Raw genomic sequence first — 144,179 nt, forward strand, 5'->3', positions numbered from 1 at the left:
CAAGAAATAGAATTTGAATGCCTGTTATGCACACTCTCCAAGCTACAGGGATTACAGAACTAAACTGGGCATCATACTTGTCCCCAAGCTCATTTTTTAGTGTGAGATTCATGAAAATAGAACCAAAAAGTAATGAGATGAGATCTACAATCATGCAATATTGCCAGGACTGGGTAATTTAGAGCTGAAGGTAACTGGCTGCCTAGACAACGTGATTCATAGATGCAAACACAATGCTGGGTACACAGCAGACACTCAAGTGTTGAATAAAACAGAGGAAACAAGGTATATGGGTGTTGAAGAACACATTTGAGTTTGCCTGTTGGAGAGAATAAAAGAACCAAGGGGCACAGAGCTGCAAAATTATGAAATATAAAATCTATATGCTCTTAAGCTGCAAAGAATGCTAATACCCAATACTCTTACAGTATAGCTTCAAACTATTGCATCCTTCTTAGCCCATGAATAAGACTATTCAATAAAAGTACTCAACACTATGATAGGTAGAAATATAGACTATTTGAAAGCCAGAATTTATCATGTGGTTCTTACCACATCATTTTCAGGTACTCTTCAAGTTGGATTTGGTTTTCTAATTTGGTCATAAATCCCCAGAGTTCACCTCCAGGCCTTCTTGGCTAGGTACTGCCTTCTGATATTGTGAATGCTTTACCTTCTTCTGTACTCAGTGTCCCTGGGACAACAATAATATCAGGAACAATTTTCAACTTTATCATTCTTACTTTTATTATTTTCATTTATTTACATTTTTTAGAGTGGGGTGGAGAGAGAGAGAATCTTAAGCAGGCTCCATGCCCAGCATGGAGCCCCACACAGGGCTTAATCTCACAATCCTGAGATTATGACCAAGCTGAAATCAAGAGTCCAACACTCAACCAACCAAGCCAATCAGGCACCCCTATTATTTTTATTTTTATGTCTTCCTTACTATTATTTTTGGATCAAGGCCTCCAATATCCCATACTTAGAATGAATGAAAATGGTTTTCAGAGACAGGTACTTTTGCCTGTTGTCATAGAGTGAAGATTACAGCAGCCTGGTAGCATTGCTGCCTAGGAGAGTGGCCAGGACATACTGCTTTGCCAGTTCAGAGAAACATGATGGCTTGTCAGACTTTAATAGCCTCCACCTCTCTGCTGGAAGTGACAGGCAGGGATAGTGATCTTGGGTCCAGCTAGGGCTTCAGTCTTTTTTTTTTTTTTCTTCTTTTGATCATTCTGACTTCTTTTTTTAAAGTGGCACTCCTTGTTTTATTTTGTGGTAAAGAGTTGTTTTCTGCCCAAGCAGACATTATCCAAATAGTTGCACAGTAAGAGAGTAATTAGTGTCCCTTAGACACCTATGGAGAATCTGAGAATGTCAGGCCAAGAAAGGACTTTAGAAATCCCATGGGAATTAACAAACACTTTCTTGTACTTCTGAGGCTTTAAGGTCATGTAGCAATTTGCAGGTTAATAAAGTAGAACTTTAAAAATGTATTTAAGTCACATATACATATACTATTTTTTTATACTTAGGATGTGGACACAGTGCTCATGTGAATAGTGTAACAGAGAGAATGAGTGGAAAACAGGGCTTCAGGAATGACTTGATCCATCCATCACAGGCCCTAAAGCAAAGATGGTGTACATACTGCAGAAGGATATTCACAGATGGGATCACTGATGTTTTCCCAAAGTAACAAACCAGTGACTTCTCCATCCTCTTTCCTGGAGCTCTACTGGATTTACCAACTGGACACATATCTTGTAACTAATAATGAGTGCAGACCACTGAGTTGAAACCCTAAAAGGACGTTGGAATTTTCTGAAAGTCTGAATTAAAATAGGCAAAATGTGATTTTTCCCTGGAGTTCATCCAGAATGCCAAAGTTACTGCACCTTCTTTTTATTTTTTGCCTAGGGATTTTTTTTTTTTTCCTGGAAAGGGTGGAGAGAATTTACATAAGAAAGAAAGCTGAGTTGCCTCAAGTACGGCCTCCCAGGAGCCTGAGACAGCCCCACCCCCTACCTCTGCCACCCAACCTAATATTCTTGCTGAGGAGCAAAAAATAGAGGAACTAAAAAAGCATAAAATCTCTAGGGCTGAAAACCTCATAGAAATCAACTGGTCTATAAAATCAACTGCCTCACAAGCTTTTTAGGAAGGAAATACCACAAGGAAATGATGTGAGATATAAAGTTGATAGGGAAGGTGTCTGTCTTCAGCAGTAGTAAAATTCTGATTATGGTTAAATAGGCAAACACAAACTTCAAGGAGACTAGAGTAGTAATAATATAGGCTGCCAAATATATAGGAAAACTAAATCCAATGAACAGATTGGAAAACTGCAAAATGGACAGGGAAAAGTCTTGTTTTATATAATATATAAATTTACTCTCAGAGCCAGAGCTTAAGCCAAAATCCGTGACTCTTGGGAGAATACCCTTCATGCATGATTCTTAAAGACAAGATGGATTGCCTTTCTGTGGTTTTAGGTAGGGAAAATTATTTAAAAGCTAGTATTGTATTGAAATATATCTCAGCATGGAACCAGAATGAAAGGGGATGTGTTGTGCAATTAGCTTGAATTAATATTTGTTCATGATTTATCCATTCAAAAAAAAAAAAAAGGAGACTCAGAGGTGAGACCTAAATCACAGGTTTCTGCTGGTGATACCAGAACTCTTTCCACTATTCCAAACTGACAGTTGGTGCAGACCACTTCCTCCAGCAGCAGCCATTTGGAGGCTATGGCAGGAGAAGGATGAAAGTTAGTGAAACACTAAAAAATCCAGTATTTATGGAAATAAGAATTTATAAAAGGTATCTAGTAGCCATGTCCAGAACTACAGATATGAATAAGTAAGAGGATGAAAAGGTAGTAAAATCTATTCAGAACTTACTATAAGCTAATTACTGCCATGGGATTGGTTAGGAAGTTAAATGTTATAATTTGGCATGGTATTTTGATTTTATCGATGAAGGTTCAAAAAATCTAAGTAAACACATCAGTATTCAAATACAACTTAGTTTGATTTGAAGACTTGCATTTCCCAAAGCAGAGCGATCAATGGGGATGGAAATGAATATGTTCATTTTAATGAATAATGTATAATAGCAATGGAAGGACGTTAATTTTGTTTGTGCATTTTTACTCTAAACTATGAAAAATATTTTCAGTAATAGTAACTGCTAATGATATCGTGGTAAGGTAAGCTCTGTTTTACATTGTTAGTCTAATGATAAACAGGTATAATATCCAGAAATCAATAGTATATCTTTTGGCCCTTAAAACATTGAATGTCTTTTAATTGAATAATTCAACTCCTAATAATGTGCTGTTTGCTTTAAATTTATAGTGTTAAAGAGAAATAGAAGCAAATGAATGCCTAATTAGTATGAAGTGGCTAAATTAATTCAATAACAATATGTAGCAATTTAAAAACAGTGTGTAAAAAAATACATGTAAAGAGTTGAGTATACAGTCATATTAAAAGGTTAATTTTTGAAAAGAGGCATATGCAGATATTTACACAGACCCATATACATACATAACAAATATATCTTTAATGTATACTATCACAGTATAGGGTAGTATATATCTCTGGAATAGAATCTACCAAAATTTTAAGTGTTTACCTCTAGATCCTGGGATAAATTACACAGAAGTAATTTTTATGTAATAAAGTAATAAGAATTCTTATTTCAATATATATAATACTAAAAAAGCAAAGAAACTTGGAAAAAGTGACAAAAATGGGTGATATCTTATTAATATGGAAAACACTACTCCAGTGGGGTAGTGATTAGAAGGGAAAACAAAGGACATTAACACATCATTTAAAGAAGAAATGCAAAGAGCTAATTAAACATATTAAAATATATTTAATCTTGTTCATAATCTGGGGGATTCATGTTAAAATAAGGAAATAGTTCTTTTTATTTGTAAAATTGGGAAAGATAATCCTCAATATTGTGGTTCTTATCCTCCTACAAATGCAACCCTTTTGGAAAACAACTTGATTCTATGCCTGTCCAGAGACTTAAGTTCATAACCTCTGACCCAGTACTTTTAGTGGTAGAAATACTTAACATGGGAAAACGCTCATAATAGTATGAAAACTAAACATATCTATATATATATCTATATATATATAGTAATTTTAAAACTATATCTATATCTATATCTATATATTTGATCCTACCTTTGGTTACAGAATACATACATAAACAGAGGAGGAAGATCATGGAAACTTAACAGTAATTCTCTTTGAGAAGTTTGCTTATAGATGGCATGCAATTTTTTTTTATTTTTCACCTTTTGCCTCTAAGTATCATAATTTTTGTAAGCTAAAAATGTAAATGCGGTTTAAAATTTAAAATTTTTTAAAAATTTAATTTAAAAAATTTTTTTTAATTTTTTAAAAAAATTTAAAATTAAAGGCAGTGCTAGGAGAGGATCTTATCTGCATGCATTTGTGTAACTCTTTACCTGGACTGCTTTGGAGTCCTTCCAAAGGAAGGCACTATCTAAATTTGGAGAAGTGGTTAACAATACCATTATTATTATAATCATGGAGTGAGGTGTCTGGTGAAGGAGCTATGAACGTGGCATTGAAGGAGGGATAGATATTGGGGTGGGAGGAGGTATGAAGACATAATCTTCTTGAACAGACACAATCTTCTTGTGTGGATTAGAGGGCCAAAATACAGAGGTTCTACTCTTGATTTCATCATTTAGTATTTGTCTGCATTTAGGTGTCTTCATCTTCATCTGCAAGATAGGAAAAGTAATAGTACCTAAATGATAATTTTGTATGAGAATTAAACAAGTTTGATACATATATATAATACTTTGAAACATATATATAATACTTTGAAGAGTGCCTGCTCCATTAAAAGTACAAAGAGAGAGAATCTAAATCCTGTCCCCATTTTACCTTCTAATTGACAGTTTACAAAGATAAAAAATGATAGCCTGAGTACATCTGTAAGATTTAGGATGGAACTCGGCTCCCTTTGTATGCCTTATAAGACTCATTTTTCAGTCTAGCTAGTGACCCTAAGATGGATATCATCTTGTATCTTGCTTTGGAACTTAGCCTTAGAATAAAGAGAACGTTGCTTTGGTGAATTAATTAAGTGGTTTTCAATAGCTTCTATGAATGCTAATTCTCACCTATCCAGAGCAGGAGGGGAGAGAAATCACTTGGGAAGGATTCGACCTCTGAAAGTTAACTACTGAGCGTGTTCTGTGTTGGCCATCTTTTATGGTAGCTGGCATTGAAATGATATAATTGATTTTGTTCTGCAGCAGCTTGGAAAGTCCCCTCATTTGTCAGCTTTTACACATGCTCTATAAAACCCCAATCCCTTTTAACTATCACAGTTTTGTTATTCTGACAATTTTCCTTTTGATGGATAATTATTAAGAACTTGAGGTAACTGTACTGAGATTGAAATCATCATTTTTTCCTCTTTTCTATTTTCATTACATACTGTGCATTGATGCCCAAGAAAAGTCATCTGTGTCATGATAAATTCCTAAGGGAAAAAAAATCTTCTAATTCTTTCTTACAGAATGAACTGTTCAATAGAACTTATATTCATCACGTTTTTAGACATTTACTGTGATATGACGATCAAAAAATGTACTCCAACCTCAAAGTGCATAGCCCACTGGGGAGACAGACAAGTATACAAAATTTGGCATTGTAAGGTAACATTTTATTACTGTTTTTTATATACATTCATATAAAATAAAAGAAGATTTAACTTCAACTAGGGATTTGGAGAATTCCTCATGAAGATCCATGTAAGGAACATGAAAATGTTTTGATTGATCAGGTAAAGAGAAAGAACTGAGGAACTAGACTGAGCAGAAGGGCAGAAATGGTCAGCTGGGGCCAGCATGTGGCAAGCAGAGTGGAATATGGAAAGTGTAGTTGAGAGCATAGCATGAGGCCAGACTGCTTGTTTACTTTAATAAATGTCTACCTAATCCTGGCCAAATTTACCCAAGGCCTCTTTAACTTCTCTTTTCTCTCATTCAGTAGAACTGAGGTCTTCATGAGGGAACCCACTAAAACACAGATCTCCAATCTATGGCTTCATGAAATCCAAGCATTTCCCTACCCTCTACACCTACCTCCAACCATTGGAGGCAGACATAGATCTAGGAACACAAAATTGCTTCCATTTTTTGGTTTTTTGTTTTTTACTTTTTAAAATGCTGTAGGTACAATGGTGTTTCCTACCCACTTCACACAGCATGGATTAAGAAGTTCAAGCAAATGTTTTATGTGTACCAAGGACTTATACACTTGCTTAGCTTTCTTACATAGAGATATAAAATGGAACTATTGATGTTTGGCATATTAAAGATAACATGGCAAGTCAGAGAGAAAAAAAATGATAAAATGATAAAGGTAAATTATCTGTCTTGGGTGGAAGTGGATCTTCATTTGTTTCTCATACCAATATAAGTTCCAAAGAGTTAAAAGATTCAGATGTAAAAAAAATGTTAAAAACCATAATAATACAAGGTGATATTATGGTTAAAGAATTTTATAATGGTGGGCTGGGAGAAGCCTTTCAAACTATGTTTGAAAAATAATACATCATAAGGGGAAAAAATGATAAATTTGACTATAGAAAAATTAGGATTCTTCTACACCAGAAAAGCAACCCGTAAAACCATATATAAGTTTGAAGGACCAGACACACACATGCACTCATCAGAAAAATATTTCCAGTGATTATAATAAAGGGTTACTATCTGCAAAACATAAAGAGCTCCTGCAGGATTAACTGTTAAAGGGAAAAGGCAACAAAATGTTAATAGTATTATTTCTGGAAGTCACAGATGTTGATCCCACATTTTAGATGACTACTCTTCCCTGTGCACTAGATTTACAACAGTGGCATTTTCACCCCTGCTTCTGAGGCCATGAAGCTTTGAGGAATCTAGAAGAAAGGGCTGAGAACAGAAAGTTGTGAGCTCTTGATAGAGTTGTTCTGACTCCTATTTGGGAAACTCACTTAAAATTTTTGAGTTTATTTATTTGCAAAATGGGGATAATAATACTGACATAGATCACTAAGTGATTAGGGAAATTAATGCACATTGCTAAACCTTTCATATCCCAGGATAGGCATTATTAGTATAGAGTGTGTGTGGGAAGTGGCTTCTCTATAACTTCCTGCTTAAGTAAATGTCTGTTATTTATATAGTATTTGTGCTAAATTCAAATTTAAATGAATTGGTAACTAGTAGCTTATTTTTTTTATCATGAGAATACTAAAAGCATAAAACACAGTTTTCCCCCACAATACTGTACCTTCTTCTTTAAGTCATTTAAGCATCTTGATATCTGTACAACTCAATGGCTTAAATTGCACAGTTTGGAGATGAGCAGATTGTTATATAAATATCCAAGTAAAATAGGAAGGATCCTCTAAATTGCTTCCATGGATTCTAGACAGAGAGTCTTACCTCTGTAATGGTCTTTAGAATCATTTAGCTCTGCCCCTCATTTCACAAAGAAAGAATTTTTTTTTATTTTTATTTTTTTTTACAAAGAAGGAACTTGAATCCAGAGTGATTCAGTGACCTGCCCCAGAGGGGCAGAGCTAAATAAAGGCAGAGCTGGGATTAGAGCCTGCATTTCCTAGTTACTGCTGTAACCCCCCAGTCCTGTGCTGTATCCCCTCAGCTATCCAAAGTACCCAAATAGCAGTGGCAGGCAGGCAGGCAGGCAGGCAGCCAGGCAGATAGATAGATAGATAGATGATAGATAGATAGATAGATAGATAGATAGATAGATAGATAGATAGAGATTCACATGTCTTAGATTTTGTTCAGCATCTTAGTAGCTATGTTAGACACAGACCATCATCCTCAGACCTGACTGTGCTGAAGGCTGAGTTGCTCAATAGAATTTGGCATTTTAGTCTATTGAATCCTGCTGGGAATCTTTGACTTTGTAAAAGATGAAATTTGTTTACATTTGGATAGAACATCAACAACATTTGAGTCTGTGAACCCTAGATTTAGGATTCAAAAAGTTATGCTACCCCACTATTGTACAAAATCATCCAATATTGGCTTTCTGGGCAGTTGTCCTAATGGCATTTACTTTGCAGCATTGATTCCCATGCATTCAGATTCTGATACATTCAGAACTGCCTCATGGGCTGCATAAAATACAACTGGGACCAGGTCCACACATCTGTTTTTTAAAAGCACCTTGGCTGATTCTCAGGGTCATACAAGTTTTTGAACCACTGGAATAGAACACAGATTAAGGAAGCAATAATCTTCACTGTTGACCTGAAAGTTGTCAGTGGGTATAGAATTTAAATACATGATACAAATAATTATACTGCATTTTGTAAGTAATTTCTTTTCCTTTTTTATTTTTTTGCCTTGTACCCAGAGCTCATTTGGTTAATTACGTGTAGTAAGAAGTCATCCTCCTAATATTTCAGGGAAAAAAATGCACATTACGTCTGATATAAAGTTGTAATGTTACAAGATATTGTCATAATCTTGGACACTTGATCAAATGATGTTATTGAAATTTTTTCAAAAAAAAAAAGCATTCCTACCAGTGACTCAGGCTTTAAAATATATATGCCAATAATCACATCGTCCTTTATGTACATGCCTTTAATGGATGCAAAAATAGAAGTAAAAAGGAGGCAAATCTAAGGTCATGAATACATTTATAAACTCTGTTTCTAAAGTTCATATACTAACCTAGCCTGGCTTCTGATTTTCTTATCTTCTTATCTTTTAAATTTTAGAAAAAAAATATCTAAGGATTTATTTCTAGCTGTCTTGGCTAGTGGTACCTTGAGGCAGGACAGAGGGACTTAGCTTTCTAAGCGGGGGTGGAGGTGAGGAGTCATGTTTTGACATAGTTCTGACCAAATTACATGGAATACTCAGCAGTAACAAAAATATTTTAGTGAATCTAACAATAACCATCAGGGTGCCTCTCATCTTCACTAAATTATGGTAACCAGGGCCAGGTTCTATAATAATGTTCTTCTGTATCTATGTATATATATATTTTAAGGCAAAGGCTAACTGATTTCTCATACTTTAAGATTTATTCTATTTATACTTTATTAACTGTTTATAGTAAAAGATATTACCTTTGAGCATTAATTAAGAAACAATAAGTAAAGAAAATATTTAAATAGATAAACTTGTATCGATTCCTAGTCCTAAGAACTAATGATAGAAAGAAGTGGTGCTTTTTTTTTTTTTAAATGGACTTAAAAAAATGGGCACTTTTCCCAGGATTTCTATTTCCTGTACATAATGTGGATGTTTGTTTGTTTTTACAAGTTAACGGGACCAATGGTTTAAATTGTACTTTGATTATGTTCTGAAAAAAAACTAAATGGCTTGTGTTGGCATAACTTTGTGTTAAACCACTGGCATTCCTCTGTGGAGAATAAATTGAAAACTTTTTAGCTATCATGCAGTGGATTTTAATTTTTATACTGAGAAAATATAACCATGGATTTGAGTATTTAGTAATGGATTTGAGTTTTTAGGAATTAGTTAGAAATTACTAACTTTAGGTAGTCATTCTTAAAACTTGACATCTAGTTTAAAAAAAAATAAAATAAAAGCCTTCCAAAAGCTTTCCCTGAAGTTTTACTTTTCAACTGCAAAGGGTAAAATAACCTTCTGAAATGCCTTCTCTAAGTCCTGGTGGTGGTACGGTCTGTGGTTTGTTTGGGGAGATTTTGTTTTGTTTTTAAGAGAGAGCACTTTCTTATGAAAGACAAGGGAAAGTTTTACCTGTCTCTCTCCTGCTTTTTTTTTTTCTTTCTTTCTTTTTCTTTTAAAGATTGGTGATAAGGAATTCTAACTACTTAATGAGATGGGAGAGGCCTCACTCCATTGGAGTGGAGGACTCCAGGTGGAAGTTGATGGATTGGACAGGTAAAGAGAAGAGTCCCGCCCCCTCATGCCTATAGTTGGGTATATATTAGGGAACCTAAAATTATGTACAGAGAGAGAAAGAGAGAGAGGGACTTGAGTTCTGTTATCTTCTTAGTAGATTCCTATTGTCAGGGTCTCAGAGGGGGTGGGGGGGTTGGAAAATCCTGGAGCCAGAAGAGAGGACAGCGGCATTGATCAATCTTACTGCTAACATGTTGTACCTGGAAAACAATGCCCAGACTCAATTTAGTGAGGTAAGGATTTTAGATTTTAGCCCTCCATTTAGAGATGCTTATTCAGTTTTATTTTTTAAATAAAAGCTTACATATTTGTGGTTCTTGGTCACCCAATGTAATGTTTTTGCAAATTGTGTATAGGAATCTCCTTTTCTTGGTTAATGTTTTCTGTGGTGACTGTAAGATTTTTTTTCCTTTAAGTAGGAGATGAAATTAATAGGAGAAGAGGGAGAAGAAAAATTTCTGGGTGACATTATGTATTTGAAGAAACCCAATATTCAGGAGTTTGTAAAATCACTTTTTGTAAGAACAGACTGGGAGATCAGCTCACATTCTGCTAGATACATGGAAATAACTTCTCTGTTGGGTATTCATGTACCAGTAAGACAAATTAGTTGACTGTCTTAACTCAGTTAAGTTCTCAGTTCTATCTCCAGACTTCATCCTAAAAGCAAATGAAGCTTTTTCAAAATAATCCAGGTGAGATTTTTTTTTTTAAAGCCATCTTCATTTTGAATTCTATCAATCCAGAGACCCACCTAAATCCTCAGGGGACTTCATTCATGTCCCTGTTGTCTGGTGATTGACTTAAGACTTTCACTGTGTAATGACAAAATTATTTGGGGGTGATGGATTATTAAATATTTATACATGTGTGCATTGCAATGTGTATCATAGCGTATAAGATTTTATGTAAGGAACTGATGGTTTGCCTCTCAGATCGCTCCTCAAATTTGTCTCAGGGATTTAAATCACTGGGCAGAGGGATACGGAAACAAAACTCCTGAAGAGACTGCAAGGCTTTGAGGAAGTTTCCTAAGGTTGAGGGAGGTCTAACAACAATATTAGTTTACATTCCTCAGAATAGGGCAGCTGTGTTGACACTAATCAGATTGGGGGGGGGGGTGCGCGCGGGTGGTGAACGTGAGTTCAGTGTTTCGGATGAAAATGCTTGCAGGCGAATGCTTGGAAAAGTAGACTGGAGTGCTCAACCTGAGCTCCTTAAAAATCAAAAACAAAGTGCATAGGACTTGGGTGCACACGGCAAAAGGAAGAGTCGCGCAAAGGGCACCAGAGTGGGGCCTGCCCTGTCATATTGACCATGCTATTGTCTAGACACCTGAACTGTGTAAATATAGCAGGGGAAATATCGAGTTATCTGCAGAAGGAAAAGGAAGTGCCTATTTTCCTTTAAAACGTTCAAGCAGGCTTGCTTGTCCTCAGTGGAGAAACTTGAGTTTCTTGTTTTGCTTTACCATGGAAAGGTAGCTTAAAATGTTACCAAACGGTTAAAAAAAAAAAAAATGGAGGTGACTTTAAAGATGATCTTGTGTCTATGTGATCCCGTGTTGGCCAGTCTGAATCACTAGAGACGTGGTCTGGCAGTCATATCATATCTGACTTTGTGTTTGTTCACGAGCTTTTTCACACCTATATTTATAAGCAGGCTGGGATCTGCTTTTGTGTCTAAGTTGGAGGGGGTGCATAGGGAAGGTGGTCTAGAGGTGTCTGTAAGAAAAGTATGAAGTTGCTGCAACGTGGAGAGTAATGACTATTTCTCAGGAAGGGAAAAACTATGTAAATGGTTTGCTTTAGGAGATACCAGTATGAAAAAAATTAAAAAAAAAAAAGGAGATACCAGTATGAATTCTTCCTTTTATGGGGGCAAAAGAATCATGTCGTATGTAAGCGTATAGCAGCCTTATGGTGAGAGAAAACACCTTTCCGTGGGTTTGCAGTTTCAAAACTTTGGGTAAATGTGTATAGTTGGGTGTCCAAGTTGTCTCTTTTCTCTTGGAATGCTGCTAACATGTATAAGAGCGTATCTCTAAAAAATATGGCTGAATTTCTCCAACTTCCTGCATCTTTTCGTATATTGCTGTGGTGAATTCTATATCTTTCTACTAATGTGTATATTATGAGTAATTTTATAGCTTGATTTTCATCCTGTTGCTTAAAAATGGCTTTCTTTGCTATGTAGGGTTACATTTTACTATCTTGTCCTCCGTAAAAACGCAGCTCTCTATCTGACTAGACAAAATGTCTGGGACCGCATGGCCCTGAGAATCCGGAAATTTAATACAAAAGTTGCAGCGTTTTAGGATTCATCTTAAGATAATGTTCGTTATAAACCATTAATACAGAAACAGTGATCTATTATCGCACAAAAAATATTTAAAAATTGGACAGATGAAGAATAAGGAAGCATGTAACTCCCATGAGAGTGAAAATCACTTTGAAACTAGAACCCAATTCTCTAACTTCAAGTAATTTTTAAGTTTAATTTGTTAGTAACTTCTGTGGGCCGATAACTCCAAAACAATCTAAGAAGACCGTTCTTTCTCTACTCCCTGTTCCACAAATTTCCAATTCTTTCCCTCTGAGCAGAGGTAGATTTTGGGAAGCTGTTAGTGAACAGGCAGGGGCCCGGAAGGGAGGAGAACATGGGCAGGATGTAACAGGCTCGGCTGAAGGAGCCACCCTTGGGTTACAATGGAGAGAGTCTTCCAGTAAGCACCTCTCCACTGTGCCATGCTTGAAATAGTGCAGCCTCTGGGACTGTCTTAGCCTGAGAGGGAGACTCAAAAGAAGGGAAATTCTTCATAGATTAAGTTTTAGTTCAATTTTCTTGCTAAACAACAACAACAACCACAACCCTGGTCTCTGTGTGCGTCTGTATGTGTGCATGTGCACGTGTGTGTGTGTGTGTGAGAGAGAGAGACGAGACAGAGAGACAGAGAAACAGAGATTCTCATATCTTTCTTAGAAGGACATTTGGGACATTTCTTATTAAAAGTCCATCTGGGTTTCTGTGTGAAGATGGAAAGGTACTCAGGTTAATGGGCTCCTGCATTCTAAAACTAAACAGGACATCAAGGCTCATATACTGAGACACCTCATTTTACAAATCAAGGTCAAGAATCCCTCTTTCTGTAGTTCAGAGAGCTATAGGTGTCTAAATCAGCCCCATTTACTTAATTTAACCCTTTTCATGTCAAGAGAGAGAGAATGCATTCTGAAAAGGGCTATTATAATTCCTAGTAAATGCTCCAAAAATAAAAAAAAATTATGTAAAGAACTGATGTGCAAATCTACTTGAGAGTGAGAAGAGTAATTGGAAGGCAGCAGTATGAGATCTCAGAGTTCAGGACCTTGCCATTTCACTGACCTCTGGGCCTGCGTGGTCAAGGGAAACAGTCTTTTCTATCCTAATGCTGTCTCCAAGAGACATTTTTCCCATGGGAGTGATTTTTCTCTTAATAGTTAGTAAATGTATTATCTCAAGCTTTCCCATCTCATCCGTGTTTGAGATGTTTAGCGCCATAGGTAAAAGCATAGTAGGGAAGAAGCAGAAGCTGCAGATTTAATTTAGCTGTCAGCCAGCCTGTGTTCCTCCCTCCATGCCATGGTCTTAGATTGCATTGCTTGTTTTACAATTGGTTGCTCTCAAGCCCAGAGGGGACTGGGAGAAAGAGATCTTAGATCACAGATCATAGATCATACTTTCTTTTGCTACTATTGGAAAAATGAGTGGTGATAATAAATCACTTATCCTTTACCTAGATAAGGAAAAAGCATGTTTGGTTTGTTTTGTTTTTTAGAAGAGCAGTGATCCTCGACTGGTATGGAGAGTACACTAAGAAACATGAATGAATGTCTGGTTAGCTATGGCAACTAAAAAAAAATTGGTTGGGTTTTCATCATACCACATGCATCTCCTGAGTGCAAAGTCACTAAAAATTTTTTAGGCAATGAGTATGTATGGAATTTGGATTCTATATTCTTCTTATTAAGGGAGTTAATTAAGTCTGAGGTTAAGAGATTTTATATTTATCAAGGAAAGAAATGGGTCAAATGGATGAGAAGTATGTTGTCACAGATGTTCCTGAGCTTTCTTTGAGGTGCATAGGATTGCTTTGGGTGAGGCCTGAGCTTGTAAGATAGAGGTATATAAGTAAAAGTCCTCCCTTCATAATAATATTTTGAAAGTAAACCCCCCCTCCGTTGAATACCCTAATTTATTCTTTTAAGTGGTTTATGTCAATAAACAAGGAAGAGTAAAGACAGATACCAAAAGATACCTTTGTGAAAAATAACTTGTTTATTCCATAAAAGCCTTACTATTCTGAAGATGAAGAGTTTTCCAAGTCCAGTGGACTCAGAATTTTCTTTTGAATGTATGATGAAAAAAAAAGGTGAGATGACTGACAGACCATTATTGTTCAGTGCCAATTTAGTGGACGGAGTCACCTATGCAGGATAGGTGATAGATTTGGGTTCTGGAAGAAAATGGATTGAAGTGTGAAGGTCAAACAGTGAATCCAAGAGTGAAGCTATGGACGTAATTCCTAATCTCGTAAGAACACAATTTGGAAGCATAAGAAAATAGTAAAATGCAGGTTATTGATGTGCTACCTCTCTATACATTTTTTAATTTTCACTGGTGCCTTTTCATTAAGTTGAATTTTGTCAATAGTCACGAATACCAAGTATTGAATGAGGAGATACTTAGAAGTCCAGAGGACCGACTTACTCTTTTTAAATAAGTGTGTACTGAGCATCCGTTATGTATAAGATGGTGTGTAAGATATGAAAATACACCAAGAAGATTAAAGTTCATAGAGGAAATGACCATATACAGTTATAATACAGGGCAGATCTTCATTGTCATATGAGGAGTGTGAGCTAGATAATATAAAGAATCAAAGAGAAAGAGAGTACCTCGAAACAGGAGGATCAAGAAAGTCTATGTCCTTGAAATACGAGAGGGAAGGAGGATTTTTGGTGAAGAAACAAGCATCAGCAGAGGCATGGAGTTGGGGTGAATGCTGGTGTACTCAGCAATGTCAAAGAGTTCAGATGGAATCGAAAGCATGAAAAAATTAGGAAATCAAGTTAGAAATGTCAGATAGAGTGACTCATGGAGGGCCATGTCACATGTAATAATGTGGCAGTGATAAATCATGGAAGGGTTTTGAACAGAGGCTTGGTATAATTGGAGCTGTGGCAGGGCACACTTGGGGAGATACATGGCTCTGCTCAAGACCACCTAGGGGTATAAAAATGGGTTTCTCCACATTGCACATTGGCTATCTGTCTTTTCAAGAATATTCACTGCTTCTCTGGAACCTTTGGAAGGGTAGAAATGGATTGCGTCTGAATTCTTATACAAATTAGGTATTCTCCGTGTATTGCTCTCTTTAATAGCTATGGTCTCTGCCATGGATAAGTTGGTTTTGGTTTGTCCTAATTTATGCTTGCTATTCAAATGTAATCACAAATAGAGCCACTTTCGCTTTTGAAAAGTGTTCCATTTAGAAGACAAAGCATATGGTCACCCTACAAATAAAGACCTGCTCTTTCATTTCATATTTTCCCCAACCCCCACCCCAAAATGGAAAAGTTAAATAAATTTGTTTGTAAACAAACACAGTAGTGATCCACAAACTTAGATTTATTTCACTCACTTAGATTATTTCCCCCACAAAAGAAGCATTTCCCTACAACCCAATATTTACTGAGAGTTAATTAAGGATGGTCACAGTGCTAGGCACTGTAGGGAAAGCAGAAGTGAATAGGTTGCAGCCACTGGTATCTGAGAACTCACAATTCTCTAGTGCACATAAGGTATTAAAAATGACTTCAGTATGAAATAGAATGTGGTAGGAGACACTAAAGGCTCTCAAAGATAGTGAAATAGGTTCAAACTATTCATGATGAGGGTAACATTTCACTTCATTTAGGGACCAGATTTTTGTCAGGGTGGGGAAGGCAGGTCATTCTGGGTAGAGTAGAAAATTATTACAAATACAAGGAATAACTTCACAGGACCAGATGAAAGAGCATGATATATTGACTGGGAAAGAGAATGTTGATTTAAATACAGATCTGTATTTAGTATGAATGTCAAAATGAAAAGCTGTTGTAGAAACAGCAACAAAATATGGTAGGGACTTCTATCTTACTAAGAACTAGAACCTATGAATATTTTGAGAGCATGGACAATGTTCAGATTTAGAGATTCAAAACACTGTCTACATGCTGCAGGCATGACAAGTATCATTCTGCAGGGAAGGAGAAAAATTTAGCCCAAATGTTGGGGCTGGGTGAAGTTGAGGGTTTCCTGATCTCCCTCCTTAGACCTATGTAGGGATAGATATGATATCTTATCCCTAAAAGGACCCAGTAATTACATTCTTAAATTATCAACACCAAGAACAAAATCCAGACTGCTTCTTTATGTTAATTAGAATTAACTTTATTAAATAGTCATCTTAGAATCAGGATGAGAAGACCATTTCTCTGGTCACTGCTCTAAATGCAAATAGTAATGCTGCAGCTAAATGTGAGAGAATACACCAAGTATGATATTTGTTGAAGATGAGAATCCCAATTGGGAAATAATAGAACAGAAGCAAATATGAATGTCCCATTTAAGAAACAAATACCCTTCCCCCCAAATTAAACAAAAAACAATTAAAAAATCAAGATTTTGGTATCTCAAGTGAAAAAATCTTTACCATATTTTTTTCAAATTTCATTTTCGATGAGGATACACATTTGCGTTTAAGATTTGAACAGAAATATGAAGGGAGGACATGTCGTCACCCATATTAATATCCTTTCCTTCCCCACTCTCCTTCATCACTTCCATCTCACCCAGGAAGAAAATGTAGACAATTAAGGAGATAATAGAGGGGTAGGTTGTTGGGGGAGGTAACTTAGTGACTTGATTTAAATGCAAAGAGGCGGGCAGGAGGGAGAATTGGCCTTTCAGATAAGTGGGGGGAAGTCCAAGCTTGTATCTCATTCCTGTGTCTCCTTACACACCTAATCCTCCCCTAACATAAAGTGGATTTTGAAAATATCCAATATTGAAAAATGATTGTCCTGCTTTCAACTTTGTACCAACATTCAGGGAAACAGTGCAGTTCTAGAAATTACCAAATTGCTTATAACCTCCTTTGCAGAACTAAATAGTTAAATAAAGTGCCTGTAAAGTCTTTTCAGAAACAGTATTTTATAGTTCCCCATACTGGGTTTTCTTACTTGGTCTGATAATCTAGTACACCTATCCTATTCAAAAGGTATTCCTTTTCATATTCTGGAAAAAAAAATTCTTGGGAAGTTCTCATTGCTAAATTTATTTCTTATTTGATAATGACTAAGTTTCTACACCCTGCTTAAGTTTATTTTTCAAAGACAAAGTAAAATCAGGCTGTTGTGTAGATGGCAAGATGGCTTTACCAGGTGATATTTACCTGTCAATTTGAAATTCAGTAACTGGTGTTAAGGGAAAGCACATATTGGTTCTAGGTAAGGGAATAACTGGCAACAATAAAACATTTTTGGAATGTTAGTGGATGAGGGTAGAGTGTAAATTGATATCTCATGCTAAACCTGTGATCTGAATTGCATCTTGTCTGTGTTTCTTCAATGTTAAAAAAAAAAAAAAAAAAAGATTTCCTTATAAAAGCCGAAAGAGGGAATTTTGAGTCAAGCGGTGGTGTGTTGCCAGAGGCGGAAATTTATGAAACACTCTCGTCAGCTCTTCTGGAAACACTACAAAAGAAATAGTTCTACTTTCTTATTGGTGCTAAAGCCACTAATAGGTGCAGTTTAGTATAATACCCCGATGAGAATTACCACCCCCAAAGTCAGCTTGCCTTGGAAAGAACTCCATACAGGCATTTTCTTTTTCCTTTCAAGCTTGCGCAAAAACACCCAAAGGGGCCATTTCCAATCCAGGCAGTGAGCTTTCTCAAGTTTATTCTTTCTCAGATCACAGAGACAATGGAGAATATGCCCTGTTTACTCAAATCAGTCTGGATTAGTGTCACTCTATTGATGGAATCAGAATTAAAAGGAAAACCATTACCCTCTCAACGGGCAACATCTGATGTTTTGGGAATGGCTTGATTACTTTTAAATAGACCATGGGAGACTGTCACCAGACTAAGGCTGAGGACTCCACAGTTAGACACAGTGAGAAAGAGAGACCCTGGGTGAAGTCCAAAGCCCTTAATAAGCCTGAGGCTGGGAAATGATTTCCATAGCCAGTCCCAAAGTGCTTGAAAGGCTGAAAATCAGAATAGTAAATTTCCAGAGAAGGTACTTTTCCTGGCTTCTTTCTATAACTCCAACACCACCCCACAGATATATTTCTTAAGGTCAAATGGTTTCCACTTTTTAAGTCCCTCCTGGGAGGCTATTTCACCTTTAAACATTTCTCACCCTCCCTGACCACACACACACACACACACACACACACACACACACACACACTTCAGAATAACCGCCCCCCCCTTCCCCTTGAACTCTCCTGCACATCTCTGTTCATCCCTCATTGGTCTCCCTATGGACCAGGGGCCTTCTCCCCAATTCTAGACTGAAGACTCTTGGTGCGTAGGGATGCATGCTATGTATCTCCGTATCCTCTCCAGGACCACCAAAGGAGGTCCCTGAATGTGACGGAGGCATGCATCTGCTGCTGTTGCATGAAGGTGTATCTTCAGATAAAAATATGGCATGTTGTATGTACTTTTACAGAAATGGCTCTTTGTAACTGACCTGTGCAAAAAGCAAACTGATTGCATACATTGTACAAAGCCCTGTCTCCACCTGTATGTTCTGAATGGTGTGGTTTTCTTTGACATCTTACAAGTCTCTCTCAAGGGCGCTCTCTCTCTCTCTCTCTCTCTCTCTCTCTCTCCCCCCTCTGTCTTTTTAAATGAGCCCTGGTATTTATTTCCATTATACTTCAGTAGCAAGAAAGTTTTTAAAAGACAGGGAAGTTTCCTGAGTAAGAAATAGCTTGTATTCTAACAGAGGTAAACAGTGTAAAGTGTGTGCTGTTTTCATTTAATCGATTACCCATGAGAAAAGAGAATGTGTTTGATTTAAAAAAAAAAAGAAATAGATTTAGATTGTTATCTTGCTTTGCAGTCACTTTTTAAAAGTGTTTACTTGCTTCCACACTGATTCATTTTGTCCCCTGATTCATTTTGTCCCCTGTTTGTCTCTTGATCATCACCAGAGATCTGGGGTGGTTTGCTCTGGGTGAATAAGCTTGATGATTTGCAAATACTTTCCCGTTTCATTTTCCATGGTGTTATTATTACTAGAGGATGTCTGAGAAATCTTTAAGTCATTTTGTTCTTAAACATGGTGTCCTAGTTTTTTGTTTGTTTGTTTTCTCGTGTTCAAATAAGACACCAAGGAGCTGTTGTAATTATTAAACTGATTGATTGTTACTTTCAAAATGGAATAAAGAGGATGAAATGAATAGATGGCTGTCTTTTCAAAGTAAGGCATGTCTTCTGCATAGCTGGAAACTTTGGTTTTATTTTGCAGTTAAAAGTGACAGCTTAAAGGAATACTGCAATGTTACATAAGTCACCATGTCTAATTATAAAGCGTAGTAAATCACTGAAAATTTTAATCTCAAATACAATGGAAAATGGAGCAATCAGCAAAGAACCTGACAAGCAAAGCAAATTAGAATGCATGAAAGTGTCTCTCATTTGAATATGTATAGAATAGTAAAACTGAGTAGTATACTCCTTGTTTCATGTTTTACTTTTCTATCTGCAAATCAAGGCTAGTGTTTTAACCTCTGTGTGTGTATTATAAAGTCTGGGAAATGAAGTCATGAATTTAGACCATTTGCAGGAAAGGTTTGTAAGTCTGATAAAGTACAGTCTCAGATCCACAAAACATACATTGTAAATCCTTAATTAGGGCATTATTCTAAACTGAATTCTAGCTAACTGGGCAGAAAATCATGGAAATTAGGGAGGGAGGGACAAATTTTGTGGCCTATCCACCAGAAACTAATGTCTTACTCCAAGCTTGTTTCTGGGTGGTTTCTTTCCCAAGAAATCTGCATTTGGCCACAAACACCATCCCTAGGAAGTGAATAATTATATGACCACAAAAATTTGGATTCTTACTGCTGACCTAGATGCATTAGAAACAAACTCTAGGCCATTAGGTAAAAAAATATTGCCTTGGCACAAAAATGTGTATGTGTTTGTTTTAAGGAAGTAGAAGCTCATTAGTAAACTTCCCAGCTAGGCGTGAGCTACCAAGTATTACTCATTGCCGTGTGAGTGACAGGACTGGCTATTCTGCTACTAGTTCCCATAAAAGCTGAAGCTAAAAGCCCAATTCTCACCTACCAAAACAAAGCAAAACACAGAGTAAAGGTCATAGAGATTATTTGGAGATGCACCATAACATTCATTTGGCAGTAGTATGTGCAGACATGAATCGGATTTGAAGGCAGACTTCTCTCAGCATAAAAATCAACACTTAGTTGTTTTAGAATAAAAAAAGGCATCTTCTGGAAGTGATTTTTATTTTGAAATGATATGCACTTATTCCTTCAATAAATATTTCTGGAACAGCTACCGTGCCTCAGACCCTGTTCCAGGTATGAGACTCCATTATAACAAGAAACAATCTCTCAGAGGGCTGTGGTCTAGCAGAAAAGACAAATATTAAAAATATATATATTTGTACGGGTAATCCACATCAATTACGTGATGCCAGGGGAAATTTCAAGCAGGATCCCCATCATGGGGGAAGACATGGAACTAAAACGTACAAGATGAGCTAGGATGCATGTTGCCAGCATGAAGGCTGACAACTGAAAGAGTTTGCCTTTGAAAACCTGGAGGAGTGCCTATTTGCTGGTTCTTTGGTCAGCAAAGGAAAGAGTTTCAAATAGCGTGGCATAGACCACTTTAAAGATCTGGGGCCTTTATTCTATGACAGTTGGGACCTACTCAAAATCTTCAAGCTCAAGAGGGACGATGTGATGTCACCCGCACTGAGTTTCTGGTGGCCAAGCTCTAACGGTCTCTCACGCTTTGCAATTACACGTATTCTAAGAATGGTTAGTTTTATCTCCTGTCTTTAATATGAAAAACTTTTTTTTAAAGAAATATGTCATTTGTAGCGAAAGATTCCAGGCAGTTATTGAGCGACTCAGATTTACATGCAATCAGAATGAGAGATCCGTAACAATACGGGTTCTCAAGCCAGATTTACTGGTTTCTCACTTGGACTCTGTCACTTGCTACCTTAAGGGAGTTACTTAATCTTGTGGAGCTTCAGTTTCCTCATCTATAAAATATGCATAAAACATAGGACAATAATGCCATTTAGCTCATGAGGATTAAATGAATAAATAGAACTTAGAGACTATAAACATAAAACACATAGTTATGGACTCAGAAAGATGATCCGTAGTATTAGTGGTAGTAGTAGTAGTAATAGCTAATACTCTTTTTTTTTTTCGTAGAGAGGATTGGATATTGATGCTACTTGTGTTTCTGATTTTTTTTTTAAATCCTGATGGTCACTATTTATTGAAATTGTTATCTTTCAATTTCGCAACGTGGTAAACAAAACTATCTTCTGTGATTCAGTGTTAATCACATTCAATCACCCCATTGATTTAGGTCATAATTTCTGATACGGCCTAGACAGATATATCCTATATATAATATAAGACAGATATATACATTATGTGGTCTGACAGATATATCTTTAAGTATTTTAAATTCACTTTGAAAACCAGTGAGACATTATTGATGGGCCTCTAAAGTCACCATGGTATGCTTTCCATACAGGTGGCCTCATCGTCACTGAAAACTTTCATTGCTATGTACTCTCTTCTTTTCACATTACCAGTTCTGCTCAAGAAAGCTATAGAAATAGTGGTTGTTACAGATTGAAAATGTCCTCCCATATATTTTTGTTCCAACTTTGAAGAAATTGAAACTGTTTATTTTTCCTTCATATCTGCATCTAGAGTTACTGAATATTAGAATTATACCTTCCTGCTTTCTGCTCAGCCCCATGTTTCCTTGGTATATGATGGTGACAAAAATTTCTTGCAGACTTCAGACGCTCGTGATTCTAATTTTGTTCATTTGGTCATTACTTCATGGGAATACTGGCTTAAAGCAGAATGTGAAGTTTATTTTTTCTTAATTGAGCTCTCCACAGTGTAAAGTGGGAATATTTGGGTTGAGTTTCAACTTCAACACAATTCATTTCCTGGATTTGCAAATGCTATTGTCTAGTATTTGCCAACATTGCTGACCACCTGATCGCCCAACTTGTATTTTATTTGTCTCACCTGCGGTTGTCTGGCATTGGTTGGGGCTTTTCGGGAGCTCTTTCCTGAGTTATGGAATCTCAGACCTCAAAGGAATCTCAGCACTTTGCGTCAGAACATAAAACCGTCTAGTAAACCCTCAGCCTGCTGTCAGAAGTCCCTGTGTGCTTAGGTGCTTTATTCTCACATGTTTATTGGAAGGGATGAGTGTATTTTACCTCCAAATGTTCACTTTGGGGGATCATTTGGAAGATAAAAGAAGGGAAATATTTTACAACGAAAAAAATCTGGTCTTGAGAATAACGTGATGCTAAATAAATTCTTAAGGTTGAAGGATTGTACTTAAACTTGACATTATAACACAAATATCTTCTTGGCTGCGGATGGAGCACTTTAAATTCTAGCATAAAAGAAGCCATCATTCCTTTAGGTGAGGCAGGTGATAGAAAACTAAAACACGACAAGTATTTCTCCCTAAGGCAGTGCTTGTTGAAAAGTCACTATCCTGCTGATATTTGGGGATGAAAATGTTGTACCGCCTGCTAGCACATATTTGAAATGGATGTTTTGTCAAGCCAGGGTCAGGAGGAAAACCGTTTTCTTTTCCCAAGAGGTAGCTTTAGAATGTTCACGAAAGTCCTGAGGTGAAAGGTTCCCTCAGCTGAGGAAAGCATGTGCATGCTGCCTGGAACATTGTTGATTTTTAAGCTTGGCCTGACCAATCTGTCTTAAAAAGTAATAATAATAATAATAATAAAACAGGTTATCTCATTTTTTGAAAGTAGCCTCATGGCACCCTAAAATAGCTTTGTGGATGAGTGTGGTCATTCACCGGAATGTTAGAATTGATGTGCCTTTTATGTTTGATCCTCAGAATCAATCTCCTTATAGGAAGCTAAGGACCAGGTGGTGCATGTGCCTTACACGGAGATTTTTCAGCACGTTAGTGGCACGGGGCTGGGGGTTAGACCCCACATCACCCAGTCTAAGTTTGGAGTTCTTTTGTGTTACTCGGATCTGTTCAGGAATGTAAGTGCAGAAGAACATTTAATTCCTTAGCTTGGTCTTATAGTAAATCAAAGATTATAGATATAATTTCTTGAAATAAAATTTGGGCAAGTGATTGTTTCCTGTGACAAGGGGACATTTAAATGGAAGTAAACAAGTTGTGATTTTACCTCCCAGCAGTAACCCGTCCTATTCCTGATTTGGCTCTCATTTTTTTTTATTAACTTCTTGCTATAGACTGTGGCTCTTATTGCCATGTGGTCATAAACTAGCTATTACAGATAGTAGTATCTGATGAATAGAACTTACACAATTTCTCTTATACAAATAAATTGGAGGAGAAAGAGTTGCAGGAGCACAAATTACATCTAAGTCTCTCTTTGCATTTCACTGGTCAAAGGACTTAATGGGGACCCTTTTTTGATGTTAAATTCTTTTATAGGAAAGTGATGACAATGCCAACTTTAAGCATAAACCCAGGTATTCAATATTGAGTTTTGTTTACAGTGCTACACACTGGTACATTATTTCTGAGCAGATGAGAAGAAAATTTAGGCTCACATTATTTTCAGATTTTAAGATAACTTATTAGTGTAATCCAGGAAAGAAAAAGAGATGAAACTACAGGGATTGCATTTATAGGATACTCCTAAAGCAGTGCCCACTCAGGAAAAATCCAGTCTTCTATATTTTAATTCTAATCATCCAAATTGAAGTTCAGTGAAGAAATAAATCAGACCCTACAGATGGCTATGAGAATGAAAAAGGTGGAAAAGAGGAGAAAAACAGGAAAATACTCTTTTCTGTATTTGGAATAGTTCTTACCTATACTTACTCTTTCCTGATGGTAAAAGCAAACAGTTTGAGATTCAGCCCCTGAGTATCTCTTCACTTCATGACAGTTCTGTGTTTCAGAACACCCCCAAGGTATCCTGGGATTACCTGAAATATAAGTCTCAGGGAACAAGGTGCGTTTCATCCTTTCTGTGGTCAGATTGGCTAGTCTGTGATGAACCTGAATATATTCCAGTTATAGATGTTGCTAAAAAAAAAAAAAAGAACAAAAAAAAAAAAAGCAAAAAAATAAAACAACAAACTAGGATCCAGGGGGTGAGTCTTCTACTTCAAAGTTATTTTATAGGAAATGAGGCATCTGTTTGAAGCCAGAGGAAATCAATTGTCATACTTTATCAGGCATATTGTGTTCATTTTGCCTTTCAGGATTTGTGGAAAGATGGCTGCCTCCTCTTCCAGATGTGTTAGGGTAGATAGATAACATTTCCATTCATTCATTCATTCATTCATTCATTCACTCATTGCGTATCTACAGAGTATGTGAAGTTTATTTCAAGATCAAGATACCTTGTGGCTAGAAAGGAACAATTCTTATTTCATTTCAAATATTCCAATATTTTTTGTTGAATAAGAAATACATGGGACATAGGAGACCCCATAGAGTTCTACTGAGGGCAGTTTTTTGTTTTGTTTTTTTTGTTTGTTTGTTTGTTTGTTTGTTTTGACTAGCATGAAAATGTCCAGTTCTAACTTCTGAAGCTCTTCTCCTGGTCATCATAAATAGGCATTACATTAGCATCCTAGCATAACACCCCTCCATGTTCATGGAATTATAGTAAAGAAGGGGCACAGGCATTACTTCCTTTACCCCACTAGCTTCACTTCGGTGGAAAATGAATTTTATCCTCATTAACCTGGTACAGAGCTAACTCCATACATACATACAAAAGTGTGTAGTTGCAATGGGTTCTGGTTCTTTTTTTTTTTTATGTTTTGCTATCACCATTTTGAAACAATAGTCTATGACCCAGAGGCCCTGCATTTTCATTTTGTAATGGGTCACACAAATTATTTTGCTGGTCCTGCCTACATAGCGCTTATCTTCTTGGCTACGTTAATCTGCCCTCAGCCTCCAATCCCACTTTGTGGACATGTCCACTCTCTTGTCAAATCAAAGAGGCAAATAAGAAACTGTTGCTGTTGTTAACTGAATGCTCCTTAAATTAACCTCAAAAGTACTCTTTCTTATGGCAAATTTATGACACTGATTTTTAATAAAGCTCTGCAAAGTATCCAAGTAGATTCCCAATCATGCAATTCCTACTTTGTGTTCTAGGCAAATTAAAAGCAAGTAGTGTTGGTTTTATGCTTTTAAATGGTTTTGAAAGACAATTGAGCACACTACCTGACATATGTTTCCTTAAAGTAAAATTCGGGAAAAGTTTGAATTGAAATGCGTTTTCCCACTTTTGTCTTGGATAGTAAGCAGCCCTGTGTCTAAAGCTGAGAATTCCGATGCGTAAGTGGAGGCATTAGCATTGGAAGCACACTCTGTTGTTATTAAGTAAACTATTTCCCCTGAACTGTATAGAATTAAAAATGCTGGCATTTAAAAGCTTTGCCATCAGCACCTACAGCGCTATGAAATGACTGGGAATATGGTTTCTGCTTTTTTAGTACCACCTGATATGTTCAGTTCTCCAGCTACACCAGGGGTCTCCTTTGTGCTTCCCAAGTAAATGCATTCTCTATTTCTCTTAAGTCCTTCGAGAAGCACTGAGTGTTTGCTCACTGGCTTTTAAAGCTGGACCCCAAACTTTTCTCTTTACATATATTGAAAAAGAAAATTCAAAGGGCTATGTTTCTTTGTTCTCATCCAAGCCCACAATTAGCCAAAGTTCCATTCTGTGTAGCTGGAAGGAGGAGGAAAGGGGTGGCTCAACAGGCATTTTACTGCCTGTGAGAAAGTGCTCGGCGGGTTTCTTTGTCCTTTCTGTCAGGGCCGACTGCCTCCCTAATTGTAGTGCTGTAGGGAAGCACGTGCCTGTATGAGCATTATCTGATTCCTACAGGACATACAGGAGTGCTTTGCATGCTGACCCTTAACTTGAACACAAATAATATCTTTGCAATCCCATTCCATTGCCCCTGCTGCTGGCCTGCATGCCTCCAGACTTGAGTTCAGCTTGGGTTGGGAGTGTGGACACTGGGGCAAGGGGTGGGGGCTCCTATGTTGTTCGCTTCTCCCCTAGTTGTGTCACCTGCAGTTTTGGCCTCACCTGTTAGAAGAGTACAAATTGAAGCTGGACCAGAGGACAGGAGTAGGAGCTGCAGAAGTCAGAGGAGAGAGAAGGCAAGACAAACAGCTGCTCTTGTCAGCAGGGGGAGAAGTGTAAAGAGATTAATAGTTATTTGAAGAGCAAATGGGGACGTGGCATTCGGGCAGTGGAATGCGAATGTATAAATGTCCTGGGATGGGCGTGCGGCCTGTAACATTTAGCCAGATGCTCTCTGGACTGAATGGAATGGCCGAGTTCGTCCTTTCGCCTCCCTGTGGGAAATACCTAAAGTTTAGTCGAATAATTCAATGCCGTTAAGATTTTCGTCCACCTTCTATTTCTTTGTGAGCTTGCTTGTTCTTCTCCATCACTTGACTTGGTCGGGACTCTGCAAGTGCTACCTCAACCGAAGCACCTGACTCCTCATTTCCTTTATAAAATCAACAAGACTGCTTTTTCTCTTCTTGCTTTTACTTTGTTCCCCCTTCCTGGGCTTGAAGAGACAATGAGATTAACGTGGGTCAGAAGTGTTTACACGGGGAAAACTGGACCATACAGTGGGTGCCACTTCTGGAAACTATCCCATTTGCGTCCACTTTAGGAATGCTTCGAATTATCTCATCGGGCTGACAGGTGTGCTGGTGTTGGGCAGGGCCCTGGACTCCATCAGAGTCAGAAGATTTGGTTTCAGAATTCCCACTCTTTGCTTATTAGCTGGTACTTGAGTAAATCACTCCTGCTCTCTGATAGTAATACATTTGTGTGTGTGTGTGTGTGTGTGTGTGTGTGTATTAAATGACAAGTTAACTCATTCTTTCCATACACATCGTATCTAGTGCCTACTCTGTGCTTGTTGGCACAAAAGACATAAGAGCATCTGGCAGAGGAGCTACATGAGCTAATATACTTCTGAATTGTATCAAATATAGAATGTTAATCATAACGAGATGGGATTCCTCTTCCACATGTTCTATGCTGGCAAAGAATAAACTGCTACAAAGAAAATGAAAGAATGGATAAAAAATTAGGCTGTGTTTGGGTGACATACTAGCATGCTACATTTAAAGATATCTAGATGGCTTTCCCTAACCTTGCTACCTGTGTGCTTCTCCAGTCTCGAAGAAGTGGGTCCTTGTGGGGTGGGGGTGGAAGCATTCTTGTTACCCTGGGGCAGAATTTAGAGTGTAAGACTATAAGGACATTTGGAGGACATCTGATTTTGCTCCATATACAACTATTTGATGCTTCAAATCCCCTTTAGAACATACCATCCAGTGGTCTTTCTCATTCTGAATACTATGGCAGGAGGGGGAAAATACAAAGAAATAGGAGGTGGTATTTATTTATTTTAAATACCTTTTTTTTTAAGATTTTATTTATTCATGAGAGACACACAGAGAGAGGCAGAGACACAGGCAGAGAGAGAAGCAGACTCCCTGCGGGGAGCCCGGTGTGGGACTCCATCCCAAGGACCCTGGGATCACGATTTGAACCAAAGGCAGATGCCCCACCGCTCAGCCACCCAGGTGCCCCTTAAAGACCTATAGAGCTACTGAGCCCTGAACATTGTTGCCCAGTTCACTAATAAGTGCATATTTTACTTTATTTTTAAATTTAAATATAGTGGACATTCAATGCTACATCAGTTTCATGAGTAGTGATCCCAAGGCTCTGCCCTATGCTTTGCTCCCCGTGCATGTGGCCACTGTCTGATACCATGCAAGGCTTCCACAGCATCACTGTGTGCGTGCTCCTCTCGGTCTCTCCTCGGGGGACCACAGTCTCCAAAGGCTGCACAAAAACCCGTGTGACCTGTGCCAGGTCCTGACGAAGCACACACAGGCCTCAGACGTCCCTTGGTCCTCCCTATGACGAAGCGGTCGTTTGGCTTGGGCTGTGAGGTCTCAGAGGCCCAGGGTGCATTTCTGTAGAATGCACGCACGAAGCGGTGCCTTTTTGGGAGCAATGGCCTGCCGCTTCAAAGAGCTAACACTGGGGTTTCTGGGCGTCCCGCAGCCACAGTACACGAACCTGGGGCTCCTGAACAGCATGGACCAGCAGATTCAGAACGGCTCCTCGTCCACCAGCCCCTACAACACAGACCACGCGCAGAACAGCGTCACGGCACCGTCGCCCTACGCGCAGCCCAGCTCCACCTTCGACGCGCTGTCCCCGTCCCCCGCCATCCCCTCCAACACCGACTACCCGGGCCCGCACAGCTTCGACGTGTCCTTCCAGCAGTCCAGCACCGCCAAGTCGGCCACCTGGACGGTAAGCGCCCCCGCCCCCGAGGCCTAGGGCCGGCTTGGCCGCCCTGCGCAGGGACCACCTGCCACAGCTTAGAGACCCGCGCCAAGGCCGCCAGCGGCCTTCGTGGCTGGGTCTTTAACACCGAAGCAGAGCGAGGAGAAGTGCCCCTGGGTGGTTAGAGCCCCGATCTGGGAGCCTAAGCCCAGGTTCTGGCTGGTTCCTAACAATGTCAGCAGATCTGTGCCTGCCTGCTTCACCCCGGGGGGTGGGGGTGGGGGGTGGGAGGGGGTCCGTCCTGCAAAAGTTTTTGGGAGACTCTAAAGCATTGTGCCAACAAAAAGTATCATGAGCATGGGATACGTAATTGCATGTCCAAGAATGCAGGATAGTGATCAGTCTCATTACGCTGAAGAAGTAAAAGTCCTTTTTTTTTTAAGATTTTATTTATTTATTCATGAAGATTTTATTTATTTATTCATGAGAGACACACACACACACACAGAGAGAGAGAGAGAGAGAGAGAGAGAGAGAGAGAAGGGTAGAGACACAGGCAGAGGAAGAAGCAGCCTCCATGCAGGGAGCTCGACGTTGGACTCAATCCGGCCTCCAGGATCACGCCCTGGGCCTAAGGCAGGTGCTAAACCACTGAGCCACCCAGGCTGCCCATAAACGTCCTGTTAATATGCGATTAAAAAAATAAAATCGCCAAAATAGAATAATAAGAAATTAAAATCTCACTTATTACCGAAGGGCTAAGTTTGCTTATACATGTAGACTCTGTAGCACGAGTCATGACTTAACTGATACTTAGGAATTTAATACATTCAGAATTTTTTTTTCCTCAAAGAAGCCTCCAAAACTGTACATCAGAGTCATCAATTAGTCCAAAGAGACCTCGATTAAATAGTTGGAAAAAAAAGGACTTTACATATATAATGTTTCCAAGAAAACATAGAGATATTTTCAAAAATTAGAAAGGTGTAAGAATGTTTATTCTCTTTCAGAGTTTGTTTTGTAATGTATTATAAATAAAATTCATATGTATGGGAGGAGACTTACAAGACCGGTTTTAATTACTTGATCAAAGAATGCCCAACACCAAAGTGGCATGCATGTTTTTCAAGCAACTTAAAATTTGCATGGATTATAGAAGTGCTTCCCAGTATTATCACCTTATTGAGAAGTAGCTTTACAGTTGTTTTAACAGTTTTTTTTTCCCCATCTTTGGCAAATAGGTTTCTTTGGAAAGTATTTTACTTTGTATGTTACAGCATCTAGCTCGCTATAGCATTAATCCAACTGTATATCCTTTATAAAACAATCTACATTTGTGACACTATGTCCCATGTAGTTTCACATGTGTTCCCTCATTTTGTCTTCACTTCTTAGTGAGCTAGGTAGGACACAATTTATGATTCCCATTTTCCTAGCAAGAGAAGCTTAAGAATGTGGAGGTTAAGTGACACCCCTCAAGGGACAGAGACTTTTGCGTAGCTGGACCTATTTCTGATTGGCCCCTCCCCCACTAGATTGTGTTCTTTTTCTCCCATTCCACATCAGAATGTTCAAAATGGTCTAAAATTTTATTTTTGTGCTTTTCTTTCATGGTTTGAGAAGCGGTTCTGTCACGGTTCATATTTCAAACATAAAGTCTAAGTATGAGCCTAAAATCTGATCTTCCTCCCATGTGTTATTTATCAATTGTGTCACAGTCTTGAGTGTCTTTTATATTAATAATCCTGGAGAATGAATCCTAAAGGTGAGTAAACTTAGAGTCCATTGGCCTTAAATAAATATTGGTTGATCGATCTAAGTAATATTTTGCTGAAAACCTGCTGGAATAGCCATTTTATAAATGGAGCATGATGTGCGTTAGAATAGAGGTCGCTGCTTGGGTGTTCACAATCCCTGATCTTCCTGGCTAACAGGTTCTTGTTTGCATACTCAGGCCAACCTCCACTATGTTAGGAATAAGCACATCAGAAGGGCTGATTGAGGCCCTTACTGAGGCCACTAATGATTGAGCACTTCCCTTCTAAAATGCTTTAAGAACCATGGTTGTGGAGCTTGCTTCAAGTGGAACATTAAATCCCATCTCCCCTCGCCTCCCTCATCACCTCCTCATACAGAAATCTTAAGGTTTTTCTCAGATTGAACATCATTCTAAACCATCAAAGAAAGCCCCGTTCTCAGAGAAGTAAATTGTGTCACAGAAAAAAAAAAAGGCTGGGGAGACATACCTAAGTGGTAGGTTAAAAAAGAAAGAAAATGTCTTACGGAGCATACTGGTAAAATTTCCTTATGAGGGACAGCAGTGAGATCAGTACCCTGCGTGAAGGGGTAGGCACTGCTGCAATGGGGAAGGCCCCTGTTTGGGGGCCAGAAAACCTGGATTCTAGACATGATCATCTTTGTGACTTTAGCCAAGTCACTTCGTCTTTCTCGAGTTCAGTCCGTACCTTTGTGAGGATAAGGATGAGTCCGGTGAAACCTGCTTTCTTTTCTTTTATGGTGGAGTCCTATTAAATAATCATCATAGGACATTTGTAGAAGGACTTAAGTTCTCATTATGCATTTTGCCTGCCATGAATGAACAGCCTTGATTAAGCTGTGTTGCCTTTCTTGGCTTTCTTCCAGTCTACCCTACAGATTTCATGAGACAAGGTGATTGAGTTAGATGTCCATTCTCTCCTACTAGAGTATCACGTGGTGTTTAGAGTTTTAGTTTTAGTAAGTACGTTAGAAAACCATCAGTTTTCTTTTAGGCGCAAGTGCATTTCTCCTAAATTTAGGGCATCTGAGTAGCTGTTGAAATCACCTAAAGAAACCCTAAGATCTTAGCCAAGGACACCAGCATCTTGTACACAACAGCATCTAACTCTCTGAACCAAATTATATATCTTCCCACACAGGCACAGACCTCACTGTTTTTAAAAGTACAGTCTCATGTGTTTATTTTGTTGGGCCTCACGACTATGGCTGTTAGCCTCACTTTTCTAAATGAGGAAAGTTAGAGAAGTAAAGGTGACAAGACTGATCACCAGTCAAGGTGGGTGAGGAACCCAGGGCCCCTCACTCTCAGCTCAAGTCTCTCTGCCATCCTGTCTAGACAGCCTTTCCTCCTGATTGATAGAAGGAGACGTACAGGGCCATCCGGGCCCTGTGTGGTATGGTGCTGAAGCCCAGCTGATGGAGAACTTTTTAAATATCAGATCATATAACACCTATTTATTTGACATCTGTGCATTTGAAAGCAACTTTCCAAAATAAAATACTATCATTTAAAACTGCCCACAAACAGAAAGCAGCAGAAGCAGCTGTCATTAGGAGGAGCCACACTTACTGCATCGTCTTCTGGTAATTTTTTAATAAAAATCTTTTTAGTACCATTTTATCACTTGTCATCATCCTCTCGTGTTTTCTCTTTTAATTCTCATTTTACTCAGACTTTTTGCCAAAATATAATTAATATCTTTACAGCATGTATGCTTATTTGCTTTCTCTATTTTTTAAATAACAAATGTGTTTCCAGTTTCTTAAACACGTGATATTTATTTTAAGCTTCTTCCACCGAGATGAAATGAAGTGCGGTAACCTTTTTCCATATTCTCTATCTCACAGACATGCACACACATACATTCAAACCCAAACCCAAACCCACCCGAATTTAGGACTTAGTTTTAGATTCCTTTCTTATTTCTATAATCTGATGGCTGCTGCTCAGAGAGGCCTCCCATGTAACATCACGGGGTGCCGGTCTACTATTGTAGCAAGGAATCATTAGCCAGGAGACAGTTGACAGAATGGTGGTTTAAAGATGGCAAGAAACTGAGGTGCAGATTTTGATTCTGCAATTTGCTAGCAGCACATGGGAGCTGGCCAAATGGGGATGTTAATACATTCTTTATTATGGGGATTGTATGACCAGTGTCATGCTCTCATGGGCACCTGGCTTGTCATAGGCATATAAATGTTCACTGAATCTGAATTTTGATCCCTTCGTTTCATGAGTTTTCTAGTTTTGTGAGAGTTCAGTTGTGCAAGTAATAATTTGAAAGCAAAGCAAAATGTTTCTACTTTTTTTTTTCGTGCTTTTGGGTTATTCCCATGCATGCTCTAGCCCCAAGAGACTGATACTATCCACTATCTAAATATATGAGTAAGATAATATGGAATGATAACAGGTTGTCCTATAGGCAGACGTCTGCAGGATGGCTGTTCTGTTTTCCTATGCCTGCCCAAGTGTTTTCCTCTTTGCCAGCACAAGGAAGGGCCCTCTCCAGATTTGAATAAAAAAACTGTTGACTTCAGCATGTATTTCTCATTTTCAGTCCACCACTTCATTTATGGGGATGCCTTTTTTTTTTTAGTCACCATGTTAAATAAAGGATAACAGTGGATTTCACTTATGGAAGAGTCGATATATTGATTTGTGGTGGCGGAGTACTGGAAAGAGCCTTACGTACTCATCAGTGGGAACCATTTCGATATTTGGTGACATATCCAAATAATGCATTATTCTGTGGCCATTGAAAAGATTCATACGTACTGACCTGGAATGCTTTTGGACTGGTGGTTGAGGAAAAGATAAGCTTTCTACGGCACCTACTTGAGAATCGAGAGGTCTGGTGAGAACACCACTTCGGGGGGCAGAGTGTTCCCTCTCACTGGACTCTAGTGACCAGGCCTCTTTGTGAATATAAGTCAGTCTGTCTTGATTACCAGCCTCACACACATTTGTCAGTTTGCGAACTCTTTTTCTCATAACCCATGACCCACAGTATTATCTGGTGCAAACACTGTGAAAAGCCTCAAGTTAGTGTTTTTTGCTGTGCTTTGAGAAAAAGACCTGGCCTTTGGACATACAATCACTTTTTTTGGTATTGTGATTTTTCCCTTCATAGATTTCAAGGTCTTGGAGGAGAGGCCTCCTGACCCACTGCCCAGCACACTGTCCAGCATACAGCAGGCCCTTAATAAATATTAAGAACTTTGTTTTCTCTTCATGGCTAAAGGAAGCAATTCTAGTTCCAAGCAGTGTTCCTCAATTCTGACTCTGATTGTTAACCATCCGTAAATTTGATGCTTTTCCCTCCACCCATGATTTATAGACAGCATTCTTCCTTTGCCTCTCCTGCTCATGCCAGCCTCGTGTCCTGCTCAGAGCTTTGAAGAATCTGACTTGAGCAAGTGGAGAGATTAGGGAGGTGGCATTTGAAAGGGGAACAGCCAGTTCCCCGGAGAGTTTCATTGATCCCAGCATATCAGTCCTGCAAGCTCTCTTGCGTTGGCTTCACAGGCGAGCTGAGATGCATGCCTGTGGCCCACCCTCCCTGTCATCAGGTTACCTGTAATGTAAGACTTCCAGAATAAGGCTGCCAGCTTTGCAGAAATCTAATGCAAGCCAGCCTGTTGCGTGGCCCTCTGGAATCTTGGGACTCTTAAGAATAGCCCATCAAAGGACATGATGTACAGACAAACTTTTTCACGGCGAATATGATTTATCAACTTCTTTTCACAAAGGAAACACTTTTGTCCTCAAACTTTGAGCTTTACTTGGGGCTTGAGCTGATCTCATAATCGAGTGGCTGTTAGATTTTATTGCTGAGGGACAGGAGAGAAGTCGGCAGACTTGGCTCCTGCCGGTGATACATTTGTTATCCATAATGAGGTTATTTTCACTTCCTGACATAGCTGTCCTGTAAATCTCCTGAGATACATATAGGAGTCCCTTTTTTGTGCCCCTCTCATGATAAAGAAAATAATGACACTGAATGTCATTCAGTGAATGAGCACATTCACCTGTTATCTGAGCCATTTCTTAGTTCCACAGTATTGAGGAAGAATCTCCTAAAGAAAGGACTTGAAGATTCTTGGTGATGGTTCATGTTTAAATCCAACCCTTGATTGGATTTATTTACTCATTTTTTTTAGTATTTTATTTATTTATTTATTTATTTATTTATTTATTTATTTATTTATTTATGAGAGACACAGAAAGAGAGGCAGAGACACAAGCAGAGGGAGAAGCAGGCTCCATTCAGGGAGCCCGATGTGGGACTCGATCCTGGGACCCCAGGATCATGCCCTGAGCCAAAGGCAGGTGCTCAACTGAGCTACCCAGGCATCCTCCTTGATTGGATTTAAAAGTGAATTTCCATTGCAAAACATGCTGCAGAGGTATTGTCCCCAGGGCAGAGCAGAATAACTTCATCAGTATATTTGCCCTAATTTGTTTGGATTGACTCTAGGTCAATGTATTTGTGATAAGCCAGTTTCACCTAATGTTTATGACCCTCCCATACTGTCCTGAGTGATTCGTTGAATGTACTTTAGAGTTTTTATTTAAAGATAACTTTTTAAATATTTTATTTATTTATTCATGAGAAACCACACAGAGAGAGAGAGAGAGAGAGAGAAAGAGAGAAAGAGAGAGAGGCAGAGACACAGGTAGAGGGAGAAGCAGGCTCCATGCAGGGAGCCCTAGGTGGGACTCGATCCCAGTTCTCCAGGATCAGGCCCTGGGCTGAAGGTGGCACTAAACTGCTGAGCCACCCGGGCTGCCCTAAAGATAAAAATTTTGACACTGATCTCTTATATCTAATATAATGAGAACTGCCCACTTATTTTTTTTTAAGATTTTATTTATTCATGAGAAACACAGAGAGAGAGAGAGAGAGAGACAGAGACGGAGGCAGAAGGAAAAGCAGGCTCCATGCGGGGAGCCCATTGTGGGACTCCATCCTGTGACCGCGGGATCACAACCTGAGCCAAAGGCAGACACTCAACCACTGAGCCACCCAGGCATCCCAAGAACTGACCACTTATTAAAAAGAAATAAATAGCAAATTTAAATAAAGCTGGCATTTCTTTTTTCCCCACTACAAAGTTTCCTTTTTTTCTCCTTGTTCTCTCTCCTGATCCTTCTTTTTCTCCCTCCTTCCCTCCCTTTTTCCCCTTCCTCCTCCTTTTTTCTCTTTCACTCTGTTATCATTAGTAGTGGTCACTTTTTTTTTGTTTTGATTTTAGTTTTATAAGTATTACCAGCCACTCAGTATCTTGTTTTTTTCACTGAAGCTTTGAGTTCCTGGAATGGTGGATTAATATTAGGAAGATCATGTTATAAATCAGTCACCATGGGCATTTTCATCAAAATAGGGATTGGATCATCAGGCCCTTTTGGTTTAACAAGGCATTTTGACTAGAAAAGGGCTACCTGAGAGGTGGCAAATCCAAATGTCAGTGGGAATCAAATATGATATGGGGATGGCGGCAAGATGAGATCATATACGCTGTCTGCAGGGGTATATCTTTTGCAACCCCAGCCTGTTGTCATGGGGGAAAGTAGACCTGGCATTAAAATAATAATTTTTCAGAAACAGCTAGACACCTGGATTTGCATGTAATAGCTCTAGATCTTTAAACGACAGTAGTAATATTGCTTTTAAAAAATAAGTTATAGGGGCACGTGGGTGGTTTAGTGGTTGATCATCTGCCTTGGGCTAAGGGCATGATCTCAGGGTCCTGAGATTGAGTCCCACATCAGGCTCCCTGCAGGGAGCCTGCTTCTCCCTCTGCCTGTGTCTCTGCTTCTCTCTCTGTGTCTCTCATGAATAAATGAATAAAATATTTTTTTTTAAAAAGTTATAAAACTCTATAGACCAAACAAAACAATAGGCATGCTGAAAGAACAGTGACAAGGGAAGATTATGTGAAGTTTAAATACTGTAACTGGAAACTAGAACAAGCATCTAAGGGAAAGATTATCAGTAAATATATTTCATTCAGAAACAATAATTCTCCATCTCTTTAAAAACTTGTATAGATTAATCCCTTTCTTCAATAAATTGAGCTGGCATTTCTTTTTTCCCCACTACAAAGTTTTCTTTTTTCTCCTTGTTCTCTTTCCTGATCCTTCTTTTCCTCCATTCTTCCCTCTTTTTTCCCCTTCCTCCGCCTTTTCTCTCCTTCACTCTTTTGCAACTCTTTCATCGAAGATTTTTTTTCTTGCAATAAATGACTTTCACCTTCTCATTCCTCATAAAAATTTTACTGTATAAAAAATATAATAGTGTGCATTGTTGGATCCATTGTCTAAGGAAAAGATTTCATTTATTTGTTTTTGTTTTATCATTAGAGAATTTATAGGGCTCTATAACTTACATCTCTAAAATTGGCCAAAACTGTAACCAGAAAAGGGCAGTGAGATTTAAAGAGCTTCCAAATCAGTTTTCTCCCCTCACTGATGGCTTATTTTTAATTGGCATATAGAAAGTGTGCTGGAACACTGAAAAAATCACCTGAAAATTGAGGTATAAACAGAGAATAGTGTCATAAGAAATTTTAATGACTCAAAAGAAATATAGTGTATCATTAAGCTTGACAAAGATCCCCTAAAATCAGCCCAGAATGATGTGAGCCATTTATGAGGAAATATTGCTATGAGTGCATATCTTTAACTGAGTTCTACACTTCTTCCACTTGCACTCCTGATATTAGCCATTTTCTTAGTACGACCAAGTCTTGCAGTGGTTCCTATCCCCTCTGATGGTGAAGGGCAGATGTATTTTTTTCATGAAAGGGGTTAGCAATCAGCTGTCATGTCATGAGTAAAGCAACTGTGTGTAAAATAAATCCTCATAATTTTATATCAGTAGCAATTACTATGTCTACTAGGTCACCATGACTGGAAGACGACTTGAGATAACATAGCTTTCTCCACAACCACTTCCAATTCTCTGAGATGAAAGGAGAGTTTATTGTAAGGGAAAATCTTAGACTCTTTGAAGCCCTCAGATGTTCCATAGACGTGGAACGGCTTTTAGAACAAGGGGTCCTGTAATTAGACACATGGAGGTCTAAAGGTAATGATCTTAGCAGCAGTCTCTCCTGTGGTTTTTAATAATGATTATGGCCCCATCATCAGGTTACCCTCAGGTGAAATTTAAAAGAAAATTTGATAGTAGCCAGAGATCTCATTCATTGTAGGGTAAATTAGGGAAGGATTCTCACTTTACAAATAGACTGAAATTCTCATTTTAGTTTGAATCTAATAATGAAGCCTCATGATGTCTTAGTGGAAAAGAAAACAATATAATTTGCCACTTTGCTATTGTATTACTAAGGTCTGAAGACTCGGAATGTGACTTTTGAGTGTGTTATATGTGGAATAGAGAATTTTCAAGTTCGTCAGCCATACAGGTGTTTCTTTGTGGGTTATTAATTCAGTTTTTATTTTTTGCTTTTTATGCTGTTTAACCAGCACCATCTACTAAGTCTTGTGCAAGAGTAATGAAGATGAATACTCCATTTCAAAATACTTTTTTTTTTTTTTTTTGGCGGGAGAGGGAATCTTAAGCAGGCTCCCGGCTCAGCCAGTGAGCCTGATGGGAGGCTTGATCTCACAAGACAATGACCTGAGCCAACATCAAGAGTCTGATAATCAACTGAGCCACCAAGGTACCCCCAAATTACTTTTCTTTCTACTGGTTGGTTCCCACATTGTATTAGACAGGAAGAACACTATCACTAACACTTAAGCTAAGAACACTTAGCTGAAGGGTCCTCATTTGAATCTGAGAAGTCACCTGACAGGCTCATGAAGAGCGTGGCCCATAAAATAGAGCAAGGACTCAGAGGGCAACTTTTGGGTGCTATCAAGCTTTTGAGCTGGGGCAGGTTGTTCTGTTTCTGCCCATCTGTTCAATAGGTCTTACAGTATTTACTTGGCAGGATTGTTGTGAGGCCTAATTAAAGTTTATGAAGCTCTTTGGGAGCCTGAGAGATCAAATTCTAAAAACATGATATGTTATTATCTCATCCTGGATTTTTGCTTTTAGATTTACCTGCTTGAATGGTACATCAACCCATGCTTACAATTTAGTCAGTTTCCCGAGGGTTTCCATTTATAAGCAGAGATGAATAAAACAGTATCAATATACAAATCCCTAGAAATAAAAGTGGGATGAAAATATATGTTAGGTGTGTGTATGTGTGTGTTTTTCTAATGTAAAATAATTTCTTTTTAGAGCATGTTTAATTGGATCCTGCAACTGTTAATCAGTTAACTTTTTTTCTTAGTGTATTATCGATAATTTCAGCAGAACCAATGATAAAGTTTTAAATTGTGATCATTTTTTATGAGATCAGTAAAAGAAAAATACTTTTTCTTAAAAATACAAAAATAAATATTATTTATTTATAAAAATACACATATGTTACTCTAGTTGAGTAACAAAGACATTAATTTACAATAATTATGATTTGGGCTTGAAAGATATTTCTTTCTTCTCTCTCTCCTGCTTACTTACTTTTCCTTCTACCCTGTGTGTTAAGATTTTCACATTTGTGAATATAGAGCCCTGATGCTAAAAAATATCCATTGCTTCTACCGTTTTCTTTTTCTTTTTCTTTCTTTTTTTTTTTTTTACTATTTTGTATTTTTGGAAAAGCAAATCTCATTTTCCCATAGGAACAACATACTTATTATGGATTATATTTCTGACCAAGGACTTGTCATCAAGGAAGTCATAGATACTATTAACTTTATGTCAAAAAACAAAAATCTGCTACTGTGAGCCACTGTAATAGTTTAAAATAGCAAAATAATTCTCATAATCCTATAAAACTTGCTTCAATATCTTGAATGTCTCAACATTATTAAGTTTACTTATAACTTAGAATTTTAAGTTATTTTTATGAAGTTGACTTATCTAAAACTGATATGCTGTAATAATAAACATTTTAATTAATATTTTGATATGCCAGAATTTTGATGCATTTGATGTGTAATGACCTGAGATGCCTATGTTTCTCTAAATTTTCCCTAGAAAATTAGAATGAATACTTATAAAACATCTTCCTGTTGCTAAGAATTCTTTTTTTTTAAAGATTTTATTTATTTATGCATGAGACACACACACACACACACACACACACACAGAGGCAGAGACACAGGCAGAGGGAGAAGCAGGCTTCATGCAGGGAGCCCGATGTGGGACTTGATCCTGGGAATCCAGGATCACACCCTGAGCCAAAGGCAGACACTCAACCACTGAGCCACCCAGGTGTCCCCTGTTGCTAAGAATTCTATTCAAAAAAGAATTCTATAGTGTTGACCAGGCTTTATTTTAAAAATTTGAATGATTTTTAAGGTATTATTAAAGATTTTGCTTATAAGGAAAAAGAAGAAAAATCTCGATCCTATTGAATTTGAAATTCTAGTTTTTGTATATGTTTACTATTCCTGACCATCACTACTATTTCCAAAGCAGAACAGTCTTGAAAAGATAAAACGTTTCCAAAAGCAAGTGTTTACAAGAAAGGCTGTTAGTACTCATGAAGTGAACTCTGTTCCTTTGCTTTAGTAATGGATCTTTGAGGATTCAAATTGTATATTCAACCCAGGATTTGGTGCTTACCTTGAAATATTATCTATTCGAATTTATCACCTACCCTCACTCTTTTGACCTTCTGTACAAAAACATGGAATTTGTACATAAGGCTTTTGGGAAATGGTGTTTGATAGTTAGATGAAGTAGATTTATCAGTAAGTACATTACAAAGTATTTTCATAATACAAATTTGGAGTAACTTTTTTTATACTTACACAGTTAGAATAGATGTGCAGAGAATGTATCCTATTATGATCATTAATAATTTCTTCTTAAACTAACCCACATAGATAACTAACCTCTTTCTCCTTTGCTATACTTATGTAAGTATGAGTCAATGCACACTTGTTTAAAATGGTTTACCTTTATTCTCTTTGAGTTTAGAAAGGTACCTGACAAATAACCATTTTAATTAGCCTCTGAAAAATCTTATCCTCCACCTCTAAGAGTTACCATAGGTAACTCATTCTTTAGGCTTATATTGTTCTTTCATAGTATTCACTGGTAATGGACCATATTGACATTTATCTTCAAAGACTATAGCTTACACTTTTATATTTAGGTGTAACAAAAGCATTTCTTTTGCAGGTATGTTTATTTTATGCCTGAAGCTCATCACGTAATTTAATAAACCGTAACTCATCTATGCATTTTTTTGGTATAAAAGCTAGAATGGGAACTATTCTAGTGAGGGGGAACTGAAGGTCTAGAGAAAAGAAGATGTCTCTGCTGCAGAACCTAAAGGAAATATAGACTCCTTCCAGGCTAGTTTCCTACTCAAGAAGCATTAAAAGGATAGCTATTTGTTTAAGTTCCCATAATGTATTCATATCTCAGCAGTGATTTCTTGCCTAGTGCCCCCTGGTTTCAGCTATAATGCTTCTCTTTGCACAAATGTTGGAGGTGTAGGTAGAAGAATTGTGCTGAGAAGAGTCCCTTTGTTAAGTTTTTATAGAATCTTCTTTCAGCCTCTACCCAAGTATAATCATCATCTTGGATACTTGGGGATTAGGAACAGGGAGGGGGAAGGCCAATCAAAAGGAAGAAGAGCAGAGAGTGGAGGAGAACATGGTTTTTTGAAAACATCGAGTGGATTCTTCTGGGAAAGTATCATGTGCACTCTTGGTTATTTGGGTGTTATCTAAGATGCCTTAATAGAATATTTTCATAATATGGAATTTTTATTTTTTTTATTATGGACTTTTTAAAAAAGATTTATTTATTTATTCATGAGAGACACAGAGAGGCAGAGACACAAGCAGAGGGAGAAGCAGGTTCCCTGTAGGGAGCCTGATTCAGGACTCGATCCCAGGACCCCAGGATCATGCCCTGAGCTGAAGGCAGACACTCAACTACTGAGCCACTGAGGCGTCCCTATAATATGGACTTCTAAAATGAGAAGAAGAGTCAAGCCAGTTGAAACTGAATGCTGAATTCCATCTCAAATCTTGACTTCCTTGATTAATGCATTCTATAATCTACTAGATATTTTTGCTTCCAAGAGTGAGAACATGTATCTCTTATTTCCTTCAGTTTTCTTCTTAGGAGGGTTGACTAAGTTATTTCAGGAAAGGAGAAGAAAGGGGACTTCTTATTTTCTTTTACCTAGCAAGTCTTTTTCTTTTTTGAGGAATCTGGATTTTATACCCAAAACTAGGTGATCTGAGTCAATACAGTAAGTATGCCATTCTATATACTTTTCTTTTAAATGCTTTGAAATTTCCAGGAAAGAGGGTCTCCATAATTGTCTGCTGGTATTTTAGTGAAATAAAGACAAGTAATACAATTTCCAGGTCTGTTTTCTGTGTGAAGTACTGATGGTTTGACTTTGGTAGGTGTGAGGCTTAACTCTTCAGTTAGTGCCACAATGTAATTGAAGCAGTATTTTTAGATGCATTTTTAAAATGTTTTATGTTCTTTTTACCCATTAGCAATATTCTTTAATATAATTACTTGTAAATCTAAGCTTTTCTTCCTGCTGTCTCAGAATACAACCTACCTTTACAGAATTTCATAGAGTCTGCCTTTGAGGGTCATGTTGAGTACCTTACAAGGAAATGACCAGAGCTGCTTGGACATCTTTTGTCATTGATCTCAGTAGAGGGTCAGTTGTGCTCAGAATGTGGAGATTGTCAGGACAAAATAAATTAAAAGTGTAAGGAGATTTAAAAAAAAAGTGTAAGGGGATTAGAATGGATATATTTTGCCTGGGTACTGCCCACACTGTTGTATGAGCAGTGTGAGAGGTTACATCCTTCTAAACTTGCTTACAAGCATTCCCAAACTAGCAGATTTTCTTTTTAAAAATGACTTGACAATTTGTTTTGAAGTTGTCACTTGGGCATATGGTTGTGGGGCATAGATTAGCTCCTAATTTATTGCTCTCTAAATGTGTTTGACATCGGAATTTAGACTTTGGAAGCAAAAAGAAAAAAAGGAATACTTTGAAACATTTAAGCTATTAGAATAGGAGATTTATCTCTTTTCCATCAATTCCTGGTTTAAGATGGAAATGTTTTCTTGACTGCTAACTTTCAGTGAAATGTGATATTGGTACTTGCAGTGTATCATTTTTAGTTATCTTACAGGGCTGACGGTTACATATACTGTGACCATCCTAGTAGGTATCTTTGCCTTTTCCTGAAAACGGGGACCATGGCTCTTTTCCTAAGATGAGGACAAGTAAAAATGCCTAAGGAGGCAGGGTGATGAGTGGAAAGAATTCAGTCTTTGTGGATAGAATAGACCTGGGGTTGAATTCCTCCTCTCTCTATCTATGTGGCCTTGGGCAAGATACTCCCTAGGGCAGCTTCTTCATCCCTAAAATGGGAATAATACATCTTTAGGTAACACTTTATTGATAGGATTAAATATAATGGCTGTAAAGTGCCTAACGCTGTACCTGGTCAATGGTGATTTTTAATTGGATGGGTCATAGATTTAGGATTAGAATTTAAACTAAAGCCACCACATTCATGGATTCCTTGGGAACTGTAGTAGGGAATCCTCTTTATGGGGTAACTCTAGCTTCTGGTGCCACCACTTTACGGTGGAGGTGATAACATTAGAAGAGTATTTTAAAACTTTTATCATGATTAGGAGCAGAGGAAAATGAATCTCTACCTTGGCATCCTGAGGGTACAATCTGAGTTGGTCCTGATCCTTAGAAGATATACACTTACTGGGATTTTGTTTTGTTCCTCTAAAACATTTCTTTTTTTTTTCATTTTAATATCTTTAAATATAAATATTTCTACCCCGTATCTAAAAAAAAAAAAAAGTCTTTAAAATGTTAACTCCTGAAAGTTAAGTAGCATTTATCTTGTGGCTTTGAGCTACATACTGCCATGTATATTTCTGATGTATAAGTACCTTAAACAATTGTTGAAGAAGAACAATTTTGAGGTAAATTAATGTACTCTGGAAGACAGCACTGAGAAGTAATTATTTTTACAGCCTCAACCCTAACATAGCTGGGACCCATGCTATGAAAAGGTAATATTGTTATTCAGTTGCACAGATCTCCTTTATTGCCAGTTTTTCTGATTCTAGCCACATTCTAGACTTGTTTGGATGGCCTGAGAAGGCCCAGTCTCCACAAAAAAGAGGAAGTCACAGGGCAGCAGATTTAGCTCAACATGAAGAACGGACTGGGTTCTACAGGGTTGGAATGCACTGCCTCCAGTGGTCCTGAGCTCAGCCACCACGGTGTGTGAAAGCAGGTGGGACCCTTGACTCAAATTTTAGATGAGAGAATGAATCCAGTAGCCTCTGGAAGTTCCTTTGAATTAAAAAATCTGTGCATCCAGACGGGAAGTCCTTTGTGGCTGGAAAGAAAGAGAAGGCCAGCAGTGGATGACCTGCTCCATGCCAAGCAGTTGGTGAAATGGGGAAGAGAGCAGACTTCCCAGACAGGCCATGGGGTAGGAACACCGGGGCAAGCAAGCCTGCTTCTGCCCTCCCAGGACAGCAATCCCACTCTCTGCCTGAAGCTGTGGTCGTGTATGGGAGACTGCACAAGTTAAAACTCAGAAGGTAGGATGAGGCCAGCCTATGCAGATCAAGGCACTTGGACTGTGTCCCACGCGCAGTGTGCTGACATGGAAGACTTCTCGAGCACAGGGATTATCGTGCTCAGATCCCTACACAAAGCCCACTAATCCAGCAGTGTGTGGAGGACGGGTGAAGAGAGACGGGAATAAAGGAAGCAGCTTGGAAAATGCTAGATTGTGCAGGCACTCAGTGGTGGGCCTGAGCGCTCCCCCGTGATATGGGGCCTGTGAGGTGGGAAGGGGAGACGTGAGGGAGCACCGGAGTCAGCTGTGGAAGTCCCTGCTCCCGGGGGCCGCGCAGGGAGGATGGAGGAGGAACAGAGAGCCGAGGAAGGAGCTGAAATGAGGAGCTCTCTCACCGGAGGATGTCTGTTAGTAAGGGGCTGGCAGCCATTTTTCGGCTGGAGCTTTTGCAGATCACGTAGCCTCCCTGCTGCCTCCATTTCCTCATCTTTCAAAGAAGGATCACGACACCGACACCCGACCCCCAGGCTTGCTGTGAGGGTCAAGTGAGATGACAAGGGGCAAACCCTCGAGTTTGTAAACCCTGAAGTCCCTCCCCTTGCAAACCATGGCTGCAGTCCTGGGGTAGAAGCAGCAGGTAAGCCTGGTAGCTTCCTGTCTTGCAAAATTAACGTTCACGTCCTTTTACTGAAGTTCAAGCTGAAGGTGCTGCTTGAATGAGATGATTATTATCCAGCCTATTTCAAAACTTCCTGCCGTGTTCTCTCTCACCCCTGGTAACAAAAGCCAGAGGCCTACTAGCCTCCAGACACTTGACCCTCCTGCTTTTCCTCTCTCCCTGAGGAGAAAGCCAAGTAGCCTTTAGAATAGAATTCACACTCCTCTCCGGGCTGTGGGAGATAAGGACCTTTTCGTAACTGGGGTGTGCTGGTTGCTTATGTAGCGTTTTCTCATTAGGATGACTGCTGTCACACAGATCGCATTGCCCCTTCTCACGGTGCTTGAGCACAGACACATTAACATGTGTGCCTAGGTCAGAAGCCATCCCTTCCAGGGACTGATTTCCCCTTGAAGCACTGGTGAGGGGAGAGGCCCTTGTCAGAATTCTCATGACTGAATCATTGCCATGAGCTAATGTCTCCAGCTTTATGAGTCACTGCTGGCCCAGGCATCAGTTTTGTAGGTCAGAGAAATGAAGACGCAAGTGAGACTCCCCTGTTGTCCTTAGCACGCGTGGGGGAAGGCAGGCAATTGTCAGGTTGGAGGCCTTTTGGAAATCAGATGTTTGGTCTTCTCCGTAAGGACATAAATTAGTGGAAGCGTTTAAGAGTTAATAATAATATTTCAAAAATCCTCTAATTTTTGTGTGTGTTTTGTTTTGCTTTAGGCAAAGTAGGTGAAATGATGTGTTTGGGAGATGAATGTTCTTGTAATAGGCAAGATATAGCTTGCAGGAGAACATCTGTAACCAACCCATTCTGCATGAGACAGGGCCAAGGCTTGTTTGTGTTTTAGTGCCTGTTCGAACATGTCTAATTTTAAAAAGATTTATAAAGTTTTAGAGGATTCTCCTTAAAATATCATTTCTTCACATAGCAAGTATATGCATTAATAGCCTACTGGCTAAAATATATACCCTCATGGAGTGTACGCAGTGCCAACATTGAGCCATATGGTATAAAAATAGCTGCCGATCTGAAGTGGATGTAGAAAATATTAGGAATATCAGGAACGGTTCATGAATCTACCTGTTAATTTAGCAATAGGCACAAAGAAATTATGCTTTCCAGATTTTTTATGTTTCTGATACAGATTTTATAGAAAACATGAGAGAAATACTTGGATATTTGCTCCCAAATATTCAGGGTTGTTGCTCAAATAATCATCAAAAAGACGGTAACAGAAGGGGGTACAGAAGTTAGTAAGGGGGAATAAGCTTAAGTGTCGTCAATATCAGTTAAACAACAGGATTTTTAATTGTCTTTGCCTGTCTCTGTGCTTTGTTTTTATTGTGTGTGTTTATATATATATATATATATATATATGCAGACACATCATATACATATGGTGTACATAATCATATATATATACATATATGTAATTTATGTACATATTCTTATATGTGTGTATAATATATGTAGTACATATATACATATACACATGTATATTATATTACATTATATATGTACATATGCATTCTGTATTGTATATGCATATATGTGTATATATCCACACACACATGCACATATATATATATATATGTAATACCCTGTTACCCTGTGGTGGGGAGAGAAACTGGGAAACCTACTTGCTTTTTTTATTTTTTGTTTTTTAAGATTTTATTTATTTATTCGTGAGAGACAAGAGAGAGAGAAAGAGAGAAGCAGAGACACAGGCAGAGGGAGAAGCAGGCTCCATGCAGGGAGCCTGACGTGGGACTCGATCCTGGGACTCCAGGATCACACCCCGGGTTGAAGGCAGCACTAAACCACTGAGCCACCTGGGCTGCCCTGTTTTTGTTTTTTAATAGACATCATTTACATACCTTCTTAAGTCTTTGTGCTTTAAAAAGTAATAACATTTTATGGCAGTGATCTGCTTCTTGACAAACCTTTTGAGAAGAAGTTTGGATGTCTATGCTGCTGTAATTTATAACAAATACTCAGGGTTTACAAAAAAGATGGTTTTTCCCCCACGACTCCTGCAGCCCATCCTATTTTCCCTCACCTTCCTTCTTCTGGTTCCTTTTTTGTTCTGTCAAGGAAATAGGCTGCATGGATAAAAGGGCAGAGAAAGCAAGGAAAGGATAGGGAGTTGTAAGAAAAATAGTCAGGAAACTTCCCAAGCTTCACATGTAGTAGTTTGTTTCAGCAAAATGAATCTTTTCAGATTCTAAAAGGGAAATTGGTATCATGAAAGTTTCCCTACCCACAAAACTGAACTTTTTCATACTTTCTGAGGCAACAATAAGCATTATATGCATGAAGGACAGGTGTTGCCCTCTGTATTAGAAAATTCAGAAGCGTTTTGTCACTTAAATTTTTATTATATTTGATCAGTTTCTTGGAAAAGGCATTAGTTTGCATGTGGAAGCTTTTGTTAATACATATTTTAAAAATGATTTTTTTGGACACCAAAATGTTAACAATGGATCTAAGAAACAAAACTATACATGTTTTTCGTTTTAATTATTTTCCATTTTAAATTTTTAACTTTTTTGGTATATCAAGACACAATTTTTTTTAGGGGAATTATTCTTTTAAAAGATTTTATTTATTTGAGAGAGAGAGAAAGAGAGAGAGAGAGAGCATGAGCTGCGGGCAGAGGCAAAGGGAGAGGGAGAAGCAAGGAGCTGGATGTGGGGCTGAGCAAGGAGCTGGATGCCGGGCTCATCCCAGGACCTTGGAATCCTGACCTGAACCAAAGGCAGACATTTAACTGACTGAATCACCTAGGCGCCCCTTTTTGAGGGGAAATATTAATAAAATGCAGTATCAAGGAACTATATAGAGATAAGGATCAGAGTGAAATATCCCAATAAAAAGATAGAGTATTTTATTTATTTTACCAGTAAGTTTTAAGAAATTTCAGCTATGTGGAGATCTCAGTAATTATGTGAAAAACAGCATTAATTTTTTTTCTTGCAATATTCCAAATTTTATCTTTGCAGAAACTTTAGCATAATTACCCACCCAAAGTGGGATGACCAAGCATACACTTATTGTTGTCATAATATTTCCCATCTGATGCTTCATGTGTTTTATATGCTGTGTCTATGCACTCATATCTCCAAGTACCTTTGTTGAAGCTAAGTCGGAGGCCCCAAATCAGTAAGGTCCCGATTGTTGCAGTTCGCTAAACAACACCTTTAGTGTCAAAGCTCGTTTCTTAACACCAAAATGTACAATTTGAAGAAAAACGTGCATAATCCATAGTTTACAAGTTGGGGTGATGAAACTAGTTACCAGAGCCCTATGGGACTCAATTTCCTCCTCTTTCAGATGTAAATGACCTTGCTTGCAGGATATTCAGAGTACAGTATGTGATGCCCATAGTCCAGTGCCTGCCACCGAGCAGGCCCTTGATCAATCAGCCTTGTGATTATTAGACCTAGATGCTGTAGGGTAATCATATTAATAGATAGGTAAGCTCGCCTTCTTCAAAGAGCTCACAGTCTATCAGGCAAACTGATAAAGCTAGCTGTAATTCAGTGTGACAGGTGCTATAATCTGTCTGGAATGTCCCCCTACCCACCACCCTCCTCGTCAGCCAGACAGACTCCTACTCATCCTCTAAAACTCACTGAAAGCTGTAATTGTAGATGAGGCTTTTCCTTGGCATATCCCTCCCCCTGACATGCGTGTGCACACGTGCACATACACACTCACACTCAGGAGTTCCTTCTCTATGTTCACTACGCTTGGTATACGTAATCGGAATCCCAGTGTATGGCACGTATGTCTCACGATTACCATGTGAACTCACAGGCTATAGCTTTTTCATCTTTATATCTGAGTGCTGGAACATATAATGGGTCTCAACAGATATTCGTTGGAGAATATTCCTTGTCTAAACAAGGTGTGATACAACACAGAAAGCAGACCAATTTGCCCAGCCTCCCAGAGGAGTTAACATTTAAAGCTGGCTCTCCAGAGACGAGCAAGGTCTTGCAGCGTGGGAGAAGGAGAAAGGACATTCCAGATAGAGGATCCAGGTGAGTAACAGCATGGACATGGAAACATGCTGTGTTAAGTGTCAGAGGAGGAAATAGGTATACCTGGACCAGGCAATTTGGAGAGAACCAAAAAGGAGCAGGAAATGGGGCTGGGGAGAAGTTCACAGAGCCAGCCTGAGAGGGGCTCTGAATCATCTCTTGGAGTTTGCCTTCGGTCTTGCAAGCACTGAGGAGGCATGGAAGGACCGTGAATGGGGCAGCAGCGGTGTGGAGGCAGGAAGACTGAAGGCAGAGACGATGATTGGATGATTGGGTGGCTGTTGTAATAATCAGATCAGAGATAAGTGCTTGGGAAATGCAGGTCAGTGTGGGGTTTGGAGCAGATTCGGAGTATACGGTGAGAGACAGAAACTCTCTCCCTGGTTGGGGTTGTTTTGACTATTAACATAGCATTTTCTGCAGAGTTGATTTAGAGCTGCTTTTAATCATGACTACGGTAACAAAGGCGTCGATGATATTTTCCTGAAACATTAGGGGAGGTTTGGGTGCAAGGCTTTACTTTTTTTTCTCTTGAATTAGTCTTCGCTATTTATCCTATTGCTTTTGTGTGTGTGAGAAAGTACCCACATGTCTGTAGTGGCCAGATTTAAAAAAAAAACAACACTTCCTGTTCTCTCTGCTTCTGCCTTTCATTGGAAATGTCTGGGAGGAAGTTTTATTGATTGAAGAAGGAAGAGCTCTTGCCAGGGAGCCAGTGATTGCCTTGATGGTTTTGACCAGGCCATTCTGCTGCTTTGGGCCATGATTTTCTTATCTATGAAACAAACATTTTGAACTAAATATTTAAGCCTTATTCCTATTTCTTATCCTAGATGTGAGAATTAACACTTCAGGCCTTTTACTGAGCAAAAATAATATATTTAACAGTAGCTCAAAGAAAACAGAGGCATCTTTTTACTCCAGTTTGGGGCATAATGAAAAAAATCAATGCTATTTTATAGTCAACCATTAGAAAAAATGTATTTGTGCTTTAACCCTCAACATTCAGTAAATTGAGTTATAAAGTCTCTTCATTCCCCTTGCTGACCATTAGGGTTCATGAATTTATTACAAGGGATATTTATTGTTAACAGACTACTTTTATTTTTACTGATACACAATAAAGGATTCAAAATTCTTGACAGGTACCATATTTCTAGGCCTTGCTGTAGGAATTGGACCAAAAGAGGATATTTTGTAAATCACCTGCCTAGAAACCCAAGCATCTGAAAAGAGGGATCAGGAAATCAATTTCATGCTTCTTCCTGCTTTAGTGCCTGAAACGTGCTGTTTCTGAGAAGCATGCTACCCAGATTGTTTTAATTGATACTAAATATAATACGATTAAGAGCTTTAAGCATTTATTTAGAAAGCTAGATCCATGTAAAGAAGTTAGAATCGACTGTCAATCTTTACAGAACCTGCTTCTCTTTCTTGTCTCCCTGATTATTTGACCCACATATGAAGGGAGGGAAAGGGACAGATAGAGAAAAGTGCGTGTATTATTTTAAAGGTATAACGAGACAGTTTTTGGAGCAACTTCTTTGAAAATTAGTTCATTTCTTAACTAAATTGCGTGTCAACGATTTCTACAACCTCTGACAGTTTTCTTCAAATATTTGCCCTTTTTTCCCCTTTAATTAACAAACCAAAATGTAACCTTCACTTTTTTTCAACCAAGTAAACTCTTTCTCCGGGGTAGATTTGTATTCATTGCACAGGCATACCTCACCCGACATACAGTCTCTCTTTGTACCATTCAGGAGTTGTTAGTACTGTGTTAAGTATGAGCTAAACAGTCAACCTTCATTTTCTTGGACTCTGGAAGGAAAGGCAAGTGGCTATTTAGTGGGATTAGAATAGGATGTGGGGATGGGGGTCGATGAGAGAGTATCAAACTATTATTGAGGCAAAGACAGTCTGACATATCTGAAGTTCAGATTTTAGATCTGACAAAGGGAATCTGGGTGGTGAAGAAAGCTAGACCTTTATAAATTATAGTTAAGAGCTACCCTTTTAACAGTCTGCCACAGTTCTTGATACAAAGGATTGATAACTTGTGGGTTTGCAAAAACAAAACAAAAAGCCATCTACTTTTCAATTTGATTTATAGTCTCTCCCATTTTCATGGCAAGGGTTAGGGACAAAGTTCATTTTATCACACTAAAGAAGTATTCTGAAGCCATCTGGAAATTGGATATCAGCATTTATTATTTTTATTTTTATTTTTATTTTTTTTTGAGTAAAACCTTGCAGTTTAGAAATAGGGTTGAAAAATCATTAGCATATTTCCTTTTCATAAGAGTGAGTTTGTGTCACGGACCTCAGTGATGTATTTATTCATTTCAAATATATTTTTATTTGTTTTACATGTGTCATTTCCCTTTACATAGCATGCAATTTTGTTCTTGTTTTGTTGTGCTTACCACTTGAGTGAAGGATGGACAAGGTAAGGTCTCTGTCTAGAAGTTCATAACCTTCTGGCTGGGAAGACAAATGAACACCTATAATTATAATAAAGAAATTAATACGTGTCACAAGAAAAAATAGAGAAATACATTTCTCTGGGCTTTGAAGGAATCAGAGAGTATATAGACAATCGGTAAATACTGTTGGGATAAAAGAATGAGTGTGTAAAAGTAGAATGGACACCACTTACAAGGTCTGGTACAATTAAGACAAAATGATCATATAGAACTCTGTAAGGGTAAAAATACTATATATATAATTATTCCACTACACTACTAGAGAAATGGAAAAAACCCGAAAGTTTCTATACCTGCTTTTTTCTGGAAGAGATGGGCCAGAAGTGCTCACTCAGAGGAGCAGGCTGTCCTTATGTTGTCTGTGTGGTTTCCTTTCTCAGTGCCAAAGCTGCCAACTCACCCTGAAATGAAAACGGATAGGGACTTCAGAGCTGAGTTAGGTGAGAAGAGTCTTGTACCCTCTGTCACAACAACAACAAAAACCCTTGTGATTTCAAAGGGGGGGATAGTTATTTAACTCTTCCATTTTGGGTTCCTTAGCTCCTGAATTCTTTCTATGTCCATTAAATATTTCAATTTGACTTGATTAGTCACCTATATTATTAATTTTCCACCTAGTCATTGATTTCAATATAAATCTACTGCAGAGGATAGTTTACATAGGCAGAAAGTTCCACACTTTCTAGAAAGTTCTTTTTGAGGATATTTCTTAGTTTATTTTTTTAAGTAATGGTTTTACTGATACCTTTATTATGTATGGAACATTATCATTTTCATGATATCACTTGAGCCTCACAACAGCATCAAAGTTCAGTGTTGTTATCCTCATCTTAATGTTGAGGATGAGGACACAGAAGTTCACAGGTGGAATGAGGAGCCTGTGTCTCCAGGCCACCGGACTCTGGTTTTGGTCATACGTTCACTGTATAGTAGCAACTTTAGGACATTCTGTCCTAATCCGTCCTGTTTAAGCCCCCTCCCCATTCCTAATCTTATTTCTGTATTACAGGAGCACTGTCATTAAAGAAGTGGGCACTTTAGCCTATAAGTGATAGGTTTTAATTTATAACATACAGGGTTAGCATTTTAATTTGGGACCTAGAACTTGGTGTGCCATGAAAGTTATCATGCTCTCATTAGGGGAAATGAATCTTTAGACAATGTGAGCATTCACATTTCTTCTTGTCGCTGGGTTTTACTAAGTGACTAGCCAATTAAATAGTTATCTTTGACTTCTCTGAAAAGGACTTGATGGGCTAAACTGTTCTTCTTAGAGTCAATCCCAAGGACTGGCAGATGGACAGCCAGTAGAGCCAAAGTCCTAAATCAAAGGAGATTGCTCAGGCCCAACTTTCCTAGTGTAGAGCTCAGGTACTGAAGCTCTGGTCCAACTCAGGTACAATAACTAGAGCTAGAGAAAGCTTAACAGCTAAAGCCAAGAGTAATGACTTAGCAAGGAAGGGTAAAATAAAAAACTCTTTGCTCCTTTCTTCATTTCCTCATAAAACAATGTTTGACTTACATTTTTACCTCTGGCAGTAGAGTTAATTATGCTCTTCTCCTGTATATAGTATTATGGTGTCAGAATTTGGCAACTGATGAGCAAATTCAAAATTTAGATGATGGGGTAAAATTAATAGTTACCATCTATTGAGCACCAGGCCAAGAATCCATAAGGCACCTCATATTATGGTAACTGATTCATACAACAATTCTTCAAGGTAAGTAATTAATACTCACATTTTACACATGCAGACTTACTTTCCTCTCGCGGCTTAAAGTCATCTAGCAAATCAATAGCAATGCTATCCTCATAAATTCAGGAATAAATGACCCTTGAGTGAAAGGCCCTTTCTACAGGTATCTTGACTTTCACACTTTTGTGGCTGTTACATTTTTGCCTGCTCAAATTTAGGTTCTTCTAAGGAGATCAAAAAAGCAAGGACAAAGGTGATCTTCCCTTTTTCCCTTAAGGACCTTCCCTTATTCACTATTGACAAATGATAAATAGGATTAGATTTGCTGGGGCCCTCCCTCATTCCTGGTACATTTAGTCCCTGCCCCTAGGGTGGGGAAATAATATGAGCTTCCACTCAGTATACGTTCTCTATCACTCATTATTTAATTTCCTTTTCATTTTCCTGTTCTACCTAAAGCAAAGTATGGTGGGGGAAGCAGAAGTGATGATAGTGATGGCCTCAGGAAGAAAACAGGGTAAATGAGCAGGAGCAAATAGGTACTTGAGATCAGTATGTAAATAAGTTCATCTCTAGTGTAAAACAAACCATCATGATGCCTTTGGCTTGAAAACTGCCTTCCCAATTTGTGAGCATGTTTAGGATTATGTAAGTGCAGTGTCTTAATAACAAGCACAACACCTCTCACCCAAAGAATGCAAAGTGCTTTGCAAACAGTAGTACTCACAATACCCCTGTGATCTAGGGACCTTTTTCTTTTTTTTTTCTTTTTTTTTTTTTTTTATGCTCTGTTTTATAGACTGGGAAGTCAGCTCGGGAGGTGTACTGATCTGTTCATGTAAACAAAATAGATCTACGACTAAACGCAAAGTCCAGCTTCCTGTCTCCTTAGACCAAGCTGAAAGGTTAATCTGATGTCAAAGATGGCAGTTTTCTCTGATTTCCTTTTTTGTGTCTTTTAAGAAGGGGAACATGAATTACACTATTACTATAAAGTACTTATATTTGCATAGAGGGTAGATCTTAAAAACATTGTGTAATTAAGGCAGTAGTACTTGTTTCCCTAAGAGAGAGAGAGAGAGAGAGTGAGAAACCAGATCTCTACTCCAGTGCATTTAAAAACTCCAGCAATTTTATTTTAGCAATTAGAAAAGATCATTCTTTTGCATTTGACCATTGTCTGCACTTGAAGAGAATGCATGGATTCAAAGTAGAAGATATTTTATTTTGAAAGGTACACAGGAAAGAACAACTTGTTATAAGATTTGTTCCAAATGTATGTCTGTATATATTTAATTACAGGTAAAAGGAAGAAAACAAGTGGATGTGTGTGCACGTGTGTGTCTGTGTGTGTGTGTGTGTGTGTGTGTGTGTGTGTGTGTGTTGCAGATAAAACAGAATTTGAGGGCTAGGAGACATGACGATACTTGTAAGGTATGAGGAGACAAGACCAGAGGCGCCGGGAAGCTGGACTACTGTGGAGTGCTGGTTGAGGCTTGTCTTTGCCCCATGGCCTGCAGCGTTTATGTAGAAATTGGGGACGCTTTGACTCGTTCCAAAGCCTTACCTGATCAGACCTGCCCAGGTTCGAGTTTGGGAAAAAAAGTGTTTGAAGTAAACAGGAAAATTACTCACCTTAATGATGTGTTTTACTGGCACTGACAGTGCTTTGATAGTCTGACAGATTTTTTTTTTTTAAGTTTTGGAGAGGAGAGACTTGGGGGAATTTATTAATATTCTATTTGGAAAACATAGATTTTTAAGCTTTGGGGTAAAGGTGTGGGGGAGGTGAACTTTCTGCCATTCAGATTTCACGAGCTTGCTCCTCCTCCTATGTTTAAATCAGGGATATTTCCATTAGATATTTCTATTGAAAATCAACAAGAATCTGTGACCATTTATTCCACGTACTTTCTGTACATGTGTCTCCCCAGTCATTCTGCTGTTGTTCCCACAGAATAAATTCTGTCTAACACTTGGGCTGTGGGTTCCCAAACTTGCAGTTCACTTTCATCTGTGGTGGTGATTAAGACCATAATCCAACTGGTTTGATGAGAGAGTTTGGTGCACCCAACAGTAGCACACCCTTCCTTTTCTTTTTTTCATCGGGAATGCAGTTCCAAAATCTCTGCACCTAAATCTCTGCCCAGGATGGGTTGTTTTTTGTTTTGGGTGGTTTTTTTGAAGGAAAGTGTGTATTTTGCTATTTTGTTCAGAAATAATAGTTAGATGTTGATTTCATAAATTTATTTTTCATTCCTTGGGGTTCCCCCCCCCAAACTATTAAAGGATACACGTTTCTCAACTTTGGGGACTAAGAACTGGATCATTCATTGCCAAATATTTTAATCTTGATTGAGATAGAGTTGGGTGGTCTGGTCCCATGAAAGGAGTCTTAATATATGTCCCTGATTCCCTGTGACATTGGTGGAATCCAGACTTGTGCCCAGATTGGGATCCCACACATATAGGGTTCGAGAATTAAATCCCTTTGAGCTTTGCTTTTAAGATTCTCTATAGCTTGTGAAGCTATCTACAGGGCGACTTGTATAGTCAAAAAGAATACAGATGGATGGCTAATGTTCATTAAACTTCAACTCCTAAAGCCAGCAGACTAAAAGTGGGAAGAATAAATTATAGGTTATGAAAGCCTTAAAATAGGAGACCTTTGCCAGCTCTCTCCCCTTAGTTCTCTGACTGGGAATACTTTAATATCTTTTTTTCGTCTAAGTCCTAATTGGAAATGAATCAGTGGCCAGTCAGATAAATGAACGGAAATCTTGACTATGGTGTGTGTATACCACCCTGGTGCCTCACCTATAATAAGCATAATGAAAGCATTGCAGTACATTCATACTGCATGCTTAATCCCTGTTCTGTTAGCAGCCATTTGTCTGTAACCAGAGCAAATCCAGGTTCAGACTATGAGGAGATGTTCTCTAGAAGTGGGTTAAGGAAGATTGGGCTTACTAGTCAGATGTTACCATCAGCATGTCAGAATGCACATTCCTTTGGTTAAGTGGATAGTGGTTTATTTCCGTGGGTATTTGCTGTTTTCAAGAGATTTTGCTCTTCTATCCATATTCTACATTTGAGAAAATGGCAATTTTGGAAGAAAAATTTTGTTTCTTTTTTTGGTTTATTTGTTTTACTTAGTTCTTCTAAGGAGTTAAATCAAATGCACATGTGCGACTTAGAATATCAAAGAATCCAGGGTGCCTGGGTGGCTCTGTCAGTTGAGTGCCCGACTCTGGATTTTGGCTCAGGTCATGATCTCAGGGTCATGGGATTGAGCCTCATGTTGTGCTCTGCGCTCAGCTCAGAGTCTGCTTGAGATTTTCTCCCTCCCTCCCCTCTGCTCATCCCACTGCTTGCGCACTCTCCCTCTCTAAATAGGTACATAAAATCTTAAAGAAAAAGAATGTCAAAGAATCCATCTTTAAAGAGTAGATTTTGTTATTTCAGTTCGAGATAATATGAAACTGAATGGTCCCTAAGTGGTGGAGATTTACAAGATTCATCAACCTTTATTAGTGGCAACCTAACATAAGGACAATGAAATTCTTTAATAAAACACTTTCTAGCATTAGAACTAGTAGACAGTTGAAAAGCATACCTCTTCTAGGGCTAGATAAACCAAAAAGTTCTTGCTCTGTGATCTGCAGAAATAAAGACATTGATTAGTCAAATGATCTCTCATCTCACGCTCCCGAGAAACCTAGAGTTGATGGCATCAAGATTATTCGGTTCTGGTAGTACCTCTCATCCCTATTCTCATTGTTCCTGTTCTAGAGTGAGCCCATATGCCTCTGGATCAACTGGTATACTTGTTTCCAACCCTGCCCCTGCCTCCCTTCCCTCTTCAGTGTCAGGCAGAGGCATCTCTCTAACACACCTCGCAGCTCTAGGATCATTGATGCCCGTTGTTGATGACTGCACACTGACCTCTAAGCACGTCATGCTCTGATCAAAGTATTCCTTTTTGGCCCAAACTCCCACTAATAACAATGATCTCTTTCTGTTTGTAAAATGTCTTATATTTTTCAACACACACACGTACATATTATCACATTTAATCCTTATAACCTGTCAAGTTGGCAGTTATTACCCTTACTTCTCAAATGAAGAGTTATGTAACTTTTCTGGAGATCTGACACCAATTTGATGCTAGGGAAATGAGCCTTCCGCCTCTGTGAGTATTGTGTTCCTCACAGCATGCTGTGATTCCAAAAATATACTCTTCCCCACTGCCAGCAGTGATATTTCATGGTCCTCAGAAGACGATATTTGTTTTGTTTTCCCACTCCCATGCCTCTGCTCCTGCTATCCCTTCTGTCTAAGATATTCCCCCTCTCTCCCCTCATTCCTATTTACCAGAATCTCCTCTATCCTGAAATAAGATTAGCAAAGTGTTTATAACTATTAAAGATAGGTGATGGTTTTGCTAACTTTGAAAATGCCAAGAACAAAAATTTAAGAAGATGTCTCTATGTCCTTCCCAGTGAGGGTTATCATATTTAAGGGGGGGGGGATGTCCAAACATCCAGTTAAATATAAATTTCAGATAGACAACACAAATTTTAGCATAAGTACATCCCATGTGTTTATGGGATATACTTATGCTAACAAAGGAATCATTGGTTTTAACTGGTGGATCTGGAAATGCTATTCCCTGCTCAAACAACAACTCTTTAAGCAGAAGTGAATTTTTTTATCCCTCCCACCGGACTGAATTTGGCATTAGTGAGGTGACAAAAAGTCTGCACATGCATTTAAATACAAGCTGAACTAGCACACTTATCTTCCATAGTCTTTGGGACCTCCTACCCTCTCTTCGAGCCTTCTTTTTCCTTTATGTCATATCTGCTTCCTTCCTCTTTCCCTTTCTGATACTGTTTCAGATTTGTTCACAAGGACGACTGCTCTTAACAGGTTTATTTATTTTTTTTGTTAGTGCTAAAACATTTTAATAGATATACTCTATCTCCACAGCATAACTAAGGTAGTTCTATTGCATTCTTTTCCCCGTTGGGGCTCCTTAGAATATTAAGTTTATGAGGAATGCAAAAAAAAAAAAAAAAGGAGCCTGCAAGATGAAGCATGTTTTCATCTTAAACAAGTGAACTATAGGGAAATAGGAAGTAACATTATGATAAGCTTTTAAGCGGTATTACAAGTAAGGAAAGGGTTTGTTTACATCTCTCCCTAACCTCCACCTCCTTCCCCCATCCCCAGTAAACACAGACACCTACATATTTGTTGGCCACACAGTCCCTAATTATCAACCATGGAAATAGACATCTTAAAATTATTTTAGTTCTTATGGATTTATTTAAAAAGAGGCAGGAGAACAAAAGTGTAAGACTTGGCTTAAAGGTATTAAGTAGCAAATCTGATCTAATTTTTGAGTTACACCATTCCTTGGCAGTATCCCATAGTACCCCTAGGATCTCAGCGTTCCAGCACGGGGACTTCCTGTGCTTATCTGGAATTAAGAAACTCCACAATTTGCTTATATGATGATGTAGCCTTGAGAGAAATTCATCTTGTCATTGTTCCCTTGGAACCTTAGGGGCAGCTGTAGTTAAGGCATCCCGAAAGTCCCTTAAACTTTTCACACATTCATTGTAGCCCACTTACAAGCCCCTGGTACTTTAAGTGTAATTTAAAAATCCAGTAAATCAAAGGAGATCAGAGATCAGCAAGCATGGCCTCTGTTTATGTTTTGAAATCCGTTTGCTACTCATTTGCCTTCTTTTCCTTTTAAAGATTTATTTGTCATTTTAAAGGTAGAGGAAGGGGCAGAGAGAGAGGAAGAAACTGTCTTAAGCAGACTCCAAGCTGAGCGCAAAGCCTGATGCAGGGCTCGATCTCATGACTCTGAGATCAGGGCCTGAACCGAAACTCAACTGACCCTGAGTCAGATGCTTCACCAACTATACCACCCAGGCACCCCTATTAATGAATATTTTAAAATTCCATTATATTTATACCTGGGCATCTGTTCTCTGAGGTAAAAGGAAGGAAGGATATAAACTATCAGAGTAATGATTATCAAAATTGTTGGTACTCTTTCGTGGACAGATTTAACCTCTTTGCTCATCTGACTTAGTTTCTGTCAGGAGGACATGCATTAGGCTTACGGTTTAAATATCGTAGATAGATAACACAAAGCAGAACCAGTACTGTGGCCTCCCCCCAACACACAGACGATCACAAAACATGATGCATTATTAAGAAAGAGAATTAAGAATCCACTCACCTAGATTTCAGTTATAGTGAGAAAACTAGATTTCCAATATATTTTTTCTTTTTTTCTGTCTCTACTCTTTCTTCTTTGTTTCCTGATTCACCCCAGAAACATACCTTCCTATTCATGAGCTAGGTCTTGAGTCAAAGAGTCATCTTTAAAAGTTTGTCTTGAAAATACTTTGTGGCTCTGAAATAACTTTGCTGGTCTCTGGTCTAGCAATAAAGTTGCACAGTATAAATGACTAGTGGGACTTAACATGGTGGTACCATGAGGAGAGCTGCTGTTGGTCACACGCGCTTAGCTGGACCCAGCACTGGACTGGACACACGGCCTGGCTTCCCCCATTCAGCCCTCACAACAAACCCAAAGAGGGTCGTGGTATTAGCTCTATCTTGGAGATGAGTCTGCAGCTCCAGCAGGCTATGTCACCCTGATAATGTGGCATAAGGATTTGCAGAGAGTCAGACCACCTCATCCCTAGTGCCCTGAGCTGTGCCCTGAAAGGCGCTGCCATCAAGGGAACCTGGAGTTGAACTTGGCCCTGCTCCTTGGTAGCTGTGAAAGATTAGGAAACTTATTTAACCTTTCTGAGTCTCAATTCACTTTTCTGGCAAATGGAGAGTCATAATATCTACTTCACAGGTTACTGTGAAGACTATATTAAGACATAAGAATTTAGCAAAGTACTAGACTAACTCATGTTCAGTAAGTATTAGCTTATGGGTTTTTTTTAATATGAAGCAAACCCGGGTCCTACTTAGTACATATGTATCACCAGAATATTCAGATATTTGAATATTTGAGCATGCATTAGGAAATGAGGAAATTAGGAATATTTGAGCATGCATTAGGAAATTAGGAAATGCATTAGGAAATGGCAAAGGCTGTGGTTCATTGAAAGATGCAGATCCTAAATTTTTCTTGTTCATGCAATAATCCTCCAAACTGTAGATATCTATTCATAATTCTACTAATTGAAACCTGAACTTGGAAGCTATGCAGTTATTTTAGGAATGAATTGAGTTGTCTGTTTTTCCTTCTTAAAAGAAAAACTGTGAAACTCTTGATGTTGTAAAACAGAGCTTAACTGAGTGTGTGTGTGTGTGTGTGTGTGTGTGTGTGTGTGTGTGTTGGAGAAAGGGAGAGAAGGAGAAGTAGGGGATGGTAAGCACATGTATTAAAGGTTTGGAGAGTATTTGTTGCAATGTTTATAAGCCTACATCCTTGCGAGGTGATGACAATTTTTCAGCGTCTCAATAACGTTCTGGGACTTTACAGCCAGAAAGCACTTTGGTATTCATGTTCCATTCATTATGTTTGTCTCTTCATTTTAAATTCCGTTGTTTGTTAGCAATATTTATTTATACTTATCTTTTCTAAATGGTAAGTTTCCCGAGAGTGGGGACTTGGTCCCCAGCCCTTCCTGTCCTAACATGTAGTTGAGTAACCTGAATGCAGCAATGGCCCCATAAATGCACAGGGAGCCATCCTACAATGTATCATATGATGTGTCTGCATGCACAGTAGGTGCCCTCAATTTGAAAACCTAGATTAGAGGCTTGGCCTTGTCCTCTACCCCTGTTTTGTTGCAAGCAAAACTAGCTTACCTACTTGAGCCTCTGATTCTTCATGGACACAAAGTAGAGACAGAGGATTCACTCGTACAGTTAGCTGAGAATTAGTAGTGTATATGGAAGTACTCTATAAACTGTTCATGACAACGCAGGTGGTGAGTGCCAGTGTCATTTCTGGAAATCAGTAGATACTATTATGCTCCACACTGTCTAGACATAGTCCCCCGTCTCTTCTTGTAAGACTGGCCCACCAGCTTTGCAATAAAAAAGAGTATCCTTAAGATCCGAACAAATTACCATGCTTGGAATAGAGTTTACTTTTAAGGTTAATTTGCAGATGAAATGTCAAAATAAGCCATGAATCTAATGCATGAAAACTCATAGGTTTCGTAGTACCTTGCACGGGGTACCTGGGCCACTATGTAGGTTTAGGCATATACATGTGTCCAGCAGTGACAAGTTTCTCAAGATGTATCTGCTCACTGCACAGGTGCAGCTCCAGCAGGGACCAGAGGGTTAAGAATTGTATCCTGGGAGTCATTTTGAAGGAGAGCACAAGGGTCTATGTGCAAGTAGAGACAAGGGCCTTCCACTCTAGCATCCAGGGGTTGAAGAGGAATAGCCACCAGGGAGGGACTCCTGCTGGTTTGAGAGCCACAATGTGAGGCCTTGTCCTGGACCAGGGATAGGAAACATTCTTGGTGGGCAGTGATCTGAGTTCTGAACAGGACCAGTGCCTTTTTGACCTGAGGCTGCCTTTTCCATATGCCAATGTAAGGGCTAAGGAAGAACTAGGGGTATCAGGTTTAGAACCTGAGGCTGAGAGAAAGGATAGGGATAGGATCCTAGGGCTCTGCTGGCTGTGAGGGATAGTGAGTAACCCTGAGGGGAAGGAAGACACTTTTCCTTAAGGGGAAATGAGGGCTAAACCCCAGAGAGTGTGCTGGTTAGCCACGGATGCTGCTGCTGGCCTTGGAAGGGAAGCAGTGGTGGCATAGAGTGTTTCTTGTCTAGCGTGTGCGTGTGCTCCTAGGAAGCTCTCCAATATGCCCGCCAACCCCCAGATGACACCTTCTCAGAGAGAAGTGGTATAGGAATGTTTTACAGTGAAAAGATCATGGGTTGGCAATTAGGAGTTACGGGTTCTAATCCTGTCTTATTGCTGATGCCCGGTGTGACCTTTGCCCTGAGTTTATTCTCTTTTTTTATAAATTGGACAGTTCAACTAGATATGTCCAATGGAGTGCCTCGTCCCCTGGAGCTTCAGCCTACCAGGGTTCCTGATAGAAGAAGTTTTACCCCACAAATAGTTGTATCTTCATGTATGGCTAGGGAATGTCCAGGTTTGTTTTACAAGGGGTCAGGGAATATGCACGCCACTCAGGAGGTTTGTTTGCAGCTGTGTGATCCGCACTGAGAAGACACGTTGCCCAAAGTTCCATGCGCAGTCCTCACATTTAGCAGAGTGGTGGTGCTTTTAACCTTTAAGCCCCGGTCTCTGCACACGTAAAACAGGAGAGTCACCTTACTATCTGAGTCTCCGCAGGTTGTTGTGACTTCAGGAAACCTCAAAGGTAAGGCAACATTTATTGAGCACCTGCTGTATACCGGCCCCTCTGACAAATACCTTCCGGTGTCCACCTTGTGAAGGCAACCGCAAATGGTATTACTGGTCAAGCAGGGCTGGCAGGGATGGCCCTGACAAGAGACACTAAATGAAAGGTCATTTTACCCTCCTGGGGAGATACAGTTGCAAAATTACCAATCAGGTCTGTCAAATCTTTTTAAACCGGCTTTCCAAACTCATACCCTCAGGCAACTAGAACCAGGCTGGCGGGCTCCACCCCCCACCCCTTTCCAAGGTCTGTGCCAACACGCTGCCCTCCAGAAAGGAAGGCTGCAGCTGCCTCCCCAGCCAGGCCAGTGCCCAGGGCTAGCCGCAGAGCTGCCTGTGGCTTCCCGAAGAGAGGTCTCAGGGCACATCCCTCCCTCCCTGCCGTGGTTTATGGGTGCAGTCTGGATGTCCCACCCCCCTCCACCTGCCAGGCCCCGGTGGGCTCCCGCCTGGGCTTCACGGGGAGCGGGTAACAGACAGCCCACCTGCTTGATGTCAACATCTGTGGGCGCGGCCCTGGGAAGAATGTGCCGCTCCCAGCCTGGGCTCAGGTAATTAATCCCCACAACTGACAGGTGGCAACAGGCGGCCCTTTGGCTGGGGCCATCAGGAAAAGTGCTTGGAGGAAGGATTTTTTTTTTTTTTAAACTATCAAGCGCACAATTCGTACATGTCTGGCAGCTAGACGACTGTGGCAGGAAGGGAGACAGGGAGGAGAAGTTGAATGCCTTGCCAGAGGACCATGGGGCCAATTTGGGGATCTCTTCCTGCCCAATCATGATGATAGATTCAATAGGATATGGTGGCCAGAGATCTGTTTGCAAGCTCGCTTTGCAGATTTTCCCTTCCTTTGAAGTAGATGCAGTCCTAAGTGGAATGCCTTGGTTGTGAATGAAGGAGGGGAAATGATTTGCATAATGTGAGGCAGGAAGTCAGTGGGCAAGTGGATAACTAGAATCCTGTCCTCCTGCCTTCCTATTAACAATTCTTTGGGCAATATTTACAGACCCATTATGCATGTGCAGCTTAGACATGGGGATAAAACTGCGGTGTAGTCACGGGAAGGATAACCTTTTGGTTCTTGACCGGTATTCTGGTTTTTCACCTACCCTTTTAAAGTTGGCTTCTCAAGAGAACACCCCAACCCTCCCCCAGACCATATATATGCATTCACTTCCTGTTTCTGTTTTTGGTATTTTCATACATCATCCATCAAAACCATGACAGAACAGTAACCTGATGTCTGTTTAAAGTGTATTTACTTAACTAAAACCTTTAAAGGGGTCATTTTTCATTTATTAAAAATGAAAAAAAAAATCTTCCTAAAAATGACACTTACAGTGTTTCTCAAGTGAATTTATTTATAGATTTATTTATAGAATAGATTTATAGATTTATAGTTACTGGAATATGGTATATGATTAGCCTATACAATTATACAATTATATGTGAAAAGATTGTTCAGCCTATTTCAAGCAGATCATACTGGGGCTGTATCTGGCTCTTTATAGCTAAGACTGTTTTTGTATTTTAGTGAATTAGATAGTTATAGTTAGTTGATCAAGCCTCTTGATCAAAAATTATGTTCTGACCCGAATATTTTTATTTTCAAGCATCTCATTTCTGCCCCTTAGTGATCTTTCCTTCTGCAAAGTCAATTGCTGGAACTTTATTTTGTCCTCTTTGAGTACCCCATCTGTTTTATATGATTTTTTCCCTACCAATTTCAATTATTGCTTTTATCATCCTCTTACCCTCATAAAAGGGGCTTTTAATTTGGCAATTCCCAAGAATACAGTTTAGAAGACAAAAAATTGAAATCACTGAATGCTTTAGGATAACTCTGACTAAATTCAGATTGGCTTTGCACTTGATAATTGCTATATTTAGATGAATGGAGTTGTGACAGCTTTGGGGCTTGCCCTTTTTTCTTAATTATTTTAGGTTATTTGAAGTAGTAAAGACCCCACTTTCACCTCTTGTATTCTTTAAATTCTCCGCAAATAAGAACTATAAATTAAAAGCACACCTAGCATTCCCTGTTAGTGAATGGTGGTTGTCTTTTAGATTATTTGTAATTCTCATTATTTTTTTCTTTTATCTCCCTTTCATCAACCCGAATTCATGGAGAAGGCCAGAGAAGTTGGTGTATTTAAGCCTTGGCTTAGGTTTTCCTCTATTTTTAAGACCTGGCCATCCTCACAGTCGATAATTTGCCCTAAGTGTTAATGGAGCATGGCTGCATCTGGTTTTATATGCTAAGTTTTATTCTGTGGGCTAATGTTCAGTAGATCACAATGTACATAGTTTTAAATTAGAAAAAAATTAAGACATTTTCTTTTAGCATGATAGCATGCCAGATGTGGATTTATCTGCAAGCTGGCACTATGCTTCAGAAAAGCTTTGACACTATCCTGTGTTTCCTACTGCTGCTTTCCTTGAGAATGGATTGAGTAGTCAGGTGAATTTTGTAATTATTGATCTATTTATTCCATGGAATTTTATTCCTTCCATGTTCTTGGAGATTTGCTGGTGAAGTTAGCCTTGCAATTTGGGATTTGCATAAGGTATGGTATTACTTCTGGGAGAAGTTGAGAGACTAAAGTGTTTTGTTTTGTTTTCTTCTTGATGGAGTGGGGAGGGAGGGTCTTTGTTGCACCTTTAGGAAAGGGAGCTGTTGAAAAATTATGCAGGTGTGTGCTAGCTGGCATCTCTGTGCATTGTGATACTGAATTACCAGTCTGGCAGCCAAGAGGATGTAATATAGTATGTCTACTGAGGCAGGTGGTGATGGTGGGGTCGTAGTTACTGGAATGCTTTTTTCCCCACTTCTCTTTGCAACATATTATTAGTAAAGGAGCTGAATTTACTCTTGTTTTCCAAAATCCCCTGGAGTTATTTTATTTGAACATGATATTTGGCTTTGTGCAGTTCACTCCTCAATATGCCAAACCTCCTCCCCTCCTTCCCAAAACAAAACAAAACTTAGGCAAAGCTTGCTTTTCCATTTTGTCAGGGATATTGTATAGCAAGAAAGAAGTTAGTTCATTTGTTTTGAGGCGCCTCTGTTCCATGACACTGTAGAAATACTTTGTTCATATGGATGCTCCAGACTGTGGAAGAGGACATTTGGTTGAGGCCCTACAAAAAACGTAGCTCTTTGTTTTAGCTCATAGCCTAGTAATTCCTAGGAATAAACACACCATTGAATGTGCATACATATATATCAGTACATACATCAATTCCCACTCTTTTTATATATTTCTGATCAGAATGATTATTAACACTCTGCTTTCAAAATTCTTTTTGAGAGTTACCTTGCCAGGATAAACCTGGTAACTGGTTTCTCTAACAGATTTGCACCAGATCATAAAATATTCAAAATGGAAGAAACATAGATCATCTAACAGAGTTCCCTTGTTTTCCTCCTATAGGTGATTATTAGCTCAGTGTTTGGGGAGATCATGTAAGTTGCCTGAAATTCCTCAGTGACTGAGTGTCTGAAGTCCATGACTTTTTTTTTTTTTGAGAGATCAATATATTTTTTGAATATTTTATTTATTTATTCATGAGAGATAGAGAGAGAGAGAGACAGAGAGAGAGAGAGAGGGAGAGAGAGAGAAGCAGAAACACAGGCAGAGGGAGAAGCAGGTTCCATGCAGGGGGCCTGATGTGGGACTCAATCCTGGGTCTCCAGGATCATGCCCTGGCAGTTGCTAAACCGCTGAGCCACCCAGGGATCCCCGAGAGATCTATTATTTTATCTTTGAAAGTAAATTCTTTCATATATGCTTTTTTTTTTTACCTTTTTTTCCCTCTCACAATATTTCATTTTCTGATTTTACATTAAGATTTGCATGATTTTAAGAGCCACAGTTCATGTGGTATCTTGCCTAAATATATGAAAAGGTTACTATAATCCACAGCTGATTTATCAAATCTAGGACCTGCTGAAAAAAATTGGTTCTTAGAACAGCTGGTGGACATTTCTTGTTATTCTTATGTTCAAGATCATTCTGAAAATATACTACAATTTAGGGAAGAAAATTTCAATTCCTGGACAAAGTTATTAACTAAACTAAAAAGCATGTGATATTGAGGCAAATAGTATTATGGAATATCCTTGTAATATTGTAGGGAAGTGGTGGTCATATTTTATTTTTTAGATGAGCTCTGAGCTCTGTACTTGTTTTTCTAATCATATTGCACATTTATGTAAATTCACTTTGGTACAAAGTACACCAGTTCCTCCTGGGCCATGGACTCAGAGTGTTAAGACTACATGGTGCATGAAAAGGGAAATCAGCCTGTATATCAGGATGGTCCTTGTTGCTGAGTGAGTTTGAACAAGTCCCACCCCTTCTTTAAAGTCTGGATCCTTCCTCTGTAACTGGATGGGTTGAACCAAATGATCTCTCGGCTTTTCCTGATCTAACTTTGTAAGAAGAGCTTGGCCACTGTATCTTAAACTAAAACTGCCTTGAAACAAGGGATTCCATAATAGAAACAGAGAACCAACTTCTTTGCTTACCATGTGAGTTTGGTTTTGTATAGAAACTCAGTTATCAGAGTTTGATGTAATTGTAAAAGCATTAGCTTTCCAGAAATAAGGAAATCTGAGTTCGTCCCCGCATTGCCTAGATTTCATTGTGAAACCCTTAGGAATAATTTCTTCTGCCCTCCTGACCCTCCAAACTAAATAGAGCTTCACATTTTTCCCTTGTGTTCCTCTGCTTTTTCTTTTTTTTTTTTTTTTTTGTTCCTCTGCTTTTTCTTCAGAACATATATTATACTCTTAGAAATAATTTATTTAATGTCATTGCTCCCTTTACACCAACTCCTTTTGCCTAAGAGATACTGCTTGTTCCCTGGAACTCAGAACAGAGCCTGCCATGAAGCAGGGGTTCAATAAATATTTGTTGAATTAATGAGCCAACTTCATTAGGTTTTATAACTGAAAATTATGGGGAGAATAAAGTTTGGACAAGACTTACTATAATGTTCCTTCAGGGTTCTAACATCTTATTTCTATATTATTTGTCTTCTAAAATCATGAATCTGCAACAGTTTTACAGGTACTGCCTATATTAAATCTACAGATTAAAGTTTTTAATTAGGAAATATTTCAAGCCTGCAAAAACAGATAAATTTAGATACCTGAGTTATATACCAAAATGCTAAAAAATAATATTGTTTCAAATATATTTTTAATTTTTTACTGTATATATTTAATTATTTATTTTAAGATTTACTTATTTGAGAAAAAGAGAGCATGAGGGGCCAGGGAGGGCAGAGGGAGAGGAATAGAGAATCTTAAGCAGACTCTTCACTGAGTGTGGAGCCTGATGCAGGGCTCCACCTCATGACTCTGAGAGCATGACTTGAGCTGAAACCAAGAGTTAGATGTTTAACCTACTGAGCTATCCAGGCATCCTTTAAATATATATTTTATTTTTTTTTAATTTTTTTATTTATTTATGATAGTTCCACAGAATGAGAGAGAGAGAGGCAGAGACACAGGCAGAGGGAGAAGCAGGCTCCATGCACCAGGACCCCGACATGGGATTCGATCCCGGGTCTCCAGGATCGCGCCCTGGGCCAAAGACAGGCACTAAACCGCTGCGCCACCCAGGGATCCCTAAATATATATTTTAAATAAAATATGACAGGGACGCCTGGGTAGCTCAGCTGCTTAACGCCTGCCCTCGGCCCAGGGCATGATCCTGGAGTCCCCGGATCAAGTCCCACATCAGGCTTCCTACATGGAACCTGCTTCTCCCTCTGCCTGTGTCTCTGCCTCTCTCTCTCTCTCTCTCTCTCTCTCTCTCTGCCTCTTATAAATAAATAAATAAGATCTTTTTTAAAATAAATAAATAAATAAATAAAATATGACAGATAAAGCAAAAGTTCTCCCTCCATTCTATCTCATTACCCTCTCTCCTTCCAACTATTAAAATGAATTAATACATCTACATATAAGAACATGGATAAATGTTGAAAATATGAGAAATGAAAATAGATTGTTGAGATTAAATGTTGAGCAGTGTAGCTTAAGTAAATTTTAAGGACACACGAAATTGTATTGCATTTACTTAAGAATTTATGCATATGTATTTTAAGAATATATGAAAGCAGATAAGCCAAATCCATTCATTTTTTAAACAAATGAGTCTAGTAACTTCACATCATTTAGAACTTAGTGATTACTAGCAGATAGATATGAACTGTGTGATTCATTATAAATGGTAATATTCAAACTTCAGGAGATTTTTATTATCTGACAACAACTGCTTCCCGACCAGGTTGAAATACTGTTTTCGCAATGCCCCCAAATTACTTAAGCTACATTAAACAGTTTATATAGAAGATCTTAGAAATATGAGGTTTCAGTAATAATCATAATACATGCTTTTATGTTGGTCTTTGCAGTTGACTAAAGCTTCCCATATCCATCCATGATTTTTCTCCTCTACTCTAAAAGATGCATACTGTATGTTCCATATATGTTTTTTCTATTTTCTGTTGGTGAGAAGTGAAGTGACTAATTAAAGACCCAGGCAGTGAATAGAAGACGCAGAATTTAAATCTTGTCTCTTGACCCCTAGCTCAGTAACTGTTGCTTACAATTGATGGTGTTGAGTAAGAGACCTCTAATGCTCTCAGCTTTGAGAACTAAGCCCTTTCCTCTTTCACAACAAAGTTCGCTTATTAATCCCAGTGTTACCTCATGTTATTTTATTTTCTTTGTTCAGAATTAAAACCAATTATCTTTTCTTTTTTCTATTTGTTGAAGAGTCCACTGACTAAGCCAGGTCTCATTTTATACTGACTGTTGGGAGCCCTAAACTAACTCTCATCTCATCCTTTGATTTTAGAAAAGGCATAAGCAAATAACTGGTATTATTTTTGCAAGCATCTTTTGTTCCAGTGAAAAACAGTTCTCAGTCTGTTTTTGTGCTTTCGTGATGAAAACGAGAGCACTGAATTTTAGTAAGTCCCCAAAATTCCCTCCATCTCTCTACCTTTTTGGTCATTTGTATTGCCCTAGTTTGGGCCTCCTTGTTTCTTGCCTGAACACCTCCTCCTGATCAGACTCCTTTCTCTTACTTTGTTCGAGTCTTGCTCCTACCAGCTTTGCTTTATTTAATACACAGAACTGGTTATGTCCTTCCCCTGCTTTGCAATCTTTAATGATTCTTCTTTCCCTGTTGGTAGAGTCCAGCTGTTTCTTATGACATCCAAGGCTCATCAAAATCTGGGAGCTGCCTTCATAGTTTAGCCTCATTGTTTTCTTCTCTGCCCCTCCCCCTCCTGCCCTGCCCCCTTCCATCCTGCCTACACCTATATTTCAGTCATAGCTGAAATCTCTCTGCTTATATTCATGATGTTCCTGTCTGTGGAAAGCCTGCTGTCTGCCTCTTGACTCTCCCATCCTTGCGTTCTTAGGTACACCATGTAGCTGGTGAATAACTTGCTTTGTAAGGCCTAGTTTAATATCACTACTGTAATATCACTATGAAACTTTTCTTCTCTTGTGGAATACATTTGCTTTTGTCATTCTCTCTCATCTCCAACCAATCCACCAGTATAACTGGTTAAATTATATCCAGAAACCAATTGCTTCTTGCCAACTCCACAGCTGGCTAAGCCACTCTCATTTTTTTACTTGGATCATTTGCAGTAGCTTCTGATCTCTCCATTTCCATCTTTGATCTATAAAGTCTGTTTTTCACATAATAGCCAAAATATTATTAAAGTGGAAATCAGATCATGTCACCTTCTCAAACCTCTCCAGTGTCTTCTTAGCTCACACCGTGGCAAGCTGAAGTCTTTCCCTGGCCTGTAAAGCCTTTTATGATCTGGGCTCCATATGTTGTCTGATTCAGATCTTATCCCTTGCCACACTGCAGTCTTCACTCACTGGTCTCCTTGATAGACATACTCCTCCCAGGATAGCACTTGCTGTCTCTAGTAATTGAAATGTTATTTCCCTAGGTGTATGCATGGCTAACTCTAGTGCTTCCTTCAGATCTTTTCTTTAAATATCAATTCATCAAAGAATCCTCCCCTGATAACCCTTGATAAGATAATAAACCCCTCACACCACATTTCCCAACTTCTGGCTCTTTTACTCTATCTCCTTTAATTTTATCCTTTGTTTTCTTTATAGAGTTCATCATTATCTGATATAGTATGTAATTGTTTATTCTAGAATATTAACACCTGTAGAGCATGGACTTTGCTTTTGTTTATTGCTGAATTTCCAAACCTAAAACAGAGCCTTGCTCTATAAATGGCAAATTAACAGTTTATTGCTCTATCTTCTGTAATACCATAATACATTATACATACCTCTGCTATACACAGTGTATTTGTGTTGTTTGTGTTTTGTTCTGCCTCTTAACTGTGAGCAATCTGAAGGTAAGAGTGAGTTAGCTTTTCTTTCAACTTATTTTATGTTTTAAAGACTGTGCTACACAGTAAGAATACATAAAGTCCTGCATTCCAAAATTTTTAATCTTATTTCTCTGTTCCTCATACAGAACCAAGTACCTGACATTGTATAGCACATGCTTAGTAAACATTTGTTTAGTAATTATTGAATGATGTACAAGTGGGGAAATAAATAGATCCATGCCTAGTTTAGAGTGGCAGCTGATTAGCAGATTCTAATATAGAATGGAATCATAAACACTATAAATTTGAGGAAGAAAATAATATATCTAGAACAGCAGACTCAGTTGAAAAAGATGACTGGATAAGGTAAAAAGGGAGATTTAGTGAGTTCAGGAGCATTTGAAATGCAATAGAAGAATTATGATTATATGTAGTAGAACAGAACTGGGACACCTGGGTAGCTCAGCGGTTGAGCGTCTGTCTTCAGCTCAGGGCGTGATCCTGGAGTTCCTGGATCAAGTCTCACATTGGTCTCCCTGCATGGAGCCTGCTTCTCCCTCTGCCCGTGTCTCTGCCTCTCTCTCTGTATCTTCTAATGAATAAATAAAATCTTAAAAAAAAAAAAAAGAATACAACGAACTCTAGAAAACCCTATATATGATTATGGAAAACAACTTGTTGACAAGCTTTTTTAGAATGCAGACAAAAGGTAAAAATGCTAACAGTGTTTGAGTATATAAAATGTATGATAGAGAATGTGGATCCAAAGTAAGACTTAGATATTTCTGAAAATTGAGAGTAGAAGAAAAAAATAAGTAAATAAAAATTATATTGAGTTGAGCTCAAACATACAAGTTGAAAGAGCTCACCAATTCCCAAATAATTCTAAGAAAAAAAATAGAAACATTCTCACTTCTTTTTTTTAAGACTTTATTTATTTACTCATGATCTCACTTCTTTAAAAAAAATAGCAAATAAATAAAAATAAAAAATTAATAAGGAAACAAAATCCTGCAAGGATCTAGGGAGAAATAAACATCTTAAGGGAAGAAAATTCAAATTGACCTTGGGCTTCTCTATAACATTAAAATATACATTGATTCAGTTATCACATTTCAAGGGATCCAACTAAAACTAACTTATATAATAAGGATTTGTGAATTAAAATGTGCTTAATAGTGTTATTTTTAATATTTTAAAACTAGAGTAAAATACTCTATAAGAAAGGCAGGATTAAGTAAATCATGGTATGTTTCTTTAATATTATCATTGCAATCACTAAAAATTATATTTTTAAATTAGAACATATTCATGATATGTTAAATAAAAAAAGATACCAAAATGTTTGTTATGTTCCAGCTTATATAAGGGTGTGTATGTATATGTTTATGTATGTAGGAAAAAGTCTAAAATGTTTGTGGTGTGTTATCTCTGGGTAGGGGAAATACATCATATATTTCCTTTTTTTTCAGAATTTCTATGTGCATGTTATAATTATGAAAAAACAGACAACTTTATGGAAAAAAAGAAATTGAGAAGAAGTTAAAAGTTTTTAATCCTTCATAACTGCTTCTAATAGTGCAGCACTATAGGGAAAGAAATGTTTTACCTTCAAACACAAAGGTTGGAATGTTTAATGTCCACCCAAAAACTACTGGAAACTCAATGCAATGGACTTGCATCACCAAAGAAGTTCTTAGATATAGGAGATTCTCTTTTCAGATATAGAATCAACTGGCTTTCTTCCTTTGATACTTGTAAGTAGAAAAAAAAAAACTAGCTGGAGATAAAAATAACCTTAGAACAGCAGTGAAAAAAATCCATTTAGAATGATAAGAAAATGGTGCATAGAGGAAATAAGTTAAAGCCAGAAACAGAATCCATTAAATCAGTGTAAGTCTTAGAGAAAGAATTATTTTTCTCAGGAATGTTAATTGTGGTCCCACATACTGGATATGAAGACTAAAGAAACCTCTAAAGGAAGTACTTCAGATGTTCCTCCATATTAGGAATATATTAAAATGTTATAGATATAGCTAAAGGGGTGCCATAGAGGGGATCTTTGTAGAATTAAATCTTTATATTAGAGGGACATAAAACTCTAAAATCAATGATCTAGGTTATCAAATTAAAAAATAAAAATAAAGCAATGGCAAATTGAACCATAGTTCAATTTTTGCATTTAGGCAAGAATAAAAGTTAAAAGACATGCATATTGAAAAGGAAGGAATAAAACTTCTTTACTCACAGTTAACATAATCATCTATGTAGAAAATCAGAAGATATCTACAAAAAACTACTAGAACTAATAAGTTAAGCAAGGTCACAGGATGCATAGTCAATATACGAAGATCAATTATGTTTTTACATATGAGAAAAATAAAATTAGAAATTAAAATTTTAAAGTAGCATTTAAACATTTTTTTTAAATCATGAAGGTTGTGATGAGCACCGGGTGTTATATGCAACTGATAAATTATTGAACGCTACATCTGAAACTAATGATGTACTATATGCTGGATAACTGAACTTTAAAAAGTATTAAAGGAGCTATCTAACAAAATATGTGCAAGATTTCCAAACTAAAACCTATGAGACATTCCTGAGAAAAATTAAAAGTTCCTAATTGGAGATATATACCATGTTCATGGATTAAAATACATAATATTGCTAGTATATCAGTTCTTTTCATGATGACCTATACAAAACAATGTCATCCAAAATTCTACCAGGCATTTTTGTGGTAATTGACAAATAGCTTGTAAATTTTAAACGAAATTTCAGAGGATTGAAAATTGCCAAAACAATTTTGAAAAAGGACAAAATTGGAGGATGCATCTTCCCTGATTTTGAGACTTTCCATAAAGTTTGAGTAATCCAAACAGTGTGACACTTAGATATATGAATTAGATGTATAGATCAATAGTAGAGGGCAGTCTAGATAAAGATGTGAACACATGTGCTCAATTAATTTTCAAAAAAGATGCCAAGGCAATTGAACAAAGGGAAAGATTGAGATAAACGTTTCTACAAGTGTTGCTGGAACAATTGGATTACTGTTAAAAAGAGGAGGACAAGGAGGAAAATTGACTGAATGTTGATATAGAACTAAATGCAAAAGCTAAGACTATGAATATCCTACATACAAACATACCAAATCCTTCTGACATTGGGATAGACCAGTATTTCTTAGGACACAAAAAACATAAGCCTTAAAGGCAAAATATTGATAATTCCTTAAAAGTAACTGTTTTGGAAAAGCACACAATATAGGTTTAAAAAAAAAACAAGCTATATACTGGGAGAAAATATATTTTAAAAATGTATATCTGCTAAAGGAATTTTATCCAAAGTATATGGAACTCTTTCAACTCAAATTAAGAACATAAGCAACCCAGTTTAAAAATTAAAATAAAAATTTTGAAAGATTTGAACAAACACTTCCAAAAAGAATAGTAAATAAGTATATGAAATAGTATAAGATGAATATAAATATATTTATTTTGATTTTATATTTTAATTTCTTTGTATAAAAATATAAACATTTATATTTTTTCATATTTTATTATACAAAATATAATTGAAGTATATGAAAAGATACTGTGCATATGTTTAATCATCAGGAAACACTAATTTAAACCACAGTGAGAACCATTACATGCCTGCTAGAATGACATTAAAACTGACAATAGCAAGTGCTGACAAGGGTGTGAACCCTCATAAGTTGCTGGTGGCAACATAAATTGGCACAGCCTCTTTGTAGAACAATTTGACAGATGCTTATAAAGTTAAGTATACACTTACTGAGCAATCATACTTCTAGCTCCCTATCTGGAAAAATGAAAACATGTGTCTCACTAAGATTTACATATGAATATTCATAAGAGTTTCATTCATAGTTAATACAAACTGGAAATAATCGATGAATATATAAGTAATGGAATTCCACTGAATAATAAAATGGAACACTGAAACATGCAAAAACATGGATGAGCCTCAAAAGCATTCTGCTTAATGGAAGAACCCAGGCACATAAGATGATATACTCTATTGTTCCATTTCTATAAAATTCTAAAAGAGTGCAGTGAGAGAAAGAAGGTATATGGTTGCCTAGGAAGGGGTCAGGGAGATTAGCTGTAAAAGGGGCAAAAGATAATTTTGATGACCAGGGCTGGGGAGGTATTTATACAACTGTGTACGTTTGTCAAAAGTCATCAACTCTTAAAAACGGGTATACTTTATAGTAAATTATACCCCAAAGCTGATAAAAAAAAAAAAAAGAATACATACCCAAAAGCAATTAGACCTGAGAATCACAGAATCTCAAGTCAATGTTGGGAGCAGTCTAGACGTAGATTTTAGAAGTCTCAGAGAGGAAGAGAGAGACATTAAAAGGAGCCAGATGTGTTCCAGTTTTCACCATGTGCCAGCTTGAATTACCAGTGTATTTTAAAATCTTGCCATAAATCAGATTGTCTTTGTGTGTGTGTGTGACCATGCAGATGACTGGGAAATTGATGAAGGAGATAGTGGCCATTAGGTAGAAGAGAAGGGAAGCGGGGAAGTCTAAAGAACTATGAATACATCATAGGCCAGGGGACCTGAATTCAGTGCTGGAAAAATATACATCAGCACAGACTGAATTTGCCACCAGGAAGGAAAAAAAAAAATAGAAGCGTGGCTTTGTAAAGAACTGAGCACACCAGCCTCTTCAGCTCCTCTAGTTACTGAGCAGCAGGCCTGATAGTTTAACCAGAAGCAATAAGCAAGATCGATCTTGGCCCTGGTCAGATATTTAGACTTAGTCAATATGAAACCTTCATCATTAAAACTGGAAAATGTGGTCTACCGTACTGGATGCAGTCCTCGCTGAGGGGTGCTATCTAAGTTGTCCTAGCTTGGTGTGGAGAACAGAAGAAGAACCTGAGTCACTCCCGGCAGGGAGTGGCATGATTGAATTGAATTGTGGGTGATGCACATACAGTGTGTATGAGGCATTAAGAGGTTTGCATGGGTAGAACATGGGGTGGGAAATGAATATGTTTGGGGGGTGAGGGGAGCAAATGAGAGCTAGATGGGGTCAGAACACAAAGGACCTTAAACCATGTGAAAGATCAGGGCCTCATTCATGACTTGCCCTGAGCTGTAATCGGAGTACCTACAGGCCACTGGTGCTGGACTCCAAGGTTGGTTTCCTCCTTGTCCAGGATTTTTTTCAGTTCTGTCACGCACTGCCTCTCTCTGCAATTAAATGAGCAAACATTATTACACTGAGAAATAAATAAAGAGGAATTGTTGATGGCAATGCAGCTTCTTTTGAGCTCATTTTAATGTTAAGGAAGATTGTACACCTTTGAAGTTGATTCAGAATATGACCGTGCTGGGGGGAATTAGAAAAAGGTAAAAGTGTACAAATTTGGACTGCCCAGCCAAGAGAAATTGATACAAGGGACTGTTGTTCCGGGGCTGGGGCCAGGACTCTCCTATAGCTGGTTGCTAACCAGCTCTTCTCTGTGACCTCAGGCAAGTCCTCTCTATGCCTCAGCTTTCATATCTATAAAATGGGGATAATAATGCTGATTCATTATCTGTTATCTATAATTCTGAGATCTAAAAAGCTCTGAAAACCAAAAATTGGTTTCGTTTGGTTTGGTTTGAATTTCATTGTTTGTGACAGACTCATTTGGTGGCAAGTATGGCCTGAACTTTGAAGCTCTCTAGTCATTTCCCAGTTGGTGTGAATAGTCATGAATTCTGAAGAAATGGTAACGTTTGATCATGGGGTGCTGAACTGTTTATGTGTCCCACCAGAGGTGTTTATAATATATGATATATAAACTCTACTCGCTTTCTAAAATCAAAACAATTATGGATTCTAAAATATCTGGCCCCAAGAGTTTCAGATAAGAGACTGTACACCTGTAATACCTTCCTCGTAGGGTTGAGGATTCCATTTCTGACAGCAGAACTCGGGAAATGGTAGAGTCATTATTATTTATCATTATTCAGACTCAAATATTAGATTCCCTTTCCCCATCCCTGAACATTAGTAAGGATAACAGCTGATAATGCCTAGGTTTGTTTTTAGTACCTTTACACCTTAGTCCATCAAATTTGATTAATAGTATATCAATTATTGAAATAGGATTTTTTTTTAACTTTCCTACTCTGAACACTTATCCTTCTTCTTTTCTTTTTTTCTTTTTTTGCAGTCTTTACATACTTGGGTAGATGCCTTATTTGCCTTCAGGTGACAAACTTATTTTTCAGTCATTTTTCCTGAGGTGAATCTTATGAAACTCACGCTTACGTTATGTATCTCCTAACGAAAACACAAAGGGCTATGCTTAATTTTCTGAGAGTTCTCAGTAAAAGTGAGTTCTTAACGTCTCCTAAGGAGGTGTCTTTGGAAGGTCATTGGTTAAAAACACTAGCACAAAAATACTCTTCTAGTTTTCATTCAGTGTTTCCCGAGTAGAATTTTATTTTTGTGGTCGATTTTTGGCATGCTCCCTGTTTCCTCAAGCTATATAAAACCCTGTTGCTGTGTTAATCCTTGACCTGTGGGCATGGAGAGCTGATTATGCAACACACTTCTAGCATTAGGAAATTTTTAACTGAAAATTTCATCTACTAAAATGCTTGGGATGAAAGAAATATTTAATAAATAAAACATTTCCAAAGAAGATATAAAGCAATTATTTCTAAATGCCTGTTTTTTTGTTTGTTTGTTTGTTTGTTTGTCTTTTTAAGTCAGACATTTACCTTCAGTCAAAGTTGGGTTGAAACATATCAATAATAAATATTTTTACCACTCTGGCACCTAGTCCCCAGTGTCTTTCCCCTGGAAGAATGTTGCTGCCAATTTAGGATTGCAACATGTGTGTGTGTGTGTGTGTGTGTGTGTGTGTGTGTTTACCTTTGTTTTGTAAGTGTTACTAGGTGCCCCACTCTTGGCTGGCAATTCTGGTGCCTAGTGGTTTCACTGCAGCAGCAGAATGAGGAGGAATGCAGTAATGGGGTATTGGCCTTCAGAATAGGGATGCTAAGGTTTAATAGAATGTAAGGATTAGAATGGAGACTTTCTACATTGGTTCAGAGATCGCGAGGGGAAGAAGAACAGGCTAAGACCTTTTTCTTCGATTTGGTTCTTGGGATCATCTTTTTCCCCCTATTTTGCCAGTTCTCCAACCAACCAGCCAACCAAGCAATGACTGAATTTCCTTTCTCTGAAAAGGAAGTTTGGGGAGGAAAGTTTCAGTCATTTATGAGTGAAGAGATCTGTATCTTGATGGCTTTTGTCATCATGATTTGTGCCATTATAACAGGCCAGTCCTTTTTGTGAGAGTATAAGACCAAATAGCCCCTTTCAGCTTTCCCATCGTCCTAAGCTATGGCATGAGAATATAAGTGCAATAGTTTGGGAGAATTTTTGCTTTGCATTTTTCTAGTTGGTTTTTACCTTGGGTAAAATCTCTTTACTCTCTGCAAGATAGTCCATCTTAATCTTTTCCCCATAAATCCTATTTCCTATGAGTCCCTCTACAGTATTGTAAGGGCAGGATAAATTGTAATCTGTTTAATATCTCTCAGTACATGAGGACATCGTTTTTTTCCCACTTAACTTCTAGTACTCAATGAAGTTGTTTGTGGTATGAATTATTTAAACCCCTCTGAGACTCAATTTCTTCATCCTCTAAAGAAGATAATAGGAAATAATGACATAAATGTGTTTTGATAAATGTGCACTCTTTTGTCAACATAGGATTTTATTTAAATTTTTTTTTTTTTAATTTTTTATTTACTTATGATAGTCACAGAGAGAGAGAGAGGCAGAGACACAGGCAGAGGGAGTAGCAGGCTCCATGCACCGGGAGCCCGACGTGGGACTCGATCCCGGGTCTCCAGGACCGCGCCCTAGGCCAAATGCAGGCGCCAAACCGCTGCGCCACCCAGGGATCCCTAGGATTTTATTTAAAGTAGAAAAAAGATTAATTTGATTAGTGAATAGAACTCCTTCCAGTAAGATTGCTAGCGGTCATCGTCAGGTGTGTAGTAGCCAGTCATGAATGTGTATCTATGGAAAATGAACCCATTTTCCTTGTTCTGATTTGGAATGTAACAATATCTCCTGTTGGTTCTCTCCTCCTGCCACCACCGGCCTATCTCTAAGCAGTATTCCACTGAACTGAAGAAACTCTACTGCCAAATTGCAAAGACATGTCCCATCCAGATCAAGGTGATGACCCCACCTCCTCAGGGCGCTGTCATCCGTGCCATGCCTGTCTACAAGAAGGCTGAACATGTTACTGAAGTGGTGAAACGGTGCCCCAACCATGAGCTGAGCCGTGAATTCAATGAGGGTAAGAATTGGGATCTCGGGCTGTTTGGCTAAGCTTCTTGAAAATTGAGACCCTGTGGAGATCTTTCTTTGGGGGAGTCCATCAACCTGGTTTGAAACTCTGCACCCTGAAGGCAGCTCAGTCTACATCTTTGTCTAACAGAGTGTCTGAGAATAATGATATATGCATCTGTGGCTCTATAACAACTGGACTGTTTGATTTAATATTGGTGATTACTAGATGGCCTGGACTTACTTCTAAATACGTGAGAAAAATAGAAGAGGAAAGTCGGGGAAAGCAAAAGAAATGAAGATAAATAATGGATAAGAAGACTAAGGAGAAGATCTAGGACATAAACTAGGAGGGGGTACAGCAAAGTAATGGATTGGGGGTCAGGGAGCAGGTATCTTGGGGCCTCCTTTAAGTTCTGTGTCCATGGATAAGTCATGTCCCATGTTCTGAGCCTCAGATCCAAGAACAGCTTTACAGAGGAGGTCACTATTTCTGAGGGTTCTCTTACATTGGATATTCTAAGGTTCTATGAAGGGAGGCTAAGTGAGGAGCAGAGGAAAGTAGAAAGGAAGGACAAGAGAACATCTAAGTATTCATCAAAGAGTGATCTGGGTACAGGAGGCTTAGAAGTGAGGATACCTTATATAGAAAATACATTAAAAATAGAAATATTGGTAGGTAGCTGGTGTGAAAGTAGAAATAAATGGTAAGGAAAAATTAACAGAAGAAAGAGAGTGGATAGAAATTTCAAAAGAGAAAGTTAAAATCATCCCACCTTAACCCAACTACTTTTTTATACATTAATTTCCAATCCTAGTCTACACAGCTTCATTTTCAAAACCTTTCCATCTTACTTTTCACTTAATAATATGCTTTAAAGATTATTCCTTACAGCTAGGTTTCATTATAGGTTTCCATAACTACCCTTGATCCATAGAGATGATATAACTCTATTTTGTTTTGCTTTCTCACTGTTTGACAAAACAGCTGTTTTTAGTTTTTGCCAAATAAATGAGTCTTCAGAGAGCATTTTCACACTTAACTTTTGACTTTTATCGAATGATAATATGTACCCAAAGGTTAAGAATATCTTTATGGCTCCTGCTCCCAATTCTTAGATTAGCTTCTTTCTTTTGGAGCTCTGTCAAGTATCCCAATTTTGCAAAATGTGGCCTGTGCTCTTTTAAAAGCATGCTTCCCTTTTCTGTTCCTCCAACCTGGAGCTCTTTCAGCACCAGAAAACCAGTAAGTTTCTCATCTTTATGACCAAAGCAGGTACAAAACCAGGGGTCCCAGGCTGGTCGGTCAGTAGGATGTGCAACTCTTGATCTCCATGGTTATGGGTTCAAGCCCCACGTTGGGTGTAGATCTTAAAAAAAAAAATCAGGTGTAAAGATGGAGACTTTATAGCAGAGAAAGGAACAGGCAGTGGAGGTATATCCTTGCAATCTATTACATCGTGTTAGTATTTTTGCTAGACAATTTTGTGGAAGCATCTTTTCACAAGCTGAGATATGGGGGTTTTCTTGTTTGTTTGGTTTTTATGAACTTGTTCCTTTCCCTTCCCTTTTCATGGAAGCTAAGAAAATCCGCTCCATAGATCAGGGCAGAGACATAATTAGAGTTGCTTGAAAGTTTGAATTGTTAACCTTCAACACCAGAAACAAAGGATTATTCCCTTAAATATAGATGAGCATTGCAGCCCTTTCTATTGCTAAAAAGGCATACCTGCATTTATTAGATGTCTGGCAATGAGATCTCTTCCTTTTCTTAAGGATGTATATTTCGTCTACTAAACAAATCACTTCTTTAGCCACCAATATATTGTATATGCAGCTTCATTTTCTTTTTTCTTTTTTTTTTTTTTCCTTTTTGAAGGCAAGGAACTAACTGTTTTGTCTTTCTCTGTTCTGCAGGACAGATTGCCCCTCCTAGTCATTTGATTCGAGTAGAAGGGAACAGCCATGCCCAGTATGTAGAAGACCCCATCACAGGAAGACAGAGCGTGTTGGTACCTTATGAGCCACCCCAGGTAAAAATATGAGTAGTGGATTGACTTGGGAAAGCATTTGTTTTGGTGATAAAAAGTATTCGGAGGATCTCTTTCTGCCTTAGTGTTTGTCATCAAATATAAAACTTTTTGTATTTCTTCTCTCCCTCTTTACCATACTGCTTCTCTGTCCCCTTCAGAACTCCTAAATTTGTACTGGTTAATTTGGTAACATTGCTCTGTACCCATGTTCTCATTTTAAAGGCCAATACTAATTAAACTTGTGATTGGGTAAATACCTGACCTTTTCTTATCTAGAGAATTTAAATGGCAATTGAATGATAGTAGATGTGCACTGGACGCCAGTATATTCCTAATCGGAATACAAATGAGAGACTCTAAGGGGGATCTCTTAGCTGAAGTATGGATGAACAGGTGGCAGATTAGGAAAACAGACTGGTTCTGTGGTGGGAACACTGGAGTAGTGAAACCAGAGTTTTGTGGTTTGCTGGCTTGCTGTGTAGACCTTTAGCTTGTGGCTCTCCCTCTCTAAGTTTCAGTTGCCTTGACCATAAATGACTACTTGGGAATAGATGATTTAATCTCGAGGACCTTTCCAGCTCCAGAGTGTTACTTACGGAAGTGTACACTTAAATCTGTGTTATCCTGTTTTGTCCACATGGGGAAATATTCCTGAGTGTTGCTGCTAGTTTTTGTAATTTTTTCATCTCTCCCCTGCTTGAATTAGGTGATAGTTTTAGCTTGCAAATGAATAGGATCAACAGGATCAAGAAGTTTTACAATTTAGGGGCACCGGAGTGGCTCAGTTGGTTAAGAGACCAATCTTGATTTCTGCTCAAATCATGATCTCAGGGTCATGAGATGGAGCCCCAAGTCGGGCTCTCCACTGAGTGGGGAGTCTGCTTCTCTCTCTCTCTCTCTCTCTCTCTCTCTCTCTCTCCCTCTCACACTCTCTCTGCCCCTCCCCCACTCTCCCTCTCTCTCTTTAAAATAAATAAATAAATCTTAAAAAAAAAACCCATTATGTTTGAAAGCCTTTTTCACCCAGCATCCAGTGTTGCAAACATGGTTTTAAGCTTCCCAAGAGACGAGGCATAGGGGAATCTACGATGGGCTGTAGAGCTTGTCTTGCTAGAGGGAAGCCTATCACCTCATCAGAAGTGAGTTGATTAACTAGAGGAGAGAACTGAAAGGAAGAACATCAGTTCAAACCATTGTTAAACCAGACTCTTTCTCCTCCTCCACCCCCCCCACCCCGTGTTCAGGTCGGCACCGAATTCACGACGGTCCTGTACAATTTCATGTGCAACAGCAGTTGTGTTGGAGGGATGAACCGCCGTCCAATTTTAATCATCGTTACTCTGGAAACCAGAGAGTAAGTGGCTTATGCAGAATTGTCATTCTGCAAAACACCGTGGGCAGAGGGCAGCGTGAAATTGTGTTTGCTCTGTCATTAACTTCCCATGTACAGCGGAGAGCTCCCCTTGAGTTTGTCCTTTGTGCTTTAAATCCTGGCGGCAAACACGGACATAAAAGATCTAAGAAGGTGGAGACAGAATAGGGTAGAGGGAAGAAAAGAACTGGGAAGGCATGCAAGTCACTTCATACCTGAATTCTTGACATTTGACTGCAGGAGTTTCTGATTAGACAGTGTTTGTTTTCATGTGGCTCCCAAGGCAGTTAACAGTTTCTTTGAGTAAGTCTGGGCTGCCTAAGGGGGTTTTATCCAGAAACATCCATGGCTTAACTCAACTTTCCTTCAAAATCTGTAGCTAAATACAGCTGTTCAGTCAATGGCTTGGAGCTTCTTCGCAGAACAAATGGAATGTTATTTACTAATATTGTTTGTGGCGTGTGGTAAGCACTTTTGTGCTCTGCCAAGTGCTTCTGGGTCCATCCTCAAAACCTCCATGAGTGAGCTGGTAGTGATGGTGGATGGGTGATGGCTGGCATTGGATCTGGAAAGGAGGGAACCCCAGGGACTTGTAAAGTTCTTTCCAATTTTACCCTTTGGCTCCCTCCTTTCTGCTTCCTAGTGGGCAAGTCCTGGGCCGACGCTGCTTTGAGGCCCGGATCTGTGCTTGCCCAGGGAGAGACCGGAAGGCGGATGAGGACAGCATCAGGAAGCAGCAGGTGTCGGACAGCGCAAAGAACGGTGACGGTACGAAGCGCCGTAAGTAGCTGTAGTAGCCAAACGGGGTAGGGCTACACCTGCTGCAGGTGGGGGCGCAGGAGCCATGCTGGGGAAGCCGCATAGAAAGACCTCAGGCTGTTAGGGGCAAGTCCCACCTGAGGTGCCCCAGCCAAGTGGCACTTCAGGTGTGCATGACACAGCTTTGCAAAAGCATTGAGGACTGCTTGGCCTGGCCTGCCTCATACTGCGACTCCCGGACCAGAAGTGTCAGCATCATCTTGAAACTGGGTAGAGATGCAGATTCTTAGTTCCCAGACCTGCCGAATCAGAAACTCTTGGTATGAGCTCTTGGTATCAGTTTGACTTTCTGTAATTGTAATGAGGGCTGAAAATATGATCTGCCTACCTTGTGAATTCCTGGAAACAGGGAGATTGACAATGTATTTCAGGAAGCACGGTCTGGGGAAGATGCAGATCTGGGTCTCATTGAGTTTTGACTTGTAGGGCCCTCTGGGTGCCTCAGTTACCTCATTTATAGTGAGGCTAATGACTTAGGTCTGTTGTTTTGAGACTACTTTTGTTGAGCAGTAAAAGCTTTTTATAAAAAAAAATGAAGTATTAAAACAACAAACAAAAACCCCTACAATGCATGTAGACTAAATCAGAGTGGCTCTAATTGAAGGGGTCAGGAGTTGGGGGTGGTCTGGATCCCAGGTTCTGCCCACAGCCACCCCTTGCCTGCGTGGTGGAGAGGCTTAGACCTCCAGGTAACCAAGGGTAAAAACCACAGATCCACATGTGCATCTAACTTGTGAGAAGGTGATTCTAGAAGGTGCTTTGCATAAGCCTGTTATCACTACAAGTATTTTAAAGTATACCACACTATGAGTTATTTCATGAAAACATGTTTTAATCTTATTACTGATTAGTGTCCAGAAGAAATATAAATTGTATTGCGTTTTACAGAACAACAGAATCTTATAACAGCTGCTCATCATCAACTTCTAACTGTTCAGTATGATTTGCCCTTCCTGTTAGGCTCCTTCTCTCCTTGATTGTTCCTTAGAAAAGTATATATGGTTATCCCTGGGTGGCTCAGTGGTTTAACGCCTGCCTTTGGCCCAGGGTGCAATCCTGGAGTCCCGGGATTGAGTCCCACGTTGGGCTCCCGGCATGGAGCCTGCTTCTCCCTCCTCCTGTGTATCTGCCTCTCAATCTCTCTATGTCTATCATTAATTAATTAATTAATTAATTAATTAGTTAATTAATTAAAAAGTATGTATGTATGTATATATATATACACATACGTATACACACTGCGTACATATATGTATAATTCTATCTCTACCCTAATTTTACTCTTGAGTCTGTCTGGTGGCATAGTTTCTATATGCTTCCCTGACCACCTCAGTTACCTATAAATTAATAACTTTTAATAACAATAGATTATCTGAACTTTGGCAAAAGAGGATCATTTCTATCACCTGGACCCTGGGTGTGGTTCCTAATGTTGGAAACCCTTAGGATTTATGAGCTGCATCCACTCACTTTACCAAAGGGTCCTAGAAGTTATGTGATGCATGCTCCACCATGGGAGGGCTGAACACACAAGCTGGATGCATGGGCAAGACAACTTCTACGACACACATTCACCTCCTTGGAAGATAAATGATCTGAAAAATAAAACACCAAGCCAATTTATCTTCCTTTCCTTAACAGCTGTTCACAGACACACGCCAGCAAGATGCCGGATTCCTGCAGCACCACTTAGGCCAAAGGCTGTTTTCCAGCTTTCCGGATGTCTTCCTTCTACTTACTCCTCCTCCTCTCTTCTCCCCTCCCGCCTCATTATTGTTAGGTGTAATGTAAATGCAGTTATCACCAAGTAAATGGATGCTTAGGACTGGAAACTCTAATCTCATGGGTTTGCTGAGGCTACTGTCTGTTTAATAAATGTATTAGTGCTTCAGAATTGTTCCCAGGATGAAACTTGCATTTTCCCTCCACCAGCTTTTCGTCAGAACACACATGGCATCCAGATGACATCCATTAAGAAACGGAGGTCCCCAGATGATGAGCTGTTATACTTACCAGTGAGTCTCCCTTGAGTATTCACGATTGCTTCATTTTTGCCTTCTCTGAATGAGCTTCTCCTCTGTTGTCATCTTATTATCTGTGACAATGAGAAAGGGGCGAGGGTGATTAGGGAGGTAAAACAGGGAGAATGTATTGTTTGAAAAATCAGGAAATGATCCCTCTCTTCCCCTGTCTTGACGTGTGTCGGTAGCATAGGCTCCTCTATTCACCCAGTCAAAGCTATTCTTCTGATATAATTTTCTTACCCAAATATTTAAAATTAATTTGCAGTTCATTATTTAAGAATGATACGATTACCCTAGACAGTGTGGCCATACCATACCGTGGCCAAGACTGAGATTTTATCAGAAGGAGCTCACAGATTTGACAGTATGGCAATTATAGACTTGACTGTGATTTCTTTGAGGAAATGGTATAAAGAAAACCATATGAGACAGACTCCTCAGTTATATGTGAATGGCGGGAAGACTCAGCCCAGTTGTTGTATAAGAGCACTGTTCATTCCTACAAGGAACGAGTCCTCTGAAGGTAACTAAGGTTCCCTTTTTAGACTATGATTGGATTCTTATCACCTTAGGTTTTGGCATCTAGAGTGGCAGCAAAGTCTTGGTAACCAGCAAAACCCTAGACACCATCTTAACTTACCTGAGACCCAGGAAAGCAGGACCAGGAGATTTGCCTGGGAGGTGCCACCTTTGTATTGAAGTTAAAGCAACTCAACAGGTTTGGGTGTGCCACACCTGCTTCCCTACCTTCCTTGGGCCCTGACCTTCAGGGCAATAGGCTGCTTGCTAGTAAAACAACAACGAGACAGTGAGTTAGCCAAGATTCTCAGTGTCCTTTTTTCTCAGGCTACATATGGAAATGGACTTGTGAATTTTGTTGGACATTATCCTAAAATACTAAGTATTCCAAAAGACTTAAAATATGTTTTCAGCTGCTGAGATAGGAACCCCTGGAAAAGCTCTTTCTAACGAAATTTCAATTTGTCCTAAGGAAGGAGGTAGCTTGTGATCAGCTACATTTTATGTTTAGTGAAGAATTGCCAAACTGGAGTGTATGAATTTAAAAAAAAAATCTTTTAATTGAACATGATTTTAGTTGGTGTCTGTTAGGTAGCAAATATGCTAGGGCCTGAGTATTTAGAGATCAGTGGGATATAATTTTTACCTTCAAAGAGCTTGCCTCCTAGCAAGGAGACAGAATGTAATGAAATAAATACCTCAGCAGAGCTGGGCATGATGCCATGGGAAGACGTAGCAAAAGGACAGACGCTCACCCAAAGACAGAGGTCAGGGAAGCTTTGCAGAGGTAACCACAGAGCTGGGATAAGTAGGAATCAAGCTGACATACAGTAGAGAAAACCTTTCCATTTCTAAATTCTGACTAATCCTGCCTCTCGGCGGGGGGGAGGCAGGGGTGAGCAAGCAAAATGCCTAGGGTGCAGAAATTAAATAGGCACTCGCTCTCAGGACCCTGCAAGCGCTCATGTGCCCTACTTGCCTCACTGCAGTCCTAGTCCTGCTCATATTAAACCTTCTATATGAGGTTTTTAAAAACCTTCTTAAAAACCTTTAAGACTCTTAAAGAGAGAAACATATTTTACCTTAGCTGAAAACTTCTGTCTTTCCAGAGATAGTTAATAGCAGTTACTTCTCCTTACTTTTGGTAGTTACTTCTTATAAAATCACCGCAAATGCTGTTCTAACCAGTATAGAATCATTGCTCCTGAGGAAGTCCGGGATTAAGTTTATGTGAGCCTCTGCTCACAACATCTTCAGCCACCAATCAGTACATAACCTTGCTTGATGTCTTTTCTGTTTAGGGACACTTTATGTAATATATACTATTGATTCGTTAACACTGAACTCATGACCAACAGCACGGTAACTCCTGCCCTAAGTGAGGCTATTATTACACATTTCCTCCATAAGGCACATCACAGCCTTCTAGAATCCTAGACAGCATTTCAGCACTACTGTTGGGGACCAGTTTAAAGAGCAGGTTTACAAAAAAAAAAAAAAGAAAGGAAAGAAAAGAGAAAGAAAGAAAGAAAGAAAGAAAGAGAGAGAGAGAGAGAGAGAGAGAGAGAGAGAGAAAGAAAGAAAGAAAGAAAGAAAGAAAGAAAGAAAGAAAGAAAGAAAGAAAGAAAGGTGGAAAATGTGGCACTAAATAGACCATGGAAAGGACACTTATTTGCAACATGAAAGCTGGAACAAGACAGCAGAGCATGCCCTTCTTCACTGGAGCTGGGAACATGCCTGCGAGGCTGCGGCGGTCACTCCGTGGGTCTGTGAATGATCACAGAGCAATGCCAGTATTGGTTTTCACCTTACAAATGAATGTTAGTAAACAGGTGAATGCGTCAGCATGGAGTCCACAGATAAGGAGGACTGACTGTACTGCCGGCTGTTCTAGAGTTCTTCATTTCCCCTTTCTCTTTCCTTATGGTCTGCACGTAGGTGAGGGGCCGCGAGACCTATGAGATGCTGCTGAAGATCAAGGAGTCCCTGGAGCTCATGCAGTATCTGCCTCAGCACACGATCGAGACATACAGGCAGCAGCAGCAGCAGCAGCACCAGCATTTGCTGCAGAAACAGTGAGTGTGTCGATGTGTCCTCTTAGGAGGTGTGAGTAAGCGTGACCGTTCATTTGCATCAGAAGTGGGGTGCTGGGTGGGGGATGTAGAAGGTGAGGCTGTGAGACAGCAGAACATCATAGGTTCACATGAGCTCGTTGTTCAGTTTTAACAGCCTTCTAGGTTTCTTTCCATAGCCTTGAGAAGGTCCACCCAGCTTCTGACATTGATGCTAAACCATTTTGGGTGAATTACAGAGACTCGCAAAGAGTTTGTTCTCTCAACCCCTCATCCACACACCCTATCAATAGAAGAGTTTTGAGCACCCACTCTATTCTAGCCATAATGTGTATATTTAACAACATGTGATCTTCCCTCCTCCCAATGGATTGGCCTGTACCTTACCTGAGATACGCACAATCCACTTCTGGGAAAACCACTGTAGACTGGGAATAACACATAGGTTTTGCGATATGTGGCTTCTGTGAGAGCTCTGTGGAGGATTCTGAGACCTAACGCACGCTCATTAGAAAGCTGTGTGGATGCAAAAGGGCAAAGCAGAATCTAATTGCCATGTTTTAGCATCTCTGTTCTTGGTTATCTTCCAGCACTACATTTTTACATAAATTGGGCCACATTTGGCAACCATTTTAGAATATACATGAGATGTATATATTTATATGTTCATTTTTATGTTGAGTCTTGAGCATCTTTGATGATACTATTTTGTGAATAATCAGAATAGAATAGTTCTTATGGGAGAAAGAAAAGTTATCAAATTAAGTCTGTTGATACTTAACCCTTCTGTGGTTAAGAATAATCACTTGTTAGTTCAAGTCAGTGACTATATTGGAAATATTGGCAAAGTCTCTGTAGATAATGTAAAATGTATACATTTTGGGCCCATTTAAGTATTCCAAACATTGGGGCTCTACTCCTCAGACAAGAGGAAATAAAGCTCAAATCATCTTGCCGAAGGCAAAGATTGTCTTTTATAATAGAAATGTAAATGAACAGTAAATAATGGTTATTTTCTGATATATTATTAGCTGCTATAGAGAGCCATGGAAAATGTAAGAAAGAGGGCTCCTCATTCTCTTTTTAATCAACATAAGTGCAACTGAGGAGTTAGACTGCATCTGTGATAGTCAAGAAGCATCTCTGAGCACCTGTTGGCTATGGGGTACAGGGTGGGCAGCAGAGGGGCAGAAAACAAGTGTGCTCTCCCTTAAATGGCTTCAGGCTCATTGAACATTTAAGACCTTTTTTGCCTGGAAGGGATCTCACCATTTACTTTGAGCATGAAAGTTTTGCAAATCATAATTAGAAGGTTTTATGGTAAGGCTGAGTGGGAAGTTTAATCAGGAGGTTTCTTGGGGAGACAGAGTATTCCAAAAGAATGAGACTCTGGGTTGCAGACAAAATCCCCATTGCCAATCCTATATATTCTTTAGGATATATTCAAGTGTAAAACTGATTTAGTTCTTGAACAATCTTACAGCAGGGATCAAAGAAACAGACCTGTAACATCATTTACAACTGAGAGAGGATAAGTGCCTCTCTCTTAAGAGGGAAATATGCAAGTGATGGTATTAAGAAACACTCCCAAATTGCCTCTAGTTCTCTCTGGAAATGTTTGGCTCACCAAAATGACCTCAGAAGCGTTATATAGTAGCATATCATGCAGAACTAGTTACTCCACGATAATCTTTTTCCAACTAACAGGAACAGTACTGTCAGGTCAGGCCAAACTGATACTTATTGAGTGGTGTGGTTTAGAAAATCTGACCATTTAGCACAAGAGTTGGCAAACTTTTTTTTTTTTTTTCTGTGAAACACCAGTAGTAAACATCTTCAGCTCTCTGGTCCGTATGGTCTCTTGCAACTAGCTACCTAGTTCTGCCTCAAGCACAAAAGCAACCACAATATGTTAAATCAGTGAGAGGAGCTGGTACTTTTTATGGACACTGAAACTTGAATTCCATATAACTTCATATCATGAACTAATTCTTCCTCTAAATTTTCATACATTTTAAAAATGGAAAAACCATTCTTAGCCTATGGGCCAGGTTTGGCCCATTGACTATAGTTTGCCAGTTCTTGTTCTAGGTAAATGAGTGGATCTTCCTTCATTGCCTCTGAAGGCTTAGTTTGTTTGTTTATGAGAGAGAGACAGGGACAGAGATAGCAAGAGGGAGCATGAGCAGGGAGACTGGGGCAGAAGGGAGGGGGAGAAGCAGGCTCCTCGTTGAGCAGGAAGACTGAGGTAGACTCGATGCTAAGACCATGACGTGAGCCAAAGGCAGATGGTTAACCTACTCAACCACCCAGGCCCCCTGAAAGCTTAGATTTTTTTAAAGATTTTATTTATTTATTCATGAGACAGAGAGAGAGAGAGAGAGAGAGAGAGAGAGAGAGAGAGGCAGAGACACAGGCAGAGGGAGGAGCAGGCTCCATGCAGGGAACCTGCTGCAGGACTCGATCCCAGGACCCCAGAATCACAACCTGAGCCAAAGGCAGACGCTCCCCCGCTGAGCCACCCAGGAGTCCCTAGGCTTAGAATTTTTTTAAAGCTGTATTTATTTGGAATGCCTGATAAAATATAAATAGATATATCTTATATCCTGTATCCTCTACTTTTAGAGAGGTATGAAAATGTTTAAGAAAGCCTACAGTGATTTTTAAAGTGCTATTTCGGTATCTGACAAAACGACACCCTTTAACAGAGCTCTCTTTTGTCTGAGAAAGTTAGGCATGCCCATCGAGACACAAAATAGGGTTAAGACTGGAATAGCTGAGTTTATTCATGTAACAAACTTTTTATTAAATATCTGTTATGGGGAAGCATTAAGGATAAAGATGGGAAAGATGAAGTTCCTACCTTCCCGTAGTTTACAAATTCATGGTGAATTCCTAACCAGACCACTTTTTGAATCTTAAGAAAGCTCTGCAAATTCATTCTGAGCATTGTGTAAGTTAATAAGACAATTTGAAACAACTCCTCTAGATCACACCATAAAAGGAATCATTTAGTGACACGCTTCTAGAGATTTTATAAGCAAGAGGATCTGCCTTAGTCAGTCGGGGGCTTGGGAAATTTGTGTTTGTTTGCATGGTGTACATGAACATACAGAACCCTATGTTCACATGTGATGAGTTATCCAGTGCTTAGTCTGGATGGCTGGCACTGCTGTGAAGGCAAATTATCTTATAATTCATATTTCATAAAGCAGTCTATTTCATCAAAGAAGAAAATGCATATTAAAATTGTGTTATTTTCAAAAGCCCAAAAGATATTAGAAACCTATTGTCCCTTTTCTGCAAGTTTAGCAACAGAGAAATAGTGAGGGAGCAGAGCCTCATGGTTCCCTGGGGTATCCATTTAAAAGCATTATTGCATGTTTTTGAGTTGTTATCTCCCAGTGTACAAGAGCTAACTTCAGTGTGATGATTTGTGCATGGAAATGTGGCAGACTGCAAAATGAAATCTTTGCAAAATACAGACATTTGGTCTAATTTTGCCTTTGTTATGTCATATATACACGGCCTCCAATGATTGATACACATCTATATAAATTCTCCACTTGCTGTGTTCTTCTCCTGGGTTTTTTTTTTTCAGCTCTCTTTATTTTCATGCAAATCTCCAAAAAAGAGCATGAATGACTAGACAAAGAAAAATGGAAATCTAATTCCCTGGCAATCATTTGAAAAGAATAAATCAGCTTGGAAAATGCCTATAATAGCCTGTGATTTCCTTTCCAAAAATATAGACCAATTTTATGCTGGTAAGGGATCAATTTTGTGCTTTTCTTTTTAGTAGAGGAAAAATTAGTGGGAAGGAAATACACAGTTTCTACTAAGCGGCAATAAAATATTTTCAGTTGAATTACTTCTATTAGTTTCTTGCTGTGTGTTTTCTCTCTGCTTGCTTTTTATTTGTGCATGGTTTTCTTTTTGCAAAAATCCCTTCAGCTACCTTCATGATCATAGGCTTTATGGAGGGTAAATTTTACATTGAGTTTTCGTGAATCAAATTTTTATAGATATAAGGAGGCTTTATACCATTTACCAAGAAATTTGAGTTTAGTGGATTTGCTCACATTGGAATAAACATCTGGAGTTATGTTTCTGGAGTCAGAATCTAGTGGGAGGACAAACTAGACCCACTCTTAACATTAGACTCCTTGCCTTCACATTTTCAAGGGACATTGGCTCTTAAGACAATTTTACAGAAGCTGCTTGAGACCTTTTTAGCAATCTTCTGATGTGCGCACTTTGGACCAAGAGTATTACTTTTTCATTTTCTCCTGTAGTTTATCCTCCTCCTTGGCTTCCATTCTGGTCTCAGGCCAATATCCTTTTGTTAAAATTTTACTTAGTCTAACTCTTATTTTCCCCTGGAAAATTATTTTTTTAGTTTCTACCGGATGGATTTATTTGAATCGTAACACAAATATGTGACATCCTAAGAGTCCCCTAGTGTTTCCTAAGGGTGTCCTTGATTATCCCTTGACAATTGTAGATGATCAGTAATGCAGGTCAGAGAATACTGGAGTAGAATGGGATCTTCAGGGTCATAGTTCTAATCTCATCATACCATAACTAGGGAAATGGAGACCCAGTGAATAACACCTGTGATTTCATGGTCAGCTCATAATAAAGCTACGATGACAGATTTGGAAGACACAGCTCTTTGCAATGTTTTGTCTGCTTCATTAGTTAAGAAACTTACAATAGTAAAACTAAAGCAAGCATCTGTGGTCACTTTTAGGTCTCTTGTATCAGTTGGTATTTATCCTTTCAGTGTGAAGTCTTACCTCTTTAAACTCTTTTGGCTATGACTTTCTCCAAGAATATCGATAACATTCCCTCAGATTGCATAGCCAAGGGGGAAGCCAGTAGTATTTTTGGCTTTATCAATATGGGAGAGAGAGAGAGAGAGAATACACAAATCTCTATCTCCTCAATAGGTGTAGTTTAGACCATATTTCTAAGTTTGATTTAGAAATCATTCACATGTCCAGAGTATTTGTTTGAAATTGCCAGTCTCATAGATGAAAATAGGTGGATATTGACAGTTTCATTTGGTTCAGCCTTATAGGTCAAGGGACCTGCACAGCTTTTATAGTTTACACAGCGTTACTTTCTGAATTTCACAGCTGTGTTAGACAATTGTTAGGGCAGAGAGTTATTAGCTTTGAATTGGTAATGAGGAAAAACCTCAGACTAATTAAATTCAGGTAGATTAAATCACTTTTCTAGGTTCTCATATCTCATTGCACTACGAATCTCACCTCTAGGTCTCAGTGTTTGAACCCCTATGGTCCATATACTCTTATCATAACGAAAACATGATTTCTGCATGTTGTCTCATTCAGCCCCTTGCTCCAGGAGAGGCCCCAAAGTATAACATCCAAACAAGAAGTCCAAGCTATAGTTCTTTACCTGAGAATAAATTGCTTCCCTGCTAATTTGTATGCTGGCACATTCTTTAAGATGATCTCAGTCCTTGCTGGTGAGGATGGTTGACTGAATTCCAGCCCTAAGCAGGTAAAAATGGCTTTGTTCCTTTGCAAGGAATAACCAAATGTGACTCAAAAGCCATCTGGGAAATAATTCCCAAACAGATCATGGGGTTGTGCAATCTTTAGCAAAATAAAAGGATTTGTTCCTGGCATCCTTGTGGCATAATTGATTTCTTAATTATGTAAAAGTTGCTTTCATGAGTTTGATATGTGCATTTGTAGGCCAAGTTTGTGACTGAAAGGATTAAGATATTTATCCATCTCATTCTGGGCACATACAAAATGCTCATTAAAGGTTCTTTACAAGTGGGTGATGATGCAGCCCCCAGACTGATAAGATCATATTTCTTCATGCTTCATAGTTAGGCTAGACAGGAACAATAACGAGGTGTCATAATTGGGCCGATGACATTTTCCCAAAGATTAAAATTAATTCTTGTCTCTGCATTATTTTTCAATTCATTGAGTCCAATGTGCCATCACTTTACTAAGTACCATGACCTACCCTGACACAGCAGTCCTCAACTGAATCACTTGTGGAACTGGTTAAAACTATATCTGCCTGGGCCCCAGCCTGGTCTCTGAGGGATCTAGGATTTTTTCAAAGTTACACAGGTGATTCTGATTTTCTGGTTAACTACCACTGCCTTCTCTCATTTCATAAAAATCTTGAGAAGTCCTCTCTGAGAAATTTTAAAGGAGGATGATGAGGAAGAAGCAGAAACAGCTTTCTAGGCATTCTCTTCTGTCTTTCTGTGATCATGAAGGTAGGAGGGCGTTTCTGTATTCAGTTGATGTGGATATATGAAGTCCAAAGCCTTCACCTCTCCTTTTTCTCTGGTTCCTCTCTGCAGTCTCCTTTCAGCCTGCTTCAGGAATGAGCTTCTGGAGTCCCGGAGAGAAACCCCGAAACAGTCTGACGTCTTCTTTAGACATTCCAGCCCTCCAAACCGATCAGTGTACCCGTAGAGCCCCGTATCTGTATTTTGAGTGTGTGTTTCTTATGTTCCCGTGTACGTATGTGTGCGCGCGTGTGCGTGTGTGCGTGTGTGTCCAGCCCTCGTAAGCAGGACTTGAAGACACTTTGGCTCCGAGACCCCACTGCTTGAAGGCACACAGCCACTAGTAAGAAAATCTTTTGAAGGGACTCAAAACTTACAAGAAAGGACATTTTCTGCAGATTCTGCATCCTTAGATCTAGCACTGGGCAGTCAGGAACCCCTGTGTTTGTCGGTGAGCTTTTGTGTTTTTTCTTAGAAGGGAGGGGCTCAGGTTGGAAAGAGGGGCATTACGATGGTTAGTGGAACCCTTTTCTGTTACTTTCTGTTGTGTTTCTAAAACTCATAAAGAAGCTTTTTGAGCAGGTCTCAAACTTAAAATGTCTTTTTAAGAAAAGGAGAAAAAAGTTGTTATTGTCTGTGCATAAGAAAATTGTAGGCGATTAAGAGCCTCAGGCCATTTTAATGCTGGTCATGCAATAATATTGCAAATAGTAACACACTAAGGTGTCAAGTATACTGCTGGGCAGAGAGACGATAATTACTGTAAGTAGCCAATGTGGGGAGATGGTTCTTTTCTTCTTTTTGAGAATCTGCATTATCAGTCTCCTCCCCTCATATGTAGATAGAAAGTTCATGAACACTGTGTCAGATCCTACCACTGCCACCTTGTTGGCATCTGATATGATGGTCTTCCTTGCTTACAGAAACCCTGGAGCCCTACCCCCAAAGCTGTTGTCTAGACCCCAAGGCAGATAAACCTATTTTGTCATTTTAATAGAAGGGTAAAACCACCCCCGTAATATTGTTCCAGGCAGTTATAGACCATTTTTCAATGGCCAAAATGGAATTCAAAGTCCTTTCCACCAAATCTATGACTAATTTGTTTATTGGGGCCCCTATATCTCAGTCCTTACATATAACTAGCCATATTGCTGGCACTGTTCACACTCCTTTGTCCACAACACTTACATTTGATTTAAGTGGTTTCCAAGTAGACACACGTTAAAATCAACACTGCTGGTCTGAAACTTAAAGATGGAAAGAGTAACTGATTTTTTTTTCCTCAGGAGTTTAGAGAATCTATTTCTTTCCATTTTAAAAATGTATTTAAAAGTCATTGTATGAAGACTAAAAATCTTCCCCTACGTCTCCCCACACCAGATCACCGGCCCTTTATTCTGTGTTATCACAGCAATGATTTCTTGTTTTTGAGGCTGTTGCTTTATGGATGTGTGATTTTAATTTTCAATAAACTTTTGCATCTTGGTTCATCTTGCAGTTTTTCTTTTCTGTCTCTCTTCCTTTTTTTTTAAATTCCTTAAATACTAGAATATTTACATTTGAGTGCTTGCTGTACCACGTGGAAGTGTAAAGAACAAGAATAATGAATAGTCACTGGTTCTGTCTCCACTTCTGTCAGTATTTGGTGTTTTTACTTAAGATGCTCTGAATTAAGGTCATCAGTCCTAAAAATACATTTCAGTGCCTACACCAACTTGAAATATATTTTAGCCCCATGGGTGTTTGATTTCATCATAAGGAGTCAGGCACTATGGTATCATTTGTCCACATCTCTGAACAAGTCTCAAGCTATAACTTAGGTTGCCAAACTTAAATCAAATCCAGGTTTACCAAATTATTTGGCTTCTGTGATGTAGGCATTAGCAAATATTCATCCAGAAATATGTAATGGAACCAATTGTCCAATTTTTTTTTAAATTACACTATGTTCTGATCTTTGAGTAACTGTTTTTAAACGCTTCAAAAACCATTGTTTCTGAATAAAAATAATTAATGTAATAGCTTTAAAAATACTTAATAAAATATTTTATATTTGAGATAAAAGCATATTAGTAAAATCAGATAAGCTCGTTATATTGGCAAGGTATTTTCAATAAATGTAACAGCCTTCTAATCATCTTTCAAGGGGTTCACAAATCCCTAAAAGGGTTAGTGAATATGTTTATTTTTTTAACATTTGCCTTTTCTGTCACAAGTTTTTTTCTTTCACCCCATTTTTATGTAAGTTTTTAATAGTGACATATAAATTAACGTATTTGAACTAATGGAAAATATTTTATAATTATAGTTGATCTATCTAGAGAATCAATGATGCCTTTTTATTTAAAAAGCAAGATTACCCAGCTAGAGAGTAAGGTTACAGGCAGGACAGTAGTGGACAAAATGTTGAGGAGGAACACCTCCTTTTCTGAAGTTACATGGCTTCCCTTTTTTTAACCTTTCTCATATAGGTGTTTTGCTTTATCTACAGTATCACTTTCCCTCCTCAGATTCTGCACTCCAGAAATAGTTTACTGAAATAGATTTACCCTGGGGTATCACCAGTTCTACTAAAGAGTTACTTTTTAACTAGCAATGGGAGACTTAAGGAAAAAATAAAATAAAAGAAGAAGAATCCTTTTCTTGAATTGTAGGTATCTCCAGCAAGTCAGAGAAGATGACTTTGAATTTGTGTCTTTTCAAGCATTTGGACTCTCTGTCACATAGATAGTCACTAGGCTTGGATTCAGGAAAACTATTTTTTAATCCTGGATGATCTAAATGTCACTTATAGCTCTGAGATACTGAATTTTATTCTAAGCAATCTACACAGAAGACTGAGTCATTAGAATTAAGAATTGGGACTTGACTTTTTCAGGATTTCTCTTCAAAACTAGAAATACATGAAGTATACCTTTCTATATTTCTGTTATGTTGGGTTCCTGGAAAAATCTAGTACTCCTCTAGAGAAAACAGTCTGAACTGACACCTGGTTGTTTTTCTGAGGATAGTTATATTCTCACTTTTTCCAGTTTTGGGGTGTGTGTGTGTGTGTGTTGGGGAATAGTGGGTAAAAAACTCATAGTGCCACAGATCCTGTTGTCCTTGAACACTTTTTCCTTCTCTTCAAATTCCCCAGTAATCTTTAGGATTGTACATTCAAGAACTATGACATTATATGTGTAAAGAGGGAAAAAAGGTGGTTTTTCAAGGCCTTTAAATTGGTCACAGATTTATTCAGCTTCACTCCTTTTTCTGTGGTACATAGAGCTTATCAGAATACTCTGTATTTCAGACATTGCAAGCTGAATAATAAACAGACTGGCCTGACCATGCTCCCTGTGTCTTTAACCCTCTCTTCCACATTAAAGGAGAGGCATTCAGAATTTTTTACTTGTTTGCACTCTCTTGTCCCCTTTCATCCACTCAACCTAAATCCTGGATTTGTTCAAGTGAGAATCCTTGCCACTTCCTCCTGTTAATTGTTTAACTGATGCCTCTCATCCCCTTGACCAAACACTAGAGTATGAAACATTTGGTCCTGCAGGGTAAGAGTTCAATGAACCATTGTTTCTTGAGCATCTATAAATTATACGACAACGTCCAGGGCTCTTACATAATCTAATTTAATCCTTTTTTTCTATAAAGAATGAAATATCTTTTAATTTTTTATTTTTAAATTATTTTTACAAATCCATTATTTTTTAAATTGAAGTATAGTTCACATACAATATTATATTATTCCAGGTGTACAACACAGTGATTTGACATTTATATACACTACAGAATGCTCACCGTGTTAAGTGTGGTCACCATCTGTCACCATACAGAGTTATTACTGTATTATTGACTCTATTCCCTATGCTGTACTTTACATCCCTGAGACATTTATTTTATAACTGGAAGCTTGTAACTTTTAATCTCCTTCACCTACTTAGCTCATCTCTTCAACCTTTCTCCCCTCTGACAGCCACCAGGTTGTTCTCTGTATTTATGGACTTATTTTTGTTTTGTTTCATTTGTTCGTTAATTTTACTTTTAGGTTCCACATATAGGTAAAATCATGCCATATTTTTTTTCTATATGACCTATTTCGCCCTACATAATACCCTCTAGGTCCATTCATTTTGTCACAAATGGCAAGATCTCATTCTTTTTATGGCTGAGTAATATTCTATTATATAGCTAAATAGATAGGTAGAGTTATCTATACATACATCACATCTTTATCCATTCACATTTCAGTGGACACGTCCGTTGTTTCTGTATCATTTCCATATTATTTCATGCTAGTCTTCATAGCACCTTTTCTAGAATAAGTATAATATCTGATCTACAGATTAAGGAAATGAGACTCCAGAGACTTTACATAATATCCGAAGTCAATTATTTTATGCCAGATCAATTAATTTGTGTAAGTTAGAACCTAAACGTCTAAACCTGGATGTTTTGGTTAACTCCAGAATTCATGTTCCTTCTTTGTTCATCTGTGGTTTTTGAGCTAACTTCCTAAACTAGTTAAAGCTGCTCATAATAGTGACCTAATAAAATGGTAAAAAAATAAAGACCCACAAAAACGAAACAGAGAAGGGATGTTTAGGATTTGGAAGAAGGAGGGCAGCCCCAGTGGCTCAGCGGTTTGGTGCTGCCTTCAGCCCAGGGTGGGATCCTGGAGACCTAGGATCGAGTCCCATGTCGGGCTCCCTGCATGGAGCCTGCTTCTCCCTCTACCTGTGTCTCTGCCTCTTTCTCTCTCTCTATGTCTCTCATGAATGAATAAATAAAATCTTAAAAAAATTATTAAAAATGATTTGGAAGAAGGAATGTATTATAATAAAGAGTCTGGGAAAATGCAAAACTTTCAAACATATTTTTATTTTCCTAATGATGGACATCAGTGGTTCAAGCAGTGCTTCCATTAGCTCTTGATTGCATTTGACTGATTTTGGGGAATGAGAGAGAAAGAGGTCCCTTTACGTTATAGAAGACCAACCTGTCTCTGGTGTCTGAATACCCTGGCATCTTAGGTACTTTGTTGTGGGCAAAGAGAAGAAGTACCTGGCAAAGCAACTCTTGGCTGCCATATACCGTGCTTTTCCATACTTCTCTAAGACCATTTGGATTTACAAATGTTCCTCAGTATATCCAAAGTGCTGACTCTTAATGCAAGACTTCCATGCAGGGATAGAGTGGATTCGATGATAGTTGGGGAGACTGCCTTTGCTATAGCCCTTGCCCCAACTATACATTGGTCATCTACATTCCTCTTACCACTTCACCCATTTTTTTTAAAAAATGATTTATTCATTCACGAGAGACACAGAAAGAGAGGCAGAGACACAGGCAGAGAGGGAGGAGAAGCAGGCTCCATGCAAGGAGCCTGATGTGGGACTTGATCTCAGGAATACAGGATCATGCCCTGAGCCAAAGGCAGACGCTCAACCGCTGAACCACTCAGGTGTCCCATGTCTCGATTCTGTAACTTACTGCACACTACTGTCTTATTTCTGGGAAGTTGCCATAGAATGAAAGAAAGAAAGTCTTGGACTAGGAGCCAAGAGACCTTTCAACTCATCATTTACTAGTATGGATTTATGTACATTTGTTTTTAGGACCTTATGTTTACACCTATGTAAAACAGACAATAATTTCTGTTCATCTCTGCCCTGCCACACTATGTTCTCCTCCATAGGGATGTGGCAATCACTCAGAAAATGGATAAAGGAGAACTTAGTAATCTGAAGTGTCTTGAGCTGGGAGGACTTACTATATAAACACCTGTTTATACGATATGGACCTATAATATTGTGAGTTCTTAAAAAAAGTCTAAAGAGAAAAATCAATGCCCTCCTATCTTAAAATCAATAATTGTAAAATGCAGCTGAATTGTTAATTGTACATCAACTGTCATACGTATTTATGCAAATGTGTACACAGCATATTGTTTGAATTCCTTCTAGCTGCGGCTCTCCAGTGATAAGGAATGGAGCCTTCCCTGTTTTGTGTAATTATGGAGAATGCAGAGCGGCAGCTTCAAAGCCCAAGTGTAGTCCTACTGTAGCCTTCAAATGCTAGAGCCACCTTTTATTATTCTTTCAGACATTACTATATTATGTTTGTCTGGAACCTGGGTCCATTTAAACAGCCCTCAAAATTTTGTATTTTATAGATCTGTAATAAAACTCAGAGAACTTTATTTTTCCTCTGTCCACTACTACAAATATGGCTGCAGAGAGGAAAGATACAGAAAATAATGCATTTTATTGGACGATTGTAAAAGGGGGGAGTGTTTCTCACCATGAGTTAGAAACAAGCTCAAGCCCAGTCTTCATTCTGTGGTCACAGCAATTATTCACTACAAATTCCATATAGTCTATAAAGTTCTTCATCTTCTCCTTTCCAGTTCTCTCGATACCCTACAAGGTAGGTTGGATTGTTATCCCCATGTACCCACTAGTCTATGAACATCTCACAGGTGGGACTGTTTCCTACCAGCTTTTCTACCTCTAACATCCAGCTCTATATGTATTTAGTTCATATGGCTTTCTTGTGAGAAAACAAATGCAAAGATGTTTCGTGGCCCACCCACGGAACAATGGTTTCTAATATCTGCTAGAGAGAGTCTTAAACTTTGATTTTCTAATGCTCTCTCCTACTATGATTATAGTAGAAATTACTAGTTCTACAATCAGAGGAAAAGTGAGGGATAGAAGTTGAGTAGGGAATATTGTATGTAATATAATGCATCATATGACCAACCAATCCCAGTAAATTTCCAAATTGAAGTTATGCTGAACGGAATTTTTTTTTTCCCTTTGTCTCCCAGGAGACTTGTCAAAAGTCAGTAGAATAGTTGTCTGGGCTCCAGGCTTCTCCTGTGTGGAGAGGCTGTTGGCCTCCCCGTAGGTGCTCTCGTGGCCTGTGAACATCTAAGCTGAGAAAGCACGTTTCTGACGTGGGGCCCTCCGTGTGACAGCAGGCTGTGCTGCCAAAATTCCCCGTGTGATTGGCTTTGCCCTTATTTTCTGCCTCTTCCAAATGGCCCAGGAGGCTGCAAATGAAAGGGCCTCAGCTGCAGTTTGAAATTGGCATCTGCATGTCTTTCATAAGCCTGTGGGTCTTCACCAAGTTCTTTTCCCTTATTGATTTTCAAGTTTGTTTGACTTGCAGGGCAAGAGAGGAGAAAGGGATGGAGGAAAAAAAATAGAGAGGCAGAAACAAGATGTAATTATACACCCCCCCCAAAAGAGAGATTCTTTAGGAAGACATTCAACTTTGTACTCCATACATTCAGGAAAAAAAAAATATGATTTGATGATAGCCTTGCAATCCCTTCCTCATTAAAAAGAAAAAAGAAATACGTTCTCAGGTGGAGACACAAATAGAGCTCTGAGGAGTATTTTTGCAAGCATATAGAGTTCAAGGCCCAGCTTCATCTGAGGCCTGTGGAGTCTGACCAGTCCCACCTCATCAGTGTCACACGCTCACCATCCTTCCCGTGTCTGTGTTCCCAGGACCTCGATGCAGTCTCAGTCTACGTACGGCAACAGCTCCCCACCTCTGAACAAAATGAACAGCATGAACAAGCTGCCGTCCGTGAGCCAGCTGATCAACCCGCAGCAGCGCAACGCGCTCACTCCCACCACCATCCCCGACGGCATGGGAGCCAACAGTAAGAGCGCCTCCCTTTTGCTGCTCTTTGGGGGTCCTGGGGGCTGGCGCTGGGGAAGACCCTGCTCCGGGATGGGGGACAGGCTTGCTCCTGGGCCCAGTAGGGGCACAGTGGGACAGCAGATCACAGCCAAGGGGCATGAGTTTCTCACGAGGAACATTCTGTTACTTTTGAAGAGTGCAATTCGTGACAAAGGACAGCGGTAGAGGTAGAGGAGGGAAGAGGATCCATGTGACAGCCACGGTCCACTTTCAACCTGGACGGGGGCCCACCGGCTCCCTCCTTTGAGAAAGCAAAAAGGGGGTACACCCAGCAGGTGGGAGGATGCATGGTGTGGTAGGCCTCAGAGTCCAGAGCCATAGACGGCAGTCTGGACTCCGTGGCGGTATGAACTGTGCGACGGTGGGCAGTGGGCAGGTCCCCTCTGTGCTCTCCTGCTCCGTTTCCCTTCACAAGATTACCGCGCTGCACGTTGAACATCTTACGGTTCTGTGTCCCTGTGATCTTGGCCTTCTCAGCTTGTCTGCTCCGCCCGCACACAGTCAGTTAGGAGCTGGCCTAGAGAAGGGCGTCCCCCTTTCACTTATTCACGCGCAGATTCCTCGCATCAACTAAGCATAAGAGGCTACTGTGAGAATCGGGCCTCCAGATGGGTGACGATTGCTGTATAGCTTTGCTGTAAATAGAATTAGCTTATCCGCTGGAACAAAATCTAGCAGAGTGGCTGCCCAAACTAGAGAAAGACAGAAGGAGGTAAAAGTGCAGGAGGATGTCGAAAACCCTCAGGGATGCAGAACCCAAGCACTGCCCTCAGAAAACAAGGCCTCGGTCTTGTCCTTTGAAATCCTTGATTATTCTGATCAAGCCTTTTAAGGTGCATTTCAGTATTGTCTCGAAGAGACTAAGGGGTCTTGTTTTTGTTTTAAGAAGTTAGGGAAGCAGGATTGTGACTCTATGGTCTGATGGCAAACATTCAGATTCACATGAGATAGAGTGTATGCGGTACAGTTGCCTGGTCTGGCAACAAAGACTTGAGAGCCAGACCGCTCTCAGACTAGTGATCAATGCATCCTAAGGCTCAAATCCTCACCCCTTGACAGGTCTGCTGCTTTGATAGTAAAAGGAAAAAGCACCATGTGTGTTTTTACTTTATTTTCTTCCTTGTGACATCTTAGAGTCCTTTTGTTCCTTCACATTTGTGTAACTTACAGTTTGCCTGCTTCTCCTCATTGACATTTCACAATTTTTCTTTGATAGCCGTCAGCAAAGTCAGAGGGAAAACTGATGAGATGTGATAATCCCATGCTCCCAACAGGCTGGCCTGTTAGTGGCAGAGGCCTTTCCTCTTTGACATATGAGTATTTGCTAAAATAAAAGCAAATTGCATTAACCTTTTTGTAGATATGTACCTTTGCTCTTTTGTTGACCCAAAGACAAAATTTGTTTTGTAAATATTATCAGTAGTAAGCTTTTCTTCTCAATAGGTAAATGTTTCCAGTTCGTAGTTTAGTAAAAAACCAATCCGTGTTGCTGTGTCCCTGACTACAATTCAGAAATGGACCATAAGAAAGAGCTGGAATCTTTCATTTCATCCCTCCTTATTAGACCTATGGTTCCTGAATATTGCAAAAAATCCTCCTGTCCCCAGACAAATATTCTAGATGTCACTCTCTCATTCACAGATCTCCGCGTGCGTTCACTGCACCTCAGTTTACCGAGCATATGATCTGTGCCAGGCACTGTGCTAGAGTTTGTGGGGATCGGAGATGTGTACAAGGTTTAATCTCCGTGCTTGAGGAATTAGCCCAATGAGAGAGACAGAGATATAGCCCATGAAGGCAAATGCAAAGAGGAGTATGTTAACATCAGGAGTAATGAGCAGTTAGAGCAATAGAAGCAGGGAGAGAAGCAGGGGGAGATTGTCCCAAGAGAACATGCAAAGGTTGCAAAGTGTGGAATTAGTCTGGAGTTTGGTGACTGTTCTGTTGGATGAGAGGCAGGGTGCGTGATGGGGTGCAATGAGAGAGAAGGCTGAACAGGAAGGCTGGTGAATGAGGTCCTTGGTTACGTTAAACCAGGCAAGATGGACCACTGGGAAGCTGGTGTTGATGACGGCAGTAACCCTCTCTGTTCCTCCTGCTTCTGTTCAGTTCCTATGATGGGCACCCACATGCCAATGGCTGGAGACATGAATGGACTCAGCCCCACCCAGGCCCTCCCTCCCCCACTCTCCATGCCATCCACCTCCCACTGCACTCCCCCACCTCCGTACCCCACAGATTGCAGCCTTGTCAGGTGAGTCCACGACATGTGCCCTTGGGGGCCTGGCCTAAGCAACTCTGGGTGGCGGAGGGTGGACACTGTCAGAGCTCATGATGCAGTTGGGAGAAAAGAAAACAGCCCTTCCCATGGTGGAAGTTCAGCACTGCTACCTCTGATCTGTGGAGCGGTCAGCGGTGTTTGAGGAAAACACTGTGATCCTCATGGGAAAAAAAGTGAAAATGCGAGTTGATAGGCATATCATTTTTCATGCCTGTTTCCCCCATCTTCACTTACCCCATCCTCCTCCCTCAGAGTGTTACATGGTCAGTATGGCCTTCAAATTGGTGCTCAGGGCTGGGGTTCCCAGAAGGGCAGTAAACTTGCTATCTTGCTCCCTTTCCCGTTCTCCAGGACTCATAGCTCTCAGCCACCGTGGCCTCGTTACATGGGAAGGGGATGTGCATAAACAAGTTCTAGTGTTTGCAAAAACCACGGGGACTTTCAAGAACCTGATGGCCGCTGCTGCTTTGCCATAGGCCAAGTAGGCATGCTCCAGGCAAGGGGGTTCACACAGCCAGAAGAAAGAAATACAGGAAGCCTGGGAGATCTTTTCCCACAGAGGCAAGAGCGGGTGCCACATCTCATGCCTAGTGTGCATCGCCTGCCCCTGCTTCGTGTGTCCTTTCATTGGGCTGCTGGAACAATGTGTGTTGAACCCCATGTGACTGATGCAGCCGTACACGGCAGCATCAGTCAGAGAGATGGCAAAGTGCATGGCTTGTGCCGCCCAGCCTGGGGCTCTGTGATGGTGCCAGCACCTAAAAGGAGGGGTCTGAATTCTGCGTAGGACCTAAATCAGAAAGCACTAACGACTTCATACCATAGTGGCCTCCAGTGTTTCTTAGCCATGTGGACCATTCTCAGGAACACCCAATGCAAAGCAATTCAAGTACAGGTGCTCTTTTGGAAGTGAAGAGGCAGGAGGCAAGAGCGCTGGGAACCTGACCACTGGACTCCTTCCTTTCACCCCCTGCAATGGCTCCTAAGGCACTTACCCGTATAAACCCCTAAAATTCCACCAATCACTATTTATTTGGAAATCGCTGCTCTGCACGAATCCTTGTAGTTGATTTTGATTTCTATAGACCTCAAGTTCAAGCCACTAACCATTCCCAAACCTCCAATCCAAGGCCCACATAAGATTTATCTCATCTGCCCCTAGTCTCTCCTGTAGGGCATCCCAGGGCAAAATGTTGGGTTTTTCCTTTATCTCGCCAATGCAGTTGGGGTGAACTTTCTTTTTCTGTTTCCTCCTTCCTCTTCCCTCCTCCCTCTGCAGTTTCTTAGCGAGGTTGGGCTGTTCATCATGTCTGGACTATTTCACGACCCAGGGGCTGACCACCATCTATCAGATTGAGCATTACTCCATGGATGTAAGTAATTGTTAGACTTTTCTCTTGAGTTTTATTTCTTCCTTTTCTCCCTCTGGTGACATCCACCCAGTAGTTCAGTTCCCCCTGGTTTTAACATTTGTTTTTAATCATACCCTCAATCTTCAATTTTGGTGGAAACCATGACCAGATTAGAAATATTCCCAGGCCTCAACCTACATACATGAGGAGCATAGCAACCAGTCCCTCTGCTCGGCAGGTCAGCCAACACTTGTCTGTTGCATGAATGCTCTATTCAGAGTGGGAAAGAGGAAATCCAGTTCCCGCCTCCATGTAATTTATAACCTCTGAAGAACTCAGAGAACTTTTTAGATGGTTCTCATTAATCTGTGTGAGACTAGAAGGAAGCAAGTGATAGTATTCTCACTTTAAAACATGGAGAGACCACAGCAGAATTATTCACGTGATGAGTGAGGACAGAACCAGGAATAGAGCCCTGAAGTGGAAGCTTCTGGTCTTTAACCCTATTAACTGGCTTCTTCTACCTTTCTTTAAAGTCATACCTTAAGGAGGATTCAGCTATTCCTCTCCGAACCATGTGTTCATTTATTTTCAATTCTATCAGAAGAGGTCCAAGCCATCCCTGACCATTGAGCAAGGTCGTTGGTCATGGTTCAAGTCCCATCCATGCTTTTTAGTAATAATGAGACCTTGGGGTTATCCTTTTGCCTGACTGAGCCTCAGTTTATCAAATTGAGCTCAGCATCACTCCCTCTGGCTTTGATGTTCTTGGTCTTTTGGAGCAAGCTGGAGAGAAGGGGACTTTTTCTTCCTTCCTTCACCGCTTCTTGAACTGCTCACATGGGAACTTGTATTGTTCTGGTTTATAGCAATCTGATTTTCCTTCCAGGCTGCTCTTCATGCTGCTCTCTTTGGGGTTTACTATCCTCTTTTCCAGCTTCCAGAGGGCCCTTTGGACTGGTGGAAGAAGATACTGTCTGCCTCTGCTGCTGCTTCTCTAGTTGGGATCTCTTCTTTCCCCTCCTTGAGCACCGATGCTAGAGATGCCCCTGCAGCATGAGAATGCCCCAGCCCCATGATGACAAGTATATGCCATACTGCCCCTATGCCCTCCTCCCCCCGCCCCAAAATCACCCTGGCTGCTGCTCCTCATGGAATAAATTATAACTGAAAACTATAGAGAAAACCTTAAGAGTAAGTTTCAGGAGGTTTCAGTTTAGGTTTCAGTTTCAGGTTTCACAATAATTTCCATCCATTGAATAGAACAGAGTTGCCCTGTGCTTGACAGTCCTACGTGATAGAACAGGGAATTTATCCGTTCCCTATATTTTTAGAATTATGTCTTCCATTTGCTGACTGTCCCCACTGGGGGTATGCCAGGATGCTCCCTTGGCTATTAGGATCTGGAGATGTCCTCCATAAGTCCCCCTCTGCTGATGTTGGCTAGGTCTTGTGCCAGGGTCTGGGCCACAGCTTCCTTACCTGTCAGTTGTAAGTTCAGATCTATCCAGAGAATCATGCAGCTAGATGAAGGGCAGTTTACAGAGTTCTGGACTTATTGAGAGTTTCAGAAGCATAGTTATGCTTCCTTATCTATGTGGGGGTTGCCTTCTTTATAGTGTATTCTTCTGCTAGCTTGGAAATCGGAGGACCCAAACTACGGACATCCAAACTGGGAAATAACTGGGAGGCTGTCTTATTTCTGCATCCTTGCCTCAGCTTCTTCCCTCTCATTACTGGAAATAGAAACCTCTTTTCCAGCTTGTCTCTCAACACCTGTCTGAGTTATTTGGCATCCCTTCCTGGAAAAAAAGAATGTGGTTAAATTGGGGAGTTTTCATGAGTATCCCCTCTAGGATGCTGGGATGGGTTAATAACAATTTAATATAGTAATGCAAGTGGTTAAGCTTTTGATCATGTGGTTTATAATATGCAAAATACTTTCACATCCGTATTTACATCCAAGCCCATAATATGTGTTGACCACAGAAGAAATTCCCTTTTACCAAGGAAGAAACTGAAGCCAGAAGGGAAAAATGGCAGGAAGAAAGTCTGAGCCAGTCAGTGACAGAATTAGGACCTCTGTCAAGGTTTTCTTCCTGCAAGCACAGTGTTCTTTCTGCCCACCATGCTGCTTCATAAAAGATGTGAGCCATTGCCCAAGCAAGTTCATGAAGAGAGAAGGCAGATAAATGTGACCAATGTCACCAAGTTAGTTAAGATCAAGCATATTTGTAATGCCTTCTACACCCATTCCTAGAATGTGGACACATACCTGCATTTGGATGCCCTGATTTATCCAAACACCAAGCGGCCTTCTGGCCGTTAGGGCAGTGGTAGGCTCAGAGGCTGTCCTGAATCCCCAAATCATTTACTTTAATCGTGTAACTTTAGACTTGGTCAACCACTCTGACCTTCAGCTTTTCGATCTATAAAACAGGTGCAAGGGTATCTGCCACTAATCTGAGCGTTAAATGAGATCATGAATGTCAAATAATTAGTTAGGTGCCTGGCATTTAGAAAGTGTTCATTACCTGTTGGAGATCTATTTTTTTAAAGATTTTATTTATTCATGAGCGACATGGGGGGTGGGGGGGAGAGAGGCAGAGACACAGGCAGAGGGAGAAGCAGGCTGCATGCAGGGACCCCAAAGTGGGACTCGATCCCGGGTCTCCAGGATCATGCCCCGGGCTGAAGGCGGCGCTAAACCGCTGAGCCACCCGAGCTGCTCCCTGTTAGGCATCTTTCATCCTCATCTACTCATTTGAGTGGTGGCAATGATCCGTTAACATCCCTTCTAGTGATTAGAGCCAGGTAGATTTTTTTTAAACATTTTATTTATTTATTTATTTATTTATTTATTTATTTATTTATTTATTTATTTATTTATTTATTTATTCATGAGAGAGAGAGAGAGAGGCAGAGACACAGGCAGAGGGAGAAGCAGGCTCCATGCAGGGAGCCGGACATGGAACTCGATCCCAGGTCTCCAGGATCATGCCCTAAGCTGAAGGCGCCACTAAGTCACCAGGGTTGCCCCGGAGCCAGGTAGATTTAAGAGTCAGAAGGTACTCTTATTTTATGTTTTCGTTTTAGGATTTTTGCCCTCTGATCTAACTACTAACCCTGATTTACCAGCAAAGAACCTGAGACCAGGGGAGAATAAGTGGAGTGTTATCCACAGACAGAGATGGCACCTGAAGGCTGTACCTTTTGCTTAGTTATATGTAATGCCAAAGGCTATTGAGAACCAGTTACGTTTTCCAAAGTAGAATCAATAAATCCAGGTCAATTGGATCTGACACTGGGAATGACAAAATGATGTGGACTCAATGTCCGCTTGTCCCTTTGTCCTAATCCTCCCCGATTCCCTTCCCTATCGCACAGGATTTGGCAAGCCTAAAAATCCCTGAGCAATTTCGCCACGCCATCTGGAAGGGCATCCTGGACCACAGGCAGCTCCACGACTTCTCCTCCCCTCCCCACCTCCTGCGGACCCCAAGTGGCGCCTCTACAGTCAGCGTGGGCTCCAGCGAGACCCGGGGCGAGCGCGTTATAGACGCCGTGCGCTTCACCCTGCGCCAGACCATCTCCTTCCCACCCCGTGATGAGTGGAACGACTTCAACTTTGACATGGATGCTCGTCGCAACAAGCAACAGCGCATCAAGGAAGAGGGGGAGTGAGCACCAGGGTGTGAACTCTTCCCATCCTCTCCCCATCTGTCTGCCTCCCTACAGGGCGCTAGTACTTGACCTTCGAAGCATTTTCCCTAGCTCCTCTTCTTCCTCTTCTCAGTCTGCCTCCTTAAGGGAGGAAGAAGTAAGAGGGTCTCTTTGATCTAATGTCCAGCCTGGCATCTGATTCTGGTTCTGGCTTTAAGCCTTCAAATCTATTGCTTGCAGGACTGAAGTTGTCATGTGTAGGTGGAAGTGAGCAAAAGAGCAGTGGGTGTCTCCTTAAGCTGCAAAGATTCCTCATTGACTTTTATAAAGCATTTTCACCCTTATAGTCTAAGACTATATATATAAATATATAAATATACAGTATATATTTTTGGGTGGGGGCATTGAGTATTGTTTAAATGTAATTTAAAGGAAAGGAAATGGAGTTGCACTTATCAACTTATTTTTTTTTAATTTACTTGTTTGGATGGCTTATCTATACCCTTTCTTTCATGGGGTATCATGTATGTAATAGGTATCTACAGCTTGATGGCACACATGACTCATAAAAATGTCCCTTCCGTTCGTTTGATGCTACACAATAGCCACATCAGACTTTTGGGTTGATCAAGTAGTTTTTACATTGCGTATATTATGGGTGAGACTGTATACATATGTATATGGTTCTCTATGTTGGCGTTTTTTTATTTTACTGATATTACTACTAGTGATGGCAGTTCACTTTGGGGTTATTAAAATACCTTTTGAAGCACAGCCAATATTATTTGATAAATGCTTCTTTTGAAAACCCTCCTATTATATAACATTCTGCAAGTAGAGGCTTGCTTATCTTTCTCTCTTCAAGGTTTAAAACAAGAGTAGTGAAATTCTAAAATTATTAGACCAGTTTTCCTGTGGCATCAGTTGGATCACTCTATCATTTTTCATTTTTGATCAATAAGAGTTTGACTTTGTTGGAAAATAACTGTGAGAATCGAGTTTCCCGTCCATCTCTCTTCTGGACTGTCATAGACATAAAAATGTCCCCACAGATCAGGGAATAAGCCTTCCAATGGAGGTGATGCTTGAACCACATAAATGGAGAGTTATCTTCAGACTTTGGGAAAATGTGTGACAATATTCCTATAGATCTTTCAGAAAGATGCTTTTTTCCCCCAAAAACTCTAAAACAAATATTTTGTACATATACCAATGAAATCTAAAATCCTTCTGTGCATTCTGGTAAAGGGCTATGATTGCACATAAGCTTCCACTTTTGTTTTAAAGTGCAAAAGGGCTAACATTGCTCAAAAGGATAATGTATGAGTTTCATCTGAAAAGTGTATATATATTTTGTGTGTGAAATTGCATACTTTGTGTTTCAGTTTTTATTTTCTTCTTGGGTTAGTGGGTTTTCCAGAACCACAGCTGAAACTTTTTTTTATTATTATTATTGTTTTTATATTTTCAGGGAAACACCATTTGGTAAGACTATGATGTCAAATAAAAAAAAGGCTATAAACTGTAAGATAGGGGGAAGGAAAGTTGTTTTTTATTATTATTTTTATTTTGTATGTTAAAGAGAGTAAGTCCTTGATTTCAAAGTTTTATTGTGCTTAAATGGTAAGGGGCACTGTTAATTTGTAGAAAAAAAAATATGCAACTTTGAAAACCTACTAAGAGGGGGAATGAAAACTGTGCCTTGGCAATACGTGGGGGGTCAGATGGCTTCCCCTACTGTCTTGAGGGTTTGAACAAACCTAGGACTTCTTCTGAGATATTTCAGCACTGTTCAAGTAGCACTAGGGACTCAGAAGTTCCTGTACTGTATCTTATGTGTTTGGCACTAGCCAAAGCTAAGCACAACTACTGGCCTCATGTCCTGGTGGCAACTTCTGCTCTTTGAGTATAGGAGTAGCTAGGAAAAGAAGAGTAGACAAGTGGAGAGTGAGCTTAGTAGAATTCTACAGGCAGAGGGCCTCAGCTCAGTGCACTCTGCTGACAAGTGGATGGGTTTTTGGTTTGAGGTGATTGGAAACAGGGAGAATAGAACTTTCTTCATTAAATCCATTTGCCTTTTGTTTTCTTGATATTCTCCTAAAATACAATATGTGGGATGTTGAATGTCAAAGGTTGTGTTTTTTTTATTATTTTTATAATTGTACAAAAGTCAAATGTCAAATGTTTTATATGCTTTATTAATGTTTTGAAAATTTCTTTCTTATAGATGTGATACTTTTTTTTAAGCTTCTGTTGCTTGTCTTTTGGTATTTTGTGTAATGGCCTTTTGGTGAGCCAGAGGCAAATTATAAGCCATTTATGTTTGCCAGGACATGCAATAAAATTTAAAAATAAATAAAAATGCATTGAGAAAATGGTGTTGATGGTGCGTGTGTGTGGGGGGGTGGGTGGGTGTGGGTGTGTATCTGCATCTGTCAGTTCATCTGTCCGTTGGTTTTGTTTTTATCATTGAGAAAGAGGAAAAGGCAGTGAAAGAAACATTACAGAGGTTCAAATGTTGATGTTTCTCACCTCAGACCAAATAATCATTATTTTCTTATTTTGAAAATGCCAGTCTATGAGGCAGGAAAGACTAGGAAGCAAGCTATCCTCATTTGATACACGAGATACTCCCAGATGTGATACTTTATTTCATTGAAATCAGAATCAGTTTGCTTTGGAACAGGGACTAGACTACAGATATTCCTATCATGTACTATTTAGTGACCTTCACATGGCAATGACCTCAGCAGTGTGGGGAGGGGTGCAGATTACCTGGTTGTATGTGAAAACAACACTACAGATGGTAGGCTCAGGGCACGTTCCCCTTTAAACTCAGTGTTAATATCACCTTTCAATCATATACATTCATTCAGCCAATAAAATATCTACTATCAAAGTGGTTTAATAATTTTTACTAAAGAAATGAGAAAGTTGTTCTTTTATGGGCTATAACATTAGATGGCAGGAAAACAGTTTAATACCTTAGATTTATTAAATAATATTACAGAATAGCATTGTATATAATATACAACACCTTAAAAATATCCATTTGTTTTCCTGTTTAGATGTAGAATCATATTATGAATGTATACATTCCTATAGGCAAAGTAGGTTCAGCTTAAATTAGGGGTACCAAAGGTTTCAAAATACTTATTCCTTAAAATCTAGGTGATAGATCCCTCAAAATGAAATGATGGATGCCATGTTTCTAGGGAAAGAAAAATAAAATGCAAAGAAAATGGTTAATTCTTGTTGTACTATTAAGGCACTTTGAACTCAATTGCAGTTTATTTTTTGAGCAGTTCTAGCCATTTATATAGATTGCCACTTCTTGGCTTTTACTGTCTCTTGGAGGTCTTCTGAAGCACAAAGAAAAAACTTTAAAAAAACATTTTAAGACTTTTTAGTGTAGTTTGTGTTTCATAGCAAAATTGAGAGGATAGTACAGAGAGATATCCCATGTGGCCTCTGACTCCACACATTCACAGCCACCCTCATTATCAGCATCCCCCACCAGAGCGGTACAATTGAGGAATCTGCATTGACACATCATTATCGCCCAAAGTCCATGGGTGACATTAGAGTTCATTCTTGGTGCTGAACACTCTATGGGTTTGGACAAATATACAGTGACATGTACCCACCCTTATAGTATCACACAGAGAGTGGTTTCACTGCCCTGAAATTGCCCTGTACTCCGCCTATGCATCCCTCCTACCCCAAAACTCTGGCGATCCTCTTACTATCTCCATGGTTTTGTCTCTTCCAGAGTGTTCTATAGGTAGAACCACACAGCATGGAGTCTTTTCAGATGAACTGCTTTCACTTCTTCACATGCATTTAAGCTTCCTCTATGCTTTTTCATGGCTTAATAGTTCATTTCTTTTTAGTGCTGATAAATATTCCATTGTGTGAATATACCAGTTTCTTTATCCTTTTACTTACTGAAAGACACCCTGGTTGCTTCCAAGTTTTGACAATTATAAATAAAGTCTCTATAAAGTATCTACATCATCCATTTTTTCCCAATTACCTCTGATATACACCTACCTTCAGCGTCTGTCTACTCGTGAAACATCTGGGGTAAATTTTGGTGCTTGGGAATGATTAAAGAATACGGTCTTGTGTCATTTTAGAAAAACAGGATGGTCAAGTTCTTGTCCCCAAAATTTATATGGTAAAATTCTACTTGCTGAATAATTACCTGTCACACTAATAGTGCAAAATAAATTCTCAACTCCTTTGGGTAATTCCAAAGAGTGAGATTGGTGGATTGCATGGTAAGAATTTGCTTAGCTTTGTAAGAAACTGCCAAACTGTCTTCTAAAGTGGTTGGACCTTTTTGACTTCCCATCAGCAATGAATGAGAGTTCCTGTTGCTTCATATCCTTGCCAGCCTTTGGGTGTGTTGGTGTTCTGGACTTTGACCATTCCAATAGATATGCAGTGGTATCTCATTGCTTTAATATGCATTTTCCTGAGGATGTATGTGGAGCATTTTTTCATATGCTTTTTTTCATAAGTATATCTCTTTCAGTGAGATGTCTGTTTTAAGTCTTTGGCCCTTTTCTTTTTCACATTTGTTCTCTTATTGTTTTAACAATCCAAAACTACTTTTAAAAAATGAAATTTATGTCTTGCAATTATCATAGGGCCTGTGAGACTCTTTATAAATCTAACATGCAATATGAAAATCTAGTGATTTTGCTTTTTCATATCTTGAGACATTTTCTCTACCATTGTAGGAATTACTCTATTATTACTTCTCAATTCCAATGAACCAAGAAACAAAAGACAAAAATTTTTAAAAAGGGAAGAATGATGGAATTGTTCAAAATTGTGCTAATACATGGTATCCACTTGCTACATGTGACTCTGATCACTTGAAATGTGGCTATATAAAATTGAGATGTGCTTTAAGTGCAAAATACACATTAGATTTCAGAGACTTAGAATAAAAATAAAGAATATAAAATAGCTCACTGATAATTTTTATGTTGATTCCATGTTAAAATGTAACCCCATGGATTAAGTAAAACATATTAGAATTCATTTTATGTTTCCTTTTATATCTTATGTGCCCACTAGGCAATGTAAAATTATACAAATGACTTTCACTACAGCCCTATTGGACAACTGGCCTAGATCAAGGATGGTAAGAAAACTAGAACAGTGGTGAGATGAATCTACTGTTGCGCAATTATCTAGTCGTCTTCTGTGTTGCCCAAGAGTAACACATCTTCTTTTAAGGAGGTATAGGAGTCTTTGTAATCTTCATCTTTGTCATCTTTGTAATCCACTTTTAGTTTTTCATAAGAATTCCTAATTTTTCATTTTCTCTTCATAATGGCAAAGAGATTAAAATTGAGAGAGGAAGATGTTTCAAAATTGTTAATTCAGAAGATAAATATAAAGAGACCGTGCCACTTTGGACCCTGTGAAGATGGTGAAACAGTCTGTGTTCAATCTCAGATTTGAGTTTTCATGTGATGATCTCCTAGATGAAATTTTTCAAGCAAAAGGCTCAATGCTTGAGAAATACAGTTCTAGGGATACAAAGGATATATGGTGCTCATATCGCTAACTATTCAGCTAGGAACGTTTTGCCATGTAAATTTTGGGGACAAGAACTTGACCATCCCATCTTTCTAAAACAACATGAGATAATATTCTTTAACAATTCCTGTGTGCCAAAATTTACCCCAGATGCTTCGCCAGTGGACAGATGCTTAAGGTAGGTGTGTATCAGAGGTAATTTGGAAAAAAAAATAGAAGATGTAGAAATAGAAACTCATCGAATTGGTCATTCCAGCTAGTGTTTATAAATGTAAAAAAAAAATTGCAATTCTAGAGCAAGCAACATGGTCATCTTCTCTGCCTCAAAGTCATGAGTCATCAAATGATCCAAAAGTTTTTCAGGTATTGCATTTTGATGACGCAAATACAAGATAACTAATCAGAAGCAATAATAATAAGCTAGGACATATCAGAGCCGTATTTGAAATCAGTACTTACAAAACAGCTATGTCCCAGGTTGCATGACAGTTCATGAGCAATTAATTGCACTCAGGATATTTCCCATTTTGTGTATATGTACTAGTAAAATCACGAAAACAACAAAATTTTAGGTTTACTATACTAAAACTCTTATGAAAATTTCTGATGATGTTTTTCACTGTCTTTATTTTTCTATATTTCATTCATAAAATTAGTAAAATGCTTTAAAAGAATTAGACGATAGTAAGCTATGACATTTTCTCCTGCGATGATATTAAATAGCTTCCCCGATCTTAATAGTTACAGAACACCGAAGACTTAATGTCAGCTAAACATTCTTTTTTTTTAAACATTCTTGATTTATCTAAAAATTGCATAGGACTTCTTTTCTGAATTTACAGAATTTTATTTTATTATTATTTTTTTAATTTATTTTTTATTGGTGTTCATTTTGCCAACATATAGAATAACACCTAGTTGTATAGTACTTCTGAGTCCCAGGGACCATCTCTCTGCTTTTGGGTTCACTGTCTGGATTATCTAAGAAGGTAACCCAGGGATCCTAGTTGGTATACAGGCAGTCTTTTTGATAGCAAAATAAAAGTGGGAATAAACAACTGTACATGAGTGATAGGTGCACAATGGAGCCTTCTTGACTCAGGAAAAACACCCTTAATCATGAATCAGGACACCCACAGACAGACATTCTCCTTTCAGTGATTCTTTCTCTTTCATATCCTATAGTTCTCTTACTAGATAAACTAGAACGAAGGATACCTCTAGCCTTGAGTCTAGATTTCCCATTCTCTTTGTACCTATAAAACCCTTAGAGTCCATTATTATTTTTTCTGAACTTGACTAACTTTGTCTTTTCTCCTGGTGCTTTGGGCTTATTTCAAAAATGATAATGTGGACATGTAGATTTTCATGGAAATACTAAAAGACAGAATGGAAAGAACGTATCACTGAAGTCTGGATTTTGGGGCCAGATGCTTAACTCCCTGTATCTCAGTTTCAGAATCTGTCATGTGAGAGATGCTGAACTCCTACCACATAAGTATTTCAGTTGTGTCCTCTAAAAGAGAGCTGAAGGATGTCATAAAAACAACTCTGCCAAAGGAGATACAAGGTTATAGCTTTAAGACAAATTACAACCTTAAAGTTCAAATATATATATATATTAGATAAGAATGGTTCATTTGTTTAAAGTATAGTTTTTAGAGTCAATATTGGGTGTGCTCTTGAAATTTATGAGATTTGTAATTCCACACACTAATTCTGAATCCATGTGCCAAGTGGGTGGCAAGTACTGACTGGTAGATTTCTCCTTGGCAATTCTGATCAGAATTCTAGGTCTAGGACCTTGGAGGTAGAGTATTTTGTAATTCGAGTAAAAGTTACATGCTGAGGGCCAAGAGACAGGAAGAGATTTCTAGCAAAGAAAGCTTTGCATAAGGCACAGCAAGATAGTATATTAAGAATTTCATGGCACTTTAACTCATCTGACATTTGTTCTATAATATGAGGAATACCACAATTTTGTCTGCAAAAGAAATTATAATGATTCATGATAATGGTTTTATACTTCTAAACTCTAGGTACTACCTTTTATAAGTTGATTATTCAGCCCTACCTACTATTTTTCAGCTAGGTCCACATCAAGCTGTCTCTAATTTTTCTTCAACTAACCAATACCTCCCTAAATGTTAGAGAAAGCACTTGAAAGCACTCACAATACCCAGATTCAGAAAAGCCTAGATTTTAAGGGAGAGTGAAAGGAGAAAGAATACAACGATCAACCCATTGTCAGATTCCGGGCTGTGAAAAAAATAGAAATTCTGCTGTGTCATTTCACAGGGCCTCCTGCCAAATGCATTTCGGATGTGTTCAGAACGTCTGTTCTCAAGGATTTTGGAATTAGAGTGGCATCAAGGTACCAGCGTGTTTGGTATAATAGAATGAATCCTGGTATTTGTAAATATCCAATATTCTTTTAAAAGAATATGCTAGGAAATTCAATTTTGTGAGAATCACCCAGGCAGGAGAAGCCCTAGGAAATATATTTCTAACATCTGCTGTTCAAAGTGATTCTTAGGCCACTGGGAAGTGTGTGTGTGTGTGTGTGTGTGTGTGTATTTTTTCTGTTACTAACTTTTGTAACAGGTGCATTTCAATGTCCCTTCCTATTGCCTTTTGCTTTCACCCTAAGTGATTTACTCATAGAACATTCCCATTTCTTTGCCTGTCTCCCTCTCTTCTCTACCAAAGACACCTACGTGGTATTTCATTCTCCACACACACGATGTTCCCGGGAGAGTGGTGATTCCCTCTATGGTGGTTGGGGTCCAGGGCTATTTTCACCTTGCCAGGAGTTTCAAGCCATTGCTGGGAGGCAGTTGCCTGCGACCTCATTCTAACTGACCACCACCATCAGACCTGGGATAACTTCAAGAGTCACACGCAGGCCAGGAAGTCCTATCTAAGTGTAGTCTCACCAGGGCTCCGCAGAAGGCATCATGTTGTCCCACGGCTGGCTAGTGCTCCATCAGGATTCAGCAATCAATGGGAGTTCTGTCTTCCTATAGACTGCCCTTCTTCTCTCCTCATATAATATCCTATTCATGAGAACGTAGCTTGGCTGCCTCTCCCCTCCGTCTTTCATCTCCTCAGCCTCATTACTTTTTGTCCTGGGGTACAATACCACAGTCTTTGCTCATCATCACAGCCTCTGTAACACTTTGACCTCCCTCGGTGAGGGTGGCAGGAGTGGTGAATGTCTGCCTCTCTCTCGTGGTTGTAACACATTCTTTCCTTTCCTGAGGAAAAGAGCTCTCCTGTCTCTTGGCTGAAAGACTGTTTTCTTATGAACTCCATCCCAATTATATCCAAGGTACTCTTGTGTAACACCAGGCTCTCCTCATGTTGAATGGGTCGTGTGCATCCATGCGGAGGGGGTCACAGGTGGTAAACTTTGTTAAGAGAATCAGACACAACATGCTGAACTCATCAAAGGTCTCCACAGAGGGGGCACATGGGCTTTGGTGCTTCCCATCAAAAGCGTTGCTCAGTTTCCCTTGATACTTTCTGGTATCTTGCAAAGCCCTGTGGAAAACTCAGGACTGAGAAAGGCACAGCACTGGGATTCTTAGAGGAGCTTGGGCATCATCTCGTCTAACTTTCTTGGGTTCTGGCATGGGGAACTGAGGTCCAGGCATGAAACAGGACTATCCAGCTCTCACAGCAAAGCTGCATCCGACTAGCCAATAACAAGGAAGAACTGTTGTTCCCAACCTTCCTTCCCACTTGTAGTGCAACACAACACAACCTTCGCTGAGAAGAAGTCTCTTTTCTTTGCCCTTTTTCTTGTTCTTTTTGATTCTCTTTCTCTGCAGAACCTGGCTTTGAGCACTTTTGGGTGCTGCCTACAATCTTCTGAAGCCAGAGAATTCCTGAGCTTAACCAGCTGTATCACCGCTCCCACACTACAGGCAAATCAGTGTCAGCATTGAAAGGTGTCTGGAGGAAATGAAGGAGAGCTTAACTCTGCATTCAGACCTCTAGGTTCCCACCACCAGCTGGTGACTTTAGAAAAGCTACTTAACTTCTCTTGCCTAGTAGACCTCATGTGTAAAATAGGGTAAGTGTGGCACCTTGTAACTTTTTTTGTGAGAACTAGAGGTGTTCATACCTGACAAGCATTTTTTTAAAAAACAGAAAGTATAGTTAATGGTCTCTAAGTGTCAATTTTATTTATTTGTTTGTTTATTTATTAATGAAAAGACTTCCACATGTCTGTCACAGATGAGTTCTGGGAACTTATCAGATTAAAGCCACTAGTCTGAGTTTCAAAGCTTTGCAGAAGGCCTTTCTGTGAGAAAGATCCTCCCACACTTTGGAAGGAAAACATTAGGGATCCCTGGGTGGCGCAGCAGTTTGGCGCCTGCCTTTGGCCCAGGGCGCGATCCTGGAGACCCGGGATCGAATCCCACGTCGGGCTCCCGGTGCATGGAGCCTGCTTCTCTCTCTGCCTGTGTCTCTGCCTCTCTCTCTCTCCGTGTGTGTGACTATCATAAATAAATTTTAAAAAAAGAAACTTTTGGAAGGAAAACATTAGTTTTCCTTCTCCACTTCATGTTCAGAGGCATCAGGAATCCAAAGCTGGGATCATGAGGAGATGACAGGGCTAGAAATGAGAGTTGCAGAACTACACGGGTTCTAGAGTACAGAGCTCAGTTCTAGTTGTCCCTCTGCTATGAGCACATGTGAATCTTTGGACTAGACAAGTAGGTCTTGGTCTTTTCTATCCCGAAGAGAGAAAGAGAGCTCTGAGTTTTCTTCTAGCATGAGTATTCTAGAAGCGTGTAGTTCTACATGAGGCAGCCCACCACTTGAAGAAGACAACAGGATTGCATACTGACATTACATAGCTACAATTAAGAGGCCACAAGAATTAATACCATGTAGGGGAAAGCTGTGGGAGTTACTTACAGGAATTCCTGGGGTAAAAGAGAAGGTTTGTGCAACAGCTATAGGTATTTTCCACAACAATATACCTCCAGCACATGCCTCTCCCAGCAGAGATACCCTTGTATAGTCTCTCAGGAAATTATATATATAATCATACATACATATATATAAATATATATACAAATTATGTATATATATACATATACACACACCTATATAAAATCAAGAAAAATCTAGAGAAAATCTAGTAAAATCTATGACTTTGATTGCATAAATAAGTTTTAAATTTGTTCTGTTCTTCACAAATACAGACTCAGAGTTCACTTAGAAATTTCATATAAGAAAAAGAAATTTCCTATAAGCTATCTCTTTTGACTTGTACAGTCTTGTGTAATAGGCAAAGCAAATATTATCAGCTGTAGTTTCAGATAAGAAGGCTGAGGCTCCGAGAGGTCATGTGCATGCCCAAGTTCACAACGTGAGGTAGGGGTAGAATGAGGGGTCACACCAAGTCATTCATCTACTACAGGGCTCTTTTCCATGGCACTACTATCTCCAAGTCAGCAAGTAATCATTCGGGGGGCCACTTGCCTTGGGTGGAACATAAACATACACCCAGAAAGCAGATGGCTACTGTCTTGTGCTAGACAGTTCCAGAATCTGTCACCCCCAGATTATATCCAATACACCCAGACCCTTTAGTGGAGGAAGAGTCCTTCAACTGCTGGTCATTACTAAAAAAATAAAGCCCATCTACAGTCTGCCACTAGCTTAGTCTTTAAGTCTCATGGCACCCAACCAATTCTGACTACTCAACATTCCCTGCTAGAATGCGATTTCACTAAGCAGGATTCTTTATGTTGTTCATCAACAAATCTCAATACAGCAGTCACTCGATGACTGTAAAATGAACAGACAATCGTGAACTATCACACTTCTGCGCATTGCTACACTATTCTTTCCAACACAATGCCTTGACCTTACTCTCACCCATCTCTTTATGATTACCCATCTTTCAAAATGAACCCAAACATCACCTCCAAAACCAAGCTTCCTTGATTATCCAGCATAGGTATGACTCTACAGCACTTGCTTGTATTCCGTGTTTCTGTAACACAGTATAGATGACCTCTGCTACTCACTTTGATTTTTGGCAGGGGGCTCTTTCTCAGGGCTAAAAAGCATTTTAATTGTCGTGATGTAGAAAATAACACTTCTTTTACCCTCTGGGAGAAAAAAAAAGTGAAAAAGAAAACAAAATAATTATAATACTTCCAATTACACTGTCAAAAATACCTTCTAAAATCCAGGCACTTCTTGTTACAAGAATGATCATTCTTGCCTCAGAACAGTAAATGTTAACTTTTTAGGGCAGGTACCCAATTCTCACTGGTCAGTGAGTACATCCTGAGAGGTCTGTTCCTCTTCTGTATAGGTAGTTAAACGGTTTGAATATCATCCCCACTTTTATAGAGGTCACCACAATGTGCTTTTGTTGCTGTTATTGTGTTTGACTTTTGGTGGCTGTATAGCTCTTGGAAGTTTTTCCCACACAGTAGTCACTTACTATTCAATATTTTATCACAACTTCCACGTAAAGTGTTCAAAACATACTTAAGTATTTAGTAGGGTTTTGAGGGTTTTTTTTTTACTTATAATAAACAGGAAAAACAGGCAATATGTTTTTTTCTCTAAATAGTTTTCAGTGTAAGGAAGGAAAAAGGTGAAGAGACATGAAACTAGATGGCATATCCAAAGCTTCTCTTCATGCACCTGTACAGTCTGTTCTTGAAAACTTTCTTATATGAAGCATCAGCTGTGGTTCGGCTCCTGTCTATTATAGAAAGGAAAGAGCTGTGACGATGGGGAGCGCCCCATTCCAAGCTGCGAAATAACTTTTGGATTAGAGATCTGACCTGTTCTTTCCATCTTCCTCTGGATTCCTTCCCAGAGTCAGAAGCGCCACTGACATATACTCTGGCTTCTGCTTGATTGGCCATTGGCTTACCAGAGATGTGCATTGTATTAGGGGGAAAAGATTTAGTATCAACAGAAAATACCTTAAGCCCTGTGGTGTGAATGGAAGTGTTTTGCTAGCATACCTAACATTTGTACTTTAAAGAGCATGGACAGGTTTTTTAAATAATGTGATACATGTCACAGAAATATGCCCCAGAAATTAGGATTAACATTTTTTTCATAATTGCTACCACCTTCTGTGTATGTGTGTGTGTGTGTTTATAAATCAGACATTCCGGCAAAGTTAAGGCCCCCTTATTTACCTCCCATCTACAAGCCTACACATCTTTCCCTATGACTTCCCCCCATTACCTTGGACGAGAAAAAAAAATCTCTCTCACAAATTTAGGTCCGATCTATTTTTATGTCATTTTCCATAGTACAGATAAATACATTTCATAGAGACAAACAATAATCATAACATAATCATAGCATCTGCTACTATTTATTGAGGTTTATTTTTACATCAGATTTTCTACCTCCTACAGTCCTGTAAGGTTAGTAATGATATTGCCACTTTTACAGATTGCATTTGGATTTGTCGTGGAGCTTTGAATCTTTGAAATAATTTGAACAAGGCCACATGGAGAGTAAATAGAAGGACTAGGAGGGAAACACCACTTTGTTTTACTCTAAAATCTTCATTCTTTCCTCTGATTCTTGTTGCCTCTTCTAAAATGGTTGAAGAAAATGTGCCAATGCCACTGAACTTGAAAGCCCATACTTTCTAAAGTGTTCCAGGTGCTGGGAGGTATCTTTAGGAACAAGATAGAGTGAGTAAGACTTGGCCCTTGTCATTTAGGTGCATATAGTCTAGGGTTGGGAAGAAGGTAGTAGAAGATACAGAAACATAAATATCTGTAAGGCTTTTCAGAGAGAGATTATAGTATGAAATACATGGGAGAATCTAGAGGAAGGAGAGCTGCTTTCAATTAGAGAGATCTAAGACACTGCTGGAGAAGCAGCAGTTGGACACTCTTGTGTGGTAAGTGCCACAAGCAAAGCCGTAACAGAATGATCATAGAGTGAGCCAGTCTTTACATGGCTTTCATTAAGTTAGGGACATGAATGGGTCCCTGCAGTGTCATACTTGTGTATGACCAAGAAAGAGAAGCCACTGCACCTACTTCAGGGAACTTTTGCCTTTGAAAGGATTATGGAATTTTAGAAAAAGTCTATTCTCCTGGTGCTCTACAGCTCAGTCTGAATGAGCTCAGTCAACAGAGCGTGGGACTCCTAATCTCAGGGTCATGAGTTCAAGCCCCACATTTAGCATAGAGCTTACTTTTTAAGAAATGCTAATGGAGCTAGACACCCTTCAGAACATTTGGACAATCGCTCAGTTACTCTTGGATCAACTAGCAGATTTTACTCTTTCCAAGATACGGGGCGAGGAGCAGGAAAACTCTAATTCCCTGGGGAGAATGCCACATGAGGAATGGCCCGGTGTTCTGTGCTGAGGCTAGCTGATAAAGGAACCACCAATGTCCATAAAAACACTAGAAACCACTGGAAAAAAAAATCATAGAAAACTGAAAATGGTGAGCTGATAGGCCACTTCATTCTACAGGTAGGGAGACCGAAGCCGAGGTAATTGGAGTCAGTCTCCCAAGGTCACATAATCAGTCAGTGATCAACCTAGACAACTTCCCAGGTGTCTTCTTCATGTCCACTGCAGTACTCTTCCCATCATTTCACAGTGATAGCTTTCCTAATCGCTTCTCTGAGTTTCTTGGGCAAAGCATGCCCCAGTTTGGCTTAAGCCAAACAATAGCACACCAGCAAAATCCTGAGAGTGAAGATGACTCCCCAGGATGTTAGGTGAGGGCAATCTGCCCTCAGTGTTTAGATCTTCTATGGTAAAGAGGCAAGTCTGTTCTTCTCTGAACCTCCTTGATGTTTGAGAACCCCACCTGAGCCTCGAGGGACAGGGCCTGGCTGAGTTATCTGATGAAGTTAGCTTCTGCCACTGCACCCATATACTGCTATTCCTAAATTTCAGTTAAACGCACAGAGACAACATGGTCCGGGGCAGGGGGAGTGATTTCCGTGGGCGCAACTGGACAGCTGAAGGCCTGCCTTGAAATGACACCCAGAATGCATTTTTTTTTTGTAGCAAAGTTAATCCTACTGAATGCTTCTTCAATTAAAGAAGCAAGCTCGAGGGGCAAAGAAATAGACAAATGAATTAAGCCTTGGTGACTCAGCTCTTCTTTCTTCCCTGCGCTTGTCGACCAGCCAGGAATGTGGGGAGGAAATGAGTTAGGCCAAATCTAGGCTTGAGCTCCAGGAAGCAAAGAACTAGGATCTATACACACCCAAGGTGATTCTTCTACAAGATGTTGTTTCTTTACAGTCACTCTTCCCTAGCACTTGGCTCCAGTGAGTGAGAATCTCACATTTACAAGTCTGGGAAGAACGTGAGTGGTGAGAAAGGTATGGGTGCCTAGGGAAAGGCACTTTAGGTGTGGCTAAAGAAGTCTCATTTCCACTAGGAGGGAACTAGGTGATTTACTCTCTTAGGTTAGATTCCCTACTATTAGACCCAGAAACAAAAACTCGTAATATACAAGTGATTTGTTGACAAAGTGCTCCAAGGGAAAACAGTAAGAGTAGGGGAAGCAGGACAGGGAAGGGAACAATGCCAACCAGGCAGGAGTTAGGTGTTAGGCAAAGTCCTAGGCAGAGCAGCTTCAGCTTGAACTTGGAGGTGAACTCTGGAATGTCATGTTACCTCAAAGAGGTCTCAACCTGAGGCCATGGAGTTTGAGTTTCATAACCTTGTACCTATCAGTTCTGGTAAATGGCAGTGCGAGGAGTATGTAAACTCACAGGCACTGCTAGCCAACTAGGTTTTCCAAAAAGGGCCCCTGTAACCAGGAGCAGTAGTCCTCCAAAAACAGCCACGATTTCAGACTATTGGAAGTAAAATATGCCAAAGCCCAGGGCACATATTCAAGAGCAGAAGTATTCCTTTTTAAGTCTGCAAACAAATAACACCTGAAACCAGTTACACTCTATGTTGACTAAAGAGAATTTAAATAAAAACTTGAAATACAAAAAATGAAAAATAACAAAAGTACCATTGGTGATGCCAAGTATCAATACCAATAACAATAGCAACAACAAAAACCATTGTTCTGAGGGCATCTAGACCTTGAACCAATGGCAGACTTTCAGATATACTCCCTGAAGTTTTCTTTTGACTTGGGGATCCATGTTCAAGAGAACTAGTGACCTTGATTTACTAATTTGCAGGCAATATGCACACACTCCCGTGATATGCTATTGTACAGTGGGGTGGTCCCAACGTATACTCTATGGTAAAGCAAAACCACTGGGGCTTAGTAGTGTTTAACTCTTGACTCAGCCTTTTGCTAGCTGAGTAACTTTATGAAAGTTACTTTACCTCTAAGTGACTCAGAGAGCAGGGAAGTTGTCATGAGGAATAAATGAAAGAAGCAAGGACAGCCTTTAGTGACACAGTCATGGCACATGGGTAAACTCTGAATCAATGCTGATTATTACAAATGATGACACTAGTGCAAAATTATTGAAACAGTGTATTATATACCTAAAGCTAATATAACACCCTATGTTAACTCTACAGGAATTGAAATTTTAAAAAGAATGATGATGGCAGCAATAATGATATATTTTTCAGTTATTTATTCATGTAAGTATTCAACAAATACTTTCAAGCACCTGCTAGGTGTCAGAGCCTCTTCCAGGCCATGACTTACAGAGATATTAGGCAAAGGCCTCACAGAGATTCCATTCTAGTAAGAGAAATAAACAATAAGCATATAAATAAGTAACTACTACAGTGTTAGTTGCACTAATAAGTGAAATTAAAAGTACTGAAGCTAGTAAAAAATTAAAAAAGAGTGGTGGGCTTGAGGATGGAGGTGATTATTCCATACCATGGCCAAGGAGCACCTCTTGGGGAAGAACAATTGAGCAGAGAGCTGGATGGGCCAAGGACCTGAGCCACAGAATGATCCGAGGAGGAGTGTTTCAGGAAGAGATCACAGTTAGAGCAAAGGCCTTGGATGGAATGTACTTGGCTTGCTAAAGACATAGGAAGAATCCATTGTGACTAAAGTGGAGTGAAGCGGGCCAGGAGTATGAGGAAATCAAGTCAGGGACAGTGGTAAGGACCAAGCCAGACCGAGCGAAGTAACCTATGGTAAGAAGCATGACTTTTATTTAATGTGAATGTGATAGGAAATCAGTGCAGGGTCACAGTGACACGGAAAGTGACAAATTGGAGTTACATTTTTGAAAGTGTACAATTTTCCCCATATGCCCATGTAGGGCACAAGAGCAACTATGCAAATCACTTCCCAGGAACACTCCTGGATCTCACATAATCCCCAAGATCAGTGAGCAAACTAAACTCTAATGGTAGACACGGGTTACTAATTCATTCACATTGCTATATTGTCTTCCAGACAGTAATAGTAATGATCTGTAATATTTGCAAAGTGAGTCTACAGAGACAACCTCTAATATCAACATAAGGCTGCAGAGATACCATCAGAGTATCTTTAATCTTTAGTTTCTCTTATTTTGCTGGTTTCCACTTTGGATCTTTAGTTTTTCAGTCTTTATGGAGTATGGTCTGTCTCATGCAACTGCTGTAGGTTGTCTTACGTAACAAGGCTGTCTGGTTTGCTAGAAGCAAGACTGCCCACTGTGGGAAATTAATTTTTTGATGCGTTCCATGGGAGAGAAATTCCTTCTATTCAGACACCTCTGATGGCTCCTCACTGACTACAGATCGAAGTTCAATCTTCAACTGAGTACTCCACACGTCTTCTTCCTTGGACCAGACAGACTCTTCCAATGTGCTTTAGCTAGCTATGTTCTTTTTTTTTTTTCCACGAGAGACACAGAGAGAGAGAGAGGCAGACAAAGGGAGAAGCAGGCTCCATGCAGGGAGCCCGATGTGGGACTGGATCCTGGGATTCCAGGATCACGCCCTGGGCCAAAGGTGGCGCTAAACTGCTGAGCCACCCAGGTGTCCCTAGTTAGCTATGTTCTAAAACACCTGCCAAAATACAACTCTACTCCACAGCCTCTCAACCACAACACACACAGTTTTACTGCCACATCATCGTTCGTCTCTTTTATTTGTTTCAGTGTTTTATGCCTCCCTTACGGCCAAGCTGAAGCCCCACCTGTGTTGTTCGGCCTTTCCTGACAACCAAACTTCCCAGGTTATTCTCTCCTCTGAACCTCTGCAGTTGTTACATTGAGCATATGACATGATCCTTTGGATTATCCTGATCTCGTAAAGGACACATTTATCTCTGTGAGCCATCTGTGATCTTCCTGAAGGTCAGGATCACATTTTACATGTCTTGGTATGCCAGGCCCTCTGGATATATATATCACTTGAGTTCCCCACCAAATTCAGCATTTCTCAGTCATGCTAATTTCACACCTCTTCCCACCAGTCAACACGTTCCTTTTGTGGAATACATATATCTCAGTCCACAACCCTACATGTGCAAGAAATTCCTTTTCCTGGTGCTTAGTCTAAATTGTATTGGAAGGTGGGTGGGTGGGTGGATAGGGTATTTAGGTACATCCAATCATCTGTCCAGCCAGCTATTCACTTAGGATTCCATGATCCTGTTTGGGCCCTACTTGACCATTCATGAGTGTTACTATGAGACATTTCTTTCTGCCATGCCAATGTCCCCATCCCTGGTCTGCAGCTCTCTCCATACCAGACTTAGAAACCTGGTAATATTTCCGGCTCCACCCACCAAGACTCACACAGTATTTATACTGAAGTCTAGTTACTACCTTCTCAGGCCTCTGTTCTTAAAACAGGAGGTATGTCTTCTTCCTTCAGTACCCAATACCTATATTCTCATCTCTTTCACATCCCTAGGTATAGTCAAGGAAAGCTTCTCGAGGAAGAACAGTAGAATAGATCCCTGATTGAGGTGAAGTGCTGAGCCACAGAAAGACCTGAGAAGTAGAGTTCTGGGAAGAAGCCAGAGTAGGAGTGAAGGATCTGGATGGGAATGTACTCTTGCTCTCTCAGTGAGGAAAACGTCTATGGTCTGAAGGAAGCCAAATCTCATTGTTTTTCAAGTATTTTGTCTCTGCCCAAATTCTCTTAGTTACCCTTAGAGATTTTACAACCAAATTCAGGAAAAACACTAGCACATCGTTTTCTAATTCTACCCTGAAACTTCTCTATCTTAAGTCAACAAGATTAGAATAACTATTGTTTTGATTAGGAAGATATATGAGCGTATAGAAAAACTGCCAGGCAAAAATAACGATCAGGGGCATAAAATGTCTTGTTATCGCAATTATTTTAATAAGTAGCACAAACTCCTCTTCTCTTCCACTTAACCCACATCAATCTGGGAGATAATTTAGACTTTTTCTTCTTACCCATCAACACTGGCCTTGTTGTACATAAAACCGATACCAAAGATAGCTTTGTGGCATAAACACTAAGCCCCAGAAGAAGATTCTGCTTGAGAGAAATACATGAATGAACTAATTCAAAAAGTAAAAGTAGATGGAGATTAACCATAAACATAGAAGAGATAGTGTGATCTAGACATTCATATAAGGAGAAATAAATTGCATCATATGGTTTCTTGTCTTCCCTGAAACTGACACAACTGCCTACATATTCGAGACATTCAGCAGGCATTTGTTGTTGATGATGATAATGACCTTAGTGTCCATTTGAAGATCACCTTGTAATTTTCTGATTTTTCTTAAAGCTGGAAACTGTTGTTTCTATTACAGAGCATATTATCTTTCCAAAAGCCCACTGCATACAGTTATGCAGTTTGAGCACTGAACATACAGGCACAACATCCACAGTTGTGACCTTGACTATAAACATCATATACCCGTATATACTTTTTAAGATTTTATTTATTTATTTGAGACAGAGAAAGCATGAGGAAGGGGAGGGACAGAGGGAGGCAGAGAAGCAGACTCCTCACTGAGCATGGAGCCCTACGCACAGGGTCCCAGGACCCTGAGATCATGACATGAGCCCAAGGTAAATGCTTACCTGACTGAGCCACCCAGTTGCCCCCACCTGTATATTTTTGACAACAATTATAGATAGATAGAAAAAGAAAGTGCTTTGTTTTAACAGAACCCACATATAATGGCAAATTCCCAACAGGTAGAAGTAAAGGGTCTTGAGAAAAGGGCAGCATTTTATCATTTACACTGTTGCCATATGGTCTGAGGTCTAAGTATCAAAGAACTCTCTCATTTGGCCCTTAGAATTTCACTATCAAGAACCACCTGAATGCTTGATTTTATTCACACCAGCAGATATTAGGAGTACACCCCGGACCATCATTTAGTTATAAATTGAAAACAAACCAACAAAACAGACATCAGGGACCACTCAACTTTTCTCTCCTTCCACAAGCATATATTAGTCTATACAAAACATGGTATTAGTATCCACCCAAAAGAAGCCAAAGTAAAATTATAGGCCATTAGACCTTGTATTCACCCTAAGAAAGTTCATGATCTGATTTATGAAATAACCCAAAGACAAATGGTTACAGCACAATGTGAGGAGAGGAATAACTGGTACAAAGCGCTGAGGAAGCACCAAGAAGTGACTAGATCTGCCTTAAGGGGTAGGAGGAGGCTTTAGTAAGGAAATCACAGTTGCCCAGGATATTGTGGAATGAGCGGGGACTTTCCAGGCAAAAAAAAGGAGGGAATGCTTCCCAGAAAAAGAAAGCAGAAGGTGCCTATCTCAGGGAAGTGAACATTGCTGCTATAAAATACTCACTGAGGCTGGACCTTGAGGTGCGTGGGTGTGGACAGGAGCGATGAAAGGCAAAGCTGGTAAAGCTGGTTGAAGGCTGCTAGGATCACAGAGGGGCCTGTTCGCCAGGACCTCGAATTTGATATGAATAGGGAGTAGAAGAATGTAACCCTGTAAAGGAGAAGCTTCTTCAGAAGCTGCTGGGGGAGGAGGGAGGCACTCTGGGAGCTGAGTTTTAGAAATGTCTCCGACAGCCTTGTGGAGATGGAGTAGAGGAATAGAGAAGTGCCAGTAGAGGTGCTAGTCTAGTCTAGATGGGAGAGGGACAAATCTAACTTCAGGAGCCTCCTGGGAACCTCTGGCTTTGCAGGACACAGTGGAAAAGCTCTCACTTTCTTGAGAACAAGAATCCAACTCTGACTCCTATTCTGTCCACAGCATCAAGCAGCTCAGGGTATCCATTTCTGATACACTATCTACTCCTGATGCCCACAAATAGCAGTGATATTTATTGACCATCTCTTTGTTATTGGCTTTTATAGAATTGTGCTTTCTTTCCCACAGCATTTTCTTCATATTTGGAAATTTTCTTTTATATGTGTGTTTATTTGACAATTGTCTAATGATCCTCACTAGACTCAAATTTCTGAAAGATCAGGAATCGTGCAGGTCTTTGGTCATCCCAGCCTGTGGAAGCAAGCACAGAGCCTGGCATGGAGTAGATGCTCAATAAATGTTTGTTGAAGGAATATTGACTGAAATATTGAGAAACAAAGTGACAGCATTCAGCTTGGTAAAATGCTTGGTTTTCCTTGTTTCTCAAAGTGTCAAATTATTCAGTCTGTGATTTAATTATGATTGAATCAAGTGTTCCCTTTCAGATCTCAAATTTCCCTCCAACACTGCATGTGAGCACTAGCTCTGTGCATTAAATTCCAGACTTGAAGCTCACTTTAAATGAGAAGTAAATTTGACCAAATTATTTGATTCTCTAGACTTAAAATTCCGAAATAAAATAATACCAATGGCTTAGCTTGGCTTTGATTATTAGTATTTCCTTTCCTTTCTATTCTTTCTTATTTTATTTTATTTTCTTCTATAACTAAAGAGAACTTTTTTTAACCTAGGGCAAACAATTTTTCAATCATGACTTTAAATTTGATGAGGTTCCATTAAGAAACTCTGTGCATCTCCTACATCTAACAGGCATACACATAAAGAGACAGTCAAAGCACTTCATTAAAGGCAGAAAAGATTAAGGCAAAAGATTACACAACAAAACCACCCACATTCAGTTTTGCAAGGCTAACAGTCAGCTTGAATCATCACCCTACAGCGACCTGCATTCCGTTCCAACTCCTGGCTTCAGCTTAACACTCAAGACCCAAGAAAGTAAAATATTAGTATTGGTGACCAAAAAGGCAGGTGTGTTTCTCTTTCCTTGGTTACTCTTAGCCCTGGAGGCACCAATTGTTTCTTGTTTTTGATTTAGTGAACACAGCTCTTGGGAGGTAATTAAAGAACTAGCACAAATCTTAAGATCACCAAAGAATAACACTTGATCTTATTTCAAGCAATGGAATCACTGGCTTAAGAATCTCAGAAACTAGTGTTTAAATCAGCCTTACCCATCCCTGCTGACTCCCATTAACAACATCTTCCACGTTATTTACCCCATCCTTTACTAGATTCTTCTCTCAAATACCGGATTTTTCTCTTCTACCTTTACTTGTGTTGTTACCTTGGTAATGCCCCTTTCCTGGTAATCCAACTCGTTCTTCACATGCTCACTTAAATGCCACTTTCACATTCCCCATCACCATTCCAGGCAAACTGCATTATTCCTTTCCCTTCTTTCCTATAGCAAATAGTTTATGTACTGTTAGCTAGTCTTTCTACCTTCAAACATTCCACTCACCTGTTTGTTATTTTCCTATTAGATTACAAGCCCCTTTAAGTCAGAAACTGTGAAATTCATATGCACAGGCCTACGTAGAGCCCAGTTTATGCCTCAGTAGTGTAGACAGGTGATACTAAATGATGAGTAAATAAAAGTATTAGAGAACCTTTACATTAATAGATAACAGTACAATAAGAGAAATAATTAAAAATACAAGAAATATTTGTTTCAGGACACCTGAGTGGCTCAGTTGGTTAAGCGTCTCCCTTCAGCTCAGGTCATGATCCCAGGATCCTAGGGTTAAGCCCTGTATCAGGCTCCCTGCTCAGTGAGGAGTCTGCTTCTCACTTTCCCTCTCCTATCAGCTGCTTGTGCGCTTGCTCTATCTTAAATAAATAAATAAATAAATAAATAAATAAATAAATTCTTTTAAAAATATTCATCTATAAGAATGAGAGATAAAATACAGAGCAAGGTCAACATAATTATTGTACTTGAGCATTAAACTGAACATGAGTTTCCTGGTAACCAATTGGAAAAGGAGAACTAAAGATTACATTACTCATATGATCTCTCTATCATCTGTCTATGAGCTAAAAGAAAGTAAATACCTGTCAGGAGAAAAAATATACAGAGTTGCAATAATTTTAATACACAATGGCAAATGATCAATTCAAAATTACTGGTTAGGCCAGGAATATGATAAATTAATGACAAGAGATGAGGGATCCCTGGGTAGCTCAGAGGTTTAGCGCCTGCCTTCAGCCCAGGGCATGATCCTGGAGTTCCAGGGTTGAGTCCCACATTGGGCTCCCTGCATGGAGCCTGCTTCTTCCTCTGCCTGTGTTTTTGCCTCTCTCTCTCTGTCTCATGAATAAATAAATAACATATTTTTTTAAATGATGACAAGAGGAACAAAAACACAATAAAAATTTATCAACAGGTGAATCACATTTTTTTAAAAGTATTTTCCAAAACTGACAAAAGAAATTAACCACAAATTCAAAAAGCTCTATGTTTCTTAATCAGGATAAGTACAAAACAAACAAATACCCTCAAACGCATCAGAGGAAAACTACTAAAAAAAAAAAAAAACAAATAAACAAAAATCAGAAAGAAGATTTTAAGAGCATCCAGAAAAATAGACACATTTCTTTCAAAGATGTAAAAAACTGATAAGGTAGCTCTTCAAAGGAAGTGACAAAAGCCAGAAGACAAAAGAATGGTATTGTAAAAGTAATAAAAACAAAACTCACAATCTAAAATTTTATACCAAACAAAAATAGCTTGCAAAAATATATTAAAATTAGAGAAAAGTTCAAATAAATAGTACAAAAATTCTTTGGCAATAGAGACACACTAAAATATATACTAACAGGTGTCCTTTGGGCAAAAGGAAACAATCCGAAACTGAAATTCAGGAAGGATATTATCCTAGACAGAAATGTAAATAGGAAAAATAATGGAATGAATACCAATAATATAAAACAATGCTGGCAATATAAGGCAGGGTTTGAAATACATCAAAATATTTGACAATAATATTTTAAGAGGCTATGTGAGGAAAATAGAATTTAAGTGCTCTCAATTTCTCACATTTTCTGGAAATGGACAAAACACAAATTTTGATTATGCACTAATAAGTCAAAAAAATTCATGTTGTAATTCCTAGGGTAAGAAGTAAAAGAATAGAAAAATAATTTATAACTCATAAGTTAATAGCTGGGAAAATGGAATGATAACTTTAAAAATGATTACTCAAAAAGAAGACAACTAAAGAGAAGAAAAGAACAGATGGGGCAAACAAAAAAACAAATAGCAAGATGGTAGATTTAAACTTAAAAATATCAGTGATAAATTGTCTGTAAACAAACTACATATTTCAGATCTGATAAAAATAAGAATGCACATTCAATTTATGAGTCACACCTTAAACATAAATATGTAGAGAGGTTAAAAATAAAAAGAGTGGAAAAAGATATAGTATGCAAATATTAACCGATATTTACCTGCTCTTATTCTATTACTATCAGAAAAAGCAGGCTTTAAGGCAAAAAGCCTTAAAGTCTTTGTTAGAAATAATAAGAAATAAAATTTGTAACAATTATACATCTCTCTGTACCCAGTAAGACCATAAACCACAAACTAACAAACTATAGTCAATGTGAAAGATTTAAAACTTTCCCTCAATAACTGATAAAATAAGCAGACAAAAGTTAGTGCAAATGGAGCAGTTTTGAACCATATTTAACAAACTTGATCTTAATATGTCAAAGTATTAAAAATTATAAAGTATGTTCACTAGAAAAATATACTACATAGTATCCTAACAAAAAAAAGTAAAAATCCCAAATATCTTCATATTAATTGATATCCTCATGAACTAAATATATAAATCACGATGTAAAGTACAAAATACTTTAATGGCATGCAAAAATGTGGTATATTAAAATTTGTAGTATTCAGCTAAGAGTATCATAAAAGAAAGACTTTTGGCTTTACAGGCATGTACTAGAAAAGAAAGAAAGCTGTACATCATGATTTAATTTTCATCTTAGGACACTAGGAAAATAACAATGAAAGGGATTTTCCCAGGAAAGCAAGATTAAACATTTAGTCAATGCCATTCATAGTATACAGAGAATAAATGAGAAAAGATAATCATTTAAACAGATGCAAAGATAGCATTCGATAAATCCTACACCTATTCATGATAAAAAAAAAAAAACCCTCCTACAGGGCAACCACTGGTGGCTCAGTGGTTTAGTGCCGCCTTCAGCCCAGGGCATGATCCTGGAGACCTGGGATCGAGTCCCACGTCAGGCTCTCTGCATGGAGCCTGCTTCTCCCTCTGCCTGTGTCTCTGTCTCTCTCTCTCTCTCTGTCTTTCATGAATAAGTAAATAAATTGTAAAAAGCCATCCTCATATTAGCAATAGAAGACAATTTCCTTAATTTGATGAAGGGCATCCAATGGAAATAGAAGATAACTTTATGGTAAGGGAGAAACTGACAAAACTGTACTGATTATAAAAGATTCAAAGAAAACTGCTGTGCATGTGTGTGTGTGTGTGTGTGTGTGTGTGTGTGTGTTTAAGGCCAACTGTGTACTTTATTCACTTCAATAGGAATATAAACTGGTGTAATCTTTCAGGAAATCAGCAGAGCAACATGTTCAAGGAGATTTAAAATGATCATACCCTTTGACCGAGAATTTTCACATCCTAGAATCTACTAGAGAATCTTATCATAGATATAGGTAAATATTTATGTGTAAAAAAGTTCACTGAATAATTTGTTTTTATTCATAGAACCATATATTGAACTTTAAAACCATGGTAATTAATGTTCCTTACCTTTTCTTTTAGAGAACACAATTTACCACCAAAATTATATAAAGACTCAATTATTTCCTCCTCTTCCTACAAAAGAGAAAGGAAAAGTGTACAACAATTCTTTTACCCGTCTTTAAACTGTCAAAGTTCCGTACAGGTGGCAAGACTGGTTGAGGGAGGTTCACAGCTCACAGGCAGATGGAAATCTACAACAAAAATATCTATGCTTCCAAAGAGTTTCAAAGAGGACCATCGTCTATGAAAGTAGAAGTAGCTTGGAGTAATTCGATCAAAGTTTTTGTCTATTTGGTTCAGTAAAGCATTGATGTGACATGTGCTAACCAGAAGCTAAGCTCTAGATTTTACCAGTTGGACTTTCTCTGTTAACATTAGGGTCCTTTTCTTTCTACATGCTCTTATGATCACTTTGTCCCTCTACTTTAGATTCTAGGCACTATCTCAACATAGTGACTTACATTTCAACTAATGCTTTTTTTTTTTTCCCATCATCTTAGGTTGCTTACAGATACGGAGAGTCCATTAACTAAAATAACTTTGTGATTTCATAATATCAAATTTGTTACATGTCTCACACACACACACACACACACACACAAACACACAAATCTTATAGCATTGTTGTTAATTGCTTAATGTGAGGTGTTGGCACAAAGGACCCAGAGAAGATCCTCTGAAGTGTGAGAATTTTTCTTGAGATCTTACTCAAAAATAATAGCAACAACAAATGCTACCAATCAAAATAATCATTAAAGAGAGATTGGTCAAATTCAGTATTACTATGTAATAGAATATTTTTTGTCCAATAGTTGTTTTTACAAGAAAAGACCAGGGGGAAATTTCACTATTATGTATAGTAGATGCTCAAAAAAAATTTGTCGATTTGTATTTCATGTAGCTTATAATATCACATAGCTTATAATAGCAATAATATTGATATAATATATATCAATATAATACTATATATACAACTTATATGCTACTTCCCCCCCCCCCGTTAATCACCTTAAGCGTATCTGTAAACATTTTTTGAAAACACGACTGTTGGGGCCCCTGGGTGGCTCAGGGGTTGAGCCTCTGCCTTCAGCTCAGGGCGTGATCCCGGGGTCCTGGGTTTGAGTCCCGCATCAGGCTCCTTGCAGGGAGCCTGCTTCTCTTTCTGCCTGTGTCTCTGCCTCTCTCTGTATCTCATGAACAAATAAATAAAATCTTTAAAAAAAAAACATGGCTATTAAGTGATTACATGATATTTCATTATATGTTAGTAACTAAATTAGGACTATTATAAAATATATCATTCTGGATCCAGGACAAAAGTATAGGTAACATTTTTCCGGATTCTATCATACTGAGAAATATTTTTTTAAAAGATTTTATTTATTTATCCAGGAAATACACAAAAAGAGAAGAGGGGCAGAGACACAGGCAGAGGGAGAAGCAGGCTCCATGCAGGGGGCCCGACGTGGGACTCAATCCCGGGTCTCCAGGATCATGCCCTGGGCTGAAGGCAACACTAAACCGCTGAGCCACCTGGGCTGCCCCATACTGAGAAATATTATCAAAGGAATTTTCTCTCAAGACTTACACATCCACCTCTATAGAAAAATAGAACAGGAGGAGGAGGAGGAGGAGGAGGAGGAGGAGGAAGAAGAAGAAGAAGAAGAAGAAGAAGAAGAAGAAGAAGAAGAAGAAGAAGAAGAAGAAGAAAAGGGAGGAGGGGGGAGGAGGAGGAGGAATTGGATGAAGAGAGAAAGAAGGGAGGAAGGAGGGAGGGAGGAAGGAAGGAAGGAAGGAAGGAAGGAAGCAAGCAAATCTCTAATTCTCCAAGGCCATCAAAGAAGACTCTACTATGTTTACTATAAAATAATCATATTTGCACAGAATTAATTGTACAGAGTTAATTAGTTCACAGCCCCCTTTTCTACTGAGTGTATCATTTGAGATTTACTGTAACCTTCTTACATTGGTGGGGCAGGAATCAATCCCATTTTAGAAATGAAAATACTGAGATCAAAGAAGTTAAGTGACCTACCCCAAAATCATAGGGATGGTTAGTGGTAAACATGGAAACATGGCTCAATTCCTCTGACAACAGTGTTCTTTTCACTTTGTCTTGTGATGTGCCACGGCACTGTTCAGCAATAAATAAACATCAATAATGGTTTTGCATAAGAAGCATAGAGTGTATTTTGACAATATATAACCAGTACTTGTGTATCAATAGGAAGACTTATTTTGGTTTTGCTGCAGTTCTGATTTTTACCAGGTTTCTCTATCTGATCCTTAGACATACTGAAATTCTAGGGGGAGTATTTCTAATGCCTCAACTGCCAGATTTTGAGGTGTGTTCTAGGTTCTTGCTTTCCAACAGAATGGGTAGAAAAGCCTTAACAGATTGCTAAAACTTATTCTAAATCCCACTGCAAGGAGTCACTAGATTGCCATTGGGACAATGGGCAGCTCTGCTTGAAAATGACACTGTGCAAAGTTTCTCTAGCTTCCATGGGTGTAAGAATCACTGTAAAGAGATTTACAAGGCAGATTCAAATGTACCTCTGATTGATCATATCAGATTCTCTTGGGTTTGGGTTTAGAATCTACATTTTTAACAAGATCTCCAGATGAATATAACACAGGTAATCATTAGAAAGAGTTCTCTGTTAGATTTTTTTTTAATATGAGATGTTTGACAAACAGTAAAAAGGCTTCAGAGTTTAAGTATTCCCCCACAAAGAATAATTTCCACACAAGTATGTCCTTTTAAGTATGAACACCTCTGCCTAACTGTTGTCCATCATTCTTACCCAGGAGAGCACTAGCTATTAAATAGAAGAGGGTGTTGGCTGCTGACTAGCTGTGTGACCTTGATACCCTCGGTAAAATGAAAGGAATAATCTCCCTGGACCAGTGCACACAGTCGTTATAACAATGAAATTGGATAATGGAAGTGAGAAAGCTTTGAAAACCAATTCCCACAATGAAAGGGTATTCATTAGATGAGTTCTCTTAATCTACTTCATATTAGAACCTGGGGAATCTTTCAGTTTCTGATGCCCAGGCATTAGCAATTTTTTTTAAAACTCCGCAGTTGATTTCAAAGTGCAGCCAAATTCAAGGAGAGTGGATTAGCCCAATCTACGCATTTTCACTTTCTTGAATGGTTCAAATTCATTAGAAATTACTAAGCATTCATAAATTACTGCTATAAAACCAATTCATTGGATTCTTGGGATCAACTCTGCTCTCACCACAAATCAGCAATGTATAAAACACTGGGCATGAGCACAGCTGCCAAACAGGCCATTTTCTTATTGTCCTTTATCATAGTTTTAGGTACTGACTGAAGTTGGATTAAGGAAATTGGCAACCAAGTCAGTAGAGTCTAAGGATAACAGCTGCCATACTGTATCTTGCCACAGGGGAAAAGATCAACCCTTCATTTCTGGGAATGCTTAGTCACAAGCCACATGTCATCAGCCTTACCAACTGCTCAGTTCCATTTCCCTTCAGGTGAGACTGAGTCACTTTTCTAGAACGATGACAGCAGAAGATGGCGGAAAGAAGAAATGTGTTACCAACATGGGGATAAGGATAGCTTATCTCACTTAATTTATTCAATGTTCATGCCTCTGGGTACAATTAGTTCAGAAAACCATTAAATTATTCAGGCACCAGCCTAGATAAGGTCCTTTACCTCATAAAATATTCGTTTAAGTTTAAAGGAGGCAATGGTTTGTTTCTGATAGAGATCAACACACAATCCCCAACCCTATCTTAAAATTAAGAAGAAGTGCCATGTGACTGAGGAAGCATGTCGAACCAGAATGACCTGGCAAGAGAAGTGATCACTCTCAGCCTCCCGATAGTTTCAAAGAATTAGGATTTACAGCATTGCTCCAAACTTTCTCCATATTTACCAGCACCAGGCCCTCAACTTCACAATCCACTTCCCTCATTGGAAGCTTGGAACCATCCCCAAACCCTTCCTCCTCCTCCTCCTCCACCACCACTACCACTACCATCACCACCACCACCATTAACTCTCATTGCAACACCACAAAATGGCTGTTTTCTTTTCCATATTCTCTCAAAATTTAATTCCAACTAGAAGTGTGAAAAACTACAGTGGAATGCGCTCTTAATCCAGCCATACAACTGTTAGTAGTTTATATATTGTTTCTGAGTCTCATTTTCCCCATCTGTAAAATGGAGCTAGTAATTCTGATTCAATCAGGAGTTGGGAGCCTTCAATGACACATTAAAGTGAAAGGGCCACTTTCTACACTATAAACCTGTTACAAATGAGATGATTATTCACTAAGACACCCAGATGGATGCCCAAGGAGTTTCTCTCTTAATTTGGAATATGATCCTTTCATCCTATTTCCTGAAGAGGTCCCAGTGTGTCAGGATATGAAACAGAGTGCCTCCAATGTTTGAAAGTCTATGGCCCCTTTCGTGCAAAGGGAAGTTAGTATGACGTAGAACAAGAACACTGGATAATGTCAGAAGATCTGTGGTTTAGTCTGGTTGTTATTAGTAATTTAAGTTTTCTGGCTTTCTGTTTTCTCACCTGTGAAAATGGAGAATAAAAGATCTATCTGAAAGACTTGGAAAAATGTACATGAGAGTGTACAAATATACAAATAATATTTGAAAACTATGTGAATATCAGATATTGATACAGGGTCATGGTTCTTTTTCTTTCTTTCTTTCTTTTTTTTTTTTTCCCAGGGTCATGGTTCCTAAATATTCTGTTGCTGGTTGAGAATGCCCAGACCAATCTCTGAGATAAACATTTCAACTATTTGGGTTTGGGTGATTATAATATTGAAGTTTTAGGACCCAAATATGGAGTGGTGTACAGTCAGAGTGAATGATCCTTGAATACTCCCAAACCCACCTTCACAGATTCATACTCATGCCTTTTACTTCACCAAGAATCTGGTTTTCTGCTTCCCCCGCTTCCAAGACACCCTCATCATTCTCCAGCATCTCTGTTAATCCCTGCTTCCCTGACATTACTTCTTTTTTGCTCCCTAAGAGTACCTTTTAGCACAGCTTTTGCCTTTAACCCTTTTTTCTTCTCTTTCCACATTTTTTTTTATTAGAGATGCTTGCTTAGTGTCATAGTTTTGACTAACATGCATTTATTTGGAATATACCAGCCACCCCTTGTGCTTTACACAGGCAACTTCTAAATCTTTATCCTTAGTATTTTAATTTCTCCACATTTAAATCATCACTACCTTCCTCCCAGATTACTGCCATAGGTTCAGTTAGATCTCCCTGGTTTCAGAATCTTTTGATCTTATTCAACCTACTCAGATGCTGTCAGAGCACTATCCTCAGCAAACTAGGGATTTAAGGGCAATGATTTGATTTGCTGATATATTCTTGAAAATTTTTGCATCTGTGTTCGTGAATGTTAATTGCCTTTTGATATCTAGATTCAAAACTGCAGGTGTAACTATATCATGAAATTATTTCAAGTAGTTTGCGACTCATTGTGGATGTATTTATTCATTAACCTATGAACGATTCAGGAGCACTAACTCTCATGTTCATTTTTGTATTATTCCAGAATGCAGGCAAACTATGTGACAGATAAATAATCAATAAATGTTCATTTAGTCAGTTGACCAACTGAATGATTAATAGTATTATAAGTAAGTACATTTAGACTTCATGTACTTTATGCCTGGAACTGGGTTAGCTAATGGAGACTAAAGGTAAATAAACATGGACTCTGTCCTAATGGGCGTCACCTGATATTATATGAGTTACAATAATTTAGAATTGTTATAAGTACCCTAATTTCAGAGTATTAGTAAATGTAAAAAGGAGCCGATCAGTGAAATCCTTGTTTGAAAGCTGGTTGTCTATAATGAAAAGCAGATTTTCCAGTAGACATTGAGGGTATTCAAATAGCACAAATTATAAGTGTAATATTTATCTAGCACACAAATAAGAGAGTTAAAAAGAACAGCTGGTGGGGGCATTGATTGTGGGATTTTTCTTTACTTCCATAATCACTCATTTTAATTTATATCTTTCCCAACTCAGGCACCCTGGTGTCTCAGTGGTTGACCATCTGCTTTTAGCTCAGGTCGTGATCCCAGGATCCTGGGATCGAGTGCCGCATCAGGCTCCAGGCGGGGAGCCTGCTTCCCTCTCTCTCTATGTGTCTGCCTCTTTCTCTGTGTCTCTCATGAGTAAATAAGTAAAATCTTTAAAAAAATATATATTTCCCAATCTTCCCATTTCACCACTGACATTCATCTATACTCCCTAGCAAACAATGACATGGATGTTCAGAATATGACTAAAGGTCTGGTAAGAAGTGTTTGTGGTAACAAAGGTACAACAAATGTTTGTTGTGGCTTCTCTGTTCAAGGGGGAAAAAAACACCTTATCACAAGAATCTGAAGCATAGAGGCAGAAAGAAAGTAGTTATTTAAGAATTAAAAAGATATTGGGTGGGGTTAGTTGTTTATAAAGATATTCCTTCATTCAGGATGTCATTTACTGAACAAATGTTTACCAACTTCTTGATATGTGCTAGGCCCAATGCTAAGTACATCAGAGATGCATAAACCATGGTTTTCATGAGTTCAAGGAGCACACAATCAATGGAAAAAGGCAGGTATGCACATAGATAACTAGCAGTGTCTAGCATAACATACGTGCTCTTTTGAGCACCTTATTTATTGAGCATCCATCACTTGCCAGATACTGTTCTAGGTGCTTGGGATATAGCATTGAACCAAAGAGTCAAAAGTCCCTGCTTCCAAATTACTTCTATTCTAATAGGAGAAAACTTTAACCGTGCTGAGAGAGAAATTCTAATACAAATAAAATGAGAAATACAGATAAATGTTACTAGCATCCTAGGAATGAGAGAACCATTACAGGATTCGGGAGAGTCAAGGAATGTGAACCATAAGTTACAGTCTCAATTTGTGTATTTCTCTCTTCTTTTTTGGAGGTTCAAAAGAAATACAATTCAAGCAGAAAAGAACAGGTGAGTCAGTCTCCAGTGAGGAAGGCGGGTGCATGTGTACTGCACCGTCAAGCCCTTATTGTGGCTAGATGGGTTGGGTATGTGGCTGGAAATATGGAGACAGGAAGTTGGAGAGTTACATGAAAGTCTAGGGACTTTAAGTGCATGACTGTGTGCCATGGATTTTGTCTTAAAGTCAGAAGAAAGCTAGTGGAGACTTTAAGACAGAGGGATGCTGTTATCAGGGTGTTGTTTTCAGAAAGATGGATATGGTAGTGTCACTGAGGACAAGAGAAAGGAATCAGAAGCCAAGACATATTTCTGTGAATTTAAAATAGTGACTAAATGTTCATGTGGACTATTTTAGTCTAAGAACTGAAGCTGATGCTTGTCTCCATGGGCTATGCATCAAAGTCTGTGATCTTGGAGAAGGCACCAGAAACTGGAGAAGAATATTCTGGAAAGGCATCACTGCCCCCTTGACATTTGTAAAGTTCCTAAGGAGGTTCTACTTTCTCTAGGGAATGAAATAACAGTCATTTAGTAAGATGACTTCAAAGTCCCCACCATCTGCTGAGTCATGGGTGGCAATGGGTCCATGCTCAGAACAGTGTATGAATATGATGACTGTACGTTTCTGCTACTATCTGCCTCCACAAAAAGGGAGGGCATTTTGGTCTCCCAAGAATCTAGCTCCTTTTCATCTCAGCAGTTATTCTGTCCCTTTTTTTTTTTTTTTTTTTTTTTTTGTCTCTTAAAGCTGAAAAAAAAAAAAAAAAGAAGCATGGGGAATGAGTAGAAGATACCACGGCTTTGCTGGTGATGGTTATGGTCAGGAGAGGGGGAGAAAGGGAATGGAAGCAGTACAGACAAGATAGTGACAGGCATATAACTGTCTCCCAAAGGTGCCAGACAGGAAAGTTGACACCTCCTTACATACCCAAGCCAGGGTAAGTTGGGAAATTAGAAAAATAAAAACAAAACAAAAGATAAAACACAAGGAATAAAAACATTAAAAAATACACAAACACACAGATGGCTGTTGAGTTGTTCCCAGCCAGCCTACTGCAAAACTCTATCAAATAATTGAGTTGGCAGATGGAGTGGAAAAATCACCCCAAGCCAGCTTAGGTTAGGCCTCTGACAACGTTGAAGATAGACCATTCGGGAGCCTTGAGTGAAAGTTCATGGACTTTTTTTTTTTTTTTTAGAGTGACTTACATTGCTCAACTCTTATCCCCCCCCCCCCCCCTTTCTCTCTCTCAATTCACTGGGCCACTTTGGGAGTGGATTTTAGGTACAGAGAAACTTCTGTGACAGTTTTAGAGAATGACATAGCTATAGAGAGCTATGGAGTATTTAGGAAATGATATTAATTTTCAAAAGCTGGATCATTTACTCTGCCTTCTTTGTTCCTATTTGCTTATGTACATTTGTCTCTCTGGAATGCTTTTCACTGTGTGGTGAACTCCTAATCATTCTTCAAGACCCAGTGGAGATTTAACTCCCATGTGAAGCTTTCATTTTCCTTCTCAGCCTAAAGCTATTCCTGGTTTTGTAATTCCATGGCTTTTGTATATATTTTCATTTCTAGAAATTGTAAAGCACTTAATATTCAATATCTATTTTTCCCTCTAACTAGACCAGAGGGCGAGGGCTATCTGATTCATCTTTGTTTACCCCATAGCAAATAACACAGTGCTTGATACACTGGGGCAGACAATATGCACTAATAAAATAAACAAATGGGTAAATGAGTCGATTGATCTCTTCCCTTCTCTTTCTGTCACTCTACGTGTAACCAATACTTTCTTGAGTACTTTGAGGACCTGCCACTCCCGTGCACCATCTTTGTGGCTCGTCCCGTGGGAATTTGCCTGGCCTTTGCCATATAGGTCTCCCCCCGCCCCCACCTACTTTTTTTAAGCTGGAGAGTGATCAGACCCGGGTTTTGGAAGTCAGCTTTACCACTGAGTCACAGTGCCTCTGGGCACTGTGGTTCTACTCCGTGTGAAAGATCTTTCTGCAGCATTCTTGCGAGGTGAGCTTTCTAATTAGCTTTCCCTTATAAGGTGCCAGAGGGGACGATTGGTCAGCATTGGGGCCCACAGATGGAGAAACAGTGGCCAAGAGACTTTGCCTAAGGCTCTTGGGTGGGCTGAAGCCTCACAGTTAACATGTGGTAAGAATGCAATGACTCAGTGCCCTATTTCCCACCCTGGGTGTCCTCACCCATCAGCTCTCTCCTTTCCGCCAGGCCTCAACCTCAAGAACATGGAACAGAGTGACCTGAGTCTCTTACTGAGCTACTGGCTACATTCTGCATTGGTACAGGGTTGCACAGGTTAAATGACT

The 144,179-nt window shown here is 39.1% G+C and overlaps 1 protein-coding gene across 5 annotated transcripts; it reads left to right on the forward strand.

The window, feature by feature from the left end:
* The first annotated feature begins 10,043 nt into the window (after positions 1-10,043).
* On the forward strand, positions 10,044-111,675 carry TP63 (tumor protein p63). Of its 5 annotated transcripts, none has more exons than XM_055308504.1 (12): positions 10,044-10,221; positions 28,432-28,686; positions 78,987-79,173; positions 81,081-81,196; positions 82,441-82,550; positions 83,212-83,348; positions 85,320-85,402; positions 87,869-88,005; positions 101,806-101,963; positions 104,114-104,258; positions 105,565-105,658; positions 109,025-111,675. In XM_055308504.1, exons 1-12 carry the CDS (start codon positions 10,180-10,182, stop codon positions 109,319-109,321), a joined length of 1,761 nt encoding a protein of 586 aa, XP_055164479.1. In that variant the 5' UTR covers positions 10,044-10,179; the 3' UTR covers positions 109,322-111,675. The 5 variants fall into 5 exon arrangements, with proteins under 5 accessions (XP_055164479.1, XP_055164480.1, XP_055164481.1 ...); XM_055308505.1 differs by having other exon boundaries at positions 83,212-83,336; XM_055308506.1 differs by lacking the exon at positions 105,565-105,658 and having other exon boundaries at positions 109,025-109,116.
* The last annotated feature ends 32,504 nt before the right edge of the window (positions 111,676-144,179 follow it).

Source organism: Nyctereutes procyonoides, unplaced genomic scaffold, assembly GCF_905146905.1.
Source record: "Nyctereutes procyonoides isolate TBG_1078 unplaced genomic scaffold, NYPRO_anot_genome, whole genome shotgun sequence".
NCBI classification, from domain to species: Eukaryota; Metazoa; Chordata; class Mammalia; order Carnivora; family Canidae; genus Nyctereutes; species Nyctereutes procyonoides.

Coding starts and splice junctions, on each gene's coding strand:
- TP63 (XM_055308504.1), top strand. CDS start 10,180: ATGTTGTACCTGGAAAACAATGCCCAGACTCAATTTAGTGAG. Junction 28,687..78,986: donor CCAAGTCGGCCACCTGGACG/GTAAGCGCCCCC, acceptor ATCTCTAAGCAG/TATTCCACTGAACTGAAGAA. Junction 105,659..109,024: donor TTGAGCATTACTCCATGGAT/GTAAGTAATTGT, acceptor CCTATCGCACAG/GATTTGGCAAGCCTAAAAAT.